Source organism: Phascolarctos cinereus, unplaced genomic scaffold (assembly GCF_003287225.1).
Source record: "Phascolarctos cinereus isolate Bilbo 61053 unplaced genomic scaffold, phaCin_HiC Scaffold_726;HRSCAF=1367, whole genome shotgun sequence".
NCBI classification, from domain to species: Eukaryota; Metazoa; Chordata; class Mammalia; order Diprotodontia; family Phascolarctidae; genus Phascolarctos; species Phascolarctos cinereus.
The window spans coordinates 360993674-361137852 of NW_027556098.1; the positions used below are offsets into that span (position 1 = coordinate 360993674).

Below are 144179 nucleotides of genomic sequence, written 5' to 3' on the forward strand. Positions count from 1 at the left end.
TCTAACCAGCACAGCATACTACAATTATAGCCTTCATGCTTACACTCAACAGCCATGTCCTGCTTGGTAAAAATAATAATAATGATAAAGCAGTAGCATGATAGAGTGCAGTCAGAGGACCTGAGTTCAGATCCCACCTAGAATGCTACTAGGGTCATTTCATTTCCTTGGGACTCCCTTTCTTCATTTGAACACAGAAAGGATTGGCTCAGAGAAGTTCAGGGTCCTTCCAGCTTTACACCTGTGCTCTTTGGACAATAAGCCCCCGCCTGTCACGCCCCCAGAAGCCGGCTGCTTGAAAGAATTTTCTTTTTTCTAACTCTATCATCTAACTCTATCAAGTGTCCTCGAGGGTCCCCTTTCCTGGGCCCGCTGAAGAGGCTACAATCCCCTCCAAGGGGTCACCCAGTATTACCATCTTCCCAATCATTCCTGATGGATGCTTTATAAGTACTAGTCTTTGAAAAAAAAAAAAAAGAACCTATAAGGTTGAAACAAAACAACCCCAAAATATCCAAATTGCATTTTGCTACTTGGCAGAAGGGGAGAAAGGGACAGCTAGGCAGCTCAGCAGATAGAGTGCTGGGCCTAGAGTCAGGAAGACTTGAGTTCAAATCTGACCTCAGACACTTACTAGCTGGGTGACCCTGGACAAATCATTTCACCCTGTATGCCTCAGTTTCCTCCTCTGTCAAATGACCTGGAGAAGGAAATGGCAAACTACTCCAGTGTCTCTGCCAAGAAAACCCCAAATCGGGTCATGAAGAGTTGGACACGACTGAAAACAACTAAACAATAACTTCTGTGTGGGAGGAGGGCCAGCTACCAGGTACTCAATTCAATCCCATTCCAGCCAACAAACATTCATTAGGCTCCTACTTTGTTCAAGGCCTGAAATAACATTAGGTCACATTCCCATTGCACTTCATGGAACTCTTGCCTCACACCAACTGTGTGAAGAAGGTAGAATGAGGGCTATTATGCCCATTTTAAAGATGAAGAAGCTGAGGCCCAAAACTAGGAAGTGACCTTATACAAGGCCACTCAGCTAGCTGAGCCAACAGTGGACCTCAAGTTTCCTGATTCTCAGTTCAGGGAGATATTGTCTTTTGTCACACACACAAAATTGAGACTCTAGACACCAAGCACCTTGGTCTGGCAGACCAGCCCTCTCACAGGATAACAAAGGAGAAGGCGGACAAGGGGAAGGAAGAGAAGGTCTAGTCACAGTACACCTCTAAAGTGAGAGGGCCAGGGATCAGGAACAATTTGGAGAAAAGACTATAAGCTCCTGGAGGGCAGGCGCCATGCTGTTTTTCATCTATGTATCCCGAGCACTGAGCATGCAGCTCTCTGGATTGCAATAGGTCCTATAAAAATGTTCAGTGAGTGGAATGCAGACAAAATCCGGTATCTCCCTTCTCTGTGAGTGGGTCTCTAACCAAGCCAGGGCACCAAAGTCAGGGAGCTAGCAAGGTCATTGCCATCTGGGCATTTTAGCTCAAAGGCCAAAGCATGGCGTTCAGTACACATTTACTAAGGCCCTTTACAAGCTGGAGCTGGTCCAAAGGAAAAGCAGCAAACATGGTCAGAAGACTGGTAACCATGCCATAGGAAGATGACTCAGAGGAGCTGTTGATGTTTAGCTTAGAAAAGAGAAGATCTGGGGCAGAGGAACAGAATCTTTGTCTATGAAGGACTGTCATTCAGAAGCAGGATTCTTAGCATGTTCTTGGCCTCAGAGACCAGACTAGAGCCAGTGGGGAAAGGCTGTCGGTGTTGTTCAGTTATTTTCAGTTGTGTCTGACTTTCCATGACCCAATTTGGGATTTTCTTGGCAGAGATACTAGAGAGGTTCACCATTTCCTTCTCCAGCTCATTTAACAGATGAGGAAACTGAGGCAAACAAGATTAAGGGACTTGCCCAGGGTCACCCAGCTAGTAAGCGTCTGAGGCCAGATTTGGTTTTTTTTGGTTTTTTTTTTAACTTTATTTTTCTTCAGGTTGTTTTTTGGGGGTCTGTGTTTATTTTTCTTTTTTTCTTCTTTTTTTTCATTTTTTTTACTTTTTTAAAATTTTATTAATTTATTTTGATTTATCAACAATCACTTACATATACTTTTGAGTTGAAAATTTTTCTCCCCCTTCCTCCCCCACACCTTCCCCAAGACAGCGCACAATCTGATATAGGCTTTACATTTACATTCCTATTAAACATATTTTCACATTAGTGAAGTTGTAAGTAAAAATTAAAACCAATAGGAGGAACCATCAGAAAGATGAAACAAAACTCAACAGAAGGTAAAAATAAGTGATAGTGATTCGACTTCCATAGTTCTTTCTTCGGATGTGGACAGCATTTTCCATCCCGAGGCCTCTGGAGATGTCTTAGATCCTCGTAATGCTGAGAAGGGTTCAGTTTAACAATATTAGTCATCGTATAACATGGCTGTTATTGTGTACACAGTCCTCATGGTTCTGTTGAGGCCAGATTTGAACTCAGGAAGAGGAGTCTTCTTGACTCCAGGCCTGGCACTACGCACTATGGCGCCACCTAGCTGCCCTTGGGAGAAAGTCAAAAGGAGATGTATTCCAGCTAAGAATAAAGGAGGAAGGTGGGGTGCCCACACTCCTTAATTCATCAGAGATGTCCAACCATGGACTAGGGGTGCTTCAGGAGACAGGTCTGAGCACAGGACTGGAAGCCTTCAAATAGAGGCTGAAAGACCCTTGTCAAGATGGTGTGGATGGGGTTGCTTAGGTGTAGACAGGTCAGACTGAGGTCCCTTACAGCTCTCACATTCTCAGATTCAAGGAAATCATCCCCTCCCAAGTACTGAGTACATGAAATGTCTGCAGAGTTTGTTCAGCCGGTTTTTATTCCTCAAAGGTCTTTCTTTTTAATATGTTAAAAATGACTCATTTGAGATGAATTTGCATCCCCTGCTGTCATGGGAACCGTGGCAGTGGGTGACCTCTCTGAATGGGGGATGGGGAGGACGTGGCAGTGGGCAAGTCAGACACGTTGAACACAGAAAACATCTCCTCAGTTTCCTGCCCCTAGTAGTTTATTAGGGAAAATGATGCTTTCAGTAACTGGGAGACAATGGTTCACGCAGCTATGAGTGATTATCTACACACACACACGCACACACACACGAATGGAGGAAGGGGAGCAGGAAGAGGAGGGGGCCAGGTACCCCAGCTCTGCTCCACTGAACAAGGAGAATCCAGGAGTGGTCATGCCTCTCTCTCCAGCACCTGTCAAAGGAGAGAAGCAAATTGTCTGCTTGCTTCTTCAATAAAAACATCGCTTCCCTCACCCCACCTTCAAAGCGGCTTCTCGTAAAGCAATCGTGTTTCTGATTGATGAGACCTTTCTCAGGACTATTTGAATGGGAGACCAAAAGTAACCAAGAATGAGCTGACTTCTCTCCTCAGAAAAAAAACACATTGGTTTCAGACAGTCGTGGGAGTCAGTCTCCATTTCCAGGGGATGGTGCCCAGATGCCAGCAGGGGGCTTGAAGGTCACAGGAACAGAGAAGGTCGTAGCTGAGAGGATACCTCAAGCAGCAAGACCAGACCGTGCTGCATAAAACATTAGAACGCTGAACAATAGAATACATGGTGTCAGAACTGGAAAAGACCTCAGAGCTCATCTGACCCATCCCCCTCATTTTACAGATTAGGAAACTGAGGAACAGAAAGGGGAAGAGATTTTCCCAAGATCACACGGCTATTAACTTTCAAAGTCAGAACCAAACCCAGGTCTTTTGGCTTGCAGTTCAGTGCCTTTTCCCTTGAACAACAGTATTTTTTTAATCTATTTTTTATTTCATTTCCATGAACAGTTAAATTTGATCCCTTCTTCCTCCAGGTATGATCTTAGGCAAGTCATTTCCCTCCGAGCCTTAGTTTTTCCCTTCTGTAATGGGAAATGGGAAGGATGGAGCTCCTTCTACGGTCTCAACCAGCTCCGACATTCTCTGTCCCGAGATTTCTCCCAATTCTGACACACTACATTCTAAAGTCCCTTCTAGCTCTATATTCATTGTTACATGTTTTAACATTCTATGTTCTAAGCTCCCTTTCAGCTCTGACATTCTATGTTCTAAGCTCCCTTTCAGCTCTCATATTCTATGTTCTAAGGTCTCTTCCAGCTCTATTCATTATACTGTGTAAGTTTAGCCAATAAATATGGCTGTGGCATTTCACAAATGGGATGTGAGAATGCTGAGAGCTAAGAAAGGGAGATGAGGCTCCGAAGGAAGAGAGGGCCTGGGACAATTCCCCAGGTCGTTTGCGAGTCAGACAGAACTCAGCTATTTTCCATAAAAACACGATGGCATCCATCTACACACTGTTTTAGGAAACAGGACTTGGGCTTATCTCACTGTGATTTTTTTTTTTTTAGTATTAGCTTTAGCCATACAGGAAGGGTTCCGTTAGCTCTGGTGAGTTCCAAACCTAAATGTGTCCCTTGGGGGCTGGGGGAACACAGGCACCTTTAGAAGGAGAGCTAATAGAGTGACCAGTCAAATCCAGCTTCTCCCCACGTTCCATAGTTCTTCCTGGCCCCAGCTGCAGACGTTTCCCAACCACAGGCCCATCCTACACAGCCATGGTTTTCCCACTCAGAGACAACTTGTTAGACACAAAATTTATTTCCTGCCCATGAGGGCCCGTCCAGGTAAGATCAGAACGAACTCCGTTCCACCTGGTGCTTTCTTTGCCTTCCCATCCCACTACTCCGAGGGAGGATCAAAGGCCAGGCTACAGAATCCCCAGCGACTGCTGAACACCTGGGAGGGGAGAGCTGCGGCCATACGCAGGGCCCCTGGGAGAGAGAACAGTGTCCAAATCTCATTGATCAATTGGGTCCCGCCCCTGGATCAATCCCTAGCCTTCCGAAAGCCTGCTGCTGTTTTCAGTAGTCTTATCACACTCTTACAGATGTTATAGATGAAGGAATAAAGGGAGGGGGAGGAGGAAGATGGGACACAGTCATTAGTCTGATGGAGGCCAAGAAGAATCTTCCCTCGTTTGTATTCAGATTCAGAGCTGTGGTGTCCAAGACCAGAGTAAAACATGTCTATTTGTCATGCTATTTCCAGGAGAAGTTAAGCCTGAGCCTTTCCTTTTTTTTTTTTTTCAAGCATGACCCCAGGCAAGTTATTTCCCTCTCTGAGCCTTGGTTTCCTCTTCTGTAAAAGATGGTAGGGAAGGAAGAGAAGAGGACGTTACAATACATGGACTTTTCTAAGGCCCTTTTCTCGTTCTGACATTCTATGTTCTTGATCCCTTCCAGCTCTGACATCCTATATGATTCTAGTCTCCCATTCTGCCCTAATATCTGTCTAGTCAGTCAGCCAATCAATAAACATTTGTTAAACACCTTCTATGTGCTGGAAAACTCTGCTTGGTGCCGGGAATACAAGGAAAGGTCAAAGACAGTCCCTGCCCTCAGAGAGCTTACAATCTAACAAGGGAGACAACACGTAAATAACTATGTACAAACAAGCTACATTGTACATATAGATATTGGATACATTGGAGATAATCAAAGAGGCACTTGAATGAAGAGGAATCAGGAGGGGCTTCCTGGAGAAGGTGGGATTTTAACTGGGACTTGAAGGAAGCCAAGAAGCAGAGATGAGGAGGAAGAACCTCATTTCAGGCCTGGAGGACGGCTAGAAAAAAAAAATGCCTGGAGTTACAGAGATGGAATGTCTTGTCTGAGGAACAGCAAGGAGGCCTGGATGAGAGAGAGAGAGAGAGAGAGAGAGAGAGAGAGAGAGAGAGAGAGAGAGAGAAATTGTGTGTGTGTGTGTTGGGGATGGAGAGAGGGAGGGGTAAGGTGTAAGAAGACTGGGAAGGAAGTGGGAGCAGGGAGAGGCTAGGTTATGAAGGGTTATAAATGACAGGATTTTATATTTGATAAGGAGTCACTGGAGTTTACTGACTGGGGGGTGGGGAGGAGGTAGGGGGGAGGCGACATGGTCAGACCTATGCTTTAGGAAGATCACTAAGTGGAGAATGGACCAGAGAGGAGAGAGAATCAGCATGTGCTCTGTCTGTCCTTTTAGGCCAATTCTGCCACGGTGTTCTAAAGAACATGACTGCCCAAGAGCTTATTTATTCACCCCCTTCTTCCCTCCTGTAGAACACATTTGCATGACCCGGGGGAAAAATATCCAAAAGAAACACTCAGACAACAGCAGGCCCATTTTGAGCAGGATGCATTTGCTCTCGAGTCGGAGCTGCCACAGGACCCCCTAGAGAAACATGTGACCCCAAGTTTCATCCCCCAGTTGCCTGAGCTTTGGCTCAGATGGAGGAAAACCTGTAGGGTCTGCTCACTGATCCTTTCAAGATGTCCTCTTTGAATTAAGACCAGAAATGCTTTTAAAAGACTTCTGTCCTCAGCCTTATAATGATGACCTCTTCCTTAATTTTGAGAAGGTTCCATCTGACTCTTCGATCAGCCACGCCGCTATAAAAAGCTAAACACCTCCCACTAACCCCATTAGGATGGGAGCTGAGAATTTTATTATTCCATTTTAATAGAAAGAAGTGAAAACTCCCTTAGGAAGTGTAAAAGGGAAGGATTTTTTTTTTGGCTGCATCTGACGCTGAAAGGTTGCAATAAAGTCCCTCTTTTTAAGTCAGAGGGGCCAGAGAGAGGGAATGCCTGGCAATAAGGAGACAGAAGAGGGAAGAGAGAGGAGCTGTCAGTGTCTGCAAAGAAGTAAATAATTTCCAGCCAGGAAGGTCTGAATTCAGCAGGCTGCTTAACCCACAGTTAGAGCTGCCTGGACACAGCCTCACGCTAGCAGGCTTCGGTGGGAAATCCAGCAACAGCACCCCACCCAGGCCAGAACTGCCTCTCTCCCTAATTGTCTGTTAAACATTTACACCCTGTTCCACAAAGGCAAGTGAGTGTGCAATGCCTCCCTCCAAGATTCCCCTGTTAGTCGCTGTAATCCAGGCCTGCACTATCATTAGGAGTTTTCGTATTCCTAACGCCATCTGGCAAAAGAAGCTGGCAGCACTGGCTCATTGCAGAGCTGCCTGGCCCTCAGGAAGGAAGGCTAGGTTGGCAGCCCCAGAGCATGACTCCTCTCCCTCTGAGCAAAGTGGGGCGAGGGAGGATGCAGGGCCTGGCAGTGCCCTTGAGCAGCCATGGAGGGGGTCCTTAGAAGGAGCCAGGGAGATGAGAGGGCACCAATACAGCAAAGTTTAATTTATTCTGAGCCATTGACTTCTTTTAAAGTCTTAATTATGAAGACACAACCAACTGTTCCTTCCCATTGTTATAATAGGAAACTGATTGGATATTTAAACAAATCTCATGGGAATTGATGTTTCAAAGGAAAACAGAACTTAACCTCCCCATAGGACCAGTGCCTGCCATTCAGACAGCTCTCACATACCCAAACCCTATACTTAAGTCTAGTGAGCTTTCTGTAGGGAGTAATTACATGACCTCAAAACACTCACTCTTCACGGAGAGAGATAAATGATCCACTGTGTATGGCAGGGCTGCTCTTGTACTCAGCCCTTGCTCCAGAGCCTGCCACAGGAGAAGGCACATGGGTGTCACCCATATGCCCTCCCTGAGCTAGACAACATAGAGCATCACAGCTAGAAGTGACCTTGGACACAGAACTGGAATGTCAGAGCTGGGAGGGCCCTTAGAACACAGAATGTCAGAGCTGAGAGGGGACCTTAGAACACAGAATGTCAGAGCTGGAGGGGACTTTAGAACACAGAATGTAAGAGCTGAGAGGGACCTTAGAACACAAAGTGTCAGGGCTAAGAGAGACCTTTAGACATGCAACATGAATGTCAAAATTGGAAGGGTCTTTAAGGTGTAGAGTATAAAACATCAGAGCTTTAATGAATTTTAGGATATAGACTGTCCAAGCTAAAAAGGAGGGACTATGGAACACACCATGTTAAAGTTAGGTGAGAACTTAGGATATAAAGCATAGAATGTTGTAGTTAGAAGGCAATCAAGACATAAAATACAAAATATTAGAGTTGAAAGTTTTATCAAAAAATAGAATATAGAAAGTTAATCAGTCTAGAATGTCTGAAAATGTCTAGAATTACTGAAAAATAGAATTCAGAATGCCAGGGCTTAAAAGACCCTCCTGTAATAAGATCATTGGATCTAGAGCTGGAAGAGACCACAATGACCATCTTTAGTCAATTCCTTCCGTCCTCCATTTTGCAGAGAGAGAACCTGAGGACAGAACGGACTTTCTGGCAGAGTCAGCTTCAAAGACAAGGAACACCAATGATTGCTAGATTAGAAGTTCTTAACCTGGGGGTTATGAACTTGTGTGTGTGTGATTGTGTGTGTGGTGTGTGTATGTATACCTATAAACATATACATGTATACATATATGCACATATATATATATATATATCTGCATATGTGTATATACATTATATATATGTTTATACTGATAACTGAGCCCTTGCTCCAGAGCCTGCCACAGGAGAAGGCACATGGGTGTCACCCATATGCCCTCCCTGAGCTAGACAACATAGAGCATCACAGCTAGAAGCGACCTTGGACACAGAACTGGAATGTCAGAGCTGGGAGGGCCCTTAGAACACAGAATGTCAGAGCTGAGAGGGGACCTTAGAACACAGAATGTCAGAGCTGGAGGGGACTTTAGAACACAGAATGTAAGAGCTGAGAGGGACCTTAGAACACAAAGTGTCAGGGCTAAGAGAGACCTTTAGACATGCAACATGAATGTCAAAATTGGAAGGGTCTTTAAGGTGTAGAGTATAAAACATCAGAGCTTTAATGAATTTTAGGATATAGACTGTCCAAGCTAAAAAGGAGGGACTATGGAACACACCATGTTAAAGTTAGGTGAGAACTTAGGATATAAAGCATAGAATGTTGTAGTTAGAAGGCAATCAAGACATAAAATACAAAATATTAGAGTTGAAAGTTTTATCAAAAAATAGAATATAGAAAGTTAATCAGTCTAGAATGTCTGAAAATGTCTAGAATTACTGAAAAATAGAATTCAGAATGCCAGGGCTTAAAAGACCCTCCTGTAATAAGATCATTGGATCTAGAGCTGGAAGAGACCACAATGACCATCTTTAGTCAATTCCTTCCGTCCTCCATTTTGCAGAGAGAGAACCTGAGGACAGAACGGACTTTCTGGCAGAGTCAGCTTCAAAGACAAGGAACACCAATGATTGCTAGATTAGAAGTTCTTAACCTGGGGGTTATGAACTTGTGTGTGTGTGATTGTGTGTGTGGTGTGTGTATGTATACCTATAAACATATACATGTATACATATATGCACACATATATATATATATATCTGCATGTGTGTATATACATTATATATATGTTTATACTGATAACTGAGTTTCAACATAATTGGCCTCCTTCGTAATACTTTGTATTTTATTTTATGCATTTAAAACATTATTCTGAGAAGGGTCAATAGACTTCACCAGAATGCCCAAAGAGTCCATGAGACACATGTTACACCAAGGATAAAAATCAAGGATGTAAAGAAAGGCTCCCCAGTGAGAGGGTAGGCTGGGTTTACCCAGTGAAACCCAAGAGTCTGCTCCAAGAGGGATCTCTCAATTCCTCAAAGGCCCAACCACACAAGTGGTGTGAGATGGCTCCCACCTATTGGGGTTACCCACTATCCCTCCCTGGTTCCTGGAACCCCTAGATTCTCCCTTTCTGCTGGCCTAGCAAGGAAGAAAACTTGGAGCCAGAAGAAACTTTAGAAGTCACTAATCCCAACTTAACCAATAAGTGAGAAAACTGAGTCCCAGTAAACCAAGTGACTTGTTCAAGGTCACAAAGGCAGCAAGGAGCAAAGCTCAAACTTGTACTCAGTTCTAACTTCAAACCGCTGCCCTTTCCAATATATCACCTTTCACACAATGGGTCTTGAATTAAAATTGACTGTAGAATTAAAGGCAAAATAAGGCACAAAGCTCACAATAATCACATATACAAAGAGAAGTTATTCATCTCTATAACCTTCTCTGACCCCAACAGCATTGGAGGAGAGTTTTTCTTGTATCATACCAGGCCAGGAAAGCTGAGGATCCATGATCTCAGAGGTGAGCCAGGTGGTCAGCCATCAACAAGCATTTATTGAGTGCCCTCTATGTGCCAGGTGCTAAACATTTATTAAGTACCTGCCATATTCCAGGCACTGTGCTAAGACAGAAAGATAGTTCTTGCCCTCAAGGAACTTACAATCTAATGAGAGAAGTTAATACATAAAAGGAAGCTGAAAAGTGGGGGGAAGGGGAAGCAGGGAAGGCACTCAATCTTGCAGAAGCATGGTGGAAAAGTCAGAGATGCCGCAAAATAAGTGAGAAATAAGATGCTCTGAGCTGAGCTCCCTCCTTCAATGGAGCCTTCAAAGTCCATAGCTCCACCCTTCAACCAGAGAGACAGACCAGGGAATGAGGTGGAGTCCCAAGGCCAATGGGATCTGGTGGAAGGATGAGGTTTTGCCAGTAATGAGCCTCCTGGGGCATGGTGAAGTCCCAAAGTAGTGCAGCCAGGTGAGAAATGCTGAGCACTGGGAGAGTTTGGATTAGATTCTGGGGGTGAGCCTGTTAAAAAAAGAATGAAACCTCACAAAGAAGAGCCCGAAGCCCATTGTGAGCACTGTCCCCTCCACATCTGTGACATTCCTCTACGAAAAACAAGGGCAGGGAGATAACCCACAAGGGGCTATGCCCCGGCCTCTCGGGTTAGTGCGTCGACGAGGAAACATTCACTACAGAAGAAGAAAAATTCAGGTGAGACTGAGTCTGGCAGGATTCCCGCCTGCCTGCATCACAAGGTCACAGGATTTGTGGGGTAGAAAGGTTTTTAAAGAGCAACTAGTTCAACTCCTTCATTGTACAAAGTAGAAAAACTGAAGCTCAGAAAGGTTAGAGTGACTTGTGCAAGATCTCACAGGTATAGTACTTACAGTACCTGTAAGAGCTGGGATTTATAATAGAGAGTGAAGTTGCTGCCTAAGGAGGGCAGCAACATGTATGTTGTTCCAGGAATGCAGGACAAAGGTCACCAGTTCCACCTGTACCCCTTCTACCATTGCTAAGCAAAGTTCCAAGGTAAACTGTATGACCCCAGGGCTGGTTGCCAGGAGGAGGAGGGAGGAGGGAGGGAGGGGAGAGAAGAGAGAGAGAGAGAGAGAGAGAGAGAGAGAGAGAGAGAGAGAGAGAGAGAGAGAGGGAGAGGGAGGGAGGGAGGGAGGGAGGAGGAGGGAGGAGGGAGGGAGGAAGGAAGAAGGAAGGAAGGAAGGAAGGAAGGAAGGAAGGAAGGAAGGAAGGAAGGAAGGAAGGAAGGAAGGAAGGAAGGAAGGAAGGAAGGAAGGAAGGAAGGAAGGAAGGAAGGAAGGAAGGAAGGAAGGAAGGAAGGAAGGAAGGAATTTACCAGGGAGTCTTGGGAAGTTCCTACTGAGAGAAGTTCATTAAAAAGATAGGCCTATCCCGAAGGACTCTCTACTGTGTTGGCTGAGTGTAGCTATGGGGCTGACTCAAAAAAGAGCTGAAAAATCCCTGGGTCTATAAGATGACTCACAAAAAACTTAAAGATACAGCTCATCAATGAGGTATAAACACTCCCTATGGGAGAGTAGCTACATAGTAGTTAAATAATTCAGTCATAGACATGCATAGACCATGGGTCAAGCATGCCACCATATCCAATTCATGCAAAGCAGAAGACAGCAGCAAGTATACAGCATAGAAGCAGCCTAGCAGTAATTTAACTGAGAAGCAGCAGACGGCAGTAGCAGCTCAGTGACAAAAGCATCCTAGCAGATGACACCAGCAATTCCTCAGGGAAACTGCAAGCTTTAGTGGAAGAAAGGCGTTCCACGTGGTATACAAACCTAGGTGTGAGTTGTTCAGGTTATGTGTCCTCTCTCCCACAGGTGGCATGGGAAACTGGGGAGAGAGTGTACCCTTGTGCATGATGGAGGGAGGGGGATTTTTTTCCTTGTTATTTCCCTAATTTATTTTATTAAACACCTTTTCCTAATGATTTACTACATCAAATTTGCCTTGATCTACATGAGAACGCAACGAATGGGGGCTCAAGCCAAAGATTTTTGATTAGATGCTAACCTAAAAAGCACCTTAAAGCTGGGTGTCATTTTCAGGGTGCCATATTGAGGGGGGCTCCCTCAAAATCTGAAAAACATTTGTGTGCAAAAGTCAATTGTCATTTCAAAAAAATCCATGCAAGGCCTTCCCCTTCCTGAACCGGTGAAGAGCTTACCTCACTCCCTCTGCCTGGGAGCGTGAAGCCTAGCTTTTTAATCTGTCGCCTCTGTAAAGTGTCTCTGTATTTCGTCAGGGCAGCACATTCAATTCAGCCAACGTGTTCATTTCGAGATCAATACTGTCATAACCAGGTTGAAAAATTAAATTATTGTAACTTTATTTACATTTCTTAAGAGTACTGTGAAAATTATTCCTAACCGGGACCTAATCAATGTTAGAGACTAAAAATATGCCACTCTGCACAGCGCTCTCAAAAGATTAATGTACATTTTTTACAAGAAATTAGTAGCTTAATGAAGTGGATAAAAACGCTGTCACCATTTTTATTGGCTCTAAATTGCATAGTAGTGGAGGTACCCTAAGTGCCTCCCTCACATATAATGACATAATGAGTCATGACTCTAGCTGGAAGGCCAATTTGCCCTTAACTGACACAAAACCAGGGAATTAACATCCCACTCATTCCGAGCCAATATCAGACGCATTATTACATCTCACAGCAGGGCTGGTAACGAAAACTCTTAACTGTAGAAATATTGATCTATTCTTCTTTGAAATGATGAAATGTATGTACGTATGTGTGTTTTAAAAGAATATCTTAAGTTATTTGATTTTATAAGGGAGGCAATTTGCAGGGGGACACAAGTGAGGTCCACCTTCAACATGTAAAGTTGGAGAAAGAGAGTCAGGGGAGTGCAGAGAAAAGAGAAGCAGCCAGGGACCCAGCTCCTGCCCCATCTCTGCCACTGCCTAGCTGAGAGACATCAAGCAAGCAAGTGCTGCTCCTTCTCTAGGCTCGTTTCCTCCTTTGTAAAAGCAGAGGGCTAAACTAGGCGGTCTCAAAGGTCCCTTCTAAGTCTAACACTCTGGGTTCTGAAGTCGTTTCCAGCTTTAGCATGTCTATGTTCTCTATATTCTAAAATCATTCTGTGGTCCCTTAATGATAATACTTACAATAGCTTACATTTCCACAGAGTGCTTCACAGTGGGCCTTGCTGGAAGTCAGGTAAGTGTCCAAGCAGGGATGTGAAACCAGCGTGTCTTGACCTCAGGACTGGTGTCCTCGCCTCCACTGTGCTGGGCTGCCTCCCAACATTCCAAGGTTCCGGCAGTCTGTATGGTGAGGGCCCTTCCAGCTCTGGCATTCCACGGCTTACGCCCCCTCCCAGCTATAACACACTACATTCTGAGGCCCCTTCCAACTCGAATATTCCACATTCGAAGGATCCTCCAGCCATAATACTCTATGTTCTGAAGGGCCTTTCAGTTTGGATATTCTACGTTCTAAGGGCCTTACATTTCTGAGTTTTCAGAAATGACTTGGGAAGCTTAAAATATAATATCCAGTTTACTATTAAATGCCGTCTATACCAAAGCATTCTTTGTCATGAAAGCTGGGAGCACCTGTAAAATCCCATCAATTGATTCATTTTAATGCCTGTCACGATATGTGGAGGATGCTTTAATTAACGTGCATCCTCACGGGGCCATCAAACTCTGGGTCCTGGTGGAACTCCTTATCAGGCCAATGAATGATAAAATAGGATTTAGCTTCCTTAATGCATCTCTCTGTATTCAAATGCTACCTTGTACTCAAGACCCCGGTTGAATTCTACCTCCTCCAGGAAGTATCCCTGGATTTTTGCCTGTTGGTAGTGTCTCTCCTTTTTCTGAACTCTCCTAACAGTACATACTTGTCTCACACACATTTATCTATACTGTATTATGCTAATTTGTATGTATATCTCATCTCCCCAATACGTCTACATGCTCTTTGAGGGAAGTGGCTATCTTATTTTTCTATGTTGCACTCAGTGCCTACCTCAGAGCCTTGCACAGAGTAGGTATTTAATAAATGCTTGTTAAATGACTACACAGAGAACATGATCACCATTACCAAAAGCCTTCAATGGCTCCTCATTGCCCACATATATTACCTGTCATCCTTTTAACAAATCATGAGACAGAAGTAAAGCAACTACTGGTGGCCCATTTTGCAGATGAGGAAATCGAGGCTCAGCCAGATTAAATTACTTGCCAGGAATCACACAGATGGAAAAAAGGCAGAGCCAGGACTCAGACACAGAGCTTCAGATGCCAAGTGTGATACATGTTCCACTGGACTAGGCTGTCTCTTAGAATAGAAAGGCTCACTATCATTGGGATCTTTGGGGATGGGCAAAAGAATTTGTTGGGTTCTTGACATCAAGAAGCCAGGGAGACCACACAGCCCGTAAAATAACCAGAGAATGGTGACAAAGGAACATGTGGACAAGTGCAAGATATACTTAATTATGTGTCTATTGTATTTAAGACTCTCATGGGCCTGGATTAAAGTGGTCATGGGAGGGGAGTGAGGTTAACAATAATAATTGATGTTTACATAGCACTCTCCATATACTATGACAGCTGGGGGGCACATTGGACTGAGCATCACACCTGGAGTCAGGAAGACCTGAGTTCAAATCCAGTCTCAGTCACTTACTAGCTGTGTGACCCTGGGCAAGTCACTTCACCCTGTTTGCCTCAGTTTCCTCATCTATTAAATGAGCTGAAGAAGGAAATGGCAAACCACTTCAGCATCTTTGCCAAGAAAACCCCAAATGGGGTCACGAAGGGTGAGACACGACTGAAAATGACTGAACAATGACTCCATACACTATTCCATTTGATCTTTATGATAATCTCATGAGGTCAGCATTACAGGTATGGTTATTCCAGTTTTATAGATGATAAAACAGAGGCTCAGAGGAGTTAAGCGACATCATGGTACAGAGTAAAGAGACTTAAAGTCAGGGGGCCTGGGTTTGAATTTGGCTTAGCCACTACCAGCGGGACCTTGGACCAATCACTCAGCCTCACTGGGGTCTTCATGTAAAATGATGAGGTGGGATTAGATGACCTTTCAGACTCTTTCCATCTTTAGATTTTTGATCTCCATGAGTTAAAGCTATGCTTTGCCCATGGATTCACCACATAGATTTGAAGCTGGGAGAGACCTTGGAAGCCAATGTAATCCAACCCCCTTCATGGAGGAATCCAAGGCTTAGGATATAGAAAGTGTCTTCCCCAAGGCCTACAACCAAGCCAGTGCTCTTCCAACAATACCACACTGCCTCTTTCTGCTGTTATGATTAAGTAAGGTGGGCTTCCTAAAGGAGGCGAGTTTCAAGCTAGATCTTGAAAGAGGGCCATTGCCAGTCGTCCTGATCTATATCTGGCCACTGGACCCAGATAGCTCCAGAGGAGAAAGTGAGGCTGGTGACTCTGCACAGCCCTCTCTCACTGTAATCCAATTCACAACAAGTTATGGCATCACCTCCCTATATCATGGTCCTCTTCAAGAACGAACGACAAACAATAACAACAGATCTTGAAAGAAATCATGGACAATTTAAAATGCAAAATCTCATGGAAGTGAATGCTGAAAACTAAAAATTAATTAATTTTTTTGATTAATTAATTAATCTTCAGTAATTAATTATTTTCTTAAATTTTTTAAAGAGAAAATAAAGGAAATCATAGACAAAGAGTGGTTGAGAGGATATCAAGATAATAAAATACTGAAAGCTAAATGGGCAGTTAGGTGCAGTGATGAGATGTGTGGCCTGGAGATTAGGAGGTTAGGAACCCTGGATTCTAGTATCAGATGCTTGACCACTAACTCTCCATATGACTTTGTACAAATGCTTGCTTCATTGGCCGTATCTGTAAAATGACAGGGTTGGAACAGATGGCCCCTTTCCATTCAAAGCGACTGCTAATCTCTGTCCTCAAATGTTGTCACCAAAGCAAGAACTGGTTCTAAATCCTTGAACTGAGCTTTATGCTGAAAACAAATAACCAGTGGTATTCGCTGAGCTGCCCTTGACAGCTTCCCTTTCTCTCCTCTCGCTGCTATCACAGAGCATGGAAACCAGGGTTTATAATAAGACATGCCCTAATGAATGAATGAAACCCCGTACCTCCCATTCCAACTATATCTGCTTCTCTGTTGTTTCAAACTCAATTCAATTTGACAAGCATTTATTGGGTGTTACTTATGGGCCCCATGCTGCTGGAGAGACAAAAGAAATCTAAGACATGGGCACTTAAAATAATAATAACTATCTATCTATCTATCACTCATAGAGACAAGCAGCCTGGAATAATGGATAGAGGGCCAGCCTGGGAGTCAGAAAGACATTCCAGTTCTTTGACATTGTATGTGCCAAGGCCCCTCATACTCCTGACATTCTATGTTCTCAGAACCCTTTCAGTTCTGACCTTCCATGTTCTATATGCTGACTCCTTCCAACGCTAACGTTCCATGTTCTAGGGCCACTTGTATATTCTAGGAATTCTTCCACCTCTAACATTCCATGTTATAAGGTCTCTTCATCTTCTAACAGCCTGGATTCTGATGTGCCCTGCCTCTGAAACATACTGCCTGAGTGACTCTGAACCAGTCACTTAACCTTTCACTGCCCCCAAGCATCTCCAAGACTATAAGTTTACAGACATTTGAATCATCTGCATTGGCAGAGAGAGTTTCCACATCAGGAGTTCTCTGCAGGGATGAAATCACAGGTCTGGACTCCCTCAAAAACATGTGTTTCACAATGGATCACAGGCTTTAGAGCTGGAATTTCAGAAACTGTTTCATTTGGATCCTACATCAGCCTTGCAGGATAGATAGTAAAAATATTAATATCCCCCTTCCAGAGATGAAACTGAATTCAGAGAAGTTACATGACCTTTTCCATGATTACATAGTTTGTCAGTGATCAGACCTGGGACTCCAACCAAAAACAGCCTTGAACATAGCAGAGATATTTGTATGGGGCTTCCAGGCTGGCAAAGCACTTCATATTAATGATCTTATCTTACTTGGATCCAGGCTTTCCCCTGACTTACCTGCCATGTCCAAATGCCAGGCACCCCTGAAGGCACTGTCCACCCACCCCCATACTCCAACATCAGTTGCCCTTTATTATTCTGTCTTCCCCCATTGGAATGTAAGAGCCTAGAGGGCAGGGACTGTCTTTTGCCTCTTTTTGTATCCCAAGTTGTTAGCACAGGGCCCAGCACACAGTAAGTGCTTAATAAATGTTTACTTAATGAATTAATGAATGCTGTCTTCCCCCATTAGAACGTAAGATCTTGGAGGGCAGGGACTGTTCTGTTTGCTTGTATTTGTATGGTGAGCACTTAGCACAGTGGCAAGTAAAATGATAAGCCCTTAATGAAATCTGTTATTTGATCTGAGCTTCAGGACAACCCTGTGAGGCAGGCTGAGATCTGTGATTTCAGTGTAACAGAAGGAATGCCGAATTTGGAGTCCAGAGGGCCTGGGTTCAAATCCCAACGCTACAACTTAGAACCTGTGACCTTGGAAAATCCACCACCTCTCTGGGCCTTAATTTCTGCATAGAAAAATAATGGAATTGGGCTAGATGGTCATATAAAGTCCCTTTGATCTAAATCGACTATCCTCTAAGCCATCTGGGGAGCTCCCAGTGTGGAAATTCCTTGTACCAACACAGACCAGCAACTTCTCTGAGAGGCCGCCTGGAAGGCCTGAGGAGCTAAGCGACTTGCCCATAACCATCCACTTAAAGATAAAAGCATTTACATAGTGCTTTAAGGTTCACAAAATGCTTTTACAAATATTATTTCATCTTCACAAAGTATTTCACAAATATCGTCCCATTTGATCCTCACAACAACTCTTGGGAGTTAAGTGCTATTATTATCCCTATTTCACAGATAAAGAAACTGAGGCAGGCAGAGGTTAAATGACTCACCCAGCGTCAGACATCTAATAAGTGTTTGAGGCCAGATTTGTACTCTGGATAACCTAAGGCTTGGAGTTGGGAAGACCTGAGTTCAAAGCTCTCTGACCAGCTATGTTCTTGAAACCTGGATTCCCAAAACACTAGCTCTGCAAAGGACTATATGTCTTCCATGTAAGAACCAGCTCAGCTCATTCAATTCAATTCATTTCCAGAAGCATTTATTTTTTAAGTTCCGACTACATGCAAATCACTCTGCCTAATGCCTGGCGTACAAAAACAAAGGGGGAAAAAAAGAAGAAAAACCCCAGTCTCAGCCCTCTAGAAACTAACATTCTACTGAAAGATACATTTGTTTGAGCAAATAAACAAATACAATATAATTTATGCAGGGAGAGAAGACAAACAATGAAGGGAAGCAGGGCAGGTTTTCCAAAGTCGGTGGCATGGTAACTGAGCTGGGGAGGAAAGTAGAGATTCTAAGAGGCAGAGATGAGGCGGAGATGATAAGGGAGTCCCGTAAGGAGAGGTTCCTAAGAGGGGGCACCAGGGGATGATTTTGGGGAGAGTAGGCCCCTGAAATTCATGAATAACTCTGCCAAAAAGTGTCAAAGAGCTGCAGTCTACATGGGTGAAAGAAGCATCCTCATTTGGAGGGTGGGGATCTCTTGACAGGAGAGCTCATTTTGTTCTTTGAGACATATGCTCATGTATAGTTTTTAACCCCTGCTCTGCTTCCTTATGAGAGGCAGCTTGGTGTAGTGGAGGGCACCGGCCTTGGAGCCAGGAAAATCCTCATTCCAATCTCACTTCAGACACTGCTAGATGGGGGATCCTGGCCAAGTCCCTGAGCCTCAGTTTCCCGATCTGTATTAGGAAGGGATTCGTTTCAATGACTTCTAAAGTCTCCTCTAGCACTAAGTCAGTGATCCTCTGTCTTCACCCACATGAGGGGAAGAATCGGGAATGAGAGAAGAGGCATGCAATTTGCATTGGCTGTTGTGATTTCAGATCTGAGAAAATCACACGGTGTGTACTGGCTGGTCTGTACCCATTTCGGGTAAGTGTGAGGCAAAGGCTTTTTATACTGCTGAAGATCATTTAAAGGAAGTTAGAAGGTGGGGCTTGCTTCATATGACTTGCTATAAAATGTGGCACAAGCCCACACAACACACTGACGCAGCAAACTGTCATAGAGTCTATGGTAGGCTTCAATCAGACACGGTCTTCCGGTTCCCAAGGCCTTCTCCCTGAGCTCATAAGTGTTTTATCTTGCCTGTGCTTGGAGGCCTGCACTGATGGGGGCTCATGACCTCCCAAAACAGCACATTGCATTTTAGGACAACTCTAATTGTTAATGCTTTCCCATGTCTCATGCTGAAATCTATTTCTCTGCAGCTTTCCCCCCACTGCCTCCTGGGGTCACGCAAAACAATTCTAATCCCTCTTCTACAAAACAGTTCATTGAAATAATTAAAGATAGAGGTGATGACCTTCCCTCAGACAAATCTTCTCTTCTCCAGACTAAACATATCCGGTTCCTATAACAAAATCTCACATGGTGTGGTCTCCAGTCCCCCTACCATCCTGGTCACTTTCTTCTGGACACACCAGTCTATCAGTGTTCTTCCTAAAGTGTGGCACCCAGAATTAACTGTCAAGCACAGGACACTCAACGTCATCTCTCTCTTAATTCATTTTGGTCACCATGTTACACTGCTGAAGTCAGTTACACTGACCAAGGTCAGGGTCCACTAAGACCCCAAGATCCTTTCATAAAAGCCACAGTCTAGCCCTGCCGCTCCCACCTTGTGCTTGGGAAATTGGTTTCTGAACACCTGGGAGATAGCTTGGTGTAGTGGTAGAAGTGCTGAATTTAGAGCTATAGGACCTGAGTGCAAATCCTAGCCCTGCCACTTACTGCCTATGTGACCTTGGGCAAGTCACTTCTAAGAGAGTTGGACTAGATGCCCTCTAAGGGTCTTCCCAGCACTAACCCTGTGACTCCAACTCTACATTTATCCTTTTTAAATGTCATCATAGTTTAGGCCCATTGCTCCAAGAGTCACCTTCTTAATTCCTGACTGTTGTTCAGTATAACTGTTCCTCCTAGATGCAGGCCACTTGTAAATGTGATGGACGTGCCAGCTCTGCCTCCGTCCCAGTCATTGATTAAAATGGTGACTAGCACAAGGGCAAAGACAACTCCCTGAGGCAAACCACCAGAGCCATCTCTCCAGAGACTCCCCACTCGGTATTCTCTCCTCTCTGTCTGTCTCTGTCTCTCTGTGTCTCTCTCTACCTCCCTCTCTGTCTCTGTCTCTCTCTCCCTCCTTCTGTCTCTCTTTCTGTGTCTCTCTCCCCCTCCCTTTCTCTGTCTCTCTCTCTCCCTCTCTCTTTTTCTGTCTTCCTCTGTGTCTGTCTGTTTCTGTCTGTCTCTCTTTCACACACACACACACACACACACACACACGCGCGCGCGCGCGCGCACACATACACGCGCGCGCACACACACACACACTCCTACCAGCCGAGACTGGACTGAGGCATAACTATGAAGGCCAGTACTTCCACACCAGCACACCCTTCCCTCCCATATCCTCAGTTGAGACCCCCGGATCCTGGTCTTCTCCTGGGTGCTGAGGGTTAGCTGTTCATAAGAGAATTGTGGGAAGTAGCCCAGACTGGGGGCCAGAGAAGTGACAGCTCCTGCCGTCCACATCCTCTGCCTCGGAGCCTGAGTAAACTGACCAAGGCTGTAAAGTGGCTCATCTCCCAAATCTCCAGCCCATGTTAGCTCCATTGAGATGGAGGGCATTTCGGGCTGGCCCAGGCTTGGTAGCCCAGGAAGCTACTGTTATCCTGCATCAAAATAGATGTGTGAGGACTGTTTCCCTCCTAAAAGAAAAAAAGGCTGAATTTGGTTAACTGTCACACAGTTATACCTCAAGTAAGAAAGGAAACAATAGCCATGTGTGAAGTAGCATTGCTGTGCCTGGGTGGTCTTCTATCTCCCATTGCATCTGCTAAAACCTACAGAAACTGTGGAAAAGACATGAGATCCTCCACTTTGGTCTTGTTTTGGCTGTTGCAGTTCCTGAACTAGGGAAAAAACCACCCAAGAAAGTCTATGGGCTTAGAGGCGGCCATTTCTCATGAGTGCGATCGGCTGAAGTTAATTCAAGGGGGGAAAAAACTGGAACCCAAATCATATGCCACCTCCTCCAGAAAGTTTTCCCTGATTTTCTTGTTCCATTACAACAGATCACTGACGACGCTGTGTTGCACATTTGTGTGTCTTTAATGACCTCATCATACACGACTGTATATTAGAACTATCTGTGATTCTCTGTCTCTCTTGCTACTGCTATTGTAGCACAGCTCTCTCAAAGACTGAGGCTGTCGGGGATCTAAGTGTGGGAGCTCCCCAGATCCTGAGCAGAGGATTTCACAAAAAGTACTTAACACATGGGATATTTGTATGGTCACAGCTGGCCCAGCACACATTGGAGGCTAAGCGTTTAGCAGCATACCATTCAGGAAATGGGGAGGAAAGGCCAGGAAGACACAGGCCTCATGCTTGCGGACTGCACTGGGCAGTGACAGGGGCTGAGCAGCACCAAGGAACCGACAAGAGGGCACACGAGCAGATGGCAGATAGTGCATCCTGAGCCTTGGCAAAAGCCTGGCAGCAGGGAGTGACGGCAAGGGGAGGGTCATCAGGCTGGACTTCAACCCAACACACAGCTGACAAAAGCGTCTTCATAAGCCACAGGTCTGACCTCGTCACTCCCCTGCACAAAAATCTTCAGTGGCTCCCTATTGCCCCTGCAACAAAATACAAACTCCTTAGCCTGTCATTCTAGGCTCTTCCCAATCTGTCTCCGGCCTATTTTCCCAGCCTTATTTCACGTACTCTCCAAACTGTGTTTCAGCTAACCACGTACTGCTACTATTCACAGAGCTCAATACGTCCTTTCTAACCTCTATGCATCAATTCCCCAGTGCCTCCCATTCACTCCTTCCTAATGTCCACTAGCTGAATTCCTTCTCTTCCTTCAGATGCTCCCTGCTTCTTGAAGTTTACCCTGACTTCCCCTCCACCAGCTGAAAGTATCAAAGATCTTAGAGGTCACCTAGTACAAATGCCTCGAGCTACAGATGAGGACACTGAGGCCAAGACAGAGCCATTCTGGAGAGGCTGTAGACGGCAAATACGATATGCCAACCACCAAGAAACTTGCCCCAGGTCACACGGCCTGCCTTGGCTCTCTCAACTGTAAAATGGGGGCAATGGTAGTGCCTACCTCCCAGGGTTGTTGTGAGGATCAATAAGGTAACATTTGTAGAGCACTTGGAAAAATAAATGCTAGCTGCTATCATTATCAACAATCAACAATCCTTCAGGGAAGGTGTTTAATAAATGTTTTTTGAGTGAAAAATTGAAGAACACGAGATAGTTCTCTAGAACATCAGAGGTAAAAGGAACCTTTGGAATTGGCTGGAGCAGTGGAACAAGGTGGAACGAGGTGGGATAAGAAAGGAAGTGGGTCCCGCCCCACTCCCAAATCATCATGACCAGCTATTGCTTAATCAGCCTTTGTTTGATGTGGAAATGCAACAAGTTGTTACTTTCTCATTTCTGGGAAAGTTTTCTCTTTTTTCAATTCCAGAATGTCGCTGTTACAGACTGAGTCTGACCCCTTCATTCTGCAGATCGGGAAAGAAAGGCCTAGAGAAAGAAATGCCATCTCTCAAGGTTACTCAGTCAGCTAGTGACAGAGGATTTCTGCCTTACAGTCCAGTGTTCCTGAGGGCAACCAAGGACCCCCAGGAGGTAGGATGCAGGGAAGGGGCTCATGGGAACACTATAGCTTTGAAGGGTAGAAAGCCAGAGGGAGAAGGGACCAATGGCATGAGAGAGACATAAAAGAAAATGAATATGCATAGAGTACCAGCCCTGGAGTCAGGAGGACCTGAGTTCAAATCCAACCTCAGAGACTTAATAGCTCTGTGACCCTAGGCAAGTCATTTAACCCCAACTGCCTCCAAAAACTAAAAAGAAAAGAGAAAATGAATAATCCAAACATTACCAAGTCTTTCCAACTCCCATTACATCACATTCAACTCCCAAACCATACTCATCCCCTTCTCTCTGGGGAATGGTCACATGGCTTCATCCCCTCTTAATTAATAAGATCCTCATCGCACCCAACTTCTCACCTCCCTAGTCCATACTCTACACAGCTGCCAAACTGACACCCCTAAAACCTGGCTTCAGCCCTCTGTCTTTCTCTAAAGACCAAGTCCTCAGGCCCAGGTCTAGTTCTGGTGTAGCCCTGAGCAAATCACTTCTCCCCTACTCTAGGACTCAGAAGTACAAAGAACCAGGAAAACAATAAACATAATGACTGAAACCATGTAAATGGGGGAAAAAATGACCAAAAAAAAAAAAAGGAACCACAATGCCCTGCTCCTGACAGCTGTATCTGTGTGACCTTGGGCAGCTCACTTAGCCACCCTGTGCCTCAGTTTCCCCAGCTGTAAAATAAGGGGATTGGACCAGACAGCCTCTACGATCCCTTCTAGCTCTAAATCTATGATTCTGTCAACACTGTGTGGTTGTAATCATCAAACTTGGCCCCAAAGAAGACAAGAAAAAAAATGCACCTCCCTCCTTTCCTTGTAGAAATGGGGGACTCCGGCTATGGAACACCGTGGGACTCGTCTGAAATAACTAAGGTAGGGAGTATTTGAATAGTTGGCTGTGAGGTAGGGGAGAGCAGGGATGAGGGGTTCCCTGTTTCAGCATCCAAAGACTTCAAGGGGCAGCTAGGTGGCGCAGTGGATACAGCACTGGCCCTGAAGTCAGGAGGACCTGAGTTCAAATCCGGCCTCAGACTAAACACTTAATACTAACTGTGTGACCCTGGGCAAGTCACTTAACCCCAACTGCCTTAAAAAAAAACAAAGACTTCAAACTAACAACAACAATAACAATAATAATAGCAGCTTGCATTTCTGTAGTACCTACTCTGTACCGGGCACTGTGCTAAGAACTTACCAACATTCTCTCATTTGACCCTTACAATGAGCCCCGGAGGTAGCTCATCTCATAGGACAGGCTATTCAGTCCATCAGCTCTGAAGGTTACGGCTGTGTTCATACCAAACAAATTATCTATTTCAAATACTTGTTCACCCGTCTGCACTTAACACGAGAGATGTTGAGGTTTTGTGTGTATTATTTTCAGGCTTAAGACTCTCAAAATGGTAGCTATGACACTTAGGAGATAGCACATTAGCACTACTGGGCACTTGGAGGAGCGAAAAAATTAAACTTGTTCTCCCTTCCCTGGAACATTCAGTCACTTTCCATGTCATCTTCCATAGCTATTTTCTCTCAAGCATACTTGAAGAAGAAGTGATGGACCTATATCTTACAGGAGGCTCATTAGCATTCATGTTTGCACAATAAAACCCGAGGTAGGAATTGTGAAGAACTCGAGGAGCTGAGATAGAATAAAGAAAAACAAGATCACTGGGAAGGCAAATGGGTGTCAGAGAATCAGAGGGTTGTAGAGTGTGGTGTAATGGAACGAACGCTGGACTTAAGAGTTGGGAGTTCTGGACTCAAGCCAGCGGCTCTGCCATTTTCTTGTTGTATGATACTGGGCAAGGCACTCTACATCTCTGAGCCATAGTTTCACAAAAGGGTGTGAAGGAAGGAAGAGGGGAGGGAAAGAGGGAGGAAGAGAGGGAGGGAGAGGAAAGAGAGAGGGAGGGAGAGGAAGGAGGGAAGAAGGGAGGGAGGAAAGGAGGAAGAATGGAAGGAAGGAAGAAAGAAAGGAAAAGAGGGAGAGGAGGTGGGAGGGAGAGGAAGGAGGGAAGAAGGGAGGGATGGGAGGGAGGGAGAGGAAGGAAGGAGAAAGCAGTGAAGGGAAGTAGAGAGGAAGGGAGGGAGGAAAGGAGGAAGAATGGAAGGAAGGAAGAAAGGAAGGAAAAGAGGGAGAGGAGGTGGGAGGAAGGGAGAGGAAGGAGGGAAGAAGGGAGGGATGGGAGGGAGGGAGAGGAAGGAAGGAGAAAGCGGTGAAGGGAAGGAGAGAGGAAGGGAGGGAGGAAAGGAGGAAGAATGGAAGGAAGGAAGAAAGGAAGGAAAAGAGGGAGAGGAGGTGGGAGGAAGGGAGAGGAAGGAGGGAAGAAGGGAGGGATGGGAGGGAGGGAGAGGAAGGAAGGAGAAAGCAGTGAAGGGAAGGAGAGAGGAAGGGAGGGAGGAAAGGAGGAAGAAAGGAAGGAAAAGAGGGAGAGGAGGTGGGAGGGAGGGAGAGGAAGGAGGGAAGAAGGGAGGGATGGGAGGGAGGGAGAGGAAGGAAGGAGAAAGGGGTGAAGGGAAGGAGAGAGGAAGGGAGGGAGGAAAGGAGGAAGAATGGAAGGAAGGAAGAAAGGAAGGAAAAGAGGGAGAGGAGGTGGGAGGAAGGGAGGAAGGAGGGGAGGAGGAAAGAAAGGAGGCACCTCTCCAGGTTGTTGTGAAGATCACATGAGATGACACATATTAAGTGCTTTGCACACCTTACAGCGCTATGTGACCCCAGCCATGTCCAAAGCATGCCCAGTTCCAATAACAGGGAGGCCATGTGAGAGGGCTTTGGAGCATGCCGTTTGCCTCCCTTGGATCCCAACACGTCCCCTACCATGTGGGTGGGGATAGCCTCCTTTGTTTGGCTGCCCACATGTTTTCAAACTGGCCACACTGAACCAGTGGTTCTCTTCTCAGCCACTCCTAACTGCCGGGGTCAGAAGGTGATCTCAGTTCACCTACAGCACCTGTGCAACGAACTGAACCAGTGAGAAAGGAAGGACTTTCTTTCCCCTGCTCCCTCTCTTTCACACAAGTTCCAAGAAATAGGCCCAAGAGTGTTGATTTCTGTTCTGTGTTGTTTGTCCTCCTCAATTTCAGGTGCCAGAGGTAATCACCAAGGGACCAGGAGTTTGAGCCATGGAGATCTCGGAGCCAGGACTGTAACAGGCTGATCGAGACAAAAATAAAAGCATTTCCTACTATCAAATCAGGTCTTCTAGCCTCTGTTTGAAGATCTTTAGTGATGGATAATTCACTATCAAACCCCTCCATGCTGTGCTCTTCCCCTTGAACCTACCAGGGTGAAGCAAGGACAGGAGGGGTTGAGAGCTCTGGGCAGTAATTTAAGGAACTTAGACATGATCTAATCGACTCTGTTTCTCTCCCTCTCCCTCTCCCTCTCCTCCCTCTCCTTCCCCCTTCCCCCACAGGGGTCCAAAAAAGGGATAGGACTTGCCCAAGGTCACTCAGCCCAGTGCTTAGCACAGTGTCTGGCACACAGCAGGTACTTAATAAACGCTCATTGGCATTGACTTAACAGAAAATCAGAGGAGCTGGCAAAAGATAAAGTTCTGATCCCTTATCTGTGATTGATCCTATCCTAGCCCCCAAAGAGTATATGTTTAAAAGTACCAGGTTGACAAAAAAGATTTTATGGTCTCACACCAATGCTGCTCCTGAAACTAAACTGCAGGGAAGTAAAAAAGCAAATAAATGCCCTCCCCTAGTGCTCCAAGTTCAAGGTGCACGTAGCTCAACTATTTGTTACCACCTCAGCAGAAATCCTAAGAGTGCCAGGACACCAGTAAACATTTAAACGTGACAATGCTGCCACCTAGTGACAGGCAAGGCTAAGGCACCTGAACCACCAACAGAATAGAGTCATGTAACACAGAATGACCTAGCACCTGAGACCACAGGATGTCAGTGCTGGAATGGCTCCCAAGAACTGAGAATGTCTCAGCTTAAGAAGAGACCTTAGAATGCAGAAAGTCACAGCCAAGTGAAGTCTCAGAGCTGGCAGGGACTTTATTCCTAGTCCTTTATTCAAACGGTATTTGGTACAACTCTGATCAACACAATTCCAGAATTCATGATGAAACATACTGGCCACCTCCTGTAGTTAAGAGCTGAGGGACTGAGTGGAGAGACAGAGAGACAGACAAAGAGAGAGAGAACATGTGGGGATTTGTTTTGGATGAACATACATCTGTAAAGGAAGGAAGGAATGTTTGTCATGCTTTCTCAGTGTGGGAGGGAGAGGTGAAAGGAGAATTGAGAGCTGAAAATAATTTTTTTTGTAAGGTCCTTGAGGGCAAAAACTGTCTTTTTGCTTATATTTGTATGCTCAGTACTTAGTTTCATGCCTGGCACATAGTGAGCGCTTAGTAATTCTGTAATCTTTTAAAAAGCATTGATTAAGCTCTACTGAGTGATTAATTAAGCTCACGTGGATTAATGTGCCAGGTATTGTGCTAAGGGCTTCCCGATAGAAAACAGCCCTTGTTCTAAAGGAGCTTACAGTCTATGGAATGGAAACAAAATGAACACAGAAAATTAAATACAATGATCAGTGTGTCGATTTATTTTGCTTGACTACACTTATTTGTTACAAGGGAGGGTTTCTACTGGAGAGGAGAAATGGGTGGGAGGGATGGTGATGAGAAAAAAAGAAGAAATGAAAGAATATCAATGCAACACTGAAAATCACACAAGAAAAGAGAGTGAAGTTCATAAGGCAGAGAAGCAGGGCACCTTGCTACTACCGTGGTTAATTTTAAATACACTTTCTAAAAAACTGAAACAGGTGTTCAGCTCCATATACCAGATTCTTTTCTGTGCATACTGAAATATTCGTTTTTGCTGTTGTTTACTAAACTCATAATAGAAAACTTAAATGCAAAGTAATTTCTAGGGAGAGGTTACCAATAACTGGGAGGATGAAGCTAGCCTTCCTGGAGGACATGGCACTTGAGCTGAGCTTTGGAGAAAGCTAGGGATTCTAAGGAGTGGAGAGGATATAATACATTGCAGGCATAGAGACAGGAGATGGAATGGCCACACAAAAGAGAGAGCAGCAAGTAGGGCAGTCTGGCTGGAATGCAGAGTATGGGGAAGGGAGTGATGTGAGATCAGTCTGGAGAGACAAGAGTGGAGCCAAATAGCTAAAGGTTTTAAAAGTCAAACAGAGGAAGAGATATCCGAGACGCAAGAGGGAGTCCCTGGTCCTTCTTGAGCAAGGGAGCTACAAGTCAGAACTGCTTTTTGTCGTTGTTATGTCGTTTTTCAGTCATGTCTGACTCTTCATGACCCTATTTGGGCTTGTCTTGGCAAAGGTACTGGACTGGTTTGCCATTTTCCCTCTCCAGCTCCTTGTACAGATGAGGAAAATGAGGCAAACAGGGTGAAGTGACTTGTGCATCATCACACAGCTAGTTAAGTGACTGAGGCTGGATTTGAAATCAGGATGAGTCTAGCCAAGTGCTCTGGCATCTGTATAGACTGGAGCAAGGGTACACTAGAGACTGAGACCACTGAGAAGACTACTGAAATAGTCCAGGCCAAAAGTGATGAGGACCAGAAACAGAGTGGTGGGCTTTGTAAATGAATGGAAATGGACAGATGTAAGATATTTGCAAAGGTAGAAACAAGACTTGGTAACCAATTGCATGTCAGTGGTGAGAGGCAAGAGTGGAGGGTGACTCCATGGTTGCAAACCTAAGGAACCAGACGGAATGGAGTACTCTTCTATCCCTAAAACGGGAAAGTTAGAAAGGATTGGGGGGGGGAGGCAGGGAATGAGTTCTGTTTTGTTTTGAACACTTTGAGTTGGAGATGTCTATAGGATACATCAGTCGAAATGTCCAATAAGTAGTTGGTAATGCAGATCTGGAGCTATGGAAAAAGACTGGGCTTGGATACAGATCTTCTCTTCTTCCACTACAATGCCTCTTGGTTAGCTTTCAAGAGTTTAATTATCTCTCTGAAGATGACTCCCAGATCTATAGTCTCAACCCAAGTCCCACTCCTGAGTTCTAGTCCTCAATCACCATTGAACATTTTCAAACTGGATGTCCCATGTTATTTCAAATTTAACATGCCCCAAACAGGACCCATTATATTTCCCCAAAAACCAAACCTATTTCTGTCAAAGGCACCTCCATTATTCCAGTCACCTCAGTATCATCTCCAACTCCTCAAACTCTCTCTCATCCCACATATTCAACGAAATGCCATCTGAATAGAAGCGACAGTTGAATCTCCGGGAGCCAAAGAGATCACCAAGAGAGTGGATGGCTCAGGACCAAACTCTGATGTATACAAATGTACATAAAATGCATAAAGAGTGGGACGAGGATGATGATCCAGCAAAGGAGATTGAGGAGTGGTAGACAGGTGACAAGAGAGCAGTCATGAAATTTAAAAAAAAAAAAAAGACAGAGTGTGCAGGAGAGAGTGGTCAACAGTGTTAAAGGCTGAAGAGAGGTCAAAAAAAATGACTTAAAAAAGGCTGTCAGATTTGGCAGCCATTGGTAACTTTGGAGAGGGCACTCAGTTTCAGATGAATGAGGAAATGAGATGCCAGGTTGCAAAGGGCTGAGAAGTGTGACCTTCGAAGAAAGGACATAGAATGTCAACTGGACTGACATAGTGTTTTCCAAAAGGAAGGCCACAGCATTATTCCAAGGGGATCTGTAAATCCATATGCACGCCAAACATTGTCGTTTTGATCTTTATTTAGCTCCAACAAAATATGCAGCATGATTCAGTATAAGAAATAAACAAACATACCTTCTGTAGAGTTTCACACATATACGTATTACTGTCTTGAAATGTATGTAAATGTTGTGATTAATTAAAAATACAAACTCATTTAGAAGTGTTTCTGAATATGTTGTAACTTTGTCATCATCTATTTTCTCAATCAATTGATTAATAAGATCATTTCTGCCACCTAAGGAGGCCCAGGGAATTTTTTTATGTTAAAGGTGCCTGGTACTTAAAAAGATTGAGAACCATTACTCTAACATTCTATATAGTCTGGGTGCCATATGCAAGGTGCAAGTTGGGAGAGATCCCATCCAACTGGAACATCAGAGGAGGCTTCAAGCATGGTGTAGTGGGAGAAGCAGAGGCTTGGAAGTCACAAGACCCAAGAGAGTTAGAAAGGGCCTCAGCACTCATCTAGTTCAACCTATACATCACAGGACTTCCCATTATAACATGTGTGACAGGTGACTGTCCAGACTCTGTTTGGACTTCCAAAGAGAAGGAACCCACCACCTCTTGAGGCAGCCCATCCTACTTTTAGATAGCTCCCATCGTTAGGAAGTTCAGTTTTTTGTTTTGGTTTTTTCTGAACATCAAGCCTATAGGTGCCTCTTTGCCACTTCCATCCACCGCTCTTGACACTCTGACACTTAACTGGGCATATGGACAAGTAGGACCACAAGATCTCACCTGCAATCCGACACCTCTTCTCCTTTTCATTACTACAAAGCTCCTGGAAAGAACTGTCTACTCTTGCTGCTTCTATTTTCTTGCCATCCACTCCCTTCTCAAGCCCTTAAAATCAGGCTTCTGATTCCACCACTGGCCTAAAATTCCTCTCTCCAAGGTCGCCAACAATCCTTTAACCATTAAATCCAAGGGCCTTTTTTTTCTCAATACTCAATTTCCTTGATTTTTTAACACTGATGACCACCTCATCCTCCTGCCTTCAGCTTCCATGATGCTGCTCTCCTGGTTCTTATCTGTGAGGATGTAAGTTCCTTTCCAGGATGTAAGACATTTTCCATAGGTTGGTTCATTATCCATCTCCCACTCCCTAAACATGAGTGTCCTCCAAGGTTCCCCTCTCTTATCACTCTATGCTCTCTACCTCGGTGATCTCATCAGATCACATGAGTTTGATTACCATCTTTTAAGCAAATAGCTGCCAAATCAATATAGCTGGCCTTACTTGTCTCCTGAGCCCCAGATTCACATTAGCTACCTGGTGTTCCTGAATGTTGTTTGTCCTTCATTCTCAAAGAGGCCCATGACATCAGGAAGGTAATGCCATGACTTTCAAGTGAATCGAACTGAAGTGAGGGAGGGTTGTGCAAAGTCACCAGCCTCGTTTTCTCCCCTGGAGCAATCTGGGTCCAGTGAGGCTCCATCTGAATGTCCTATGGGCACCTCAAACTCAACATGCCCAAAATGTTACCATCAGCCCATCCTTCATGCCCTATACTCAACCAGTGTGCTGAACTGTCAGTTCTGTCTCCACATCTCTCATATCCATTTCCTTGTCTCCACTCACATGATCATCTCAGATAATAGTCTCATAGTCCATCTCCACCTCCAATCCATCAGTCACACAGCTGCCAACATAATCTTCTTAAGACCTGGCTCTGACTAGAACGTTATACTTCCCCTTGCTCAAAAGCCTAAGTTTCTCCTTATTAACTAGGATGAATAACAAACCCTTCAGTCTAATGTTCAAGGTCCTCCACAATCTGTCTCCAGTCTTCCTTTTCAGCTTTATCTCATGTTACTCTTTCACTGCTTTTAAATTCAGGCCAAACTATATTACTGTAGAGGTTCCTCAATCTTGACATCCAATCTCCCATCTCTAAGTATTTGCACAAGTCATCTCCCATTAGAGGAGCCAACTGGCAAATATTTATTAACACCTACTCTGTGCTGGGGACACAAAATACAAGGAATAAAGCAAACCCTCTTCACAAGAAGCTTACGGTCAATAAATTTAACTCAGTAAGTATTTATTAAGTACCTACTATGTGCCAGGCACTGTGCTAACACTCTTGGAAGATGCTCTCCATGTCAGGATCTCAGAATTTTTAACCTTTTTTGGCTTTTTTTTTTTTAGGCAATTGGGGTTAAGTGACTTGCCCAGGGTCACACAGCTAGTTAAGTGTCAAGTGTTGGGTCTGAGGCCGGATTTGAACTCAGGTCCTCCTGACTTCAGGGCCAGTGCTCTATCTACTGCGCCACCTAGCTGCCCCAATTTTTAACCTTTTTCAACAGAACATGATGGAAGCAGAGCCACTGACCTACCATATCAGTAAGGACCTGGACCAGATGCTCTGAGAGCAAGAAACAGAGAAGGTGACCCTATGACCAACTCCATCGAGAATAGGACCAAGGAGAAGAAGGTGTCAGCTCCTCTGTGCATCCTTTCCTGATCCCAACTATGAATGCTCTCTCCCTCTTACTCATTGATATATATGTTATTTCCCTCCCAGGGATTTGAAACCTCTTTAAGGATGAGGATTATGAACTTTTCTTTTAGGCAGCTAAGCAGCACGGTGGATACAACTTGTTATTTGGAATTAGGAAGACCTGAGTTTGAATCCAACCTTAGACACTTAGTAGTTATGGGACCTTGTACAAGTTATAACTTCTGTATAACCTCATTTTCCTCATCCGTAAAATGGGGATTAATAACAGCACATACCTGCTAGGGTTGTGAGGATAAAATGAGATATTTGTAAAGCACTTTATAAACCTTAAAGAGCCATATAAATGCTAGCTATTGTTACTCTACAGATTCTAGCTACTTATTTTTTTTTATGCTTGAATTATCAGCACCTGACATAATGCCTTGCACACCGTGTTTAATAAAATATTTGTTGAATTGAATTAAACAGACTTTCAAGATAATCTAACCCCTTTGCTATACATGGGAGAAAACTGAGGCCCAGAGAAGCTTAGTGAGCTCATCAGATCACAGAGCTGATCACTGATACCACCAGGATTCAAACCCAGGTTCCCAGAGTCCAGATCAGGTACTCTTTTCACTAGCCACTCTTCAGACTCCACGGCTGCTGCTTCTCCTCCAATATATTGCCTCTTCATCAACACCCAGCAGAGTGCTCTGAACCCAGGAAACACTTATTACTTGATGAGTAAGTAACAGAACAAGAATCCTTTTGGACAAAAGGTAACTTTAAGCTCCAGGAAAGGACACCGAATGAGATCTGCCAAACCAAGAAACAGTGGGAAGAACTTCATTAGAACTTCCACAACCTAATAAAAGCAGGCGATACTGACCAAAACCCTGAGTCCTGGACAGGAGGAAAGAAGACCGGCTGCCTGAAGGCAGCTTCTTCACGTGACAGGGCATTCCTGTGAGTCATTCTCCACAAGAGAAGTGAAACAGGCCTTCTGAGTACGGCTGACCTAAATCTGGTAAAGGCACAACCTCCAGGATTTAGGTTCCTCATTTTTAGAATACGGGAGAGGAATTCAATGATCTTCAGGATCTTGTCTAGCTTCCATTAGTATAAAACCACATTTCCAGGTCCTGGTATACTCACTTCTAAAAGCATCCTCCTGTGGGGTTATGGCAATCTCCCTGCATCCCAATGGTGGTGAAAAGCCTCCGAGGCTAAAGCCAAGTCCAAAAGGACTACCTCTGTATGTTACTCCAACTTCACTCCGGGTTTCCCTTTGCCATCCAAGAAGCAGAGCAAGAACAGATCATGGCCTTCTTGGGGCCAGGGTATAGTGGAGTCAGAGGAACTGGGTTTGAAGCCTAACTGCTATTTACTGCCTGTATAACCTTGGGCACGTCACCTATAACATGAGGATGATTTGCAAGGATCAAACAAGATAATGTATATAAACCTCTTTGTGAACCTTGAAGAACCACATAAAGGGCAATTATCAGTACCGATCCATAACACTAGAAATACAGTACAAACCCTCTCATTTTACTGAGGAAAAAACTGAAGCTCAAAAAAATTAATGACCTGCCCAGGGTCAAAACAGTAGCTTATTGTGTCTGAGGTGGGATATGAACTCAGGTCTTCCTGACTCCAAGTCCAACACTGTAGATCACTGTTAATATTCATGCTCCTCTCACCAAACAATGCCACGTCTGTATGTGTGCAGTGTTAAAAAGGAAATGGAGGCTGAGAAGGAAGGTAGAGCTGGAGGACCTCACTGCATCTAGCTCGATCCTTACTGAAGGAACACCAACAAATGGCCAGAACACTTTCGGATGTACCTTAAGCCCAGTCCGGAGGTAGGTAAACATTTCTTCTCTTTTCTTTTCCCGAGACTCTCCTTTTCCTTCTCTTGAGATCCCTCTACCCTATGTCTGCCAGTGGCACAAGTGGGCACTGCTTACATTCACGACGGCTAATTGATAAACGGCTGTTCCCTGCTCTATTCCATAGGTTCTAAGCCTATAAACGAAAACTGCAAGAAAGTTAAGAACTGTACTGACAGCCAAAAACGTTGCACCTACCACTTCCCCCTCATTGACAAGACTCAGTACTGTCAAAAAAACTACTTCTCTGCTCAAATTCAGAGCAAATTGAAATAACAAGAAATTATCACCCAACTACCCATACCAACATCACTTACTGGAAATTTGCTCCTTTGGAGCTGTGGTGTAATTTAAATGGAAGGCAGACATAATGTAATCTGTCCAAAGTACCTTAGTGGGAAAAAAAAAAAGGATTTATATTAATTATTGGCCAAACTCCCTGGGAGGTAGCAGGGCTCTCCTACACCAATTTTACAGATAAACAAACATCAGGGTGTTACAGAACAGTCCAATACTCTGCTCCCTCCAGTAGTTTCCCTCTTCTTGAGCACAGAAAGTCCCTTATCTTTATTGATGTGCTGTCACTCCCCTCCAGTCTTCTTGGCAACAGCATGGGCTTAAGCCCTCTCACTGTTTCTAGTCTTTCTCTGAGACTCAAGCTGGGAAGAGCTTTCTTATGCCAACTTGGGTTTCAGCTAGCCTTCACTGGCCTTGGAGTGCTCCCTTCTCTCACCTCAGTCAGGTTGAGCTATCAGACCAAGCTCTCAGACTCTTAGTCAAGGCCTAAAATTGAGTTGATACTGTTGCTAGGTCCTGTGAATCTCAGACCCTTCCAGAACTGACTTCCTAGACTACTCTCCATGGACAAAAACCCCTGCCCCTCTCCTCTGGCTTTAGGCTGGATCAAACCTCTACTAGGCAGGTAACCCAGCCGTTTTAGATCTTACCCAAGTCCCTCTTCTCCAGTGAAAGGAAAGCATTTCCAAAATCTGGCTCCCAAAGGTGCTACTCTTGGGCTTCAGACAATTTTGCAATGGCCTTGCAGTCACCACCTTCACACCAAGTAGGGCCCTCCATGGTTCTGACCATTCTCACTCCTACACCTATTTCTCTCAGTCTTGTTAAGTTCACCTAAAGCATATTCACTAGCCACTTGGACCTAATACTTCCCAAGCATCTCTCATGATACTCAAGCAGGTACAACCTTCAGTCTTCAACCAAAATCCTTCCTCACTGCTTTACCATGCCCCTAAAAAGTTTAATTTTTACCTACACTACACTACAGATTTAAAAAATTTTAAATATTTCACAGCAGCAATAAGAACAGAAAATTTCTACCACTAGATGATTCCATGTTTGCCACTAACTAGTGGCTAACCCTTGGGGAAAGTTACTTCCCCTATATGACATTCGTTTCCCCTTCAGTAAAATAAGTAGGTTGGACTAAATGATCCACGATAAGTGGGTTTCTTCCAGCTCTAATGTCTCATATTCTCAGGAGCCTTCTAGCCAGCACTGTTTTAAAACTACAAACTGCCAAAGTAGCCCAAGCTTCAGCCTAAAAAGCCAGCTCTCTATCTGCCTGCTTCACCTGTGTAGTCAAATAGAATCATAGCCCCACTGAGCTAGAAAGGACCTTCAAGGCTATCTAAGCTAATCCTAACACATGAATCCCCCACGCAACTTCCCTGGCAACTGGTTACCTCCACTTCCTCTAAAAACTGAGCCACTTAAACATCAAATTTGGTTTGACTGCCCCTTTCTGTGAAGGGCAGTACATCTTCTCCTGAAACTATCTGCTTCTGTATCCTAGGAATAATTCTAGCCCCTAATGAACAAGCAGACTTCAGAGTCAGTAACAAATACCGTGGGTACCAGAGAAATCAGGTTGGGGAGGTAGTTACGAAAAAGAGGTTTTTAAAAAAAAAAGAAAAGAAAACAGAGGCTATTTGTGCTCATTTTCACAGTGCTTTCCTTCCTCACAGGCATATCTTGAAAAGGTGTGGAGAAAGTTCAAGGCCAAATGACTGTCATCATCTGCCCACAGAAATACAGGCGATCTGCCCCTGTGAATGAAAGAAGCTGGTACAACATGGAACAGAAACCAAAATAAGTGTCAAGCAGGATTACTCCAAAACTAAAGGAACCTTCCAGCCTTGAATGTATTTAGGTGAAAACTCCTCAGTCTGAACAGGCAGAGGCTCAACCCAGCAAGCACAAAAACCTAACACACAGAGGAATAATTTACAAGGGAATCAATGGTCTACGGACTCTGAGCTGGGAGGGCTGGGTGCAGAGCCTCCACGGCATTAGTCTGAGGGTACCTGGAAAGGAAACAAGGAGCCACAAAGCTCACGGTGTTCCTGGACAAAGAGAACATGGTGAGCAGACACCCCATCTTCTTCCATCTTATGCAATTAGAAAACCAGGTCTTGGAGTAAAGACATTTATTGATACCCATTTGATATAGTTCAGTGAAAGAATCTATAAATATAAAAGCATTTTTTCTTTTGGATATCACCATGGTCCATGTAAATACTCAACAATCAGAATCGTCTGCAGAAAGCACTCCAAGTCTCACTGTTAGGCTTACAGAACTTAATATACAGATTTAATATAACAGTGGCACTTATGTACTCAAGTGGTCCAGTGGCTTTTAAACATGTAACTATTGGGCATCTGGAGGAAAACAATATGCAAATTTCAATCAACTGAAAAGATTTCAACCACCATCAAGAAAATGATCAAGAATTAATATCGTGGGTAAAGAAAAGTACCACATTTGACACTTGGTGTCAGAATACTGGAGACGAAGTATGTAAACCAAACACAGGCTTGGGACCACGTGCTCTCTCTCCCCTTCCCAAACAGACCAAAGTGAACCCAGCATGTTACAAGCTATTGATGCCTTTGGATCAGTCTGACGCACAACAGCAGCTGGAAATACAGACATCTATTATCCGAGAAAAAAAATATACATACATATACATATATTTTTTTGCTCCTATCAGGGTAGCTAGAATAAGGTTAAGGAAGGGTGAGCTAAACGTTTCTATGACATGATGAACACTTCTTCCTCAGAAGAGTGAAATACGAAGTCAAGTTAAAAATATTCCCTTGGTTACATTAAATCCTGATCGTGAAAGTGAAAATTGTGGTCATCTGTCATTCAGGAGAGAGAAACAAGCCATTTTGGTGCCCAAATCTCAAGTGCGAAATTCCTCAATACTTTGGAGATATGGGTACCTAGAGTAGAGCCCTGCATTCCAGTTGACACGGGTTGGAATTTCCTTTCATTTCTTCAAGAAAAAATAGTGAAATTTTCGATGCAGTCACACTGTATGTCTTCTGAGTTAGAGAGCAAGTGCATTAGTGGATTGGTTTTCAGCGTGTGGCGTCCACCATCGGAATTGGAGAGGCAGTGTTAGCACTCAAGCAAGGCAGGGTATTTTAGACTAATCCAATGACAACTTGGGTGAAGCTTGGGATAAGTCTGTCTTTTCCATTACACTCAACTGGCAATCAGCGAAACTCTCCATCAAAAGGAGGAGTTTAGCTTGCTTTTGTCTCCAAGTCTGATATACTCAAACTACTGAGGGAGGACTCAGAAGAGGAAACACACACACTCCAAAAAGCCTGAAGTCTCCAATGTTCACTCCAGTGGCCTCGTGTTTTCTTTTTTTTCATTTTCTGCTTTTCGCTTTTCTGTTTTTGTTTTTAAGAAACACAGTAGCTTCAGTTGTGCAATACCAGTTGAAGGGGCTTTTATCCAAATCAGAAAATAAACCCCTCTACCCACTGGAACTGGTACCAGATTCCCACGAACCCCAGCTGTTGCTGGTCCTGTCACACATGGCAACTGACACAAGGTTGGAGAAGGGGCCGGGGAAGAGCTCCTCAGCCCATGCTCCCACTAGACGGCATTTCTTGGTGCGCCATTGTGAGTCACTGCTTTCATGGCACAGGGGTTGGCTTGATGGCTGCAGGCTCTGTGAGAGGTCACGCCCACCTCAAAAACTTCATGAATAGCTTTGCGGAAACAGTGGAAGTTGTAGTCTATTAAACCTGCAAGAAGAAAAGAGAAGATTCCTCCTAAACGCCAATTGTGAAAGGGCTTGCTAAAACTTCTGTCTGGAAGGGGGGAAGCAGCAAGATGAATAAAAGCACACACACCCAAAAGAAAAATTCCCAAAGGTACTTTTGTCTACTATTTCAGAAATGTGCCAGGGGTCACTATTTTAAAAACAGAGTAAGATAAAGTACACCAGACGCACAGAAGACAGTCAGCTTCTCAATCACATGGGCCCCACTACTCAGCTAGCTGTTACTCCCTCAGGCAAATCACAGGCTCAACAAAACAGGGATTCTGCTGTTTGCAGCTTTAGAAAAGCGAGCTATTTTTATCAAACAGTGAACAACTAGAAAACCCTCTTCCAGACTTGACAGCACTTGGATGCTAAGCATAAAGCTCAGTAGCACTGGAGAACACTGAAAATGTCAGTACATTTTCCCAATAAAAATTCTTTATGAACTGACAGAAAGTAAGCAGACCCAGAAAAAAACAATATACACAATAACTACAGCAGTCTAAGTAGAAAGACAAAAAAGCCAAAAACAAAAACACCCTGAATTCTGGGTAATTATATAAAGAAGCTTGAAGAAGTCTGGCACTGGAGAAGAGTTGAGAAAATGCACCTTCCTCCCTTCTTTGCAGAGCTGGACAACTATGGGTGGTTCAAATCTGACCTCAAGATACTTACTAGCTGTGATTTAAAAAAAAATTCTTTGTTACCAGGTACGGCTCAGAGATTTTTTTAAAAAAAAGAGGTATCCAAAAAAAATTTTAATTCAACATAAAACATTGTCTTCGAACGGCTTAACTTTTTCAGAAAAGTCATGCCCAAGCAGCAAAGGCAACACAAAAGTCCAACTCCAATGTGGCAGCTTACTGGCATGATTATGCATTACACACATGCAACTTCAGCCATACATACTAATCATCTTCTTCCCGTCCAGCGAGAAGGAATTTCAGAAGTAAATCATGTTGCTAAGATTTCCCTTACAGTCAACCAAGACACCCAGTAATAATGAGCTAGAGTCCACTCTATGCTTAAATCATTCACTGATAGTAACTTGGATGCGAGCATTATAGAAGAACATTAACATCAGCCCCTGTTAGATGATGCTTGGAGTGATTTAACTCTGGCAAAATAATTGTTACCATTATTATTATTTAATTATTTGATTCAGGCAAAATATGGGCCTAGCAATCGGCTGTGCTTAACATAAGAATAACAGTTAAATAAAAAAGACAGTCACCAGATTGGCTGAAATATAATGCATTTTTGTGGGCACAGCAATTCTCCAAATCCTTCCACTATCGAGTCACAGAGATCACGGGACTGGCGATGCGGAACTTGAGAGGAAATAAGAAGGATATGACAGCTGCCTTCAAGGATTTAAAGGCCCATCTATCACTGGGAAGAGGGATCAGACTCTTTTCTTCTTGGACCTGGAGGGCAGAACTAGGAAAAATACTTAAAAGCTGCAAAGAGGAAAATTTGGGCTGGGAATGAGGAAAAACTTCTAACCAGAAGAGCTAACCCAAAGTGCACCAGGCTTGCTCAGATGACAATAGGTTCCTCAGCACTGATCGTCAAGCAAAGGCTGGATGACCTCTTGCTGATATGTTATAAAGGGGATTTTTGTTCAATTGCAGATTGGATTAGAAGTCTCCGCTGTCCCAATTCTGATTCTATGAAATCACTTCTCTCTGGACCTCTCTAGAAAATGGGAATAACAACATTTGCACTCCCTACCTCCCCAAGGTCTCAGGAGGAAAACAATGTCGAAATCTTATTGTGCTATGGAGAGTTAGCTCACGTGACCCCACTACATCCCTATAGTGGGAACCTCTGCTAGTCTACAGCAAAACCCCTCCATACCACTTCTCTCATTTCCATCACTGGCGAGGCAGATGTAATGACAGTCAACAAGACGTCTACTCTCTGATCCCCAAATCCTACACCACAACTCCAGTTCTATATTCACATTCCCAAATAAACATAACAGAACTGTGGACAGAACCATGCCAGGATCAAATGAGATAATAATTGTAAAGTACTTAACACAGTGCTGGCCCATAACAAGTAAGCACCACAGAAGTGTTAGTAGTTAATGTTACTATTTGCTGATTGGTTTTTGTGAACCACTTTTTTCATTAAAAAAAATTCTTTGTTACCAGGTATGGCTGAAAAAGAACATGAGTAGTTGTATGGATGGCTTAAAATTACTGTGAGATGAAGAAAATTAACAGGAACAAATGTAAAACACTACAGGAAACCAACTGCCCCAGAAGAGGATGGGAAAAGCCATAGGCTAGCAGCAGGTCCAAAAAGAGTTCTATGCATTCCCATGCCTTTCCACTGGTTATCTATCCTCCATGCCTGGAATGTACTCCCACCTCACATCTACTTCTAACAAGTACCTTGTCGTGTTCCAAACAACGCTCAAGCAACATCTTCTACATGAAGCCCCCTAAAGCTGCTAGTGCCCTCCTCCAACAGATATACCTTTGCGTCTACTTTGCATCTATTATTTATGTACACATCTCCCTCAATCAAATGTAAGCTTCTTGAGGGCAGGAGCTGCTTCATTTTTGATTCTGTATCCCCAGTACCTAACAGAGTGCCTGACACACAGTACAGGCATTTGACAAATGTTTATTGACTAATTCATAGTTTGATCATAAGCTCAGTATTATGTAATAGTCATTGCTAAAAAAGCTAATAACATCCACAGCTTGGAGGGTAATAGTTCAACTGTATTATATATGCTGGTCAGATCATAGCCAGAATATTGTGTTCAGTTCTGAGTATGGTTTTTTTTTTATTTGATTTTATTGTTACTGATACCTCTTATTTTTACATTACAATCATTTCTTACTATATCCCTCCTCCATCCCCCAATTCACCCAGGCTTTCTTTGTAGCAGAGATAAAACGGAAAAATTAATTCAGTAAAACTAACCAACACATCAACTCTGTCTTTGGGCATATGCACAATTCCACATCCATAGTCTCCCACTTCTGCAATGAATTGAGAGGGGCTGAGTACAGAGGGATATTGACAACCGGAAACCTGTCCAGAACAAAGTGACCAGGATGAGAAGGAGACAGGGAACATGCAGAACCGAGAACTATGGACCATTTGAGCTACTAAAAAAAGGACTGGGGACCTGAAGGGCTATCCTACAGAAGAGAGCAGAACCCGGACCATAGACAGAAATTACAGAAATGACTCTGGCTCAGTGAGGATGACTTTTCAGTAATGGAACAGGCTTCCTTGTTCACTTGTTAAGAAGTGAGTTCCCTCTCACTGTTATACCAAGGCAGAGACTACATAATTAGCAGACAGGGTATAGAGGAGAATCTAGCACGGGCTGGATTGTCCCCTAAGGCTCCATTCAATCCCGAGGTTTGGATTGCGTTTTTTAGAGTGTGATTATTGGGAACTCCTCCAGCAAGAGAAGAAGACAGGCAACTTCAACTATTTGCATTTGGCTGACCAGATCTACTCTATGGACTGATGATGCTAAGCATTTAATATGTGTTTTTTATGGTCCTGATATTTGGCACCTACCTTATTTGGGTCACTTCCCATCTTTCCCTTACTCCAACCTAGTCTATGTGTTGAACTAACACTGACTCACTTTGTCAATTAATTTGATTAAAATAATTTTTAAATTTTTAAATTTAGTTGGAGGGGTGGGAAGAAATATGATAAAATCCAAAGTTAAATCACTCCCATTCTTCCCACTGCTCACCCTGACATCCCACATACACATCACTCCACTTTCACCCCTATCCCTACCCCGACCTCCCCCTTCTATTTCAGAAACCATAATCAAATCGAATCAACTCAGTCACTGCTCCTGAAAATGATGTGTCAATCTACTCACTTACGGCTTTCTTCACCATTCCCACAACTTTCCAAACCCTGCGTGGCCACCACTCCCAATTATGTATTGCTTCCTCCATTAAAATACAACTCTTTCTCAGAGAACAGAAATGTTCTCTTCTGTAGTTGTACCCCTAGTGTTTAGCACAAGGCTTTGCACACAGTTTAAGAAATGCTTTTTTTATTCATTTGTTTATTCATTTAGGGATTACTCATTTTTCATAATAAGCCCATAACATCTCATTATTATTTTCTGTGGTAGTCAAAGGAAAATAAAGTAAAACAAAGGACTTTACACAAATAAAGCTTTTAAAAGTCGCCATTACCTTTACGTTCAAAGCTTTCTTCCCTAAGAATGCAGACCAATGCCAAAAATTTTGTCACTTCCTTTAAATAAAGGACAGTTGTGTTATTTAGTTTGATAATTGCCATAGATTCTTTATCATATGCACTTCCACTGCCATCTTCCTTTAACCTATTTAAAAGAAAGAACTTTTGGTCACACGTTCCCAATCAGATTTCCAATACCCAACCTTCACCTACAATACACAGCTAAACTGCAAATCACCATTATCCTGCACAGAAATATACAATATGACAAATGCTTCATCCCAATGCCCTTAATGGCTTTCAACAAAAATGAATACTAAAAGGAGAAATATTGAGTTTACTCTACATAGTATCTCATTTCCCAAAGCACTTTACCAATGTCACATTTTCCCATATCAGAACTGGTTACGTAAGGCTATTCAGTGGGTTTTTATTTTAGTAGACATAGACATAGAAAAGGTTTTAATCTAGCATGAGATTCACAAAGGTATGATCACAAAAGACTCCACAAATCTTATCATTTCTAGGCTATACATCGGTTTGTGGAGGATGGTCGCAATGTTTGTGGCCCTTGAAACAAGTCACCAAAGAGGTCCATGCTCCCATCTGCCTTAAATCTATTCCTACACATTTGTGTCAGATGCTCACCCTTTCCTTCCCATTTCTTTCAGATCACTGCTGGGATCTGAAACCCTGTGAGAAAACACACTCCCTTGAGAGAAATTCTATGTTCAAGGATAAATACCTTTTTTTTTCCTCATACCACATTAGAGTATCCCAAATATGAGATGAAGAACATTAAATGTTTAAAAAAATGCCTCACTTAAAATGTGTCATCTAAAATTATTCTATGGTAGGTGATACAGGCTCTGCAAATGATTTCTAAAACTCTCAATAACTGAGGAAAAATACAAAAGCTAGAAGTCTCTAACCTTTCACTAAAGAATGACATATGTAACTTCTAAACTATATCCAGCTGTTATTTAGCCATTTTTTCAGTCACATCCAACTCTTCATGACCCCATTTGGGGTTTTCTTGGCCAAGATACTCAAGTGGTTTTCCATTTCCTTCTCCAGCTTGTTTTACGGATAAAGAAACTGAGGCAAACAGGGTTAAGTGTCTTCCCCTGGGTCACACAGCTAGTAAGTGTCTGTGGCTGCATTTGAACTCAGGGCTTCCTGACTCTAGGCCTGGCACTCTATCCACTGCATCACCTAGCCACCCCATATCCAGCTACCACCAGAGGAAAAGGGAGAAGAAAGGGAAACCTTCATTTTTCTCAAATCATAAAGTAGAAAATTGTCTTCTGGAGACAGGGAAATTAGCAAGAATCTATTTTATGTTTTCAGCCCTGATATAACACATAGTGTTCTCTTCTTGCTTCTATTCATGGAACAGAAGAAAAGGGAGTTGAGCATTATATATTATGATTTTATCAACAGACTCTGAAAGAAGGCATAAAGAGAAGTGATCACATCAGATGAAGCACCCACAGAAAGAAGTCATGAAAAGTTACAAGTTTCTGATCCCAAACTCACTGTAAGTCCTGAAGCCATGGACCAGATGAAATTAAGTTCTATTTGAGAACCACTCAAGTTTAGTGAGAATTGTACTGATTTGCACCTAAGGTGTTTCTTTCTTTAAAAGGCTTACTAGTAAACATCTTTTAAGTATGGTATTTGTTGTTTATTAAAGTTTAGGCAGCTTAATACAAAGTGTTACTGTTTTTTTTAAAGGAAGAAATACGTGCTTATCTGAATCTCAAGAAAAAGTTTTACTTATCAGACTGTGTGACCATAAGTGAGGCATCACCATTTTGTGACAACATACTCTAAATTCAATAAACAGAAATCACCTCTTAGATGCTAGAACTACAAACCTCAAGTTACAAAGTGAGCTCAAAATGTCATAAGGGGAATATAACAACTATACTGGGCCAGGATATTTTTTCCTATTGTCATCTTGTATAGCCAATGAAAATGAAAAGGTTCTGGCCACAATATTCCAGAGACTCATGTGCACAACTGGCAATTTTAGTTACCTCAACTTTAACCTTCTAATACAATTTATTTGTGTTGTTTTTGGGGACAGCTAGATGGCGCCATAATGCACAAAGCCCCCCCAGGGCCTGTGGAAGACTCAAAAAGACTACCTGAATTCAAATCTGGCCTCAGACACTTACTATCTGTATCACCCTGGGGAAGTCACTTTGCCCTGTTTGCCTCAGTTTTCTCATCTGTAAAATCAGCTGGAGAAGGAAATGGCAAACCATTATACATGACTTTGCCAAGAAAACCCCAAAGTGATCACAAAGAGTTGGGCATGACTGAAACAACTGAACAACAACAATTTATTTGGACTTGGGATAAATGTTGATGGAAAGTGAAGAAAAAGGGCAGCTAGGTGACACAGTGGATAGAGCACCGGCCATGGAGTCAGGAGGCCCTGAGTTCAAATCTGGCCTCAGACACTTGACACTTACTAGCTGTGTGACCCTGGGCAAGCCACTTAACCCTACTGCCTAGCCCCCCCCCCAAAAAAAAAAGTGTGAAGAAAAAAATGGGAATAAAGAGAACCCTAGCAGGTACTTTACATACTCAGATGAGTAAAAATGTGGTATACATACTTCAAGTATCTCTGAAATACAAGATTTAGGGAACTTTGAATCCTATGATGGTTCATAAGCATAAATTCATCAGAAAAGTAAAAATACAATGTGCTTGCATAGACTTCAACCATCACTTTCACAATAACCTGTCCTGATCTCTAGAGAAAAGAAATGGGGGGGGGGGGTTGCTTGATCTCAAAATATTTAAACGTAAACACCTTTTGGCACTTCCCCAAAACAATGGCCCTCAATATTTTCCTTTCTAAATTACTAAATACGAAATTACATATCAAAAATTATACGGCATTTATTGTAGGAAAAGGTTTAATTTCTTCTACTTTACTCCACAATTTTACTGATGTACCCCTATTTGTTTATTCTTAGCATATTCCATATCCTCAGGACTGCCAGATCAGCACCTGCAGATTCTTTCAATATATTTCAAGCCCAAAAGCATTCAACGGACAAATTACTTTGGGAAACACTAATACAGGGTAGGGGATTAAGTAGAAAAAAAACTTAAAGAAGAGGTAGTATAAGAATCTGTTTATGAAGATGCTGAAAAATTCTGACGAATGCACAACAGCCTTTGCAGAGATTGAAAACTACTTTGTTTGTCAGAATCAAATATCTCATCTAATCTACCGATTATTTTTTGTCTTAATTAGAGCAGAAATGGTGGTTATTTATTAAAATTAGGCACCAATGACCAACAATAAAAAAACTCAATCAAGAGCCAAACACACAAAGGGAGCAAATTAATTTAACTATCCTGTGGCCCTGCTGGTTTTATTTTTTCTCTTCCTGTGTAGTACCACAGAGAGTTTGCTGCCATAGTGCAAACCCAGGAGATATTTCTCAGTCCTAGGCAGCCTCCCACCCTCCCATTTTCATCCCTTCTCCAGGCCTGAAAGCTCAATCCTGTTGCTCTTCATACCACCTCTGCCTCCACCCAGAATTCTCCTCAGCCACTAGCCTCTGGGCAAAGGTCCCCAGCTTCACCCTCCCTGTTGTCTCCCAAATTGAGGACCCACATTTTCTTTAAGTTTACTACTAGTGGCTCCAGGGGGCATGGACAAAACAACAAATTGACAAATTAAAAGGAGAAAAGTTACAAGTCTTAAAAGGCTTAACCTGAAGGTGCCTCTGATTCACTGAAATCTCAAAGTATCGAGTTCCCAGCCAATGGTCCACTTGAACATCTCCAATAACAATAGCATGTAATGATAATAATAATAATATTCATATGGTGCTTTAAGGTTTGCAAAGCGCTTTCTAAAGATTATCTCCTTTGGTCCTCCCGGCAATCCTGGGAGCTAGGTGCTATTATCCCTAATATATACATGAAGAAACTGAGGTACAAGAGACTAAGTGATTTGCCCAAGTATCTGAGGCAGGATTCAAACTCAGTCCTTCTTGATTTCAAGTCCCACTGCACCACCTGGCTGTCATTAATGCTGGAGACCAAAATATCTCCCAGAGCAACCCCCTCCACTAAGAGGCAGCAAGGTGTCACAGGGGATGGTACTAGACTTGGGAGTCACTGCCTCATTGCTACCTATGTTAGCCTTGGGAAGTCCCTTAACCTCCTTGAGCCTGTCTCCTCCTCTCTAAAAGGAGAGGCTGGGCCTCAATGGCCTGTCAGGACCCTTCTAGCTCTAAGTCTGTAACAGTACATTCTAGAACCCTGCTAGATTCTTGTAATGATTCAGCAGTTTCCCCTTACAACAAACTGAAACATGCCTCTCGGTGCTCCCTCCCTCCACAGGAGAACCTTCAGCTAGCTCCACCCACCTTCTTTCCCTCCCTTCTCCCCCAACTTTTTTCCTCTCCAGGCTAAATATTTCCAGCTCCTTTCTTAGTTAATGAAGCTTCCCTCTTTCCAGTTCATCTCTTGGTTCAAGGCATCAGAATTGTACCCATAGTGAAGAGCTTTTCTGAGTACTGATTTCTTATGCCAGCTTAGGTCTCAACTTGACAGAAATCATCTTCATTGGCATGGCCTAATAGGTCATACCATCAAGCTTTTACATTAGACCAAAATGTGCAGCTCCTGGTCAGGAGAGATTTCAGCTGGTCCTGCAGCTAGGTCTAGTGGGGGCTTTGGGTCCCTTCCAGAACTGGCTCCTAGTGTTCTTGCCACGTACAAGACCCCAAGGATCCCCTCTGGCACAATACTTCTGTCTTGTCACTGACCTCAGGCTGCTGGATCCTGCCCAGTGCCTGGCCTTCTCACACCAGGTTCCCCAATATACTGCTCTCCTGGATTCCAAGCTATCTTACACTCACCTTATGGTTACCTCCTTTATTCCAGCTGGATGTTTTCATCAATTTAGCCCTCAGAATTCTTACTATCACTTCCACCCATCCCTCTCAGATCTGAAGCATATTCACTAGTCACTTAGACTTACCACTTCTGAGAGCTCATTCAAACACAACCTGTCTCTTATCCCCTTTTGCATCTAACCTCCATTCCCAAGCATACTTTTCCAGATTTCTAGCACTACAGATTTTAATCAGAAAATACTTTGTGAATACACAAAGAATAGTAGAAACATCCCACCCCTCTCCCCATAATAAGATGGCTCATAAAATGGCTATTTCCTCTTATTTCCACTCACCTTTTTTTTACTTAAGAAGCTAAAACAAAAAATCTTATTCACTTATAAGACAAATAAGGAATACACATATTCCTTATACATACATATATATTTATGTATGTGTGTATATGTATACAAGTATCATATGTGTACGTATGTGTATGTATGTATGTGTATTTGTGTGTATACACATACATACCAGTTCTCATATTAAGAAGAGGGAATAAAAGCAAAAGAGAAACACAAGCAAAGTGACAGGGAAGACAAGTGATTGGGAAGACAAAAAGCAAACTCAAGGAGGGGAACGGGTGTGTGTGACCAAACCCAAGAACTGGGACAAAAGTGAGGTAAAAGCAAACTGAATATGGAAAAGGCTAGAGAAACAGACCAAGGGAAGCTCAAGAGCATCTGGAAGGAGGACACAGGTGCGAAAGAGGCAAGTGGTGAAAGAGACAAAGAAGTGGAGAAAAGATAAGCCAAAGTCAAGCATCAGGGAACCTGCGAAGAGGGAGAGCCAGACTGAGTGACATAAGAAAGAGGGGAGCATGAGGAAAGACAAGAGACTAGAGGAGCAAACATGACCAAAGGGCAGCAAAGGTGGGAAGGGGAAGAGAAGCTCATGCAGCTCTTGGGTCAGCATGGCAGGGCTCAAGAAAAGACAAAGACCATGGTGGCAGAAGAAGCAAGCGCTGTTCTTAGATTCCGCAGAAGTGGGAGCTCACATCTACCACCCTCCTAGGTTGGGGGTCTATAAACAAGACCCAGAAGCTAGGCTGGAGTTTCCACATTTGTAAAATGTGGGTCAGTAATAAGCAAGCACTGAAGCACGCCCCTCATGGACCTGACATGAAGAGCCAATGAGACAAGGGGGTTTGGAACGCTATAGAAATACCACTTCTTGCTGTTATGTAAGCAGCAAGCTTTTCTTGTGCCCCTTAATCTTAATCTCCAACAGAGCAGAGGTCACTGGCCTCTGGGAAGCCTATCAGCCTTCCAAAAGTTTGAAAGACTCACTCTTTTGGCTAGTCTGTAAACCAGCTGATCTGTTTTTTCTTCATAACTGAACTTTCACTTCAAAAATGCACCCAAGAAATCCAGACAAGCTATGAAGAAGTTTGCTTGTTTTAACCTTAGGAGGAGTTAGTCTGTTTTCTTGCTAGACATAAAACTCTAACATCCAAAATTGTCAGGTTGCTTTTTCCTTATCCTTTGAAAGGTCAGCACCTCCTCTCTTCCCAAAGCCTGAAGGTTACATTAGAAACCAGCAGATAGTATAGTATTCTGAGCTTTTTTAATAATGCCAAACCAGCTTGATTTAGATTCTAAGGGGAATAATGACTACAAATAATATTCCCCTACCCCACAACACACACATACATACGTTTAAAAAAAAATGGATTGGGGTAGCTAGGTGACACAGGGGATAGAGCTCCAGCCTTGGAGTCAGGAGGACCTGAGTTCAAATCTGACCTCAAGACACCTGACATGTACTAGCTATGTGACCCTGGGCAAGTCACTTAACCCCTACTGCCTCACCAAAAAAAAGAAAAAAATGGATTTACCAGCATTCCTAAGAGGAACAAGGACTCTCTAGAAGAGTTTAAAACACAAATCAAAACTCCCAAGGCTATTCTCCACGAGACAGTCACAGAATCTCAAAAAGGAGAAAAACATAATCTCTAGGCTGCAATAATATGGGCCAAACCAAATTTGCTTCATGCAGTACTTGGTAGAAGATCAAAGAAATCATGGCCCAGGTTTAACTCTGGAGAGGTTCTAACCTCCCCATCTCAAGAGGAAGAGAGCCTGAAAAATAGGTCACTTACCCATATATACAAGACACATCAATTACAACATCAATCATGTCACAGCACAGCTCATATGACTGCATATCCACAGGGGAGCTATCTGTTGCAATGTAGATTTTGCTGACAACATCGAAGAGAAAAGCTTTTTCGATACCTGAATTCTTCAAAAAACAAAAATTAGGAAAGTGTTCAATCCTTCTCAAATACCACAATTTACACAAGATCTATGGAGATAATCACATTAATCATTTAATCACATCCAAATTCATTTCTGGAATGACTAGCCCTTTGTAGGGAGACATTCTTATCATCTGAAGTTTAAAAATGGAACTGCTCTACTGCTTTAGATGACCAGAATAATGACATTGCAAAATTTTACTTTGTCCTCCTTTGCCATCTATCATTGAAAAGTACTATTTTCCAAGAAGAAGAATAGTTAACATTTATATAGTGTTTACCATGAACCAACAACTGGGCAAAGCACTTTACAACTATTATCTCATTTGACCCTCACAACAACCCTGCGAGGCAGCTGCTACTATCTCCATTTTGCAGATTAGGAAACTGAGACAAAGAGAAATTAAATGATTTTTGCCCAGGATCACATAGCTAGTAAGTGTCTGAGGCTGAATGTGAACTCAGGTCTTGAAAACACCACACCTGATACTCTATCCACTGTACCAACAGTTATCCTCAGAAAGAATTCCAGAGAAGCCATAGAGAGAATGACAAAAAAAAATTTCCCCAAATTTTCCAGCCATTCTATGCTTTTCAAAGTCCAAAACTGCTCAAAATAATACCAATTTTCAATGCCACAGCCTCAACTTGCTGCAGAATCTGCATGTGACAATGACCATGAGAAAATCAAATATTGATTTTCTATAATACGAAAAGATCAGAGCTTTGCTTATGCTGGCCAATTTAAGCTCACTAGGTTACCATCAGGCAGTATAATGGCTAAGCTACCAATCTGACCGAGCATTTCCTTATTCACTGAACTGACTCCTCAAAATAGAAAGTCAGGCATAATGTGCAATCAACTTAATTCAAGGGGAGAATGATCAGGTTTTTAACTTGAAAATCATCTTTTATATATGCCAGAAATCAGAAGAATACAACAAAAGGCCCTGAAAAATCAGTTCATCCTAAAATCTCATTTTATAGGTGGAAATTAGTACCAGAGAGGTGAATCACTTTCCCCAAGGTTACAGTACAGATAGGGAAGGGCAGAACTGGGACACTTCTCAGACAGAACTCAGGCCTCCCACACTCCTGCCTAGTACTCTGTCCAACAAACCGTTAGAATCAAGGCTTAACTCATGAGCTCACAATCTCCCTCTCTTTTTCTTAAGCTACTACAGTTCTTTGACATCTTGAGGGTATTTTCCAATTACAGTTTATGTTCTAATTGAAGCACTTGGTGGCACAGTGGATTGATAGTTATGCCTGGAGTTCAGGAAGACCTGAGTTCAAATCCAGCCACAAAAACTTACTAGCTATGTGATCCTGGGGCAAGTCATGTAATCTCTCTTTGCCTTAGTTTCCTCAACTGTAAAGTGGGGATACTAACATTACATATCCAGCAGGGTTGTTGTCAGGATCAAATGAGATAATATTTGTAAAGTTCTGAGCACAGTGCCTGGCGTACAGTAGGTATTATATAAATGCTTATTCCCTTCCCCTTCACCCCATAAGAAATATAAAGGCTCTTCTCAGCATTTCATGAATTATAAAAGCAAATGCTATTTAGGAATGGAAAAAGACCAAAAAAATACTTAGACAAATTGAGCCCATTCTGAAACTATGACAATACTAAAATGTATTCTAATAATGCTCCTACAACTAGAATAATGAGTTAAACAGCTTACTTACGGATATAAAGATATTTAATAGGTTTTCCAAGGTCGGCAGTTGTGGAATGAGTTTCTGCACCACCTTACTAAAGGCTTCAAATATTGAATGGTCATAGATACTAGTCAAATAAAAGCTGGAAAACACAACCCAGTTTTATTAATCTGAAAAACATTTTGCACATAGTGTCTTATTAACAGTAACATATAAAATTTTAAATATCAAAATACTTAATTTCAACTTACTGGCATCTTTAAGTCTTGAGCAGAAGACTTGATTTTGTCATCCCCACTGTCCAATGTACAAGGCATGATTATAAACCAATGAGACCAATTCTCACCCGTCTCTTACAGAAATCAGTCTCATTACGTTACCATCACACCATGTACATTTGAAGCTGTGCCCAGGGAGGTATTTGGGACTGCAGGTGCATGAGCATGGATCTAAGTCTTTGGAATCTGATCCAAAAGGCTCGGTTTCTCAATTACAAAACTGAGCAGAGGTCACAGATGGAAACCAAGAGCAAGCTCAATCCAGAGAAGACATCAGTGACATCTGTTAAATAATAAATGTAATGATAGCTTGTCTTATCCTTTTTTGTGGGGAGAATGCAAGATGTAGGGACAACATTGCAGTGAACTTTTCTTCCCTTTAATTGTCAAGATGCTTACTAAGAGGTGCTTCTCAGAACATTGTTAAATGAAAAAATATTAATAGCAAAATAAATAGTGAGAGAAGGAATTCCACCTGCAACACGAAGATGATTGAAATTCGGGGAGAAATGTTCCCAAAATACACAGTATAACAAACACTTAAATTCAGTCATGCTCCAACCTTACAGATACTCTAGTAATAATCACAAACCAAAAGCTGCTATTCTTTCAGATGCAAACAATTTGCAGTAGTAATGCTTTTAATTATAGAAGCTCATAAACTATCACCCATCTCAGAAAAGAACCAAGAGTTTTTGGAGTCCACTGAAGCTTGAAGGCCTGCCCTGCCACCCCTTCAAAGCCTCTCTGCCAATCACAGTCCTATTTAGTTTAGCCTCTCCTGAGGCTGAGAACAGATTGACTGTTGGGCAAATAAACAGCTTGAATGAGGTCTAGATGATGAGCTAGATGCAGAATGTTCTGTAACTAATCACCTAATAAAACATCTAAATACTAAGAAGGAGATTCCTTGCACTAAACTTAGGAAGATTTTATTAGACCAAGACAAGGAAGTCCCAAATCAGATTTTTTTTTAATATAAAAATACAGACTTAAATTACTTGAGACAAGTTTTAGTGAAAAGACTTAAGGTGACTTTGATGGCCAGGAAAACACGTAGGTCATTTTGCTATGACTCAAATCATAAAACACTCCCCACAATCATGCTTAATAAAGGTTGGGAGAGGGGGAAGACCTAGATTAAAAAAAAGGCTCCATGGGAGGGAACGTGAGCAAAGAAAACCATAGCATGTGCACTGACACAGTTACAGGCATTTTTCCCAAACGTTCTTAAAGAAAGAACACACAATTACCTAAGATGGAGTTTTTCTAGCCCAGCATCCCCAAGGTCATCATTGGCTCGCTGATGAATGTCCCTCTGAGTTTCTATTTTGTGATCATCAGACAAGCCATCAACTTTATGAATAAAAACCTCAAAGTTCATCTCTGGATTAACCTTGTAGGCTTTAGAAACAGTGATGTGAAGTCTTGTTAAAGCCTCCATATAGTCATCCTATAAAACAGAAACAGAGAATTGAACAACAACAAAAATCTATCCCATCTCCTTGACTTAAAATCCCCTTTCTTTCTGTTAAGATAATATAGTCACACATCCCAAAGTATCTATAACTCTGATAACTATACAAATTCTTTAAAAATAATATATATCCCTTCCAGTCAATACTAAGTATATTAATGTTTTCTGACTACAAATTTTCTAACAAGTTTAAATATGACATTCACTGTGAATACACACACACACACACACACAGAGCATTAGGTAGAACCCACATTCTTCCATAACAACTTATATCATTTCAAACTTGTTCTTACATAGTTTCTTAATTCAGGCAAACAAGAAAACATGCTCCTTCAATATTACAGGACACAGGCAAAGTTATTTAGTCTAATAATCTACTTCACCATTGTTACTAAAAGGTACTGAGATACCTGACATTAGCCAATAAAAAAGGAAACACAGCAAAGACCTCAGAATTTCAGGATGTCAAATGTCCCCAACCACTTGCCCTTCCATATCTAAAGATTGGCAAGTTCCTCATATGCCACTTACTTCCTCAATTCTATCTTAGAATGCTGATAACTAATCTAGTGACAATTAGCATAAACAATGTTTGAGAAACAAAGGTCAGAGAAAGCGAATCTTTTCCTTTGCTTCCTGTGCTTTTACAACCAATTTAAAAAGAAAATGAAATCTGATTATTTATAACTACCTGTGCATCAATGACATATATTAATGCCCCTGTGCCCCTGAAGATCATCTCATAGTCAAAGGTTGGGTCAAAAAAGTCCATTTGCCCAGGAAAGTCCCATATCTGGAAATTCACAAAGGAGCTATTGGAAATGTCATCTTTGTAAATTTTGTTGGTGCTTTCCAAAAAGAGGGTCTCATTGGGTGACATTTTATGAAAAACCACCTGTTAAGAGAAATATTACAAATTTAGTACACAGTATTCAAAAACTAGCCCTAGATTGGTAAAAATTAATCATGAACCAATAAAGAAATACAAGAATGGCCTTTTAGTAGAAGTTAATGGGGCTAAATTGATCCTTCTGCAGGGTCTAATAACCAGTCTTTTAGTTTTGCTAAAAGAGGCCCCATTAAATTACTGATTATCCATTAAAAGAAAATTGGGAACTCCAAAATGTTTGCCTTATTCACTGCTCCATTTAAAGATCTGATCTAATAAACAATTTAACATTTAGAATGAGCTTATAGGATTTTGGGAATGGGAGGGGAGAGAGACTGGAAGTGACTTTAGAGTCCAGCCCCCTCTTTTTACAACATAAAGACAGTAAGGCCCAGAGAGGTGAAAGGGCTTTGCTTTCAATGGTGAACATCAGACAATTAGTTGCAAAATTAAGGCTAAAAACCAGGTTTGCTGACTCCCAGCACACCACATTACTATCATATCCAGCTTCACAATTTTTTACCCAATTTTAACAGCATAATCATTACTCTTTACACCCACATTTCTATGAACTTTTAATAATTTACTGTACAGTGAAAATTTTCACCTTTGGCCGAGGTCCATTTAGGGACTACTCAAAGCAATACACTGAGATTTAAGGGTCTCTTGGTTAAAGGAACACAAATCCTAAAACACTTCTATCTATTAAATCAATTTAACCAACATCTCTAATAAATGGATTTTGTCAGACACTTAGATTCATTCCTTTTTGGGAAAATGAAATGGGTAACAACCCTCAAGTTTGAGTCAATGAGCAATAACCAAAGAGGTATTTGGAGCTACAGCAGACACTCTGTACGTGTGAGATGAAAGGCAATGTAAGGATAGTACTACAAGCAAGTATTGACCGAAATGGGGGTGACATCATTCCAATGAACATTAAGGCCCTTCTTGAAAGCACAAGCGTTCAGCATTTCATAGGATCACAGACGGAGAGCCGGAAGGGATCTTCTGAGGTCACACAGGAGACTCAAACCCAGAGTCTTTGACTCCAAACTCAGTTTGATTTTCAGTGTGCCATGCTGTCTGCAGACTTGCATCTAAGTCCAAACTCCTATTTTTATAGATAAGGAAATTAAGGCTGGAGGTCCACCAGAAGGAGCAGAAGTAGGTTTTGAACCCAGGTCCTCTCACTGAAAGCCCAGCACTTTTTCCACAGCACCACAGAGGATACCTTTCATTCACTTTGTATCTACTAAGTACTAAGCTCAGTGAACTGCCCAGGGAGCTACAAAGATAAATTAGATGGTCCCTGTCTTCAAAGAGCTTACCATCTAGTGGGAGAGACCAAACTTGCATGCAAATAATCATAATACAAAACAGAACGTAAAAGCACAATCGAGGTAACAAAGTAATGAGAGAATTCGGAGAAGAGAAAACTTTCTGCTAAAAGAGGTGGCATCTGAGCTTTGATCTTACCAATTTGGAAGGTCTTAAGATAACAGAATTTAGAATTAACATGTACCTTAAGAGAGAGAGTGCAACCCCTTAATCTGGACTTGGCCAAAGTCACAAAGGTAGTCCATATTCTGGTCAGGATTCAACACATATTCTCTGACTCCAGTCTCCTTTCCACTACACCCAGCAACCAACAAAGACAAGGCGGGAGCATTGCAGATATCAAGGCAAAGAATGAAGGGACATGGGTAAGAAAGCAAGTTTTGTGTCTAGAACGGTGACGTGTCTAGCCTGGGGAAGGAAGAATGAACATTCTACATAAAGGGGCAGCATAATGGTTAGGGACCTGGACTTGGAGTCAGGGAAATCTGGGCCCAAATTCCACCTTCACTGTATGACCCTGGGCAAGACACATAGTAAGCTTTCTGTGTCTCGGTTTCATAATCTGTAAAATGAAGGCGTCCATTTCTAGATCTATGAGCCCTTGGAAGTGGCACAATACAAGACTGGAAAGACAGACTTAAGTCAAACCTTTGGAGGAATAAGATCAAAGCTATCTTTCAAGAAGATGAACCTGAGAGCAAGGTGCTGAACAAATGAGGATGGGAGAGTCAGAAGCCAATTGGGAAGCTACTATATTAGCCCAAAGGAAGATATGAAAAGGGCCTAGACTTAAGGTTGGCAGCAGACTTTCAGAGAAGAGTTGGACATGGAAGCAAATTTATAAAATAAAGACTATACAGTGTAGAGAATTTACTTCCAAACTTACCTTCCTCACCATATACAGGAGAAATAACAATAAGCTGTATGTCTCAGGAGGTACAGCCTGACTATCTATGCAAGTCTAGAGACAGCATGGCATAATGAAAATCAAACTGAGTTTGGAGTCAAAGACTCTGGCTTTGAATCTCCTGTGTGACCTCAGGCAAGTCACTTCACCACTCAGGGGATCCGTTTCTTTATGAGTAATGAAGAAGTTGTACTAGATGTCCTCTAAAGTCTCTTCCAATTCAAAATCTGAGTGTATGAGACTTGTTAGTAAATTAGTAATCACCTTCCCTTTTCTTCCTCACAGGCCCAACCACAGTAAAGATAACTGGGTTCACATCTGTCTAGAAAATCCTTCCCAACACCTCAAGAGAGACCAGGTATCAAATAACTAAAACCATAATATGGCCATTCCATTACACCAATCCTAAAATAGTCCTGTGACATTAACTAACCCTTCATAAACCAAGAAAGAAGAAAACAACAAATTCTTTACCTAACCAGATTTAATTTGGTCAGAATCCCTGCAAACCTATATCAGCTCTCAGGAGGTATATAGAAGAGAGCTATCTCCCTGGGAAATTCAGTACATCTCATTTTGGTTTTTTTTTTGTTTTTTTACACTTAGCCCCAAAGATGAGAAAGGATTTAGGGTTGTGGGCCTGAAGTGATGCCTTCCAGATTATCTCGTCCAAGCCCTTCTTTCTGAGGATGAGAATGAAGGCGCAAACTTACTCCAAGTCGCACAGGTAGTAAGCAGCACAGCCCCGGATTGTGGTCTAGGTGCACCAAAAGAAGGAAGCCATCGAATTAAGGGTTCGTGCAGTCGGAGACAGACACAACACTACATAACATCTAGGCCTACCTGGGGTACTCAGGGCCCCACCCCCTTCTCTGGGCCTCAGTTTCCCCTTCTGTAAGAACGAGTAGAACGAAGGAGCCTCAGTGCTCCTTCCCACTGCCCGAGGGAGCCCCCGGGATCTCAGATCTAGAACTGGAAGGGACTTCCCAGGCCATCCAGGCCACCCCCTGGGGTTTACAGAAGAGGATAATCGAGGTATGGACAGGTCAAGAAGGAGAGGGGGAGGGACAACCCGGAGAGAATGTAGGAGGGAGGGAGGAGGGAGCTCCCTCCTAGGTCTCCGGGCAGAGGCTGAGCCGGGACCCGCTTGCTCTCCCTCCCCACGGCGGGCTGGGCGTGGGCAGCGAGACGCTACCAGGGCCGCGGCCTCCGGGGGGCCCAGACTATGGGCCCGCCCCCCACCCAGGGCTGGGGTCCGAGGGGGGCTGAGCGGAGGAGCCCGGACTCACCTTCTGGATGGATGACTTGCCGCTGCGCCGGAGGCCCATGAGCAGGATCCGCGGCTTGGAGCTGTCGCCGCCGCCCGCGCCGCAGCCGCCGCCCGCCCCGGGCCCGGCCGAGCCTCCGCCCGCCGCCGCCACCACGGCCGCCTCCTCCTCCTCCTCCTCCACGCCGTAGCCGAAGTCCTTGGGGAACGAGTCAGCCGCGCCGTAGCTGCCGGAGAGCGGCGCCTCGTCCCCCCCGCCATACTGCAGCGACATCGTCCCGGAGCCGCCGCCTGAGCCTGACAGGACAAGCCAGGCCAGGCCAGGCCGCCCCTCCTGCCACTGCCTGCCAGCCGCCCCCCGCCGCCGCTGCCGCCGCCCGGACCGGCCCCGGCCCTTCCCGCCCCCCACCGCGCTCATTGCGTGGATTCCCGAGCTTCGCCCGCTCATTGGCGCCCGCCGCTGCCACTCTGAGGCATCAGGGTAGGTGGTGCCTCATCACGTGCCTTACGTCACCTGACTGGGCGCTGCGGGAGGGGGAGAAGGAGGAGAAAAAGGAGGAGATGATGATGAGGAGGAGGAGGAGGAGGACAGGGTCACGAGGAGGGTGCCCCTAGATGAGCTCGGAGGCCCGGTCGGTCTGGCTCGGCCCCGGCCCCTCCCTTCCCTCCAGAGCGGCCTGAGAGCCCGGGGCCCCGGGCGCCCTCCTCCCTCCCCCCACTCCCAGCCCGGCGCTCGTGGCCGTAGCCGTGGCCCCTGGCCCCGCAGGCTGAGTGCGCGTCCCCGGCGCCCGGGCCTGCGGGAGCGCTCGCCTTTGTCTCTCGATCCCCTCTCCCCTTCTCTTCACCCAGCGGACGGGGAGAGCCCCAGGGCCGGCGTGGGTGCGAGCGCTGGTAAGGGGAGGCCCGCCTTAGGAGAGGAGGCTGCGCTGCGCTGGCCCAGCGGGCCGGTCAGGCCTTCATGGCCGCCTTCCGAAGAAGATGGGGCATCATGAGATCTCCTGCAGCCGCCCCGGACTCGGAACTTCGGGACTCGCGGCTGATTCCCTTCTCCACCTTGGCGGACGCTTGGCCGAGCACAGCCAGGCACGTGCTCAAAACCCCTCCCTGCCTGGTAAGACCTGTCAAGAGTTTGGGCTCCATTGGCAAAGCTTTGGAGTTGCCAGGGTAGATGCCTCAGCAGGCCATTTCCTCCAGAAACCTTCCCTGACCCCCAAATCCACCAACACCCTTCTCTTCCCCCATTACAGGAGCATTGAGTACATAAGGTGTCCCCCTCCTCCGCACCTTGCCGGCAGATTGACGGGAGGACAGGGAAGAGAGGCACGGGGTAGGTGGGCGTGATGGGGCTGCAGTCTGCATCATTGGGAGAATGTACCTACCCGCGTTGAGATCACAAATCCATTGGGGCGTCGGAGGATGTGCGTAATCTAGATAGGCAGAGGGGAGAAACGGTGGCCTAGGAGTGATGACTGGTGGAATACTGGCTGTTATAACTGCGGGGCGGGGGCAAGTCACCACCTCTCTGGGACAGCCGACCTCACAGGACAATGTGGTGAGGAAAGTTCTGCCCAAAGCCTAAAAGTCCCATGTAATTGGGTAGTTATTGTTAGTGTGTATGTGTGGGTGCTAACATTTTTAATCAGTCAATACAATCCTAATGAAAAATAAAGATTTAAGTAACTAAACATAGGAAATAAAGGATGGTTCTGGGTTGGCTATTCCCCTATGCCAGGATTTCATCGATAGTTCTTTGGGCAATCTATTTCCAGCCCCCCAAAAAAATTACTTTTGAGACTCGGTTGTTAGGAAGAAAAATCAAGATTTGGGGGGGGCATATTAAGTTTTTGAGTCTAAGTCAGAAATTTTCTAATTTAGTTTTGTCTAAAAGGTTGCTTTTTCTGCCTACCATGATGGGACACAATTAGACAGGTACTTAAAGATCCCATCAGATCTCTATCTGGCCAGGAAGTGATCATCTAGGCAGGAGCTGTACCTGTCCTTCAGATGAACCACTTTCATTTGGGTTGAACATACTTCTCATAGGAGCTTAGTGGTGAAACTCTACCTAGAGTTCAGCTTATCCATCCTAACACCCTCTGTAACATCCCTAACAGATAGCCTCCTAACTTCAATAGCCCCAGTGAGCAGGAGGAGCTGGCCACCCAAGGCAGCCTTTCCAATGATTAGACAAAAAAGTACACCGACTTTAAGTCAGGAGTCCTGGGTCTGAATGCCTGGTCTAAACTGGCACCTTTAAGGCAAAGTATTTAATCTCTGAGCCTAAGATCCCTCATCTGTCAAATAAGGGAGGAGGGAGAATTAGATCTCAGTGATCACATTGTCCTCCTCCCCCCCCATAATTTTTTTTTTATATTGGGAAAAATTCAGCTTTCCATTTGGTCCTACTTCTGCTTTTTGGCACATAAAGCAATTCTATTTCCTCTTTCAAATGACATCTTTTAAATATTATAGAAGACAGTAAAAGATCAATAAAAGTTAATTTTTCAAAAGTTGAGTTATCAGGAATCCCCTTGCCCCAAGTCTTCTTCAAGTTAAACATTCTCAGTTGGTCATGCAGCATGGTTTCCAGCCCTCTGGTTGCCCTCCTTCAGATGTATTCCAGCTTATCATGTTCCTCTTAAAATGTAGGATCCCAGAAACAAACCTAGTATTTTGGATGTGTCCCAACAGCAAAATACTCTGGGGCTAATTTCTGGGGATATGCACACTAATTATGATACAGTTGCTTAAAAAAGTTCATCTTAAGCAACAGAAGTTAATTCATACTGACCTTCTGGTCAGCTTAGATCCCCAGATCTTTTACACATTGTTCCCAAATTAGATGTCTGTCTTACTGTAGGAGTATGCATTTATCTAGTTAAATTCAGCTTCGTGGTTTTAGTCCCATATTCCAATCCCTTGGGGTCATGTCGTTTGCAATAGTTAGCCCTTCACATTTCATAAGCATACTTTCTGATCTTCATCCAAGATACTGGTGAAAACCCCGACAGAAGGACAGAGCCTAGTGGTGTGCTACTGAAGACCTCCCTCCAAGTTGATATAGAGCCATTAAATCCACACTCTTTGTTAAAGTTCAACCAGCTTTAATTAGCCACATGATCACCCATCCAGCCCACATTTTACCACATCATATAACAAATGTAGAGTAAATGTTGCTCGTGACCCTGGGTTCTAGAAGTAGGAACCCAGTGACATACTGTAATCTCATCTAAAGACCAATCTAGCTAAATTTCAAGATCAAGGCCACATAATATTGGATTTTTCAGCCACAGCAACTCTCAAAGGGCTACCTGACTAGCATTAGAGCAGAAATCTGTGTTGGTGGAGGGGGCATCCATACTGAGGTAATTCATGGATCCATGAAACTATGTCCAAGATGTATGCCCTCCATCTGCCATTCTAGTAATTCCATACAAAAAGGAAACGGTTAGCTCCTTGAAGTAGCCTGTCCACACCCATCCATGGAGGAATTTCACATCCTTTAGTTAAACTAGGTAAATGCAAGTGATTTGCTTGCCCCAACCTCACCCCACTTTTCCCCCCAAAGGTAAAAGTGATGTCTCCTTCAACTGAACTTAATACCTCATTTCCTTCTCCCTGTGGCACTTCGTATAGGGTCTGGTAGTGTAGTCAGTGGTAGCTTATCTCTCCTACTAGACTGAATTCATTTTTGTATATTCCACAGCACCTTACCCTGAGTAGGTGCTCAATAAAAAATAGTTGAATGAACAGTATTGCATTTAAACCACCTCCACAGATGTAAAGAGTGGGACCAGCAAGGCACATTGGATTAACAAGATTTAGTACCATCAAGTTGGAATAGCTTTCAACAGAGGTTGTAACATGTTATTACTAACCAAACCAGTCTTAAATTAATAGAGGAGACACTTCCATACTCCCAGTGGTTATTAGAAGACACTGTATCATCTACAAGGGCACAATTTGGAAAGTAAAGCATAAACAATGGTATTTAGAAGGTAGCTCAGGTCATCTAGTCTAGCCCCTTCATTTTATAGATGAGAAATTGAGGCCCCAAGCAGTGAAGTGACCCCCAAATGAGATCACCCCAGTATTACGTGGGCTCCAAGCAAGGATCAATAACAACATTAGGTAACCTAAGAGAAGCCTGGGGGAAAGGTACTTCATGGGGATACTAAGAATGAGATGAAAAACTGAAGGGCTAAATACTTTAGGGGTGAAGTATGCTCGACAGATGACCATGAACTACAGATACCAAGGTTCTAGAACTGTCTCCTTTCAGGACTGCCTTTGATCAGTGCTGAACTTGCTTATTAGCAAGTTTTACAGGGAAGAAATGGGCACCAGAATTACAGAATATCAGGACTATAAAGGACCTTGGAGAACACGAAGAGCAAGCCCCTCAGTTTACAGAAGGGGAAACTGAGGCCTGATGAGAAGTGACTTGCCCAAGGCTACACAGTACATTAGTAGCAGCAGGTCTGGCTCTGTTTAAAGTTCCATGAACTTTGGCTCAGGAAGTGCCACTGTATATCGAGCTGCAAAACAAATATGCAAAGGCCAGGTGCAGGAGGAACACAGGGAAGCCCACTGCAAAGCACCACACGAGCCAACAGCCAGAGCACAATCACGACAGCGATATGGAGGAGAGAGGACCAGTGAGCCAAAGCAAGCCGAGATGACATCCACGGCATCTCGACAAAGAGCTCACGGGGGGGGGGGGGGGGGGGGGGGCCTCCAGGGAAAGTCGTGCAGGGCTGGGCTGCCTCCCTGGGCCTCCTCAGCTACAGGCCAAGCTCACAGGGAAGCCTCACAACTACAACGTTGTCAGCTTTACAAAGCATGGTCCTATCTGGGCTTCCATCCTGCAATAAACTCAAGGCAGCTCCATGTTCATTTCTGCTTGGTTAAAATGTAACAACAGTACAGTCATTTTTAATCTGAGAAAATGACAGATAACTACATTTTAAGGTAATGAAGACAATTTAGATGGCTGTGTTTGGAATTCCTCAGGATTTACTTTTGATTTTCCTGCTTTATGAGCCAAAAAAAATTATATTAAGTTTATTTATTAGTGATTCTAAGTGTTTTTATAACAATTAAATGTGATAAGTGAGTTTAACATATTAGAAGAGTTCTATAGTATCTGTCCAGAAAAGACTGATTATATACTATACAAACTATGCAAATCGTACAAAGCCAGTTTTCAGTGCCTGTTCAACTGAGAAGAATCCTATTCAGCACGCTTCTCCTCCTGAAGTGGTTCATACTGAGCAAGCTACGGGGCAAAGACAGAGGAGCTTTGGTGAGTCGGGATTCTAAACTAGGTAAAAAGCAACTCAAAGCCAACAAAACCAGCAGCAGTAACTTGATTATATTCAATCTAATTAGGAAGCAGCACACTCACAATAGCTTTAGTTCCTGCACCAAATAAGCCTCCATTTAAAAGTCACTCCAGGCTCTAATATTAATCGAATTAAATCCACTAGAGGCAGGTTTTAGTGTTGACATTTTCAGATACTTTCATTTACCAAACTCAAAAACATGCCCAGCTTTTGGCAGTACTACTTCAAGTCTATTACTGTTTTTCCACGTTAAGACTGACTACAAATCATTTTGACCACCTTAGGCACTTTTGTGACATGCATTAAGGCAAACTGTTTCTCTCCCCACCAAATCTGTGGTTCTAAATGATTTATCAGGAGAAATTTCCTAAAAACAAGTAGAGAAAAAAAATGTGTAGGATATGCTGATAAATGAGCCCATTGAGATTTAGCAGCACTTTAACTTGTAAAAAACCTAAAGAGCAAACTAGCATCAGCACACTGCAGAATCGCAGGTGGTATTCTAGAATATTTTCTAGGTTGCAGAACTGTCCTATGGAAAGAATACTGGGCCAGGACTTGGAAAACCTGGTCCTGTCAATTAGCTGTGGGATTTGGGTATGAGGTAGAAAGATAAAATAAACATCTGACAAAATGTCTAATAAGAGAAAAAATATTTAACAGGCATTATAAATTACATGAGTATTATATTATACGTAGAAAACATTATAGATTCAAGACAGAGTAAAACTTCATTGATTTGGACAACACCCATTTGGAGCCTATGAAAATTAAGAGCCAAGCTGAGGTTTATCAGTGTGCTAAGAGGATAAGATTTTGCTCATCAAAGGAAGAACACACGTTTTCAAGGGGTAGTTTGGCCTACTTAAGAGAAATCATTAAAATAACTTTAGAAATACACATTTTCCTAGAAAGAACACCAATTATTAGTCATTCATATCTTTTCAATAAAGTAGTCCCTGAGAACTTTTTTCAGTTCTACATTAAGTACCTGCTTTTGCACAAGTCAGTATTCTTAACTGCCCTGTATTAACCTCAGATTACTTGCAGAGACTTCAAAACAGTAAAACTTTTATCTTTTTTTCTAACAATCTGTAATTCAGACTTTTTTTTTTTTACTGACTTGGAATAGCCTCTCTTCGGCATGTCCAAAGTTGTGAGGTTTTACTATATCATCATCCGGAACAGTGAGGGAGGGGGTGCTCTAAAATTCAGTATTTACCTTTGCTTTCAGCTTTTTGTTTTCTTCTACCACAGCTTCATATTTCTCTTTCACCTCTGCCAATTCTAGGCGAAGCAACTCTATTTCTGGATTTTCTGGAGTCGAAGCTCCTAAGTGATGCTTTAGAAAACTAAGAGTGGAGTTAAGAATATTCTCGTCTTAAAGTGAAGGAGCATTGACAGCAATGTCCCCCAGTAACAACTAGTATACCGTAGGATGTTGCTGTGTGTTGTGAAGCAGCCTGGATTAGTGAATTTAAAATCAGAAGACCTGGGTGCAAATCCCCTCTCTGATCTTCTACCTGTACCCTTGGGCAAATAGATTTCATGTCTTTGGGCTTCAGTTTCCTCATCTGTAAAGTGGGAGAATAATACTTAATAAGTACTCCTTCATTCTCCCTCACATGGTAGTTATGAAAAAATACTTTGTACATCTTCAAGCTCTATAAATGTAAGCTCTTATATGATACATAAACATTATTGGAATTCTTATGCAATAGTCACAATCCTGTCTCCAGAAGGAAATCAGAGATTACAGGGAAGGAACCTTCCCTTTTTTAGCAGTTAGGTGGCACAGTGAGTAGAGTGGCAGGCCTAATGTCAGAAAGACCCAAGTTCAAATTTGGCTTCTGATGCTAGCTGTATGCCCCTGCATACATCACTTAACCGCTATTTGCCTCAGTTTCCTCAGCTGTAAAATAGGGGTATTAACAGTACCTATTTGGGTGCTTAAGATGGCATCTGGCAAAGAGCAGATGCTGGAAGGAACCTTAGAGATAGCATCTTATCAGGGACAGCTAGGCAGCATAGTGGATAGAGCTCCGGCCTTGGAGTCAGAAGGACCTCAGTTCAAATCTGGCCTCAGACACATAACACTCACTAGCTGTGTGACTCTTGGGCAAGTCATTTAACCCCACTGCCTAGCCAAAAAAAGAGAGAGAGAGAGATAACATCTTATCCAACTGCTGAGAGATTCAGGATCACAGTAGTAAGTGGCAGAGCTAGTGGCTTCAAACCCACTTCCAATACCTGCTGGACTCTGCTTTTTTTTTGGCCATCCCCAGCTGCCCTTGCTGTCATTTCCACACAGATCAACCAGATGTACAATATAACCTCGAAACTCAGGCACTGAAATGGACAAATTGTAAAGTCCTTCTTCCCCTCAACATTTTAGAAGGTTTTCTACGTGGAAAAAATACCCAAGACTGTCAGGTGGGACAAAGGATACTCCAATGCGCTATTGGGTTTTTCTGGTTCTTCATACAGGGCGACCAATACTGCGGATTAAAGGGCAGAAAAAGTAGCAGTTAAATACAGTAACACTTATTGGCTGAGGTTTTTAGTTTTAAAAACAACTTCCAAGAATTACTTGAAGAAGCCTTGTATCTGAAAGAATCAAGGACTCTTCTAAGTAAAATTTCAATACAAGAAATGCTAAGGAACTTTTTAATCAAAAACTTAAACAAATAACTAGTAATAGACATGCTTAGCTAAGGACAGCTCAACAAACAGCAGATCCTGTTGCATAGAATAAGATTCTTTCCCAAGATGCTGAGTCCATATGACCACTGCCATGCTAGAGTGGATACAATAAATTAAATTGAAAGTAAAATCCTACATAAATACATTATTCACAATTCTTTTTGGCATATTATTTATACATGATAACTATTTAAATTCCTATGTAATAGTCAATATAATAAAATTTGACATGTTTTTCAAAATGTGATGCAGTGATCTCAAGGAAAAGGGAAGGTGCTTTTAAAAACAAAAAGTTAATAAAGCGTGCTTTCTGGCTGTCGGTGCTCACTCTGGTGTTCAGGTCCTCAGATATGATTCCACTGATAAGATGCCTATCCATGAGACAGGAAGAGAGACTGGACTCCTTAAACTGGAATTCTACCTGTAATTCTGAAAGGTGTACAAGATAGGAATTGGCACAGTCTCTTGATATAGGTCAAGAAAAAAAAGACCAAGTTACCTTTTCAGCAAATTGAGCTAGCCCAAGGTCACACAGCTGATGAGTGTTGGAGCCAGGGGCCTATCCTTCAAAAGAAAGGTTGGCACCTCTGACAAGATGGAAGAAGGGAATAAGAAACTCAGAAAATATAAACTCTTTAAGGGCAAGATTGTCCTCCTTTCTGTCTTTGTCTCCCCAGCACTTCACACTTCAGAGGCACTTGATACTTGTGGAATTGGATTAATATAGAACTAAGGTAGAAGAGATTATGAAAAGTATGAAAGTTAAATAATTTTGGCAAGATACAGATGTGCCCATATCAGTAGGTATGGGAACAGGCATTTAAAAAAGGTGCACTTATTTGGAAGGCATTTGGAGAACTAGAGAACAGTGCAAACCACAGAATCTGCACTGAGATCACAGCCAAACAAGAATCCCTTCAACCACACATCCAAGTGGTCATCTAGCCTGAAGACTTACCCTGAGGGGAAACCCCCCACTATCTCCCAAAACAATACAATACATTCTACTTTTGGAAATCTTTAATTGTTCTGAAGGGTTTTGCAGACTTTGAAACCAAAATCTGCCTCTCTGCAGCTTCCACCTATTGTTCCTAATTCTGCCCTGTGGGGCCAAGAGAACAAATCTAATTTTCCTCCCACAACAACCATTCCAAAATATTTGAAGACAACTGACAGGCTCTCTTTCTCCCAGTCCGTGTTCTCCTCTCCTCCTACCTCCTCCTACCCCCTCCTACCCCTCAGATAACTAATGGAAAAATTTAGGGAATCTATGAAATAAAAAGGAGAGATAAAAGGGAACATCGATTGTGGCATATGGACTTGGAGGTAGTCACACTGGCCCCTGGATTGATGCCCAGGATAAGAACTCTATTCAAACCACCAGATTCTAAAATCCAGACCTAAAGGGTAAATCTTATTAACACATGCAAAATTTTCTCTACTCTTTAACTTTGGCCGTCCTGCTTCTCTCCCCATGGAAAATCCAAGATGCTGAAGTGACTAAATGCCTTTGGTCAACCTTCTGATCTTGCCTCTTCTACCTTGTTCCCTTATCTATCCAACTTCCATCCTCAACCTTAAATCCCACTGGGATAAGGATAAAGGAAAGGTACACTGTAGCAATAGGTTTCCATTTTAATGAACCGGATACAATATAACAATTTTATAACTCCACCCCGCCAACTCCTTAAACCAGAATTCTGCAAGAAAGAAATTGGTGGTCTCTTCATATAAATCTCAAAAAAGTACAAAGGTGTATTTCAGCAGACTAGAAAGAGCAGCCTGCTCTGGGCAGCTAAACAACCCAGTCTTCAATAATTTTAATATTGGATGAAGCTTTTCCGGTCCCAATACTACTTTGTATTTAAACTTTTTTATACTGTGTAACCTTAAAAATAATTAGCAAGTGACTTAAGTCACATTCAACAGCTTTAAAACTATAGCCTTAAATTAACCACCTGGATTTCCAACCTGTACGTACCCTCAGGTTTTCCAGATTAAGGCGTAATGAAATTACACAAACTCGTGGTGAGGTGGGAGTGGGGGGCGGTGGGGGGATCACACCTCTTCCCAGATCTGCCAACTATTTGATTTGCAACAATCGCAGAAGTTAATCTTTCTCCCCCTGGCTTAGGCCGGGGAACAGCCGCCACTCCCAAGCCAGCAAAGGGGAAGCTGAGACATATAAAGGGGAGGGGTTGGGGACAGCAGGGAGCGGGCGGTTGAGCCTCACAGTCCAGCAAACTGGTCGTCTTCTCTTCCGCTTGCAGCTTACTCGGTGGCCTCGGCAGGGCCCTGCAGCAGCAACAGCCCCTGGCCCTGGTACAGGTGGAGATGTACCTGGTCTGGTTTCCCCCCTCACCCCCTCCAACACACACACCCCTTCCCCTCCCCTGCCCTCTCCCGGGCATCCCTGGCGTGCCGAGCTGCGGGAGCTCTGGGAATGAGAGATCCCAGAGTGAGCGCCGCAGGGGACTCTGAGTGTAGGGGCGCACCACTACCCCCACCCCGTTCTGCACATGGGGGTTCCAAGGCCCCGAGGGGAGAGGCAGCTTAGGGCCCGGGCGGGCCAGGGCTGGGGCGCAGCTATCCTGCGCCGGCTCGGCCGCTCAGCTCACCTTTGGTGAGCGTGTCCAGCACTCCCGACTTCTCTAGGTACCTCCGGAACTGCTCCCGCTTCGAGTCGGCGGCCTGAGGAGGAGACACTGCAGGTCAGGGTCAGGGTCAGGGGCCGGGGAGGAGGAGCTGAGGACGCCCCAGTCCGTCCCCCGGCGCCAGCCCGGCTCCATCTGCGGCTCCCTAAAGCCCTGACACACGCCCCACACGAGGCGTCCCACCCCTTCTCGCCCCGCGTCCCGGTCCCGTCCCCTTCGCGTCCCCTCACTTTGTAATGGGCCATAGTGACAGCGGCAGCGGGCGGCGTAGCCTGCGCGCCCCACACCGTGGCTGCCGGGTTCCTGGGGCAGGAACTGCGCGTGCGCCTGAAGGCGCGTACGCCTGCGCACTGGAGGCCCACGAGCCCGGGACGTCGGGGCGTGGCCTGTTTTCATGGTGACCGGGACGCTGTAAGTTTTCCCCCCTCGCCTCCCGCGCTCCGGTGCCTAGGGAGTCTGCGTAGACGCGTAGGCACACCCCGGCCGGTAGTCGACGGCACTTGTGTCTGGTTTCCTCTTCCGGTCTGTCTTCCGAGGCCGTTGGGAGCTGCTCGGAGGGAGGGGGGGAGTGTCGTGACTCTATAGCTAAATTGGCTGGTGTCGCGACAAGGACGTGAGGTGAGCTTGGAAACGGGCGGTGGGTGGGGCAGGATTTCCCGACGCGCAGAGCCGGGGACGCTGTTGGGCGCGGGAGATTGCGTTCGTAGGAGCCAAGAACGCCCGAACTGGAAGCGACCTTAGAGGCTGGCTAGTCCGACCCCCGTCCTCATACGGATGGGGAAACTGAGGCCCAGAGAACTAGCGGAGGGCGCAGCTGGCTGGGAAGTGGGTTAACCAAGTCTCCTCCCTCGGAGTGTGTGGGAAGGGGGTTAGTGAGCGATGTGATGAGTGACGGGGCGGGTCGAAGCCAGGTTGTGGGGTCCTGGAAAGGGGAGACAGCGCCTGAAGCGTGCGTAAGTCCGTACGTACCATGGGAGCAGGGTGCTGCTGGCCCGGTGAGGGGGAGGAAGTTTGGCTCTATTCTGGGGCTCCTCCTTCCCTTTTCGTTTTCTGGCCTACTTGGCCTCTCACGAGGAGATATATTAATGGCCGGCGTCCAAAGCTCCCTGCTGGGGAGGAGGAGGGCACATTGCACACCTCATCTTTATCCGGTGCCTTTTACAGCCGACAAAGACAGAGTTTTCCTCGCCGTATCCCTGTGAGGTAGATAATGGCCCTTTTTACAAAGAAAAGGCATCGCAAGGTTTTTTTTCGTTTGCCCACTAGCACACTGCTAAGTTAAAGGCAGAGCTGTGGCTCAGACTTAAGCCTTCTGATTTCACCCCAAGTCCAGTGCTGTTTCTGAGTGGGACTGCTAAAAATAGAAAAAGGTGCAGAGCCTAGAGCCAAATAATATGACTGTGACCATTTCCTTGTCTAGTGTTAAGGTAGAGGGGAGATGATAAGGGAGGGTAGTAACACCCACCACTCTTTAAGATTTATTTGCAAGATGACTGTGCTGAAAATTTATTAAGCATATCCATTCATTATTTACTGAGCTGTGAGATAGTCTGATAAAAGACACATGTGTCTTCATGAAATTCATGTATAATGGGATTGATAAGAGGCAACACGGGAAAATACAGTAAAAGATGTACAAATTGGTATGTTATTTCAGAGGTGAGAAATCACAATTGGGTATTGTCAGTCAATAAGCATTTATTAAGCTCCTACTGTGTACTAGGAACTGTGCTAAGCTCTGGGGGAGAAAAGAAAGACTAAAGATACCCTTTGCCCTTGAGGAGCTCACGATCTAATGAGGGGAGGGAAGACAACGTGCAAACAACTATCTGCAAACAAACCATATGCAGGATAGGTAAGAAATAAGCAACAGAGAAGGTGCTAAAATTAAAATGGTTTGGGAAAAGCTTTCTGCAGAAAATAGTATCTTAGTTGGGACTTAAGCAAGAGAAGCCAGTAGATGGTGATGGGGAGGGAAACCATTCCACGCATGGAGGACAGCCAATAAAAATGCACTGAATCAGGAGATACCATGTCTTGTTCTAGGAACAGCAGTTAGTGTAGCATCAGTGTGCTGGCACCTCTTGGAGGGGACTTTTAAATTTTCAGCAGATCGTTAAGCAGAAGCATTATTAAAAATTAAATTATATGAACCTACAATTGAATTATATTAAAAACAAAGGTAATGATTACTCAATTCATCTTTTTTTTTTACTATTACCTGTGATTTTGAGGTGTTAGCCATTGTAACTGTATGGTAGAGATATTATAGTGTACTGCTTTGAATCTTTTCCCAAGTCCCCATTGTAACTTGCAGTCAGCTATAATGGGAGTTTTATATACCTCTAAAATCAGCAACATTACATACAAAACAGGGCTTGTTTTTGTTTTCTTACTAATTGCTAGACTTAATAAAATAATGAAGAAAATGTTAATAATACAGATTAAACTTAAAAGTATATCATGTCTGTAAACCATTTTATTGTTAATATGTACAAAATACTAAGGAAATATTCTTCCAGTATTCAGAAAGATTATCCAGTTCAGCAAATAAATGTCATGTCATTGAGAAATGAGTGAAATTCCAACATGGGTCTTCATTGGTTCACTTTTGTCTTACTCATTAAAGTAAATGAAAATAACAACCGACATTACTAAGTCAGAACTATATTCATTCATCACTGATGGGAGCAACTTCTTTACTGAATTGGATAGTAATCAAGTATTCATAGTCTGATTTTTTTTCCACACAATTGTTGGTAATAGAATCACGAAAACTAATATTGGATATTACAAGAAGTAGCAAGGCACACTGAAGTGATAGGTGTAAACTGAAAAACAAAATAAATATTTTACCTTAAAATTTGTTTTTCCTGAAGTTATATAAAGAAATCATTAACAGAAATTTTTAACTTAACTCCCAAATGGAACCATGAATTTTACTAACATGATATGAAATTATTTTTCAGATTCTGATCCCTGAAATGCTAAAATGACAATAAGTTGATTTTTTTTTAATGTGGAAGTGAAAACAGATACAGAAAATGATAGGAATAGAAATCAGTGTGGAGCAACAAAGCCAATAGAACCAAATTTCAAATCTGTTGAACAACCAATCATTGAAGAAAAACCATCCTGCTCATCAAAGGAAGAAACAGATAATTATGTGCTTTTTATGTTTATAAAACAGTACACATGGTTTAAAGTAAAAGAAGGTAAATGAGGATATAAGAATTGTTTGACAGGTCAGCATTTAGGAATGACAGGAAAAAAGCTTCTCCGTGGGTCCAAGGAGTGGAGCGCATATTCAAGATTTGTTAAAAGTAATGACTCAGTTTCCAATTTAGTGCAGAAATTAAACACAGTTCTACTATAGTGCTTGTTTTGAAAATTCTAATTTGTTTCAATGCAATTGACATATTAGGGAACAAATTGAATGTAGCACAGATTTCATGGTTTCTTATGCATGATTTCATCAGCAAAAAACAAATTGCCTACAGCTGAACTGAGCACAAAATGTCCGCAAACAGACCTTAAACATCTGCCAGCTACCTCATTTCATTGAGGGTGTTATCCTGCAGCACTTTATAATAAATAACTCAGTAGCTACAACTCTTCCCATGCTCACTTCCCCAAGCAAATTGCAATTCTTTTTAAGGTAAAGGTATATTTGTTATCTGTCTCCTGGTACAGTATGAGCTGTGGGCAGAGGAGGGTCAGATCAGCTCTCCTCCTTCCTCCCCAATACACCCTTGCTTCTTTCCCTGAGTTGCTGGTCATGGAGGCCTCTAGCCATCACCATGGGGCCACAACTAGAGGCCACTGCCGCTATTGTAGTATTTATGTATTTCTTAACTATTTAACATGTATAAAACTGCTACTATTTTTTTCAGTACCTGTCTTTTTTTTTCTTAATGTGTCACTGATAAAATTTTTTAGTTTGGTATCCCTAATCCCATTTTCCCATGAGCCCTGTGGTTTTTATTGGGCAATTTTACATAATGTAGTGATTTTTAGGAATGTGGATGTCCTATTCAAAACTAATTGTAAAATATTCATGCTGCCCTAAAAGCTTTCAACAGTTTACAGTTTAGTAAAATATAAGGCATTTTAGCAATGTTGAGGGGGCCATAGAATTAAAAGAGAAATTTGGAGTAGGGAATTGTTGACATAGATAATGCAAGAAGATAGCAGAACATATAGTAAAATAAGCTAAGATAAAAATATTTTTTTAAATGTATAGAAGAGAATGACAAAATCTGTATTATAACTGACAGGCATCTACAGTTTTAAAGAAAAGGATCCTAATGATTTATTTCCATTGCTCAGTTCAGTCAGCTTTCACACTGGTAATGTTATTTATTGCTTTAAAAGACTTGCTGTCAGCTACAGCAGAGTGTATTTTCAGTACATTATTGTCTACTCTAAATGATTGTGGCTTTGATAATGAATATTTGAAAACAAAGTTAATTGCTTTTTTTTTTCTGTTGGCGCTAATGCAGTGCTGGGAAGAAAGTCTGAAGTAACTACAAAGTTAGAAATCTTTCCTAAAATCATCATTTGGCCCTGTTTGAATCACCAGTTGTAACTATCAGTTGATGATTCGATATCTGAAATAAAGCAAGTTAATCATTTAAAAATATTTCTGCATAAAATTTATTCTGTTCACCAATCTAACAAAAATCAAACTGACCTAGGAATGGTAGCTAAAGAACTTAAAATTGAAATGATTAAAATTGCTGGAATACTAGGATGTGACCAATGGATGGTATGTAGATTGCAAGCTGCTGCTGCTGCATGACATTTAGAGCCTGCATTATACATGCGTTTTCTTCATTCTGATTCTGCTTTTGCAAAGAAGTTAACTAACACTGATTTCTTGTGAGACTTTATTCTAATGAATTATCATTCTTGAAGAATTTTCATTACTTTCAACTGCAGCATTTCATTTGCAGCCGAGATCCGGTAACATTCAGAAAGCACAAAAATTAATCAAGAGGTCTGGAAACATAAAGAGCTATACCATACATAAGAGCTCTGGAAAACTTCAATTGGTACTAGGAAGCACGAATCTCAAGTTGAAAATTTGGTAAAGTCAGATAAGTTTATGGACATTCCTTTAACAAAGAGAATAAGCAGGGCAGCTAGGTGGCTCAGTGGATAGAGCACCGGCCCTGGATTCAGGAGGACCCGACTTCAAATCCGGCCTCAGACACATAACACTTACTGGCTGTGTGACCCTGGGCAAGTCACTTAACCCCATTGCCCAGCAAAAAAAAAAGAGAGAGAATAAGCTACTTGGCCTTATGAAGAACTAACTTCACTATGGATTGCTAGTAGTGTGTGTGTGTGTGTGTGTGTGTGTGTGTGTGTGTGTGTGTAATCTAAGTGAAATTTTAAAACATGAAATTGATTTGCATGATTTCTGAAGGTTTTGTAAATAATTTAAATCAAAAAATGTTCCAGGTCCCACAGCTGTACAAATAGCTAAAAAGCTACTTGTTTTCAAAGTTTAATGAACAGAATCTATATGAGAGTGAGAAATGGTTTAGCAATAGATCACATCAGATTTAATAATGGTAAATTTTGGGGGGAAGGAGTTAGCAGATCGGGATGGAACTCCATGTGTCAAATCAGGATTGAATTGCATCTGTAGATTAGCTATGGATAGAAGAGTTTTAAACTACCATAAGCATTCTGTAAGAATCCACTCAGGGGCAGCTAGGTGGTACAATGGATAGAGCACCAGCCCTGGATTCAGGAGGACTTGAGTTCAAATCCAGCCTCAGACACATAACACTTACTAGCTGTGTGACCCTAGGCAAGTCACTTAACCCCATTGCCTAGCCAAAAAAAAAATTAACTCTGTGGAATTTGCAATACAGAGTACTTGTAAATTTTGTTATTTAGAAATCTTATGCTGTACATCCTTTATATCAGTAAAATTTGTAATAAACATGTGGCTATATATGTGTGTGTGTGTTTTTTTCAGGGAGCTGATTGTTAAACGTTTGCCTACACAGGGAACATTTCATAGAGATGACAGTTGAGCTGGACCTTGAAGGATGCAGGAATCAGAGCTGTTGATAGTGTGTGAATCCAAATCATTTGGAGCAAAGATATGGGGAAAGAGTGGGGAAGTAGACCAGTGTGTCTGCAACATGGTCAGTCATGCGTAGAAGGAAGTAGTTAGAGATCAGTAATGTGGGCTGTAGTCAAATCATGGAGATCTGTGGAGGAATTAGAAGGGAGGGGAGTGATTATGGGAAAGTGGGAATGGAGGAAGTTAATAGATGTAAGAGCCAATTTGAAGGGAGATGTGTTTTGATGGGGGCATGAGTGAAAAAGGAAAAGGAGGAATCAAAAAGAGCCCATGTGACCGAAAGAATGATGGTGATTGGCAAAAATGAGGAAATTAAGAGAAGGAACAGATTTTGTGAGGAAGATGAAGAACGCAGCTTTGGAGAAGGCCATCTCCCATCTCTGTGCGTTTGCAGTGGCCATCCGACGTGCCCAAATGTATGCCCTCCTAACCTCGTACTCGGGGTCCCTCTCTCTGTCAACCTTGGTACCATTTTTGTGAAACCTTTCTTGATTCTTCCCAAAGTAGTTTGGACACTTTGCATACGTTTGTATTCATTCATTTTATATTGGGGCAAGGGGTACTTGTCTCCCTCACTGGGATATAAGCTCCTTGCAATAGGAATTGTTTCATCTTTGTGTCTGCAGTGTGTAGCACAGTATTTGGAGCTTAATGTTTGTAGATTTTTTTAAAAATATAATTGGGAAAGTAAGTTATTCTTATCAGTTTGAGATATAAGTTAAAGAAATGATGCAGTATGTCCCAACAGTAAAGAATGATCAATCTCTGTCTTCTCTCATCCATCTTTCACGTAGCTCACAAACAGCTAGTTCTAAAGCACCAACCACATGAGTCTCCTGCTTAAAAAGTTCTAGTGGCTCTCTGTTGCCTCTGAGATAAAATTCAAATTCCCGTTTGACTTGTAAAGCCCCTCGCCATTTGAGGCACACATACATTTCTGGGTTATTGTACAGTACTTGCTGAACGGGTCTTCTTGTTCCCGTTATGCATTTCCCATCTCCAGACCTTTGCACCTACTGTCCGCCGTGCCTGGAATGCCCTTCCTTCTCACCTTCGCTTCATAGACTTCCTAGCATCCTTCAAAACTCAACTGAAGTGTGACGTCCTACAGGAAGCCTATTAAGATTTCCACCCTGCCCCAAGTTAGTAGTGCCCTCCCCCTAGAAATTATGTTGTGTCTTGAATTTAATTTTCTTTTTACACATTTCCCAAGAATAGAATGTAAGCTCCTTTAGGATAAGGGGATGTTTCATTCTTGTCTATCCCCATAAATACTTATTGAATAAATTGGTTAATGAACTTGGGGGGAAAATGAATTCTGTAGTCTAAGAAAAAGCTACTATCATTCTATATCCCACTCACTCTGTTTAGGGGTATCCCTGGTAGGGGGAAGGGATTTGGCATACATTTTAGCCTTAGGACTAAACATCTTGAGCCTTTCCCCAATCTGATTTCACTTAGAATAAACTTACTTTGTTTAGTTTGGGTAACATTCAATCACAGAATTCTAGAATTAGAAGGACCTCAGAAGTCATCTAGTTTCCATCTTTATGAAAGTCATCTGCAAATCTTTTTGCAAGTAGCAAAGAAATTCATCTAAATTGGTAGCAAAATAGAAATCAGCAAAAGCAGAACTAAGAGAATGTCTACCAGACAATACAGAGTGAAGGAGTTCTCCCACTGGGAGCAAGGTAATTCAGCTCAACCAAGAGAGAGTCCTAGATCTCACCCAAGGAGAAGTTCCATGAAGTTTCTAGTATAGCAGGCTAGGGATAGAGATAGTGACAAGATGGAGGTTGTCAGCTCCTGTCATGTCAGCTTCTTCCCAGAATCTTATTCCACCTGAAATGGAGTTGACATTTTCCATCTTCACGCTCTCTCCAAGCTGGAAGCCAGTAGTGCCTGAAGCAAATAGCATTGATTCCACCATGTTCTAGTCCTTATGAAAGTTCATGTGAAGCATCTCTGCTGAGTGGATCCTTGTCTCAGCCATAGCTGGGTTGGGGTTCTAAAAGTCACTCTTGAAAGTCACTCCTCAGGACATTATTGCTTCATTGATCCTGAATACCAGACTGAAACACCTGGTTGCCACGTTGCTCTCCAGACCTCTTAAAATTCACAAGGTGTTAGAAGGTCTTAGTCTAACAAAATAACCTTACTGAATCACCTTCGGTTATGAGAATTCATTACCAATAAGATAGCCTATTCCATTATTGGACAAAACTAATTGTTAAGCTCTTCCTCATGTTTAACTGAAATTAACCTCCCTGTAATTCTCCTCCCTGCCTCCCTTCCCCAAATGCTCCTAATTCAGGGGCCAAGAAGAATAAGTCTTACCTCTCTTCCAAATGCAATCTTTCAGATATTTATAGATGCCTATTATGCCCCTCTCCTAAGTCTTATATTCTCCAGGTTACCAGTTTCTTCAGTTGTTCCTCTTAGGTTCAAGACCTCTTAGCTTCATCAGTGCTGTTCTCTTGTAATTCAGCTCATCTTTGCCCTCAAATATTGTTTCTTGAATTTTTAAAATAGAGTTTGAAGCTATTTTGCTTTCCTCTGAGAAACCTTATGTTTTCTTCTATTTTTCCAGTCTTTTGACTTTGTTTTAATATTTCTTGATGTTTTATGGAGGGAGACATTAGCTTCCATTTGGTCAATTCTAATTTTCAAGGAGTTACTTTCTCGGGTAAGGTTTTGTACCTCTTGTTCCATGCTATAATTTTCTTTTTCTATTATCATTCTTCTATAGGTCATTTCTTTTCCCATTTTTTTCCTCTATCACCCTCATTTGGTTTTTGAAATCACTTTTTAGGTCTTTTTTTAACTCTTGCTTTAGCTCTTCCAAGAATTCTTGTTGGACTTGTGTCCATGCTACATTTTTCTTTGAGGTTTTTCTTATAGATGTTCTCAAATCATTTTCTTCTGGGTTTGAATCTTGAAGCTTCCCTATTGCTATAATAATGTAATTGTGTTTTCCAGCAGGATTTTGTTGGGGTTTTTTGGTTTAGGTTTTGTTTATTATTTGGGGTGGGGAGAGGGTGTTCCTTCTTCCAGCCTGATTCTTGACTTTGGATTTTATGTTAGGGCTCTTCTCTGCATATTTCTGTTGGGGGCAGTTTAGGCAGAACTGAAGCTCAGGCAGAAGCCTGAGCTTCTGGCATCTTTCATCCTCCTGCTGTTTTCACAGTTTAAGCTAGGGCCTGCAAGCTTTCAGTGCTTCCAAAGTGTGATCCAGGGCAAAGTCTGTTCCCTGCCCTCCTGCTCTGAGCTCAGCAAGTTCCTGACCCGGGTTTGGGCCTGTCAGCTTGTCACTAGTTGGGAGTTTCTTTAGACTACTATTGGATTTAGCTGCTGTTAGCCCACTGGGAGGCTGTACAGATTCAGAGCAGCTGAAATGCTGGCTCCTGTTTGGGAGTCTAGGACTCCTGTCCTCGTTATTCCATCCCAGGCTTGTAGCATGGGCTGGAGGCTAGAACTGAGTTCCCTTTCTGCTCCTCAGATCAGAGTCACATAACCTCTATTTGCATCTGAATTTGTTCCTTGCTCAGTACACAATGAGGGCCTATGACCACAAGTGTTCCTCCCTGCCACACTTAGTTACAGGTCTGTTCCTCAGTCCACACTTGATCTGTGATCTGGACATGATTAGTAGGTGACAGAACTGCCAGGCACCTGGTGTTCCTGCACCTTGTGCTAGTTCAGGGAACCCTGAGATCATTTCTTGCCACACTGCCCATTCTCTGCCCTCTTTCAGTCCCTGGGCACACTGTAGGCCAGAACCCTGCCCGCTATGTCTGCAGACTTCTCTATCTCCCTAAACCAACTGGGCTGGAAAAGTGAATCACTGTGATTTTTTTTCACAGATTCCCCAATCAGAATTCAGTTGGGTATATTTTTAAAATATTTGTGGAGGAAGTTTGGTGGGAGAGATGTTATACTTCTTCCTGCTTCTCTACCATCCTGACTCCACCTCAAAGCTGCTTTTTAAAATTCTGTTTTATTTTCCATTCCAAATTTTCTCCCTCCCTCCTCCCTCTCTTGAACCTATTGAGAAGACAAAAATAAAACCATTACAAACCATGATATGTATAATCATGGGTCACAAATTTCTGTATTAGTCATGTTTCCCCCACTAAACACAAGAAAAAGAAAGAAGAAAATGTGCTTCAGTCTGCATTTTGAGTTCGCCAGACTCTCTCTGGAGGTGACGAACGTGTTCTATCATGAGTCCTTTGGAACTGGGGTTGGTCATTCTGTTCAAAATTATTAAGTCTTTCAAAGTTGATTATGACATTGCAGTTACCATATTAGTTATATATAAATCATTCTTCTGTTTCTGCTCACTTCACTTTGTAGCATACAAGTCTTCCCAGGTTTTTCTGAAACTATTCCTTTCATCTTTTCTTAGTGCCCAATAATATTCTGTCACATTCATATACAATAACTTTTTCAGCCATTCCCCAACTGATGAGCATCCCTTCACTTTCCAATTCTTTCCACCAGAAAGAGCTGCTATAAATATTTTTGTACACATGGTCCTTTCTCCTATTTCTTTGATTTCTTTGGGGTATAGATATAGTACCCATATCACTGAGTCAAAGAGTGTGCACAGTTTAATAGGCTTTTGGGGCATAGTTCCAAATTTCTTTCCACAATGGCTGGACCAGTTCACAGCTCTACCAACAGTGGGTTAGTACCTATTTTCTCATATCCCTTCTAGCATTTGTCATTTTCCATTTTTGTCATCTTAGCCAATCTGATGAGTGTGAAATAGTACCTTAAATTTGTTTTCATTTGCATTTTTCTAATTATTGGTGATTTGGAACATTTTATCATATGTCTTTTGATAGCTTGAATTTCTTCTTCTGAAAACTGCCTATGTAGATCTTTTGCCCACTTATCAGTTGAGGACGTTGCCACCACTCTGGTGACACCATCTTAGCACACATTCTTGGACTATTGTAATAGCTGCCGGTAGGTAGGTCTCCCTACCTCGTCTCCCCACTCCATCCTCCATCTGGCCACTAAAGTGATTTTCCTAAAGCATAGGAGGAGCTGTTTCACACACCCGACTTACAACTCCGCCCTCATCCCCACCTTCTTAATTACCTCCAGTGGCTCCTGCGGCCTTCAAGATCAAACACGGAATGCTCTGTTTGGCCTTTAAAGCCCTTCCTAACCTGGCCCCCCTCCTGCCTTTTCAGTCTTTACACCGTGCTCCCAGACACACGCTCTGGTCCAGTGACACTGGCCTCCTGGCTGTATGCTGACGAGCCGCTCCATCGCTCAACTCTGGGCATTTTCTCTGTCTCCCACTCCTGGAATGTTCTCCCCCCTCATCTGCACTTACTGGCTTCTTTTAAGTTCCAGCTAAAATCCCATCTTCAACAAGAAGCCTTTCCCAACCCTTCCTCATTCTTGTGCCTTCTTTCAGTTAATTGTTTCCTATTTATCCTGTATATAGCTTGTTTGTACATAGTTGTTTGATCATTGTCTCCTCCATTAGACTGTGAGCTCCTTGAGGGAGGGAATTCTCTTTTTCCTTTTCTTTTATTGCCAGGGCTTAGCTCGATGCCTGGCACAGAGTAGATGCTTAATAAAGGCGGAGTGAGTGAGTGAGTGACTCTTATTGTTAATTTGACTCAGTTCCCTATATATATTTTAGAAATGAGACCTTTATCAGAGAAACTTGTTGCGAAGATTTTTTTCTCCGGTTTCCTGTCAAAACTCTTTTCTTTGGAAGCCACACTTAACCCTTTTGAAGGTTAGCAATTTCTGATCTTAATGATTTAATTTTGAGGTGCTAATGCTGCCTGCCATCTCTCCTGTGCCACCCCTGGCCTGTTCCTGAAGCAGTTGTGATACAGTGAGTGATAGGTATGTGGGAAAGAACACAAAATATACACACCTACAGGTCAATGGAAGCATACTTAATGCTGAAGCTGCTCGTCATTGACATTAGAGGAAAGGAAAGGAAAGTCATCCGACTGTCAGAATTTCTAGTATGTTTCGTTTCAGAGCTTACCTTCCTAAAGAGTCAGGAGTATCTACCAAGTTGGGTGGTTGAAAGTATCTCTGGGGAAAGGCTTGAATTTGGTTTGTGCTAACTTTATTTAGAACCTTATCATTGTATTTGGGAAGTAATCCTCTCTTAGACCCTCTCTTTGCAGGTAGCCCTGAGTTCCAGTGGTTTACAGATTCTGTCTTCTGGTAGAGACAGCCTGAATTTGAATTTTCAGACTGTAGTAATTCCAGGGTAGAAATGGTTACTATTGTTGTCTTGCTTGCTCTTAATTTTTTTTTCATCATTGGGTGCCATTAACATCTTTTCCTAGCATATATAACCTGTTCCTTCGTTATTATTGGAGCAATTGCATTGAAGATGACTATCTATGGTGTTAATGTTATAATTCGATAACTTGGCATCCTATTTACATTATCATTAATCATACCATTATCGTTTCCCCAGTGATTGTCTGAGAAGCCTAAAATGCAGAAGATATAATTTAAATTGGGAAATGCTGATAAGTTTGTTTATTTTTCCATTAACAAGGTATAAGTAACAATTACAGATGGTAGTGTCTTGTTTGGATTTGTGGATGTACTCAGACAAGCCTGTTGTGGTACTGAGTTCTTTTTTCAGTTACTTACCAAAAAAAGATCATATTCATCCTTGATTTCATATTGCCCCCAAAGTCCCTGTTTGATCATCTTCAGACCTATGTAGCCAATCTCTAGAATATTTTAAAAGAGAGAGTTGCTATGAATTGCATAAATAGTATAAATATTGTCTTTTCCATTGGCCTTGACACAAAGCAATCAGCTGTGTTCAGACATGGATATCTGTGACATTTAAAGAGAGCATTTAGGTGAAACCCATATAAAGTATCCTGGCCAATCATGTTTGTGTTCTCTTTGTCCTCAGGTGATCACACATAGGCTTGTCTCTGCTCCTCATCTCACACATACACACCCCTTCCCCCCACCACCAGCAGAATGAAAGCTTCTTGAAGGGCAGCTTTTTAGGGATGAGCTTTTAGGGAAACTAAAGTAAAACAAGGAAACCTGGTCTCAAGGAAGAGGTTCTTCTTTCTACTTATTCATTCCTTAAGTGATATTGTGAGTGTGTGAAGGTTTTCCAGAAATCCATCAAAAATGTGCATATATTCATGGCAATTACTTTATAGATATAATATAAATTTTTCAACTTTCCTACAAGTTGATTTCTCATTGCAACAAACTCCAAAACTTCCCAGGTCATCAGCCAGGGCACTGAAATTATAGTTAACAGTATCTGACCTCTATCAGATAGATGAGATCACATGTACAGATTGTTCAAGTGACAAGTGTCGACAACTAACTAGGAGCTCATTCCAGTTGTTTAAGTTTAGTATGAGCCTCCAAGGATGCTATGAAGATCACAAAAGAGTGAGTTGTAATTCACCTCCATCCTTTTTTTAAAAATTGTGTCACAGAATGAGACCCATACCAATAAGACACCTGCAAAAACAGTTTGGAATCCCAATGACTCCAGGAGACTCAACAGTTGAGCTTTTAATCAGTGTCTTGGAAAAAACCTTGAGAATACATCATTTTTCTCCATTAAAGAAATGGTATGGAAATGTTCATTTTATTTAAATATTTATGCAAGAAATCTCTTTTGGATAAATAAAACATAGTTTAATCTAAACTGTGGTTTTGATTTTATGGACTACCTTCATTTTCCTTTTTTACAAAATACAAAGATTAGCAAATTTCCAAGTGTCTCAAATACTAAAAAAAGAAAAAGTCACTTAGGTGGCTTTATTACAGGAGTTCTTACCATTTTTGTGTGTCATGTGAAACCACTCGACTCCTCCTTCAAATGATGTTTTTAATGCAGAAAATAAAATATATAAAATTTAAAGTGAAACCAGTTATGTTGAAATATAGTTATCAAATATTTAAATAAAAAAATCACAAGTTCATGGACCCAACTCTTCCTTTTAAGGAAGTGAATTCTTTGTATGATAAAAAAAAATATTAATACTAATACTATACTCTGTGTTTTCTGCTTGTCTTCTAGAAGTAAGTTTATTTAATTCATCATTGATCTATATCCAAGCCAAGGCTCAATCCCATTCTTTTCTGGACCACTCAAGCACCATCTTGTCCATAAATATCTTAATCCTTTCTCAATCAATCAATCAAACGTTTATTAAACACCTACTATGTGCCAGGCACTGTGCTAATGGAGAAAGATGACTGAACAAGACTAGAATTACTCTTTCTTAAAGTGCCACCCTTAATCTGTTTTCCTAAGAAAAGTTTTTTTGTCCTTTTGTTAATACTCACTTTTCCTAAAGGCTTTTTCCCAGAAGTCTGGAAAGGATATTGGAGGAAAATATTATTTCTTAATATTTTTAGTTTTGCTGAAAAAAAAAAAGGGGCCTTGTACACACTAATAATAACATTATTTGTATACTAAGCACTTCATAAAAATTATCTCCTTTGATTTTCATAACAACTCTGGGAGGCAAGTAATATTATTCCAATTTTACAGTTGAGGAAACTAAGGCAAACAGCAGTTAAAGTGACTTGCCCAAGGTCACATAGCTAGTACGTATATGAGTCCAGATTTGAAAATTCAGGTCTTCCTAATTTCAAGCCCATCACTCTATCCACTGTACCACATAGCTACCTCTAATGGGTGAATTTCACAGAATCTGAGTTTCAGAGCTAGAAGGAATATTAGAAAGCATCTAGTGCAACACCACTTTCATTTTACAGAGGGGGAAACTGAGGCCCAGAGAAAAGAAGCAACTTGCACCCCTGTCTGCCAATTAAAACTCATTCCAGTACATCAGCCTGCCTCTCAAGTGGTTTTACTGGTTTTAGTCCTGTTTTTGCAAAGGAACAGTATAATACAATGAAAAAAAAATCCTATCATTCCAAATGACCACTCCTTACTAAGATAAAAAACCTATCTTGCTTTGGAGGGTGGGTTATCAGTAAAGGCTGCACTATCAGCCATGCCCAGTTTACCCTCAGAGTCTGCTTCCTTCAAAGGGCAGTGACAATTTTGTGAACTAAGGGTAACAAGTCAACAAAAAATCAATTTTACTTTCTGCATCAGTATCGCTTCCAGCAAAATGTGGCCATACCCACATATCCCGGGAAGGTCATCCTACACACACAAAGCTGGAAGGCACCCCAGAGGCCATGGAGCCCAACCTGCTTGTTTTACAAATGAGGAAACTCAGACCCTCTGAGGATACCTGACTTGCCCCAGATCACACAGGGATGGGCATTCGAACCCAGGTCCTCTGACTCCAGAGATAGTGGTCATTCTGCTCTCCCACACTACCTCCACTTCAAGCAAGTCACTTTACAAGTTTTCTCACTCCACATCCAGCCTTGTTTATACTACAGTTGGTCCTGGAGGGGAGTGCCAGAAACAATAAGTAGAACTTGCAAGGGAGTGATTTTAGGGTTAGGATAAGAAGAAACTTCTTAATTAATGAAAGATCTCCTAAAATAAAAGGGAGTGAGTTCCCACTCCCTTGAAGTGTTCAAGAACTCTTCAGAGATGAAAGGATTTGTGTTTGAGCTATATGAACTCAAAGACATCTTTCCATATTGAGATTCTAAGATTCTCACGTGGAAAAATAAACAAGAATTATAGGCCCTCTCAGGGAGCAGCAACTGTACCTAAGAGATCCTTGTACATAAGTACAAGTTGTTCATTACAAAAGATGTTTTTGCCATTGGCAGAACTGATTATGCTTCCTACACTTTTGTGGCCTAAATGACCATATTTCAGTTAGCAGGTAGGCCCTGAATTTGAGACTTCCCAAAGATTAGGTAAGTCATTTTGCCACTTATCAGTTCCACACATGGGTCCTATGAGAGCCCAATAGCCATATTAGGATAAAAGAACCTTTCCATCAAAGAGAGTGGCCCAGAGTCCAGGGCATGATGGTAATACAGTTTCCGTTATACTTCCCAGGGAGTCAGTAGCAACTCTGGACCCCCAAACCAGCAATAGCCAGACCTTTGAACTCAAATCATAACACATTATGATGAAGACTTAGATATCAATACAGGAAACCTTTATTGAAATAGAAGTGTCTGTATTCTATCAAAGGAACAAGGAAACAGTAACTGACCAGTACAGTGCCAGTTTTTAAATAAGCATGTGAGTTGATTGAGACGTACAACTGTGAGAAAGTTCCTGGCCTTAGTCTTCAGATTTGACTGGGTTTCTGCTCAGCATAGCCTAGGTCCTTGGTGAAAGGTCTCTAAACATCAGGTAGGGGTGGTCCGGCTTCCCGGCCATGCAGGTCTTGGTTCAAAAAAATACATTAAAGTTTTCTCACAACTCCCATAAACTGAATAAAGTTTTCTCATGAGACAGAAATTGGACTAGACCCATAATGAATAGAAAAGGAACTGAGCCAGTTCTAGAACTGAGTCACAAGTTGAGGTCAGTGTGGTTCACCCAATTCCCACAATTCCCTCATTACCAAGGAGCAACCTACAAATACTGTCAGCCTGACCTGCCTATTTCCTCTTGCTCTCCCTTTAAATGTTGTTAATACTTGAACACTGAACTGGAATGATCTCTTTAATTTCAGTATATTTCAGTACTTCTGTGTTGACCCCTCCATCATGATGCTAAAAGAGTAAGTCTCAATCAGAGTAAATAAACATTAAGTGCCTACTATGTGCCGGGCACTGTGCAAAGTGCTGGAGATACAGAGATAAGCATAAAACAGTCTCCGCCCTCAAAGAGCTCACAGTCTAATGGGGGAGACCACACATAAAAAGAAGCTGAAAGGGGTGGGGAGCGCCAAGCTCAGGGGCCAGGCTGGGAAATGACCTGAGGAGGTAAGAGTTTACAGGTTGATTTCATCTTGCAGAATGATGTGTTTCTGAAGATGAAGAAGTCCAAGAAAGCAGCCAGGTGGGAAATGAAAGGTGAAGGATAATACAGCCAGTAGGCAAGGAGCCAGAAAAGGACCAAAAGGTTTTATTCTCTCCATAGTATAGTATCTGTAGTCTCCTATTTGCTGGAATCTCTAGAATGTATTCCCTACGAATGGCAGGAGTCCTTCTTGGGGCGGTTAGGTGGCACAGTGAATAGAGCACTGGCCCTGGAGTCAGGAGGCCCTGAGTTCAAATATGACCTCAGACCAAACACTTGACACTAGATGTGTGACCCTGGGCAAGTCGCTTAACCCCAATTGCCAAAAAAGGAAAAAAAGTCCTTCTCCTTTATATCAAGGAAATTGTACTGCCACCCAGGAAGCGTAATGGAGCTATCCAAGTCCTCCCTTCCCTTGTTATGGATCCTCTATATGTGCCTTCCAAATAGAGGTTCTCACTGGGAACAAAGTGAAGGAGACAAAATAAACAGTTAATGGAATTCCCCTTTGCCTTTCAAAGATGTCTTTGTGTTCTCACGAGTGGTTTTTTTTTTAATTGGACTATCTTAGAGGAAGTCTACTGGTGATAAAAAGATGTTAAAAAACACAGCAAGCAAAACACAAACAAAATAACCAATGATTGTAACCCAGAACATCCGGTCTTTCAGCAACTCCTTTTCAAAGCAGCTAAATACAGTGAAACCTACAGTCATCCCGGTCAAGCCACCAGCAATGTGAGCTACACGGACACCTTGGGAGGAAAAAGAAAAAAGAAGAATTAAGTAAAGAAACTCACATTACATGTTATTTATAGTCCTTAAGCATATGGAGCCCAGTGCAAACAAGCATCTGAGAGAAACTCTGCTAGCTGATTGGACATGGGTGTCCCCATCCTCTTACAACCAGACCAAAGAACACAGACCAAAATATGCAGAGGCAGAGATATGTCACTTTGGCCCACTGTCCAGGGTCCTGCAGAAGACCAGCCACTTTCCGTGACTCCCCAATCATTAGCTTCACTTCCAGTAAGGCCAGCCAGGAGACCAGGACCTAAGAACTTATGTGAGCAAAGTCTGCAGGACCACCACCCAACCTGCATTAACGAGACACCGTGTTTCTCAATCACAGGGATATAACCACACTTCCATATAGAAGAAACATATTGTAAAACAATCTGTAATACAGTCTATCTGTCAAAAACCATTCTTCTGTGGACTGGAGATTGTTTATTCAATTTTGATAAGTTAAATATAGCAGAGCCAAGATTATCATCATAGAAGCAAAAATTTAGAGGTAGAAGGGATCCTAAAGGTCATCTGGTCTAACTCCCTCATTTTACAGAAAAGGAAAATGTCCAGAGAGGAGGACTTGCCCTAGGAGATAAGTAATAAATAGCAGAACTAAGATTCAAACCCAGGGACTCTTTTTCCCTCCACTAGAGCATATTTCCAGAATAGAATCCTGAGGAATGCAGAACATGGGAAAGCTCCCCTCTCCTGTATCTGTAATAACCCCCAGAACTGCAGGGGGAGACAAGGCTGTGCAAGAGAGCCCCAGTTCTACCAGGGAGGGGGCAGGGCTAGAAAAAGCAAGAAAGATACCATCACCAACCAATTGGTGACCCCATTGCTATCGGGTCATACATCCTCACTACCTAAATAGTCACTAAGTTACACTTGATTGGAGGAGGAAGAAGAAACCTGGGCAATCTTGAGCAATTGCTTCTAGGGTGTTGCCACCCTAACATCAATCAGTCTGTGACGCCCCTGGTCATTTTGTGCCTCAGAGGTGGGGGGTGTCGAGCCTAGTCCTTGGGGCTTTGAGGGATAAGAGATAGACATCATCACTTGCTAAGGCAGCATTTGGTGACTGAGCTGCAGGCCATAAGCCTCTTGTAGCTTCCTCTGGCACAAAAATAGAGGTCAAGACTAGGATACTTAACAGCAATAAATAGAACTTACCGGGGGCCCACCTGGAGAAGCCACAAATTTTCTGAAGAAGGCAAGTCCCATGTCAAATGCAACTAGAAGGAAAAGCAGGCTGGTGAAGCCCTGATAGTCCATATGACATTTCCTAAATGCTACCCAAAACACCCCTTGTCCTCTCTAAAATGCCAGTGCTATCCTGACAAAGGCAACATGGCCACAGAATCTGAAGAAGGGGTTAGGACCAAATGACAAATTTTATATTTCAGGGGCCAGGACCAAGGTGGACTCTGGCCCTAGCATTTGAGAATAGCTTAAAAAAAAATGCAGCGTTAACACTTGACATCTCACCTCGTGTGCCCGGTCTCTATTTGAGGGATTCATGGTGTCCCAAGAGGTAAAAAGGTACAGGCCTGGTGTTAGGGAAAAGCTAAGGAATGTTTCATCAGCCCAGCTAATACGTAATTGATGCCCGACTTCAAGAATTTTATCAATGCTGCAGTCATGCAATGGAAACAGAGGTCACGGCCCTGGTAGGATTCTCATTCTTGTCATTACAATCAACCTAGATATGGAATACTAGATCTTGTCTATAGAATCTAACATGGCCACGTGGTCATTCAAAGCATCCTCTTGTCTGGTCTTTCAACTGACATTTAGAATGCAAAGTGCCCTTGCTGATGAAATATGGACAAAGCATACATAAGGTGATGACCTAGGGAAGTAGTTGTGTGCTCTGATAACTTCCTTTCTATGCCAAATTGTTTAAAAGAAAACACCCTGATTACTTTGCCACAGGGCAGAATTCCTCACCCAAACTGTCTTTGCAACTTTGAATATCCTAATTTTTTTAGTAACCGGACTTGAATCACTTTTTCCCTAGTTCTCTCTTGGCCATGCTTATGAATCCTCAACTATCTTTTCCTGCTTTTCAAAGTTTGGTCCTGCATCGTTCTAGCCTCTGAAGACACTTAGGGACTCCAGCTCTTCTGCCTAAACCTTTACTTGTCATTTATTTTCCTCCCAGACATACAGGACAGCATGATTTCAGCCTGAGTTTCCAATTGTTAAAAAAAAAAATCATCATGAGAAACTTAAGGCTCTTTTTTTTTAAAGACTTGCCTTCATAAAGATTCATCTTTTCCCAAACCGAAAAATCTGTTATTTCTCTTGTCTTTTCTTGAGGAAAAGTCATTTTATAGCCCATTGATTATTTTAAAATATACTCAATAGTTATGTACGTTGGGGGGGAAGAGGATGGGGAGATGGAGGATACAAAGGAGGAGGGTACAGGCAGAGTCTAATCACCATTGTACTTCACAATTAAGGTATACAACCAATTTAACCAAGAACTATTAAAATATACATTCCCAAGGAAATTGAATTCAAGTGTTTTCTGTATTTCTTTTTTAATTAATTACTCAAGGTTTATTATAACATCCTGAGTTTCTGAAGTGTCAGTGTTTCCTTCCCCATCTCTAAGGGATCCAGAAACTTCAGAAATGCTCAATGTGAGTGTGGCAAGGAATGGACAAGATTGGGTAGCCCCTCTTGAAAAGTTTTGTTTTCTTAATTCACTGCTTTTGACGAATCTCATAAATGGCACAGGTACTTTCTAAAGTGAAGGATCTCAGAGATGAATAAAATCAATGCTTCCCTCTCCCCACCCCCACCCCCGACCATGGAGGATTTTGAAGTGTTTTTTTATTCTCAAAGGAAAATCATCCTATATATTACCCTACAGTGACATGTTTTTATGAAAAGCCATTTGAAGATCCATTGACAAGAAGACAAAGCCACATTTTTTCTGTGGAGTTGTTAGTTCTTTGATTTCTGAATCTTCATAACTCGGATTGTTAGAAAGCTTCTTGCTAAGTCTGGGAACTGTCAGCCTCCCTGACACTTATTATTATTAATAATAATAATAATTTGTTTTTTTGTTTTGTTTTGTTTTTTAGGCAGTTGGGGTTAAGTGACTTGCCCAGGGTCACACAGCTAGTAAGTGTCAAGTGTTTGGTCTGAGGTGGGATTTGAACTCAGGTCTGGTGCTCTATCCACCCTGCCACCTAGCTGCCCCTAATAATAATAATTGTTGTTGAGTGCTTTCAGTCTTGTCTGACTCTCTGTGACCCTATTTGAGGCAAACATACTGGAGTGGTTTGCCATTTCCTTCTCCGGCTCATTTTACAGTTGAGGAAACTGAGGCAAACCTCAGTGACTTGCCTAGGGTCACCCAGCTGGTAAATGTCTGAGTCTGGTTTTGAACATGACCCCAGGACCAGCGCTCTAACCATTGTACCACCTCACTGCCCAATGATAATAATAGCTAGTATTTATATAGTGCTTATTATGTGCTAGGCACTGTGCTAAGTGCTTTACAAATATGATCTCATTTGATTGTCATAACCACCCTGGGAGGTAGATGCTATTATTATCCCCATTTTACAAATGAGGAAACTGAGGTAAACAGAGGTGAAGTGATTTGTCCAAGGTCACACAGTAAGTATCTGAGATCAGATTTGAACTCAGGTTTTCCTGACTCCAGGCTGGCACTTTTATCTATCATACTACCATGCTCTCCCAAACTCATTGTAGCGCAGACCAGAGAAGAGCACAGGCTAACTCGGACATGCTTCTCTTCCTTGCTTCCTGCCAAAATTCTCCCCTTTTAATTTGTTTTTTGCGCAAAGAATCATATAAAAGTGCCCAAAGTCTATAGTTTAACCAGATGAGGAATTTTATCTCCCAGGGAAAAATCAGTGTTTTTAAAATGTTTATTTTCATCCAAAGGAATATGTGGCTCGTACTTTCATCATCAAACTGAATCTTTCTCTCCTCCAAAGCAGTTGTCCTTGTTCCCGTAGTAATTCTTAACATCAGAAATAATTAAACCCTTGACACCAATTAACAAAATCAGTTTTTGCTCAACATGGAATATGGCATTCACAGGGAAATGACACCAACCCCATCACATCTGGACTCCTGCCATAGAATCAGAGGACTTTTTTTTTTTAATTAGAAGGGACATTAGAGATTGAGTCTGGTGACAAATGAAAGAAGGAAATCCAAAGAGAGATTGGGTTCCACTTTCCACCACTTCTCTCTGCAGCCTATCTTTCAAGGTTCTACTCTAAATCCACCTCCTCCAGGAAGCCTTTCCTGATGACTTCAGACCACACTGACCTCTTATTCTCTGAACTTCCACAGCACTTCACTGTCTTTTCATCCTGCTTCCCTCTCCATGTGTGTTGGTCACAGCACCCCAACTAGGCTGTAACTCCTAGAGGCCAGGACCCTATGTCACAGAGGCTTAAGAGGTCATTTTGACTGGTCTCCTACCTTTACAAGGAAGTATCTAAATTCCAGAGACCTAGGAGACTTTCTCAAGGTTACACAGATTATAAAAGTAGCAAAGCTGAGATTTGAACCTAGTGTTGGTTAGGACTTTTTCCTTTCGCTCATAATAAACAATCCACAAGAACTTCATATTGCTTCAGAAAACCAAAAGGAGAAATTTGATCTCCAGCCCTATTTGTCACCATTAAAAAACACACAAACAAAACTGAGTACCTACTGTGTACATAAACAACCAAGAATTCTAACTTTTAGGGGGAAAAAAATTTAAAAAGTGAGCTGAGTGCAGTTCAAGCTGAGAATCAAGAGACCTGAGTTCCAGCCTCACCCCTAACCTGCTTGGGCAAGTCATTTCCCAACTAGGGTTCTCTATTTTCTCCATTATAAAATAAGGGTTTGGGTTATCTCTAAAGTCTGATCTGAAATTTCTGTAAAATTCTGTGAACCTACACGTATTGGGTGATTGTTACAAAAGGAATTTAATCCTCCTCCTACTAATTAAAATTTAATTGAGAAAGAAGGAAAGCAGGACCAAAGCTAATGAACTTGGGGAGGAAGGCACCGTATCTTCACTTGTTTAGTTCTTTTGAGTCTGCTTTTAAAGGTTAGGGGATTATGAGTAGGATTTTGCCCATTGATTTGTTTATTTGATTCTTTTTGTTGGCAGCTATGTCTACAATAACAAATATATCTTTAAAAATGTGATTCACCTTATAAAAATTTGTGGGTTGTTTTTTCCAAGAGTATATCTGTTGTGTAAAGTGAAATTTATTTTACCTGTACTTTGGGGGGTTTGTGGGAAGTTAAAAAGTGGGGAAGATAAATGTTTTCATACCTAAAATTCTCTATAGAAAGATCTAGCATAGTAAAGGTTAAAGCTGGAAAGGATCTTTAATTTTGTTTTGGTTTTGGTTTTGTTTTGTTTTGGGGGGGTTAATTAATTTATTTTGATTTATCAATAATCACTTCCATAAGCTTTTGAGTTTTAAATTTTTCTCCTCCTCTCTCCTCACCTCCCTCCCCAAGATGGCCTGCAATCTGATATAGACTATACATATACATTCCTATTAAACATATTTTCACATTAGTGATGTTATAAGTAAGAATTAGAACCAAGAGGAAACAAAACACCAGAAAGAGGAAACAAAACACAACAGAAGAAAAAAAAATAGCAAATAGTATGCTTCTATCTACATTCAAACTCCGTAGTTCTTTCTCTGGATGTGGATAGCATTTGCCATCATGAGGCCTTTGGAGATGTCTTAGATCCTTGCATTGCTAAGAAGGATTGTCTATCAATATTAGTCATCACACAACGTGGCTGTTACTGTGTACAACGTTCTCCTTGTTCTGCTCACTTCACTCAGCATCAGACCATACAAGTCTTGGAAAAGATTTTAACGGTAAGATAAGTCAACTCCTCCCTCATTTTAGAGGTGAGGATGTGCAGAGGAGTGTGGGGACTTTCCTTAGATTAGTCACACAGGTAGGAGAAACAGAGCTGGAATTCAGACCCAGGTGCTCTGACCCCAAAGCCAGAGCTCCCTTTCTTGCCCTGCCCTGATCTAAACAGGGCCACATACTCACCTAACTGCACAGTTGCATCCACACAAAATGTTCAGGCTATGATGGAAAAGGCTGTAGATGGCTCAGTCACTGTCCAAGCCATGGAACGATGCTGTGAAGCAAGAACTATTACCCTCTGCAGTTACTTAAAGAGAAGTTGAAAAACATTTTGGGACAAGACTATTTTTTCCTGACTTCCTTTTCAAATATAGTCAGTCTGTTATTAGCTGAGCCAGTATTGGGAGAAGGAAACTATAGATAAATGAAATCCACTCATATGCCATCCAAAGATGTATGTCAAAGTCACAAGTTCTGATGGAACTCCCTAACAAGAATTCAAATGTATTTGAGACGCACTCCCTCTTCTGACTTTTGAGGTGTGTCGTAATAGTAACCCACATTTCTGTGGTGATATAAGGTTTACAGGGCATTTTCCCCACAAGAACCTTGTGGGGGTAGATAGCATAAGTATCATTATCCACCTTTTACAGATGAAGAAACTGAGGCCCAGAGAGGAAAAGTGACTTGCCCAGGGTATCGTAAATGATAGGGGCAAGTATTCAAAACCTAATCTTCTGACTTGAAACACAACACACTTTTTCCCCTGCCTAGAGCATAATCTCCCCAGTTCTATAACCTCTGAAATTTGATTTGGAATTATCTCCTGAGAGAGTTTGCAGCCCTATGGTTACCTCTTACAGAACCTGTGGCAGAGTCTTTGACCCTGGAATTCCTATACCACCACTCAACATCACCACCATTCGCCAATCCAAATCCTATCCTTCTAGGGCAGTCATTCCTACTTCATGGCTCATAGCAATGGTCCAACTGGTTCACTTTAAATTCCTTAGCAACACCTTAAGCAGTAAATAATTGTAAAGAACATTATGAGTAGTATATTAAATTACCCCAGGGATTCACAAGATATTTTGTTGTTGTTGCGCTGAAAGGGGTTCAAGGAACAAAAAACGTGGGGAGGCATGGCTCAGGGGTCTATTCTCAGCACACCTTCAGCTGGTCTGTTATTAGAAATGCTTTTTTGCAGTTCCAATTGTTTTCTGATGATAAGGGATGAAATGGTACAATATGGGAATGGCCATTACGCAGTCTGGTTTAGGACTGTGCTATTCAGTTTGAAGGCACTTAACACATAGAAGTCTTGGGCCAATTGGAAAGAACGTTGGACTTGAAGCAAACAATGCAGGTCCAAACCCTAGCCCTGATATTCACCCCCCAGGGCATGTGACCTCTCTGGGCCTATTTATCTGGAAAATAAGAGTGTTGGACTAACTGATCTCCAAAGTCCCTTCCACCTCAGCCCTCTGAGCATAAACTGGGCTCGGATGTCTCCAAGCTTTTAATCGTGCTGTCCCTTTGCCTACAGTGCCCTCCTACTTCATTCCGTTAAATTCCTTCCTGACCTTCCAATTCCAAATCAAATTACAGCTTCTTCAGGAAGTCTTCCTTGATGATTTTTCCTATCAGTAATGACCTTCCCCCTTCAGACACAGCATCTCTCTTATACATTTGCTGTAATAATAATAACTGGCATTTATATAACACTTTAACATTTGCTGAGGGCTCCGCATCCATCATCTCTTTTGAGGCACATAACAAGCCTTTGAGGCAAGTGCCACAATTATTATAAACACCATTTTACAAGTGAGGAAGCCAAGACGGATGGAAGTCAAGTGCCTTGCTCGATATCACCTAGCTAACTGGTATCAGAGGCTGAATTTGAACCTAGGTCTTTGGCTGCTACTCTGGCTTTCTATCTCCTCTGGTTTTTGTGTCTCAGCCCTGACTGAGGAAGCTTTTCTAGGGCAAAGATTGGTTCTTGTCTAAATATTGTACCTTCCCCAGGATCAGTAAGTAGATATTCATAAATGTTATTGGGCGAGCATGGATAATTGAAAGACAAAAAATAATCAGGAAATTTCTATTGAGCCTCTTACTTTAAAAGCAATGTGAGAGATGCAAGATACAAAAAATAAAGCAGTGAATGGTTGAGTCTGGGACTTTTATTCACCCCTTTCAAGCTCTGGTTGTGGTGGCTTCCTGATAAGAACAACAGGGAATGTCAGCAGAGGATGAGAGTAGCAGCAGAAGATAGGTCAGGCATGGGGACATGGGAATCCCTCCATCTCTAAACCTTTTGTTCAGGGTCTGAAAATTTAATCAGACTACTTAATGAGTGAGTAGGAACTGTTTTGGACTTCTGTGATGAAGTTGGTTTAGATCTAAGATCTAAAACTGGGTCTAGGTTTACTGAGAATGATCTATGTAACATGCAGCCTTTTTTTTTTAGTACTATAGGAAAAACTTTAATGACTCCAATAAGCAAAATTTTAAAAATACTTTCATAATGGAAGCCTGCTACTGAAGTTTGTTTGTCAAGAAAGACCATAATTCTTTTTTTTTTTGGTGAGGTAAGTGGGGTTAAGTGACTTGCCCAGAGTCACCCAGCTAGTGAGTGTTATGTGTCTGAGGCCAGACAGATCCTCCTGACTCCAGGGCCAGTGCCCTATCCACTGTGCCACCTAACTGCCCCAACATCATAATTCTTTTTTTTTTTTTGCTTTTTAAAAATTAATTTATTTTAATTTATCAATAATTACTTCCATAAGGTTTTGAGTTTTAAATGTTTCTCCCCCTCCCTCCCCAAGACGGTGCACAATCTGATATAAGCTATACATATACATTTCTATTAAACATATTTTCACATTAGTGATGTTATAAGTAAGAATTAGAACCAATAGGAGGAACCACCAGAAAGAGGAAACAAAACACAATAGAAGAAAAAAATAGCAAATAGTATGCTTCAATCTGCATTCAAACTCCATAGTTCTTTCTTTGGATGTGGATAGCATTTTCCATCACGAGGCCTTTGGAGATGTCTCAGATCCTTGTATGGCTGAGAAGGGTTAAATCTATCAAAGTTAGTCATTGCACAAGTGGCTGTTACCATGTACAATGTTCTCCTGGTTCTGCTCACTTCACTCAGCATCAGATCATACAAGTCTTTCCAGGTGTTTCTGAAGTCCACCTGCTCATCATTTCTTATAGCACAATATTCCATGACATTCATATACCACAACTTGCTCAGCCATTCCCCAATTGATAGGCATCCTCTCAATTTCCAATTCTTTGCCACCACCAAAAGAGTTGCTATAAGTATTTTTGTACATGTGGGTGCTTTTCCCATTTGTATGATCTCTGTGGGATATAGCCCTAGAAATGCTATTGCTGGGTCAAAGGGTATGTATTTTTTTATAGCCCTTTGGGCATAGTTCCAAATTGCTCTCCAGAATGGTTGGATCATTTCACAACTCCACCAACAATGCATCAGTGTTCCAATTTTCCCACATCTTCTCCAACATTTATCATTTTCCTGTTTTGTCATGTTGGCCAATCTGATAGGTGTGACGTAGTAACTCTGAGTTGTTTTGATTTGCATTTCTCTAATCAATAGTGATTTAGAGCATTTTTTCATATGACTATAGATGACTTTAATTTCTTCATCTGAGAACTGTTTTGACCATTTATCAATTGGGGAATGACTTGTATTCTTATAAATTTGACTTAATTCTCTATATATTTTAGAAATAAGTCCCTTATCAGAGAGACTAGTTGTAAAAATTCTTTCCCAATTTTCTACTTCCTTCTAATCTTGGTTGCATTGGCTTTGTTTGTGCAAAAACTTTTCAATTTAATGTAATCAAAGTTATCCATTTTGCTTTTCATAATGTTCTCTATCTCCTGTTTGGTCATGAATTCTTCTGTTCTCCATAAATCTGATAGGTAAACTATTCCTTGCTCTCCCAGTTTGCTTACAGTATCAGCCTTTATATCTAAATCATGAGCCCATTTTGACTTTATTTTGGTATATGGTGTGAGATTTTGATCTATGCCTAGTTTCTTTCATACTCTTTTCCAGTTTTCCCAGCAGTTTTTGTCAAAGAGTGAGTTCTTATCCCAGAAGCTGGGGTCTTTGGGTTTATCAAATAATAGATTACTATAGTCATTGACTACTGTGTCTTGCATACTTAACCTATTCCACTGATCCACCACTCTATTTCTTAGCCAGTACCAAGCAGTTTTGATGATTGCTGCTTTATAATACAATTTAAGATCTGGAATGCTAGGCCACCTTGCCCTGCATTTTTTTCATTAGTTCCTTGATATTCTGGACCTTTTTTCCAAATGAATCTTGTTATTATTTTTTCTAACTCTATAAAAATTTTTTGGTAGTTTGATTGGTATGGCACTGAATAAGTAAATTAGCTTAGGTAGAATTGTCATTTTTATTATATTAGCTCAGCCTACCCATGAGCAACTGATGTTTTTCCAATTATTTAGATCTGACTTTATTTGTGTGAAAAGTGTTTTGTAATTGTGTTCATATAGTTCCTGGGTTTGTTTCAGTAGGTAGACTCCTAAATATTTTATAATGTCTACAGTAACTTTAAATGGCATTTCTCTTTCTATCTCTTGCTGTTGGGCTTTGTTGGTAATATATAGAAATGTCGATGTTTTATGTGGGTTTATTTTATAGCCTGCAGCTTTGCTAAATTTATTATTTCAAGTAGTTTTTTTATACCTGATTCTCTAGAATTCTCTAAGTTTTTAATCCATTCTGCCATCCGCTTCCATTTTATGGGAGAGTTCACCCCATTTATATTCACAGTTATGATTACTATCTGTGTCTTTCTCTCCATCCTTCCCCTCCTCCCCCGTTTATGCTTTTCTTTCTCCTTTCTCCTTTTCTTTCCTCATTAGTGTTTTGTTTTTGGCCACCACCTCCCTCAGTCCCACCTCTCTTCTATTAGCCTCCTCCCTTTTCTTCCTCTATACCCTTACTACTTCTTCCCTCCTTTCTATCCCCCCACCCTTTCTTTCCCCTTTTCCTTCCTACTGCCTATAGGGCAAGTTAGATTTCTATATCTAACTGATTATGTTATTCCCTTCTTGAGCCAAATCTGATGAGAATAAGGTTCAAACAATACTCATCTCCCTCCCTTCTTTCCCTCTACTGTAAAAGGTTTTTGTGGCTTTTCCTGTAATGTAATTTACCCTTGTCTGCCTCCTCCTTTCCTTTTCTCTCAGTACATTTTCTTAGATCAGATTAATCCACTTACTTGGATCCATGTAACCCACTTGATTAGAATTTTTTTTATTGTTACATCAAAGTCAACTTATACCCACTCCCTTTATGTATACCCTTTTAACATGGTGTAACAACAATACAGTTCTCAGGAGTTACAAGTGTCATCTTCCCTTGTATGGATGTAAACAGTTTGCCCTTATTAATAACATGTTGTTTCTTTCTGTCCCGTTTACCTTTTTATGTCTCTCTTGAGGCTCGTATTTGAAGATCAAATTTTCTGTTGAGCTCTGGTCTTTTTATGAGGAAGGTTTGGAAGTCTCCTATTTTGTTGAATATCCATCTCCTCCCCTGAAAAATTATGCTCATTTCCGCTGGGTAGTTGATCCTTGGTTGTAATCCAAGCTCCTTTGCCTTACGGAATATCATATTCCATGCCCTATGGTCTTTTAATGTAGAAGCTGCAAAGTCCTGTGTAATCCTGACTGTGGTTCTGTGATATTTAAATTGCTTCTTTCTGGCTGCTTGCAATATTTTCTCTTTGACCTGGTAATTTTGGGATTCGGCTGCTATATTCCTTGGCATTTTCAATTTGGGATTTCTTTCAGGAGGTGATCGGTGGATTCTTTCTATGGCTATTTTACTCTCTGGTTCTAGGACCTCAGGTATGCCAGCCTCTTAAGAAAGGTCTTAGAAGAAATTTTTCTGGCTACCTTAATCCACAAATTCATCAAAAAAAAAACAGCCTTGGGAATATATCTACAAGTTAGGCAAAAGCTACTAGCTGTCAACTTAGCCTCCCTGGGACTCAAAGTAAAATGAGAATTTTCTATTAAATGATAACTGGGGGTCTATTCCATATCTAAAAGTACAAAAGGGCCACTCTGAAGTCAGGCAGGTAATGGCTACCATTTACATATCGCCTACTATGTGCTAGGAATTGTGCTAAACACTTTGCAAATATTTCATTTTAGTCTCACAGAACTCTTAGGAGGTAGTATGATTGTTGTCTCCATTTTACAGATGATGAAACTGAGGCAAAGCGAGGTTAACTGGTTTGGCCAGGGTCTCACAGCTATTAAGTGTCTGAAGCCATATTTGCACTCAGGCCATCCTGATTCCAGGTTCAAGCAGTTCTATCTATTGTACCACCTAGTACCTAGGTGAGGGAAGGTCTTTTACTCCAAGCTAAGATTCAGGGGTGGGCAGCTAGGTGTCCTAGTGGATAGAACAACAGCCCTGGAGCCAGGAGAACCTGAGTTCAAATCAGACTTCAGGCACTTAATAGCTGTGTGTCCCCGGGCAATTCACTAAATTCTGTTTGCCTCAGTTCATCTGCAAAATGAGCTGGAGAAGGAAACAGCAAACCACTCCAGTATCTTTGCCAAAAAAAACCCTAAATGGGGTCATGGAGAGTCAGACAAGACTAAAACAACTCATCAATAGCAAAGATTCAGAGTTAGATGATGTAGATGATACAATATAGTGAGAAAGGTGACAAATTGTATTTTTAAGCTTTTATTTTTTTCAAAGGACCAAAAGCTTCTTCTAAAAGAATTATTTACTTTACTATTAAAAGTTAACAGTTTAAAGAAGTAGTTATTATTCATATTAAAATAACACCAAGAAAGCATGTTAAGTTTTTCTCCTAATTAAACACACCCACAATTTATGCTTTGCGGTTTGGAGTAAGTAACCAAAATACACTGTGGTCATCTCATATCAGCATACCTAAGTTACACATTCAGTTTTTTGTGTGTGTGCGCGCACGCGCGTGCGTGTACAGTGTATTTGTGTGTGTGTGTTATTTTGCATTTTGCATCTTTTTTAACTTTTAAAGAAATTTTAATTGTATTTTTTGGGTTACATTTTAAGTTTTGAACTATCTCGCTCTCCTTCCCTCCCCATCTTGCACCAGAAAAGGCCACTATTTGACACAGACATATATAACACAGATATATATATGTATATATAGGCCTATTATGTAAACCCATACTATGCATACGTCTATTTATCAGTTCTCTCTCTGGAAGTGGGGTAGCATCTTCCCTCATAGGTCTTTTGTAGTTGATTTGACATACAGTTTTTTACGAGGTGGTATAACTACATTGAACTTTTAAAACTAAAAAATGTAAAATAGCAAAAAGATAAAATACTTACAAATGAACAGGATGAGCGTTAGTCTGAAAAATCCAAACAAAGGAACCATGCTTTTAAAATTCTTGCCAGGAGAAAAGGACAAAAGTATAAGATACTATATATGATCAGAAAACATCTCAGTTCATCAGCCTCTTCATAATCATCAACATAAAACATGAGTTTACTATTAATATTGCTTATGTTTCTCTAGCGTCATAGGGGTACAAAGTACTTTACATCCATTATTTCATTTATATCCATTCATTTACATTCCATATTTACATCCATTATTTCATTCAGTGCAATAAAATGTGTATACATGTATTACTATTCACATTGTAGATTGAGAAATGGAAGTTCAGAAGATTAAGTGATTGATTTGCCCAAAGGAATAAGTAGGTAGGAGAGTAGCACTTGCTACTAACTGGCCATCTGGCAAAAGAAAGCGTTGTTTAAGGCACTGCAAGCATACCAACTAAAGAGAATATAAAGTTTCCATCCTCACGTATTTGACCACATTATTTCTTCCTTCCCTTTCAAGTTAACCAGAACCCTATTCCCAGGGAAGCAGCCTGAATTTTGTTTGTTTTAGTTGATTTCCATATTTGGAAGAGATTTGATAATAATCCCATTCATTTTCCCCTCTGGTTGTATTTTTAAAATATGTCTATTCAGGATTTGGCCCTGTTTAGAAACAAATGTTTGCCACTCGTGTTACACTCCAGTTGAATATGTATGTTCAGTAAATACTGATAACAATTATCATCCCTGAACCAAATACCAGTAAAAAAAGAAATCTGCCAATTGGTATTCCCCATTCCCTGGAAAGGTTCTTACCACTAAAACGTTCATAAAATAGCCTCCCGTGAGAGCATAGACTCCTCCTGAAGCCCCCACTAGAGCTTGGAAAGGTTCACAGACAGAACTTCCAAGAGATCCTGCACAAATGAAAGAAATTCAGAGAATCAGAGGTGTATCAAAAGTGAAAGCACCACAGGGAGGCTGAAAGGGAGGCTGTTGCTATGGCTACATGGTCTACAGGTCTCCCCACCTCAGGTCTTCCTCCTCTCTGACTTCATCCTTCTCCTAATGCACAGCCCTGATCTTGTCACTCATTCCTTTACCCAAAACTCTTCAATGGCTGCTCCTTATTGGAAAGTTCAAACATTAGGCCAAGTTCTGTCCCTCCCTCCGGCTTTATCTCATTGGCCCTGCACGCTATACTCTCGTATACTTCTCTTGGTTTTCCCTCCCTGTTGAACACTTTCCCCACTTCCACACTTTGGTTCACACTGTTCCTCACATGCAACACCCATCCTCCCATCTCTACCCGCCCATCGGAGACCCAGATCCAAGGCCACTTCTCTAAGATGCCGTCCTTAATCCTGCTCATCCACAGTCCCAAGCTGAAAACGACCATTCTCTCCCCAGATTTGTTGTATCATGGGATTATATCATCAGGGATCATCTAGCCTAGTGCCTTGATGTTAGAAATGAGAAAACAAACCCAAAGAGATTAAGTGACTCGCCAAAGCCTACAAAGGCGGCTGTTGTCTTTTGTTCTCAGAAAGGACCAAAATGACATCACTATGTTGGGGTCAAGGACAGTGTGTCCAACTGTGGCTGATCAGACCAATAGGAGCTCAGAAGGTTCCACCATAGGTTGGGCACAAAGAGTCCACACGAGCATTTGGACTGGAGATGTCTCTAAATTTGTGGATCTTCTAGTAAATAGCAGGGTCAGGATTTGAACCCAGGCCCTCAGTTTCAAATCTTATATGTTCTGTGTCATATCCCCTCTACTTGACTGTGAACCATCCGAGGACAGGGACCCAGTCTTATTTTTCTTTGTATCTCTCCTAACACCTAACACAATGAGGGACATACTGTACTTCATAAATGTTAAATAAAGTAATTGAACTAAGAGCCACATTTCTCTAGAATACAGTGGAAGTTCAAGATGTTTTTGCTATCTGCTGATATTTTAACACACCAGCAAAGACCTCCAAATTTATTATTTCCAATCTTGGATATCAAATAGAAGCAATACATATGAAAAGGGCCTGACATCTCAAGGCAGGGCTCTTCAAGCTAACTAATCACCATGGTATATTCTGAATATGCTTTCCTCTACATTACTTAGTTCTCCTCCTTGATCTCTGCCTTTTCCCATGTCCTTCTTTGCTCAGCCTCAGTGGCTCCCTTTGGCCTGTGACATCAAATTCAAATTCCTCAGCCTGGTTAGTAAAAAGGGAGCCCACCCCTGCAATCCAGCCTTATTTAATCATCTACGTTTCTATAGTGCTTTTAAGATGGATGAAAAGTTTTCCTCACAACAGTTGTCACTCTCATTTTACAAATGAGTATACTGAGGCTGGCAGGTTGAGCTATTTGCCTGATGTCCCACACCTATAGAGTTGCTAAGTGAGGATTAGAACCTAGCTCTCCTGTTTCCAATGCTCTTCTTACACCCCCTCATGCTGCTGCTCCCCACTGCTTTCCTGCCTTATCCCAGCATCCACTGGGGGAAGAGAGCCTTACCATCTTCTCAATGTGCCATTGTCGTTTCCATGGTCACACCTGTACACACACCAGTCTCTCTTCTCCCGTCATGGATGTCAAGCACAGGTCCTGACTTCTCTCTATCTCTTCCTTTGGCTACTATGGGAGTCGTTCATCACTACCACACAATGACCCCCTTCGTGACTTTTCTAATGGCTCCAGATACATTCATTTTATTTCCTGAACTCTCTGGGAGTAGGACCATGTCTTGTCACTTCTGTACCCCTAGAGCCCCCAGCACTGCATGGGGCACATAGTCATGCTTGATAAAGGCCATATTGATTCAAACATAGACTACATTCCCAAAAGATCTTTTTGAAAAGGGGGGGGGAGGACATAGCTATACATAAAACAAAGAGAATTACTGTTTTAGAATATATTTCCCTATGGAAAAGGTTTTTTCCCATTTAAGTTTTAAAAGTTTCATTTTTAGCCATTGCTATTCTCTGACTTCATCAATTTCATTGATATTGTCTGAGAACACAATTATAGGCTGCACTTGGAGTTTTATACAAGCCAAATATGAAGGAAAAATTCAGTCTACCCCTACCAGTGTGCTATCTGTTGGTTGCTTTCTTAACTCTGTCCACCCTGGACATTGAGTTTGTGTCTGTCCCCAGAATACTGACCTGCAAACACTCCTGACAGGTAGACCAGCCCCACTCGATGACCTTTGTGAACCATTTCCAAGGGAAGTCCCAAAAGAAGCTGCATAAGTACATTTCCACAAATATGCTGAAACCTGCGAGTGAAAACAGGAATTTTATCACCAGTGTGTGGATATGGAAGCTGGTGATGTCATCAGCAAACCACTCAGCAGCTTTCTCTGAGGGATTACACAGGCCTGGGGATATTGTCTCAGCTTTATAGGTATGCTTAACCCAGAGGCTGCCATCAATTTTACTGCTGGCATTTGATAACAGTGTAGTTTGAAGTTTTTTGTTTTTGTTTTGTGCTCAGGAGTCTGTAGAAAAAAGAATTGTAGCCAAAAGAGACCTCAGCGGTGCTCTAGTTCAACCTATAACTGACCAGTCACCCCTTTCACAATATACTCAATCTGTGCTGTTCATCCAACCCTCCAGTGATGGAGAATCATCATCATCATTATCATCATCATCATCATCATCATCACCACCATCCATATGGAACTTTAAAGTTTTCAAAGAACTTTATATAAATTTTCTCATTGGGCAAGTCACTTGACCTCTCTGAGGCTGTTCTGGTGACTAACAGGCTTGTCACTTCTGTGACTGCCATGGAAAGGGGGGTTTGACCTGATTCAACTTTCCTTCAAAGTTCCTGTTTGCTTTTCACTCAGAGTCCTCATGGGACTGAGCAGTGACTGAGACACAGACATAAGATAGAGCTCAAGAGACATTCCAATGCCCCTCTCCCACATCTAGAACTGTAACCAACAGAGTTGCTATCATGGGGACTGGGGAGGGGGGGGAAAAGGGGAAGAACCCTGCCCTAGGCACATTCACATACATGCCTAGTGTTTTTTGAATGAATACATAAGTGAAAAAGTAAATTTTATTCCCCAAGGGCTATTGGGGATAAGGTACAGGCAGGCTAGAGAGCAGGCTGAATCACCCAGAACCGGAAAGCTGACATCCCCAGGGTGAGAAGGAATCTTCATTGTAGTAGAGAAAACACTTGGCCTTGGGATCAGATGGGTTGAGTTAAAGATCCAGGTCTCTACTTAATAGCTGTTTGACCTTAGACAAGTTACTTTATTTCTCTAGGCTTCCAATTCTTCTTGGATGAGCTGGAAAAGGAAACAGCAAACCATTCCAATATCTTTGCCACAAGAAAATCCCAAATGACTTCACAAAGAGTCAGACAAACTGAACAACAACCAAACCTTCTGTCTCTGACCTTCTGTTTAGTTTTGAGTTAAAATTCCTTGCATTTTCAGAACAATGTTGATTTTCATCTAATTCCCACCAGTCCTTCACACAGCCAGGTGGCACAGGGAATAGAAAGTCAGATGTGCAGGCAAGAATCAATCAATCAATAAGCATTTATTAAATGCTTACTATGTGCCAGACACTGTGCTCAGGCAGGAAGATGTGAGTTAAAATCCTGCCTCCTACCTTTATGAGCTATGTGATCCTGGGCAAGTCACTTAACTCCATCTGACTCAGTTCCTCATCCATAAAACAGTAGCACCTACCTTACAGGGTTATTGTGAGGATCAAATGGGATAGCATATGCAAAGCACTTTGCAAACCTTAAAGTTTTACGTACATACTAAGTATGATTATTATTAAATGCCCCCTCCTCTGTGAAATCTTCCCAAACTGGTTTCTCCCTTATCTATCACCTATAACACTAATTTTGATACTTAATCATAAAGTGATGTAATCAACAGGGCTGATGGAGACCTCAGAGATTATCCAATCCTGCCCCTTTAGTTCATAGATAAGGAAACTGAAGATCCAAAAGGTGACCGCCCAAAGTCACAGTGTCAGAGAAAGGGTTCATATGCTGCCGCAGGTTACTTAACAGTATGTGAGTCTGGTCTCCCCACCTCAATCTGTAGTTCTTGAGAAAAAGGACTTTATTTCATCTGTCTTTTGCATTTTCCACAGTACCCAGAACCTATTATTGTAGGTGTTCAGCAAATTGAGTTGTAAAGGCCACATAACTTGGTCCAAAGAATCTCAGGTCTTAATGACTATGACCTTGGGTTGCTGGGAAAAGAGGCCAAGAACCTGAGACCCTATTTCTGGCTGTGGACACTACTAGCCATTGGCCCAAAGTGTGTTGTCACCTGAAGCCTGCTGTCTCTAGCATTGGCTCTCATTATTAGCATATTGTAATTGCTAGGATATACACACAAGATTACAAAAAAGCAGTCTGCACTGAAGAAAAGCTAGGTAAAATGAAATGGGTAGCCTTCCAAGCAAGACTGGCTACATCTGAGTCCTTGAAGATGAGGTAAATGTGTTTGTTGGAGCTCACTAAACGGTGAGAAGAACAGGATGGGTAACACGATCTAGTTCAAAGGGAAAATGCAAAAAGAAACAGACTAAGAAAAACAAGATTTGGTTTTGAAGTTTATAGGACTTAGGATATAGAACTAGATAAGGAGCTTTAAAGATCATCTAGTCTAACTCTCTTCATTTAACAGATGAGGAAACTGAGACACAGTGAGAGAAATAACTTGACCCCAAATCATCTATGTAGCTAAGTAGCAGAGCTGTGGGACTTCTGTGCGGTACTATCTCTCCCCATGAATGTTACATATATGCATTTACATATATATGCATATGTATACATACATATATATTACATATAAACATATAAAACATTCTTTATAACAGTCAGCATCAGTTCCCATCTTATTTCTTACCCAACATGCACCATCATGTAAGAGATGAACCTCCAAGCTTGCTTCCTCTTGTCTGGCCGATAAATGAATGGACTCTCCCAGATGCCCATTTCTGGAGTGTTCCACTCTTCCTGGGGCTTCCAGAAGGTGTAGTAAACGAAAATACCAAGCTGGCAAAAACAGTGACAAATAATGTCAATGATACTTCATCCAAGTCCAAATAGTGGCCCAGCTAAGCCCATAGATAGAGTGCCTTTATTTAAAATGGGGTGGCTGCTAAACAAGGTGCCCTACAATAGATGGTCAGGAATAACAAGACAGAGATCATATGATCATTGCATGCCCTTCCCCAACCCTGTGTATCATACTTCCTCCAGATACTAGTAGTCAGTGGAGTCAAGGCCAGCCCTAGACAAAATTGTGAAATTATCCAAATGTATCTTCAGTATATTGAACCTACTCCTGCTCTGTTTTGCACTTCTCTTTTATCCATTCCTACTCTGTTTTTCATTCACTCTAGACATTCTCCTCTGTCCTTACCAGAATCTGTTCTTGGGGAGAAAAAGCCTGTTATCAGTCATTTAAACTTTAGTGTGACCTTAAGACATTATATTAGTCTCATTTTGGCATGCTTAGTAAGCACTTCACTGTTTTTTCATTCATTCATTAGAGGTGAGTATCACTGAACAGATTTGGAGCAAGGGGTGGTTCTGGGAAAGACATCACTGCATCCTTGAAATCATATGGCAAAAGCAGCCTCCATAGTTACTTTGCCTAAGCATCAAGTCACTTTGAATGGCATCACCACTCTATCTGTGGTTAAATCCTTTGAGAAATGTCATTTAATCTCTTAGCAAATGTGTGGGCAGGAACTCTTAAGTAATTATAATGACTGCTCTTGGTCCCCAGAGCAGATTTTGAAACATAGCTTCCCCCTTCTTTCAGCTGAGAGATATACTGTCAGAACAAAGTCACTTTATAAGTGGTTTTTGCTTATTTGTTTGTTGCTGTTATTACGACAAGGGAGGGGTCAGTGTTGGGGTCCTGGGTGGGGGGGATTCTAGAATTGACTTTGATGTAAAAATAAAAGGCTGAACTTTATTTTTAAAGTAAGCTGAATTCTGAGATTATCCTCGCCAAAGAATTGTTGGGATAAAGAGATGGGGGTAAAAGTGATGTGGGAAACAAAGCCAAAGCAACTAAGATTAGAAGGAAGGTAGAAAATTGGGATAGAATTTTTACAACCAGTCTCTCTGATAAGGGTCTCATTTCTAAAATATATAGAGAATTAAGTCAAATCTACAAGAATACAAGTCATTCCCCAATTGATAAATGGTCAAAGGATATGAACAGGCACTTCTCAGATGAAGAAATTAAAGTCATCTATAGTCATATGAAAAAATGCTCTAAATCACTATTGATTAGAGAAATACAAATCAAAACAACTCTGAGGTACCACATCACACCTATCAGATTGGCCAACATGACAAAACAGGAAAACAGGAAAATGGTAAATGTTGGAGAAGATGTGGGAAAATTGGAATGCTAATACATTGTTGGTGGAGTTGTGAAATGATCCAACCATTTTGGAGAACAATTTGGAACTATGCCCAAAGGGCTATAAAAATGTACATACCCTTTCACCCAACAATAGCACTTCTAGGGCTATATCCCAAAGAGATCATACAAATGAGAAAAGGACCCACATGTACAAAAATATTCATAGCAGCTTTTTTTGTGGTGGCAAAGAATTGGAAATTGAGAGGATGCCCATCAATTGGGGAATGGCTGAGCAAGTTGTGGTAAATGAATGTAATGGAATACTATTGTGCTATAAGAAATGATGATCAGGTGGATTTTAGAAAAACTTGGAAAGACTTGTATGATCTGATGCTGAGTGAAGTGAGCAGAACCAAGAGAATGATGTACACAGTAACAGCCATGTTGTGCGATGACTAATATTGATAAACTTAACCCTTTCCAGCAATACAAGGATCTAAGATATCTCCAAAGGCCTCGTGATGGAAAATGCCATCCCCATCCAAAGAAAGAATCGTGGAAATTGAATTGCTATTTTTTTCTCTTCTGTTGAGTTTTGTTTCCTATTTCTGGTGGTTCCTCCTATTGGTTCTAATTTTTACTTACAACATCACTAATGTGAAAATATGTTTAATAGGAATGTATATGTATAGCCTATATCAAATTGTAGGCCGTCTTGGGGAGGGTGTTGGGGAGGAAGGGGGAGAAAAATTTTAAACTCAAAAGCATATGGAAGTAATTGTTGAAAAATCAAAATAAGTTAATAAAAATTTTTTTAAAAAGTGATGTGGGAGATTGGTAGTTCCCTTCCATCATGACTTTAGGTAATTGATCACCAATCAGAATTTAGATGCAGTTAGTCAAAGCCACAAAAACCTGCCAGAGGCCCTAGCCATCAGTCTGCTTCAGAACTGACTCCTGTATTCTCTGCACTTGGAGATTTGAGAATTCTTTATTTGCTCAAGAAAAGTGCTAACTCAGAGAGACTTGCTAGAAAAACATTTCAGAGGGAGACACATGTCCTTGGCTGGGCAGAGAGGAAATCTAGTCCTGAACACCAGTAGGAAACACTTACCAGGACCTCTAGATAGCAGGTTGGTGATTTGTTCCTATAGGGGGTGATGTCTGCACACATTGATTAATAAAGTTCAATTGCATTCATTGAGAAGCATAAGTCTAATTGGTGTTTCTGTCACACCAATTGATATACCTAACTGATAAGTAATTGGTAAATTAGTTTTAAATAAGTGCACCATGGGTTACCAAAGGCAATGTTACTATATTGCAAAGTACAGGAAGAGAATATGGTCTATAAAGACTAAAGGTAGAAAGGGGGCAGATTATTAAGAGATTTTTTTTAATTTATATTTTATCCTAGAGGTAATAGGGGGCTACTAAAATGTATTGAGTAGTAGAATAATATTGGGGAAAGTATTATACCAGGCATCAAAGGAAGTCTGGGTTTGAATCTCATTTAACTTTATAAGTCTTGGTTCCCTTTGTAAAATGAGAACAAGAATAATTGTTCTACCTCTCACAAGTTGGTTATGAGGGACAATGGAAAATAATGTACATAATGCTCATTATAAATTAATATATAAATTTCAACTATTATTGTATCAGCAAATCTCTAGATACAGACCTCAACTTCAGGTTACCAGGCCCTGTCCCAACCTGGGGAGAAGTTAATCCATTCACTTTGGGGGGTTACTCTCCAGGGCTGAGGAATCCTTATTGATCGGTGACAGTGAAAACTTACCTAGCCTACCACATCTATCTAGCCCCAGTCCACACTTTGCATCTCGCCTAGCCATCGATAGGACGAGCGGGATCTATTGAAGCAAGCATCTCGCAATCTACCCTGCCATAAGGATTCTGGTCTCCTTTTCTTGAGCCCCTTGCTCTGGGAACAGTGATCTAGTCAATACCACCATCGTTCCTGGCACAGGCATGACAAGCTATTGCCCCTATGGCTCTGCTCACATTTCCTCTGACTGACCTGGTCCAAAACTCCCTTACCTGACCACCCCTCCTCAGTGCTAGAATGTAAGAATCTTGAGGGAAGAAGCTGGCTTACTTTAGCATTTGTATTCCCAACAGTTAGTACAGTACCTAGTACATAGTGGGTATTTGATAAGTTAGGACTGATTGATTGTTACAAAGGGATTTCTCTTTGGGAATAGGTGGCACATATGACTTCTGAGGTCCCTTCAGATACTAACATTCGATGATGAAGATGCTCTCCCAGTAGATATCAGTGACAAAGGAGAGTAGGAAGAGAAAATGAGATGGTTGTCAGATAAGGTCCAAAACATGAGGCTCTGCTTGACTTCCATGCAGTCCAGAAAAGACTACACATTAAGCTCTAATCTTTTCAGCTACATTTGTGTACAGGTAACAATCAACCTTGCTATCCATTTTTAATACAAATAATAAACATGTAGACTATGCCTATTTCATGACAGAAACTATCATCTATACCTACAAATTCAGATTTCAGAGACTTGGGGGGGGAACATGCAAATCTTATTCTGCTTACTAATTATTCTTATTATTCTACTCCAATCTTTTCAGTGTAAACATGAAACTAATCTCTTAATATATAAAAATTTACACATCACTATATTTCTTTCTTCAATTGACTCAGACTCAAGCTCATACATTTTCCCAACCCCAACTAATCCCCATTCAAAGGATCATATGTAGAGAACTGGAAGGAACCACAGGGGTCAGTCAGCTGACATTTATTAAGCACTTATTGTGTGCCAGGTGTTATTCTAAGCACCAGGAATATGAATAAAAATAAAAAGAGTAAAAAAAAAGTGATGTGGGAGGAGGCATTAAGCCAGGACTAAGAAGGACAGGAAGAAAGAAGAACATGGAAAAGTCTGAGGACTGAGCTGGAGAGAGCATCTGGTCATTACTTGGTAAAGATTCTGTCTGTCACTTATCTTTTCTGCTCCAGGTTCATTCCATCCCCTGTCCCTTGTAGATGTAAGCAGCAGGGTTTGTTTCTGTTCCTTAGGGATGCTTATCTAAGGACTCTCTCTCATCCTCTTCTTCCCCCCTTCCTCCCCATAAGCACATATCTACCTGGAGAATGCTGATGATGGCAATGAACACAGGGGGTGGGAAACATCTGGCTCTCTGCCAGTAGATTCCTCCAGCACCTGGAGGAAGGATCCACTTTGAGATGGGATTGTGGACCTTTTGACACCACATATTAAGTATGTGTCCCTTTCTTTCCTTCCTTGGCTGATTCCCTATTTCTTTCTTCTCTTTCTTTTTCTTGTATTCCTCCACATTCTGATGCCTCCTCCCCATCTCCACCAAATCCTCAGGGATCATTCTTCTGAGTCATCTCACCACTTGCCAAATCATAGGTGTATATCAGGATAAAACACATGACTATAGCTATAGACTTGGAGCAGGGGCCAGCACCCTCATTGGCAGAATACCCAGGGGTTTTGCCCCTGGTTCATTGGCTAGATTTGGCTTCCCTGCCTCTTCCCTTCTGGGGTGAGGGCTAGCAGCGTGATGATTCAACTAACTGATCTCCAGGTGCCTAGCACTATCATAATCTCTACAGCCTCATCACCATGTGTGTAATTGTGACAAAATGCCAGGGGCATCTCCAAAGAGAAGACTCCCAGTAGGAGTCATCAGCCTCAATCACTGCTGTCACCTAAAGCACTATAGGCAAGTAAGCATCCTCTTCAGCCTGTGGCATTCAAAGATCTCCTACCTGTCCTCAAAGGCCTCATCCTACCTGTCAGCCCTTACTTCTCCTACTCCCTATATAGCAATATGGGAGTGGAGGGTATTAATGGATGAGCAGGAAGGGCCTCAATGTAGCCGCTATGTCTCTGAACTCTTGAGGTCTCATGACTAATCTATAAGCAAAGATAGTACGTTCTAATCATAAGAAACTTTGTTGATGAAAAGGCTCTGTAGGTCAAAACAATATAGGAGACCCCCAAGAATATTTTCTGAGACATCAGAAAAGATTAGGATGATCATCTGAAAATACCACCAGATAGCTAAAATAGTATATAACACACTCTAAGCTCACAGTTTTCAGAGCTAGAGGGGATCTTGTGGGTCACGGAGTCCCACTCCTTCATTTTACTGATAAACTGAAGACCAGAGAAGGGAAGTGATATGATACATCCAGAACTGGAAAGTTATCTAGTGCAAACTTCCAGTCTTGGAGGGACGGTGGGAGAAGGGAATATACATTTAAATAGCACATACTATGAGCCCTCTATACAGTGCTAGGCACTGTGCTAAGCACTTTACGCACATATCTCATTTAATCCTCACAACAACCTTGGGAGGTAAGTGCTATTATTATCATCCCCATTTTACAGTTGAGGAAACTAAAGCAAACAGAGGTTAAGTGACTTGCCCAATGTCACACAGCTAGTATGTCGTGAGGTTAGATTTGAATTCAAATCTTCCTGGTGTCCGATCCAGTGCCACTTAGCTGCTTCACTAACTAGCTAACTAACTAAGGGGATTCACTACCTTCCCAGGTAACACATAACACTTTGAGACAGCTCTAATTGTAAAGTAGTTTTTCCTTAGATTAAGCCAAAGTCTGCCTCCTGTAATTTCCTCAAGTTCTGCCCTGTGATGCTGAGCAAAACCAATCTAACCCTCTTTCCACACGATATCACATTTATAAAGTGATTTTAAATCTCTGGAAGAGTTGAAGGAATTAAGATGATGACAGGGAGGAGAGGATCCAACCTGAACTCTAGCTGGGATGGCAGGAAGACAGCCAGAGAGACCTCTGCCAAGAGGTCACAGTGGGCTCTGGGGTCCTAGAAGGAGCCAGTGAAACATAAGCCAGCTCTCCCTCTAACCCACTGGTCACTTTCCAGAATATCCTTCCTCAGTTAATTCTCTGAAAGTGGAGACTTTCTGTATCTGCCTAACATCTCAAAGAATACCAGGTCCAGAAAATAGCCACCACATTTTAAAAAACTATTATTAATATGATATATAATTATAATAATATATTAATATAATAATGGTTTCTTGGTTCTTGAATTTTTGTTGCTTCTCATAAATTGGCAAAAAGGAAGAGATGCTAGACTTAAAGCTCAGCCCAGGGACCCTGCGACCAGCCAGGGGTGGGGAACCTGCAGCCTTAAGGCTGCAAGTGGCCTTTTAGGTCCTTGGGTGCAGCCTTTTGACCAAGTCCACATTTTACAGAACAAATCCTTTTATTAACTGTGATGTTTGGATTCCGTCAAAGGGCAGCACTTGAGGGCCTGGAGGGCCACATGTGGCCTCAAGGCCGCAGGGTTCCCCACCCCTGGACAAGCCTAAAGAAGTCATTTTCTCTGAAGGTAGGAGAAGACTTCTCTGGGCCTCCACTGACCTCTTTCCTCCAGAGGAAGCTTAAAGTATAAAAAAGATCAAGTTCAAACCTGGCCCACAGAAGGCACCAGAAACAAGGAAAAATTCCTCCAAGCCCCACACATGACACTTATCCATAACCCTGACATTGCTAGTGCCCTCTCCTCAACCAAAAATAAATCACTTTGTATTTAGTTGGTATATAGCCTGTATGTACTTCTCTATGCACATGTGATTTCCTCCCAATAGAATGTAAACTCCTTGAGGGCAAGGCCTGTTTTAGTTTGGTCTTTGTGCCCCCATAGTTATTAACAGGGGTGGGAAACCTGTGGTCTCAAGGCCACATGTGGCCCTGTAGGTCCTCAAGTGTAGCCCTTTGACTGAATCCAGACCTCACAGAACAAATCCCCTTAATAAAAGGATTTGTTCTGTAAAACTTGGACTCAGTCAAAAGGCTGCACCCAATGACCTAGAAGGCCACACGTGGCCTCAAGGCCACAGGTTCCCCACCCCTGACTCTAGCACAATTCCTGGTATAGAGTATGTGTTTAATAAATAGTTGTTGAATGAATGAATGAAAAAGATATTAAGGTTGCTGGCTAGAGACATGGAAAGGACAATAGTGAGAAGGAATGGTGGGAATGGGATCTAGTAAATTCCTGCCTTATCCTCTATATTTACATCTCCCTTCCCTCCCTTTTTGCCACATAAGTCAGGTATGCAACATGGAAATGAGGAAAATTCCAAGACATACTCCCAATAGGGAAAGAGAAGGTGAACAATTTTTTAATTAAACTTTTTTTCAACTAATTAATCAAGTGTCTCTCTCCATCTTTGGGAAGGGAAGGAAGGGAAAGGAAGGGAAAAGGGAAGGGGAAGGGGAAAGAGAAAGGGAAGGGAAAGAGGAGGAAAACTCTTGTAACAAATATGTGTAGTCAAACAAAACAAATTCTCACATTGGCCATATGTCTCATTCTGTTCCATGAGTCCATCAGGTCTCTGTCAGGAGGTAGGTAGCATGCCAAGGAGGTGAAATTAAGAAACTAGAAATTACAACAACAATAGCTAGCATTTATATAGTGTTTTAATGTTTGCAAAGCACTTTATAAATACTATGTGATCCTTACAACCTTGGGAGGTACATACTGTTACAGATGAGGAAACTGAGGCATATAGACGTTAAGTGACTTGCCCAGTCAGAATCTGAGGCAGGATTTGGACACAGGTCTTCCATCTCCAAGTCTAGCTCTCTATCCCTACAGCTACCACCTTCTTTCTTTGCCCCTTGCCAGAATCCCAAAACTAGAGGTTTTGACCTTTGCTCTGAAGGTACCACAGACCTGACAATGGAAGGAAGAGTATGACCCTTAAACCAAAAGGTCCTACAGGGGTGGGCAATCTTCATCATCAAAGCCACCCAAACTTCACAGAACAAATCCCCTTAATGAAAGGATTTGTCCTGTAAAACTTAGACTTAGTCAAAAGGCCGCACCCAACAACCTAGAAGGCCACACGTGGCCTCAAGGCCACAGGTTCCCCACCCCTGTCCTAGATCTCTGGTGCAAGGAGGGAATGGATTATAAAGCTTGGATTATAAAGGTCTTCTTTTCTGGGAGGTGATGCCATTCTCCATTCTGGAGATGCCATCATGACCCCTGGCTACTTTGCTTAGTGGTTCTTTTTCCATGGCCTGGGGACCGATGGTCCCCAGGCCATGTAATCAAAGCTGCAGAAATAGTTCTGTGGAACTCGGGGGGCCTGTGAGTGTAGTGGGAAAATACACTGGCCTGGAAGTCAGAAAACCTGGGATTGAGTCATAACTTCTGCTACTTGGTTACTCTACAAACTTGAGCAAGTCATTACAAGAGATCTAAGATCTCTTCTAGATCTCTGACTGGAAAGGTGTAATTCCCCCCTTGGGGCATGCAAGTTTTGTGTGTATATACTTGTTTTTTACATTAGAACCAAATTCCCTTTGCCAAAAAGTTACCTGGTAGGTGGTAATTTGGCTTAAGGCAAAACTTCCTCTCAAATAGGTGTTCTTTACTCAAATTTCCATGGATAGATTTCCTTGGGTCTATAAACTGGGGTGGGGGAAAAATAACGTTATTATTTCCACTAACCTCTAATTGAAATTTAGCATATCCTTCAATTATTTAAAAATATGATACTGAAGGGCAGCTAAATGGCGAAGTGGATAGAGCACCGGCTCTGACGTCAGGAGGCCCTGAGTTCAAATCCAGCCTCAGACTAAACACTTGACACTTACCAGCTATATGACCCTGGGCAAGTCACATACATACATACATACATACATACATACATACATATATATATATATATACACATACATACATATATATACACACACATATATATGTTACTGAGAAAGAATCTTTAGGTTTCACTAGCCTGCCAAAGGGGTCAATAATGCACACAAAAAAGTTAAGAGCTCCTGCTTTTAAAGTAATACTGGTATATTTTTACCCATGTTCCATAAATGTTCGCTGTTGTTTTTAAAGAGAATAGAGGTGTGTGTGATTTCTTGGACCCAATCTGCCAATAGGTGCAAATGCCAAGGTCAGAAGATTCCTGGGTTACAAGACTAGCTCTGAGGAAGCACTCTGTGAGCCATCTTCAAAACAGCATCAAGGGCCATTTGTAAGAAGGATGTGAAACATTTAACAAGAAATTCAAGTAGCAAATTTGTAATTATTGTCACAAGTATACTATACTTTTAATATGCCAAGCATAATCATTTTGTGAGTGTAGAAGAGAAGTTGACTGGGGGGCCCTTTCTCAATTAAGTCCCCCTCAAACAACTTGTTGAAATTATAGGGGGTCAAAGGTACATACCTACATGCAGTTATCCCTTCAACATGGGGGAGATATAGGCATTCATGGTCTCCCCCCAAGTCCCTGCCTCTGTGAGCTAGAAAATCCAAATAAAATTTTTTGGCCCTCCCTTCATACCAGAGAAGAAGTCTGAATTTTTTTTTTCTTTTATAGGGTGTTTACACTACCTTATTGTAAAAAATTTGGGTTAAGTATTTGGTCATAGGCTCTATTTCATCTGCTGGCCTTCACATGTCATCTGTGGCTTCCACAAAACTCCCCAAAAACTCCCATTTAACTTTGTATGCCTACCTGTGATATATCAAAACCTCAATGGGGAAAATCGAGATGTGGAAGGAATAACTGTATGTCATTGGTTACCTACTGTTTACATTCTATAACTTCTTCGAGTAGATGGAATACACTTGAATGTCTCAGATTTGCAAAATGACTTCAGATCTAAAAGGGGTACTTTAAAAAAAAAGTCTTACATATGTTACCATTTCCCAAAATGTGTGTAATTTTTTTTCAAGGGTTCAGTTATTTCCAAATGTTTTAGCATCTTTGAAGCCAGTGCCTTCTTGGAACATTTTTTATATGACAGATATGATACAATTTGGACCATTCTTTGTCAGTTAGAGTAAAAACGGACATGGTCTGTGTTTCAGCCTAATTTGGGCAGATTTTGTAGGGAAAAGGGTGCTGGATTAGGAATCAGAAACCTGGGTTCAGAGCCTGTGACCTTAGCCAAGTCATTTCCCCACCCTAGGCCTTAGTCTCCCCTTCTGTATAAAAGACTAGTTTGGAAGAGATGATCTCTAAGGTCCCTCCTACAACATCGCTCACATCTCTCCCCCCTTCCGTCCACTCACACAGCCACCATCTTAGCAAAGCCCTCACTGCCTCTCACTTGGACTACTTCAACAGCCTCCTAATCAGTCTCCCTGCTTGAAGCCTCTCCCCCATTCCAATCTTCCACACAGCTGCCAAAGCGATATTTCTAAAGCAGAGGTCTGACCATGTCACTGCCCTGCTCAAGAAACTCCAGTGGTTCCCTCTTGCCTCCAGGATCAAATGCAAACTCCTTTGGAAAACTTCACCATTTCCCAGCTGTCTTTCCAGACTAAATTTGTATGACTCCCCTCTAATACATTCTACATTCCAGACAAATTGGCATGCTTTCTATTCCCTATATACCATGAATCTCCTCCTTGCCTCAGCCTCTTTAGATACATACTGTCTCATCTGTGTACATTTCTCTCCTTCCCCCTGCCTCTGCAATAATAGCTAGATTTATATACCACATTAAGGCTTGCAAAAGACTATAAATCTGTTATCTCATTTGATCCTTTACCTGGGGAGTTAGATGCTATTACTATCCCCATTTTACAGATGAAGAAACCGAGACTCAGAGAAGAGAGGAAGTGAGTTGCCCAGAGTCACCCAACTGATAAGTGTCTGAGGCAAGATCTGAACTCAGGTCCTCCTGAATTCAATATAACATATTCCAATTGAATGGATTTTCCTTGTGGGCCCCAACTATTTCTTTTTTCTTTGTATCCCCAATGCCTGTTAGAGTGTCCCGCACTCAGCAGGCATTTAAGACATGCTTATTGAATGTCTCACCTGTGGCCTTCCTGCCAAACTCCATTCTTTCTTACTCTGTCCTTAGTGGCAGGAGTCAGGAGACTTGTGTCCAAAATCTGCTTCTACCACTGGCCAAGCCTGTAGGATTTGGAGCTGGAAAGAACTCTAAAGTCCAGTGCCTCCCTTTTACAGAGGAGAAAGCTGAGGTGTAAGCAGGTTAAGTGAGCTGCCCGTTGTAGTATAGATAAGATCATAAAGGTAAGTAATAGATTTGGAATTTTAATCTAGGCTTGCTGAGTCCAAATTCTGTGTTTTCCTCACTTCACAATGCTGTGTGACCTTGGGCAGCCCTCAGAGCTTCAGGTTCTTCATCTGTAAAATGGGTGGATAGGAGGGGAGTAATAACACTGGTTCTACTGATGCTGAGTGAAGTGAGCAGGACCAGGAGAACATTGTACACAGTAACAGCAACACTGTGTGATGATCAACTATGATAGACTTAGCTCTTCTCCGCGATATAATGATCCAAGACAATTCCAAATGGCTCATGATGGAGAATGCTATCCCACATCCAGAGAAAGAACTATAGAGTCTGAATGCAGATCTAAGCATACTGTTTGCTATTTTTTTTCTTCTGTTGTGTTTTATTTCCACTTTCTGGTGGTTCCTCCTATTGGTTCTAATTCTTCCTTACAACGTCACTAATGTAAAAATATGTTTAATAGGAATGTATATGTGTAGCCTATATCAGATTCTGACAACTGAATCCCTCTGGTTTTTCCTACCTTACCTTGCCCAGGACAGCTGTCGTTGGCCCCTCCCCTTGGCACAATCATTCCACACTTAATGGACTCGTCCACCTTGAGTCTCACACTTATTCTACCTCCCTTGATATGCACAAACAAGACCTTTCAGTCTAAAATGACAGGAAAGATCCATTTTTAAAAAACAAACCCAGCAATTCCCTTAGAGCCCCACCTTGCTGCCTCAACCAGTGGAACTGTGTCCAGACTGAATTTCCACTTGATGTGGGCTTTCTGGTCCAAGCAGCTGGGTGGTAGGCACAGCTTGATCTGGTACAATGGCTGCCCAGATCAGCTTGGCCCTGGGGCTTGTGGCGGTGTTGCTAAGCAGCCAGAGTAACTGTACAGACTACAAATTGGGCTTCGGGGCCAAAGAGATTAACAGAGTTATTTGCCATCCTGGAAACTGTTATTACATCCCAGTTGCAGGGTCTTGCAGCAATCACTGTGGTTGTGGGCTGAAAGGATGCTTTTTTAGCTAGGGAAATGAAGAACTGGCCTTTTCAATGTGATGTTTTCTCCCGACATAAACTGCCTCCCTAAGAATAAATTTTGGCCTTTTGAATACATGTGCAAAAGATTTTAAAACCATAGATGCTTTCACAAATCTCAGTTGGCACAATTTCTTGGACTTTCTCAAAGCAAAATAAAATCTCAGTCCTCTATAAGTACAGCAGAGGTTGAGGGAACTTCTGGATGAAGCCTCTGGGTGGGCCAATAAGAGTTTAAAAAAAACCCAAACCCACCTCTTTCCTCCTTACAGAACCAAGCAATTTTAGCTTTCTCTGCTTCCAGGCTGTCCTCTCTTCCAAACTGTCCCCTTCACCAATGGCCATTTGATAAGCCTGAAACATAGAACCTGACTTTCATTTGACACTATCATGGTCAACAACAATTAAGCACCTACTATGTACCAGGCACTGTGCTAGGCACTGGGGATCGCAATAAAGGCAAGAACAGAGTCCCTGCCCTCCAGGAGCTTGTATTCTAGCGGGGACAACAACGTGCAAGCAGCTCTGTACATACGAGACATGTCTAGGGGAAGCTGGGAGGTGATTTTCCAGTTTATGATCTCCGCTTTTCCCACCTCCCGAGGACTTCTGGATCCCTTACCCATCTGGCTTCTGACCTCATCACTCACATGCAATCGCTGTCTCCATGGTTACTAACGATCTCTTCATTGCCAGATCTGACCACCTTTTCTCAGCCTTCCTTCTTCACCTCTCTGCTACATTTGAAACCACCCTTTCCTCCTGAATATTTTCTCTTACCTGGGTTTTCCTGACACTGTTCTCCCTCATATCTCCTACCTATGGATGAAATGGCCGCTCCTCATTTACCTTTGCCGTACCATCACAAATGTCTCACCTCCCCCCCCAGCTATGAATGTACCCTACGGAATCTGTCCTCAACTGCCTTCTTTTCACTCTCTCAACGATCTTATTAGTCCTCATGAGTTTAACTATCATCTCTGTAATATGACTCCCAGATCTACATATCCAGCTCTATCCTGAACCTCAGTCTTACATTGCCAGCTGTCTGTTGTACATTTCCAACTGGATGCCCTATAGGCAACTCAAATTCAATATGGAGTCAGGGTACTAGATTCTAATCATAACCCCTAACACTAATTGCATTTGTGATGTTGAGCAAATCATTTACCCTCTCTGGGCCTGAGTTTCCTCATCGATAAAACGAAGGGACTGTCATTATCTTCCCCCTCAAACCCATCCCTCTTCCTAATTTCCCTACATATGCTGAAGACAGCATCTTCTTTGCCATCATCCATATTCACAACCTTGGGGTCCTCCTCAAGTCTTCCTTTCCCCTCATCTCCCACAGCCAGGAAACTACCATGTCTTGACATCTCTACCTCCATTCAATTTTTCTTATCCGTTCCCTTTGTGCAACTTACATCCCAACCACCACACTAGTTCAGGTCTCATCACCTCTCAGCTAGACTGTTGTGATAGCTTCCTAACTGATCTCCAGTCTCACCCCTCTCTAGTCCACCCTCCACACAGCCGCCAAAATGATACTTCCAAAGCACTGGGCTGACCAGGTCACTCCCTTCCTCAAGTAACTCCAGTGACTCAAGTCAATCACTCCACAAATATTTGTTAAGAGTCTTTTGTGTGCCAGGCTGTGCTAGGCATTAGAAACACAAATACAATACATGGAACAACCACTACTCGCAAGAGGCTTGTGAGCTAATGGCATATTCCTTCCCTGGACCTCAGCTTCCCTATCTGTCAAATTGAGGGGATCAACAAAGACCCCTTTGGCAAATGGGTAGCAATAGGTACAGAACTGGATGTGAATTTTCAGTGGACAATAAGTACAGACCTATCACCTAATGGGTGATAGGTACAGAACCAGCATGTACCTTCAGGCACAGCTCATTTTTAAATGGGCACAAATAAAACGTTTACTTTTTTTTTAATTTAATTGAGAGAGTTGGCGCCTCAAAGGTCCCTCCTAGCTTCAACCCTTTTGGAATCAAGAAGACTTGGGTTCAGGGGGCAGAGGTGATGCAGTGGATAGAGCTCTGGCCTTGGAATCAGGAGGACCTGAGTTCAAATCCAGCCTCAGACACATAACACTCACTAGCTGTGTGACCCTGGGCAAGTAACTTAACCCCATTGCCTCAAAAAAAAAAGATCTGGGTTCAAATTTGGCTCCTGACTGGAAGGAAAGGATTTGCCTAAATTACAAAGGGCCAGATGTCAGAGGAACGAAAGCTATTCCAATCTAGTTTTGTTTCCCCTATAGCATCCCCACGTACAGAGGAAAGGCCTAGACTTTGGGCTTTCTGAGGACAGGGATCCAGGCATCTTCATCTTTGCATCCCTTACAGCATCAAGATCAGGACTTTGCCCACAGCAGACACATCCTAAATGTTTATTGAATGAATGAAGAATGACGAAGTCTTCTCTTCCTTGCTCTCCTCTAGCAAAATGGGGCTGGGAAGAATTGGCCCAGCACCTTCTCCTCAAGTTTCAGGTCAGATGCCACCTCCAGGAAGCCTTCCCTGAACTTTCCACAGTTGCTACTGCTTTCTGCCTCCTCCAATTGCCTTCTATTATACTTGCTGTACGCATTAAATTAAATTCAATATTATTAAGTGGGTACTTACAGGAGGTATTATAGCACAATTGACTAGCAGCAGTAAAGGCCCAGTTGAGATTGTGTAACATAAATTTGTAGTGGATCCAGTCAGAATGACTTCACGGTTATATTTTTATTATTATTATTTATTTTTATTAATTTATTTTTAGTTTTCAACATTTGTTTCCAGAAGCTTTTGAGCTTTAAATTTTCTCCCCCTCCGTCACTGTCTCCTTTCCCAAGAAGGCGTACAATCTGATACAGACTCTACATAAACATTCCTATTAAACATATTTTCACATTAGTCATGTTGTAAAGGCGAATTAGAACTAATATGAGGAACCACAAGAATGAAGAAACAAAACAGAAGAAAAAAAAGCAAATAGCATGCTTTGATCTGCACTCAAACTTTGTAGTTCTTTCTCTGGATGTGAATTGCATTTTCCATCAGATTTCATGATTATCTTCACCTTCATTTAGCAGCATGTGTGTAGGCATGAAGGTGACAAATAGTGGGAGTGATCTAAGATTGAGGCTCAGCTGGGTGTAGTCAGTAATATAATAAGGGAGCCAGGAATTCAAGAGAGGAGGACATTATAGAGTTCAGTTGGCTCACCAAGGGGTCAAGATAGTAAGAAGAGAGAGTGGTTGGTGCAGGGGAGAGAATTGGGGGGGTTAAGGAAATGGAGGTCATGGTGAGGATGAAGAGTAGGGTTACATAAAGGAAGGCAGAAGGAAAGGGGAAAAGCCAATAGATTATGGTTGGATAAAGGGATTTCAGATTTCTTGAACATGGAGGTGGTGCATTTGTAGGCAATGGCAAGATTGAGGGTATGACCATCTTTGTGTGTGGCTGAGAAGGGGTGGAGTAGCTCCTGAAAGGCGAGTAGGTTGAGGAACTAAGTGCTTCAGGTATTTGAGGGAGAATCAATATATATGCTGATGTCCCCTAGTATGAAGGTAGGAGTGTGGAGGAGAGAAAAATTGTAAGCCAGGTATCAAACTCATTGAGGAGTACATATATCTTCCTGACTAGAATAGGAGTTTCCTGAGGGCAAGGAGGCTCTTTTTCGTCTTTCTAATCCTAGTACCTAGCACAGGACTGTGCTATTTACTTAACAAATGTTAGCTGAATTGAATTGGCTGAATTTCCCCAAGAGCTCCAATGGGATTTACCAACCACTACAATGCAAATACTGCCAGCAGTCAGGGAGCCTTTGGTAAGGCTATATAGCAGACTATATTCTAGCATTGTGCCTGCCTAGCTTCAGGACCCCCAAATCATTCATCAAGCTTAGAAGAAGTAACCTGAACAGCCATTTTTGCAGGGGCTAAAAAACACAAAAGCTAAGTGTCATGGGATGAATGATTCCTTTCTTGGGGCATGGTGATAGGAAGGTAAAGTGTTACTTTGAGTTATTGCGTCCCACAGCAGTTTCCTTTCTAGGGTACAAGGATTTCATAGGTAGAGTTGAGTTCTGTTGGTCAACTTGTCCCTCTTTCCCCCACCAAAAGTGCTCAAATCTAAAACTTGATTATAAATTATATTATTATACTTATAAATACTACCTTTCAATCACTTCCAAATTATCTCAGCTCTCTGTCTACAAAACATAGACAGCCTAGCTTAGGTAGGTAGAATGAAATAGAGAAATAAATACTGGACAGAAAGTCAAAAAGACTGAGTCTCAGTCCTGGCTGTGCCCAATGTGTGATCCCTTGGATAGCTAAGCTTGAGTTTCATCATCTTCAAAATGAGGGAACTGGTGATCAATTTAGATGATCAAGAAGCTTGCTTACAGCTCTGACATTCTGGGTTCTATGTTCTAAGGCCTATTTAAACTCTGACAATATGTTCCAGGGTTCCTTCCTTGGAGAACTATCTGGGTTCTCACACTGTATGTTCTAAGGTCTCTTCTTGCTCTGACATTTTATGTTCTAAAAGTCTTTCTTCCTATTCCCCTTCAAGCTCTAACAGTTCTGTAATTCTGCTCTGCAACCCATTAAAAAAAATGGCTTCAGTGATTAAAAGTTTTTAAAATAAATCATAAAAGAGAAGTAGACCAAGAAGAAGGAAGCAAATAAAAGAAGCAGCCCTACAAAGAAAAAAGTCAGGCTCCTATTCTGAAAACTTTGTTTCTAGTGGGAGGAAGGGGCCTAAAAAATACACAGGTGAATCTATCTGAAATCAAAGATGGAAAAAAAATTTTCTGAAGGACTCAGGGATTTCCCACCATAAAAATATGAATTAGTCCATTTGAAGATTTCATATAAGGTCCAGGGATAAATGAGCAGGTGTGTGGTCCAGGCTTCAGGGACCTAAAACTACTCTTCAGAGGAAGCTAATGAATAACAGGAAAAAAGAACAAGGTGATCAAAATGATTCTGAGCTTTTCTTGGCAATGATCAGTGAAAAGATGCACAAAACTCTAGACTGAGTATTAGAAGATGAGGTTTGGAGCTCTGACACTTACTATATAATTTTGGACAAATTATTCCATCTCTCTGGGCCTCAGTTTCTTCATCTGCCAAATGAGAGGATTAGACCACATGATCTTAGTTCTTTCCTCTAAAAGTCTATGCGAATCTGTGAACCACTTAAAAATTTATCTAAAAATTCTGATCTAGTGAGATCAGAACCATAAGAGACTTCCACCTAAAGAGAATTTCCCACAATTCCAAATCCACCACCTGCACAACAGGCCACCAGGGATTCTTGCTCCTATCAAACGCTTCGGAGTTATCAATGAACCTCCCAAACCTGTTTGTCTGTCAACCTCCAAGCACCAGTTCCCTCCCTCACATTCATTCCATTCCCACTCCTTGGAGACTGTCAGGGTAGCTCCTTCCTCCACTTCTTGCGATCAGCTGGAGACTACCAATAGAGAGATGTTCCCACCCCCAAGCCTCCATTCAGACACATCCTTCTTACCCTGACAACAAGGGGAAGGAAGGGTCACTGTCTTAGCATCCTTAGTCTCGAAGACCTGGAGAGAGGGTCAGAAATATTCAGGGAGAATATCCGTTTCCTGCCTTCTTCCTCTCCCTGAATCAGGAAGGGTTGCCAGATTTGTCCAGCCCAGAGGGAGGGAATCCCTGAAGGAAATTCCCCTGAAGGAATCCCTGAAGGAGAGCCCCTCCCTCCCCCCTTTCAAACTGTAGATGTGTCCTCCTCTGTGGGCGTGTTTCTTTTTCTCTGTGTGTCTCCCCCCACCTTTCTTATAGTTCTGCCTGTTCATGCCAGTGCCTGCTCCCCTTACCGCCCTCCAAATCCTGCAGAAACTAAGTATAGAAAAATAAGTAACCCTTCCCTTTGTGATCAGGGTAAGAACCTGTTTCTAGATGGCAGCTGGGAGAGGGATGGGACTTTTAGAAGTGGAGAAAGAGCGAGGATTAACCAGCCCCCATCACCCCACATTTCTGTGTTCTTCTCTGGCTTCTCTGGGGTAGAACAGCAGGAAGTGTGTTGGATTCTTCCAGAGGGCAATGGAGGGTTTAATGGAACATGTATTGAGTTGGCACTGAAGAGACTGGGGTTCCGATCCCAGCACTGATGAGGCTCATAGTGAGCCCTTCCCTTCTGAGCCTCCGGCTTCGCCAAGTCTCAGAGCTGGAATGAATGGACCCAGAAACCAGCTATTCCAATTAATCCCTGAACAGCTGTTAGTGAGTTGGTTCAGTCGTGTCCGACTCTTCCTGACCCCATCTGGGGTTTTCTTGGCAAAGAAACTGGAGTGGTTTGCCATTTCCTTCTCCAGCTCATTGTACAGATGAGGAAACAGAGGCAAACGGGGTGAAGTGACTTGTCCAGGGTCACACAGCTAGTAAGTCTGGGAGGCTGTATTTGAATTCAGGAAGAGGCATCTTCCTGATTCCAGGTCTGGCTTTCAGTTCACCTCACCACCAGGCTGCCCCAATCACTGTACAGAAATCCACTCAAAAACAGACTAAATTCCAACTCTCCTAGAAACTCTCCACTGAGCTCCTGAGGCAGTGAATTCCACTTCCAGGTTTCCCTAATTGTTAGGAATTACTAGCTTACATCAACTCTAAAGCTGCCTTTTAGCCACTTCCTCTTACTCCCCCCACCATGGAGCCTAGTTCTGTCCTCTGGGGCCAAACAGAACAAATCTAATGCATCTCCCCACTTAAACACACTTTAACTCATTGATGTCCTTCCCAAGACGTGGCACCCTGAGTTTAACTCAGTACTCTAGCTGTTGTCTGACCAAGTCCAAGTACAAGAGGAGTATTAACTCCCCCATTCCAGAGATGATAGTTTTTTAATTAATTAATTAATTTTTTCATTTTCAACATTCACTTCCATATGATTTTGAGTTCCAAATTTTCTCCCCATCTCCCCTCTCCTCACCTCAAGAAGCAGTGCAATCTGATATAGGTTCTACATATACATTCATATTAAACCTATTTTGATATTAGGCATGTTGTAAAGAAGAATTAGAACCAATGGAAGAAACCACGAAAAAAAGGAAACAAAAAAAAGAAAGAGAGAAAATAATATGCTTCGATCTGCATTCAGACTCCATGGTTCTTTCTTTGGATGTGAATAGCATTTTCCATCATGAATCTTTTTGTAGTTGTCTTAGATCCTTGCATTGCTAAGAAGAGCTAAGTCTATCAAAGTTAGTCATTGCACAACGTAGCTGTTACTGTGTACAATGTTCTCCTGGTTCTGCTCACTTCACTCAGCATCAGTTCATTCAAATCTTTCCAGGTTTTTCTGAAATCCGCCTTTTCTTATATCTTATAGTATTTCTTATATCACTATAGTATTCCATTACATTCATATACCACAACTTGTTCAGCCATTCCCCAATTGATGGGTATCCCCTCAATTTCCAATTCTTTGCCACCACAAAAAGATCTACTATAAATATTTTTGTACATGTGGGTCCTTTTCCCATTTGTATGGTCTCTTTGGGATATAGCCCTAGGAGTGCTATTGCTGAGTCAAAGGGTATGCACATTTTTATAGCTCTTTGGGCATAGTTCCAAATTGCTCTCCAAAATGGTTGGATCAGTTCACAACTCCACCAACAATGCATTAGTGTTCCAATTTTCCCACATCTTCTCTAGCATTCATCATTTTCCCATTTTGTCATGTTAGCCAATCTGACAGGTGTGATGTGATACAGAGGTGATAGTTTTAAAATAATGTGATTGCATGGGCTTAATTGGAGTTAAATGGAGTCATGGAGCCTGCTCTAACCAGAAGAGTCCAGAGGAGTTTCTGTTTAACCCCATTACACATGATATCTGAATGTTACTGTGTTATTTAAAAAAAAAACACTATGAAGTATTCAGAGAAGCATATGAAGACTTCAATGAACTGATGCAGAATGAAGTGAACAGAACCAGCAAGCACAATATATATGACTACAGTATTGTAAACCAGAAGAATACCACCAAACGTCACCCCACCCCACCACCAGTTCAATATTCAGTAAATGTAAGAACCAAGCCTCGCCAGATGCCCATGGAATGTTACATATACATATACATATACATATACATATACATATACATATACATATACATATACATATACATATACATATGCATATACATATACATATACATATACATATACATATACATATACATATACATATACATATGCATATACATATACATATACATATACATATACATATACATATACATATGCATATATATGTCAAATATGGCTGGTGCATTGTTTTTGCTGATCTGTTTCTTCTCTTTTTAAATCTTTGTTACAAAGAATGGCTCATGGTGGGTGGGGAAAAGGATATATTCAAAAACAAATGTGGCATAAAAACAAAAGACATCAATAAACATAAGACAGTTTTGTAAAAAATCAAATAAGTGGATTAGACAGATGAGTTCTTTCAGTTCTATTAGAGTTCTTTCAGTTCTGTCATTCTATGATAATAATTTTCCTTAGGGCTTTTCATGGGAAAAGCCTTGTTACATCAAACATTATACTAAATGGGGTAACTAACATCCCCAGATAGAAATAGGGGGCACTGTGATTTCAGTCCTATATTCATTCTACTTTGCCTGGTGTGGGGATAAGGGGAGAGAAGTATGGGTTAGGGAATCCAGTCTGGGGGAATGAAAAGCAACACTTTGCAAACCACTAAAAGAAAAGAGAGAAAGGGAAGGGAACAAGCAATTATACAGTGCCTAATATGTGCCGGGCACTGAGCTAAGCACTTTACAAATATCTCATTAGATCTTCACAACAACCCTGGGAGGAGCTATTATGATCACCATTTTACTATTGAGGAACCTGAAGCAAGCAGAGGTTAAATGACTTGCCGGGGTCACACAACCGGTAAGTATCTGAGGCTAGATTTGAACCCAGGTCTTCCTGACTTCAGGCCTAGTACTCTGTGTACTATGGAACCACCTAGCTGCCATAGCTAAATTATTATTTAGAATACTAATAATAGTAGTAATAGTAATGCAAAGGAAGATGCATCATGGAATAATGAAAAAAGTACTGATTTTAGAGTCAGAAGACATGGGTTTGAATCCTGCTTCTATTACCTGAGAAAATTAGATTCATTTAGTATCATTTTCTTATTGATCCTATTTACAATTCACTGATTTTGTCCTGTAACTGCTTTAGTCATGGGTCTCTGTCTCTGAACTTGGCTCAGAATTCAGCTGGCTTGTAATGGCCTAAGGTTAGAAGTGTAGTTCTCTGGCTAATCAGCGTTCTATTCTTGTCTCAAGGAATGTAGCTGACCTTGGTGGGGTTTGCCATAAGGGAGTCAGGCCTAATATCATTACATCGCCAAGCCATCCTTCAAGGATGGTTTGCTGGTTTGCTATCCAAAGAAGTCTGGGCCGCTATCTTGCAGGTGGACTCAAACAATGAACACTTCTTGGCCACAGGGGAAAGAGGAGGTCATTGAGAACCTCTCATTGCCAAACTTCCGTCCAATCATACCGTTCTCCATGCCTCAGGTATGTAGCCAATCACGTTGTCCTCAAGCCCTAGATGTGATTTACTCCATACTGCTCTTTGTTCTGTCCTCCCCAAAATCTATAAAAGAGAAGCTGTCCTGTTGCTTGGGGTCTTTGGCTAGAAACCGAGGTAGCCATTGACTCATCCTATTCTCAGGTTCATGCCTGACAATAAATTATCTTGCTCTAAGAAATGTGCTCAGTTTACCCTTTTGTTAAATTTCACTTGCTAGGCTGATCCCATTTGTGGTTTTCTTAGCAAAGATACTGGAGTGGTTTGCCATTTCCTTCTCCAGCTCATTTGACAGATGAGGAACTGAGGCAGAGTTAAGTGACTTGCCCAGGGTCATACAGCTAGTAAGTACCTGAGGCTGGATTTGAACTTAGGAAGATCTGAACTCAGGAAGGTGAGTCTTTCTGACTCCAGGGCCTGTGCTCTATCCATTCAGCCACCTAGTTCCCTCATTACTTGTATGGCCTTGGCCAAGTCCCTTTCCCTCAGCAAGGTAGACAAGTGAATATAGGGCTGGGCCTGGAGTCACAAAGACCTGAGTTCAAATATGGCCTCAAACACCAACTAACTTTGTAACCTTGGACAAGACACAACCTTTGCTTCAATTTCCTCATCTGTAAAGTAAGGATAGTAATAAGCACCTACTCACAGGGTTGCTGTGAGGACCAAATGAAGTAATATTTGTAAAGCACTTAGCACAGTGCCTGGCACATAGCAGGCACTCAATAAATGCTTATTTCCCTCCTTCCTTCCTTCTCTAGACTCCCTTCTGTAAAGTGAGCAGATTGGAAGGATTTCAGGTCCCTTCTAGTTCTAAGTCCTGAGCTGGAGACAGTGGTTACAATAAATACTATGCCAGAAACTGTTCTCCCTTTGCTTGCTTTTCCCCCTTCCCACTACCAATAATCTTCATAATCATTCATTCAACAAACATTCCCAACTAGTATCTGTCTTGTCCAAAGAACTGAACTAGAGGTACAATAAGGTGAAAAAAAAGGTCTAAAATGGGTTTTTGTCCCCAAGGAGTTTATGGTAAACATGTGTACAGATAACCATAATCCAGTGAGTGTACACTAAGTACTGAGTGGTATTCCCAGATATGAGGCATCAAAGGTGGGATAAATCAAAGTAATATGAAATCATGGGGATAAAAGGTACTTGGGCCTGTCCTGTCAGGTACAGATCTGTTTCTTCCCCCTTCCTCAAGAGATACAAAGAGTTCAGAGGAAGAGGGCACTTTGAAGTGGAAGAATCCAGGAATGCTACAGGGAAGAAGGACCAATTGGCCCTGACCCTTGGGTAGAACTGTTATAAAATTTAGAGCTAGAAGGCACCCTAAAGACCCTCTAATGCAACACCTTCCTTTTACAGATGAGCAAACTGAGGTCTGGAAAGATCACAGGACTTGACCAAGGTCATACAAGTAGTATGCACTGCGATTCTAACCTAGGTCCACTTGTCTCCATATCCAGTGCTTGCTCTGTGATACCATGTCAACAAAAAGATGGAGTAACATAAGCAAAGGCATAGAGGTGAAAACTGAGGAGCATTTGTACAGAAAAGTGAGCAGAGAAGTTTGGTCAGAGCACGGGGTGGTTTAGAAAAGTAATAGGAGAGGGGCAGCTAGGTGGCACAGTGGATAGAGCACTGGCCCTGAATTCAGGAGGATGTGAGTTCAAATCCGGCCTTACACACATAACACATACTAGCTGTGTGACCCTGGGAAAGTCACTTCACCCCATTGCCTAGCCAAAAAAAAAAAAAGAAAAGTAATAGGAGAAAAGACTAGAATTTTGGGATCAGGTCAAGTAGGCCCTTGAATGCCAGGCTAAAGATTTTGGACTTTACATTCTCCAACTGATAAATGGTCAAAGGATATAACAGGCAGTTCTCAGATGAAGAAATTAAAGCCATCTATAGTCATATGAAAAAATGCTCTAAATCATTATTGATCAGAGAAATGCAGATCAAAACGACTCTGAGGTACCACATCACACCTATCAGATTGGCCAACATGACAAAACAGGAAAATGATAAATGTTGGAGAGAATGTGGGAAAATTGGAACACTAATGCATTATTGGTGGAGTTGTGAAATGATCCAACCATTTTGGAGAACAATTTGGAACTATGCCCAAAGGGCTATAAAAATGTACATACCCTTTGACCCAGCAATAGCACTTCTAAGGCTATATCCCAAAGAGATCATACAAATGGGAAAAGGACCCACATGTACAAAAATATTTATAGCAGCTCTTTTTGTGGTGGCAAAGAATTGGAGATTGAGAGGATGCCCATCAATTGGGGAATGGCTGAACAAGTTGTGGTAAATGAATGTAATGGAATAATATTGTGCTATAAGAAATGATGAGCAGGCAGACCTCAGAAAAACCTGGAAAGACTTGTATGGTCTGATGCTGAGTGAAGTGAGCAGACCCAGGAGAATGTTGTACACAGTAACAGCCATGTTGTGCAATGACTAACTTTGATAGACTTAGCCCTTCTCAGCAATGCAAGGATCTAAGACATCTCCAAAGGCCTCATGATGGAAAATACTATCCACATTCAAAGAAAGAACTATGGAGTTTGAGTGCAGATCGAAGCATACTATTTGCTATTTTTTTCTTCTGGTTTTGTTTTGTTTTGTTTCCTCTTTCTGGTGGTTTCTCCTATAGGTTCTAATTCTTCCTTACAATATCACTAAAGTAAAAATATGTTTAATAGGAATGTATATGCATAGCCTATATCAGATTGTGTGCCGTCTTGGGGAGGGAGGGAGGGAGAAAAAATTTAAAACTCAAAAGCTTATGGTAGTGATTGTTGATAAATCAAAATAAACTAATAAAAGAAAAAAAAGATTTTGGATTTTAGACAAGAGGAAGCCATTGGAGGTCTTTGAATAGCGAAATTGCATGATGGGAGTTATTCTTTGTTAAGACTGGTCTGAAAATGTATACAGAATAAATTACAGGGAAAGAAATTGGAGGCAGTACCTTAGGCAAGAAGTAGGAAGGCCTGGACTGGGTTGGTCTCAGTAGGCCAGAAAAGAGAGATCTAGATGCAAGAGACATTATTATTTGGTGACTTACATGAGGATAAGAAAAAAGGAGTCAAAGATGCCCCAAAGATTTTTTTGAAGTCAGGTTTTAGAGAATTATGGTAACATGTATACAGTTATTGGTTGAGATGACTCCTCTATCTTTGACATTTTAAGTTGCTGTAATTAAAAGGGGAAAAAAAGAGAGATTATAGTGTAGTGGCTAAAGAACCAGTCCTGAAGTGAGGAAGATTTAGGTTCAAGTCCTGCCCCTGATACATACTGGCTGGCATGTCATTTAACATTTTTCTTTTAAAAAAAAAAAAAGATTGTCTTTCTTAGCACCATCTTGTCGACTTCCATTGCGCCATGAGAGCCAAATGGAGGAAGAAGCCAATGCATAGGCTGAAATGCAAGAGAAAGATGAGGCAGTGGTCCAAGTAACCAGACTGTGCTGACAACGGAGGCCACAGGAGCAAAGATGGGATGACCCTTGGTGACATTCTCAGGAAAGCAGAAACCTTTGAGAGACATCACCCCACCCTATGAAGGACTCTACTAGCTCTATCATCTGATAAGGACTCTTACCACCATTTGACAACCTCCCTGACAAAGAGACATGCCATCATTTAATGTAAATTCCACCTACCTGCCTCTCAACTTTGTGCCATGGGACTTTTGTCATTCCAGACTGATTGTTTTCTTTGTGGCTTAAGTGTAGCATGCCTGTATAATAAATCCTCACTACTTTCTTGTTTGAAAAAAAATTGATTTTGTTAAATATTTCCTGATTACATGTAAACAAACTTTAACATTCATTCTTTAAAATTTTGAGTTCCAAATTCTCTCTCTTTCTCCCTCCCTTTCCCCCTTGAGAAAGCAAGCAATATGATATGGATTATGCGTGTGAAGTCATACAAAATGTTTCCATATTAGCCATGTTACAAAAGAAAATAAACCAAAAATCAAGAAAAATAAAGTTTTAAAAGTAGGCTTCAATCTGTACTCAGAGTTCATCAGGATAGCATTTTTCATCATTGATCCCTTAGAATTGCCTTGGATCATGATCTTGATTAGAGTGCCACTTAATCTCTTAGGGTCCTAAGCAACTTTTTAAGATTTTAAATTGCCAAAATGGTTATCTGTATTGGTAGAAGTTCCTCAGCTCCTATGAGGAAATAAGTCAGAAGTATAGGGAGATGGTAAGGAGGAGATGATAGGCCATTTCATTTAACAGAGGCATTAAAGTCTTTAATAGAAATATTGATGGTCTACCATCTTCACAATTAGTGTTTCCCTGTAGGATAAAATTTTTTCCCAAGCAATAAATGAAAAACTTTCTGGCTGCCATTTTTCTAAGATGGCAGTCAAAACAGCAGGTGAAAGGATCAGGAGCAATTCTACTTTCATTAGGGCTTCTGCCACAAACCTCCTTAGAAGGTAGGTAGTGAGAATGATATTATGCTCATTTTACAAAAGAGAAAATAATCTCAGAGAGGCTGTGCCCAGGTCCACATAGCTGGTAATTACAAGGATCACAAGCCAAACCTCCTCACGCACATTCAATGACACCATGCTACCTTGCCCAGGATCATACAAACCTAGTAAGTGAAGGAGCTGGGACAGAAACCCAGCCATGTCTTCTAATTCCTTATAGGAGCTGAGGAACTTCTACTCAATAGAGACACGTACCATCTTTGCTCTTTCTTCTACCTTATGTTGACTTTTAGTTAACATTGTTCTCAGCATCTGTACCAATTTACAATCCTTTCAGAATTATCTCCACTATTTACTAAAAATGAACCCCAAATGATAAAGCTGTATTCAGTGTGACTTTCTGGATTTTAGGGCACTGGGAGAAACAGGAAAGTAACCAAAAAAGAGCAAGAGAAAGTAGAAAAGTGATATAACAATGATACTATAAGGAGAGGTCAACAAAGGGTGCTTAATGAGAAACGAGAAACTTAACTATTTTCCCATACAAGCATGTTATTGTTGGAACAGTTAACCATATGAGGACCAGTTAATAACCACCACATAAGACCATGGGTTTGTACTGTAACAAGAGTAAATCTGGTTGACTTCCCAAGTCAAAAGTGATGAAACACTACAACAGGTAAGAGAACATGGCACCTAGTTCTTTAGTTTTCTTAAAGATAGGACAGATATCCATCTATCAGGTCTCTCAGGTGGCAGCAGTGGAGCACTGGATTTAGAGTGAAAAAGAAAAAAAAACCCAACCTGGCTCTGCTACCTTACAGAATCACAGCAATCACTTAGACTTGAAAAGGGGCTTTGGACCATCCAGCCTCGGTTTAAAGCCCTCTCTACAACACCCCCAACCACTGGCCATCCAATCCAAGGCAACTTGCATCTGTAAAACTTTACTAAGTCACTCTAAGTGTTAGGCCCTGCCCTGGAGGAGCATACATTCTAGTAAAGGAAGACACTAAACAGTCTGCAGCCATGGGGAATTTACTGGAAGGCAAAGCCTCTCCCTTTTGGGTCACTACTACTTCACGATTTGAGGCAAATCCTTTCTACTTTCCGGGCCTCAATTTCCTTTTCTTTAAAATGGGGGAGGGGTGGTAAGAGGTGTCCTTTGGGGGTTAAATCCCAGCAGCATCGCTGCCAAGTCGCTGGGCAGGGGGTAACCCTGGTTGGGGGAGGGGGTCGTTGAGGGGGTAGGGAGGACGGGGTGTGGCGGCTCTCGGATGTGTGTCAGGGTCACCCATCCCCCGCTCTCCAGGGCGACCAAGCGGCGCCCCCTGCCGGACGGCGCCCGTGCGAACGACCGCCCTAGTCCCCTCACTGTGACTTTTCCCCCGGGACCTGAGTCCGGGGGGGGGGGGGGCCTGCGCGAGACGGGAGGGGCCGGGACTCCCAGAGCCCAGGAGCGTGGGGGACACAAGGCGAGACCTTGGGGGAGGGGCGGGAAGAGGGGAAGGAGAGGGGGAAGGGAGTCTACCACCAGGCTGTTGCTTGGTGACCCTGCCCTCTCTTTACCCACCTCCTCCCTCCCCCCGCCCTTCTCGTGCATCAGACGGTTCCATTTTCTCAGGAGGTGAAGCCTCCGGCTGAGCCTCTCTCGGACAAGCACTCCCGGATAGTTTCACCCGTCTCCCCCCCCTACGGATGGTGGAGCGGTCTTCTTGACGTCATAGGGGCGGGGCTCGGCGGCGCTGCCGGGTGCGGGAGGCGCCATTGGAGCCGGCTCTACCAGAGAGCCCCGAGCGGAGGCGCCGGAGCAGGTCGGGTCATCTCGCTGCCCCGCCGCCGCCGCCGCCCTCCTTTTCCTCTTCCTCCTCCTCTTCCTCCTCCTCCTCCACCTCCTCCTTCTTCTTCACCTTCTCTTCCTCGTCCCCCTTGTCTTCGTCCTTCGGCCCCCGGGCATGGCGTGCGGGGCGACGCTGAAGCGGCCCATGGAGTTCGAGGCGGCGCTGCTGAGCCCCGGCTCGCCGAAGCGGCGGCGCTGCGCCCCCCTGCCGGGCCCCGCGCCGGGCCTGCGGCCCCCGGACACTGAACCGCCGCCGCTTCAGCCCCAGCTCCAGCCGCCACCGCTTTCCCCGCCCGGCAGCGACCGCCGCCTGCGGACCCCGGGTAACAGGGGCGGGTCTGGGAGTTGGGGCGGCTGCGGCGAAGGGGAAGGGCCAGAGCCCAAGGCCGGAGGCTGGGCTGGGCCCGGGCCAAGGCCCGGGAAGGGGGACCAGGAACCGGGGCTGGGGGTTTCGGGACACGGGAGGGAGTAACAGCCGGTGAGCCTCCGACCGTCCGGTGCGACCCACGACGGCCCAGATCTTCAGCGAATCGAGGCCAGGCCTTAAGAAAGAAAAGAAGCACCGAACAGCTGTGCGTCCGTGGGCTCTCGGGGTCCACCCTCTCATCCTTGGTGCGCTGCACACCCGTGCTCAGCTACACCAGCTAGGCGATGCTCCGGGGGTGGGGGAGAAGGAGGAGGCTTCGCATTTCAGTAGGGGGCGGCTGGGTGAAAAGGGAACACATCAATACAGTGTCTGGCATTATTGCAGATTATATTAGGGGAACTAAGGCCTTGAGAAGAAAGGGGGGCATGAGGGGAAGTGATGCTGAAGAGGAGTACACATTAGAGCCCATTTCAACAAATTCAAAGGGACTGGCCCAATATCTTTTGTTAAAGAATTTCCTTCTCTTAAATCTGGTTTGAAAGCTGTAAACTATCAGGGCTTAGAAATCATTAATTGCCCTAGGATTGTTGTGATTGGATTGGACCTGTAGGTAGTTGAAGAGATAGCCAGAAAAAAAAGAAGGGAAAAGCTGCTGTGAAGATCTCAGCAGACGCCTGCCTTGATTCGTATAGGAGCCAAGGAATGCATAAAAATTCTTCATTTAAAAACGAAATTTGTTATGTCCAAGGCACTTCCTGAAATAGGAGTGTCAAAAAGAAGTCCTTGGGAAATAACCTTTAAGTACTTGGTCTCCAGATTTTCCAAGCTTACAGCCTTAGAGCTTCCTTAAACTCTACTCTAACCATTTTTTCCCCTTTAATCATCAAATTCTGCCATTCCTCCCTTGGAAATAGAAGAATCAATCCTTCTTTCATTTCACCAAACTAGTCTATGCCCTCACCTTCCCATCTAGATTATTGCAATAATTTTAGTCTAGTCTACCCTGCTTTGTGCTGTCAATCTTCTTAAGACATGATTTCATCCTGTCATTCCTTGCTACTTTTCAGATCATATCCAAACTCCCCATACTAGCATTACATCAATTTACCCCACCTTATGCATCCAGGTTTCTCTTTTCCAAAATTATACATGTTCAAACCAAACTGGTTTCCTTCCCATCATCTGAATGTTGATTCTTTTTCCATTTTTTCACTCTGTGTTGATCTTGTCATCACAAGGAGGGTGCCCTTCCTCTTTCTCCTTACTAAACCAAGACTTAATTTCATTGGAGGCTGAGCTCAAAACTCACTTCCATTAAACTAACTCTACCCTCACAATAATCTTACTTTGAATCCCTGCCTTAGCATTTCAAGATGCTATTATCATAGTTTTTATAGTTATCTGTACTTGCTTAAATATTGCCTTAGTATTTATTCTTTAATTATTTCAGAGAATGCTGGACTTGATGTTAGAGTATTTCTGGCCCTGCCATAAATTAGCTATGTGATCTTGGAGACATCTCTGTACATCTTCGTACTTCAGGTTCCTTCTCTGTAAAAAGGGGAAGATGAATGCCTGCCTCAACTTCTTTCCATTCAGTGTAACATTTAAGCGCTTTCTATATATAAGGCACTTGTGCTGGGTTCTGGGGACACTTAATATGAAAATGAATGAATGAAATGAAATGAAAATGAAGAAATGACACGGTCCCTGCCATCAAAGACCCTACAGAGGAGGCATCAGGAACAGCCTGCTCAAATAAATGGAGGCAAGAGATGCCAAAATGAAATCAGGGAACTGCTCTAACTGTCCAGTTTGATTGAAACATGGAATGCATGAAGAGAAAAAATGTGAAATAGGACTGGAAAGGTAGGTTGCAGTTAGATTTTGGAGTGTCTTAAATGCCAGGCCAAGGCATTTATATTTTATCCAAAGTAAATAGAGAGCCACTGAAGGTTTTTGAGCAAGGAAGTAGCATGGTCTGACCTGTGCCTTACGTAGACTGTTTTAGCTTGTTGTGGGAAAAGTGATCTGGAGGAGGGAAAAGAGACTGGAATCAGGGAGACCAGTTAGGAGGCTGTTAAAGTAGTCCACACAAAAGGTGATGAAAGACCAAGAAATATCGTGGTTGCAGTGGGAATAGAGAAGAGGATAAAGGATGTGAAGGTAGAATATATAGGATTTTGTTTCTTCTTAGATGTGAGAGGTAAAGAATGACTAAGGTTTTGAGACTGGAAGACTAGTGGTACCTTCAGGAGAAATAGGGAAGTTAAGAGGAGCAGAAGACAAACTGAATTTTAGATATGCTGAGTTTTTGTAGGACATCTAGGGAGGAGATCGGCAGTTGGAGTTGTAGGACTGAATAATTTAGTGCAGAAATGGGACTTCTGAGAATCAAGAGATAATATGTATAAAAGTGATCCAAAGAATGTAAAGTGCTATACTTATGTACTTATAAAGGGATTGTTACAAGTGTATATGGCATCTAAGGACAGTTCCCTTGCGCTCTAGTTTTGTATTCCTTGGAATACTGTGCTAGAACTGGATGTATTGTAAAGTCAGTAAATGCTTAGTGTATTGAATTTGAAGTACATGGAAGGCTTCTAGTGTGGGCCCAGCAAAACGTAATATACATGGTCTTCATATTTGGTATGAGCACCAACCTGGTTGAGGTGGAAGGGGCTTATCACCAGTCATAGGATCCTTTGTAGGTTCATAGATTTAGGGCTGAAAGGACTTTTCAAGGTTGTCTGGTCCGACAGTCTTCCCCCCTCCCCCCCTTTTTTTTTTTTTGGTTTGCAGATGAAGAAATAACCCAAGTGGTTGGGTGCTTTGCCCAAAGATACACAAGTAATAAGCAACCGAGGCAGGATTTTCCCTTTTCCGTGTTCCCTGAACATAAATCTTCTGTATCTTGCTGGGTGATGACTTTTTGAGCTGCAGGAGCTCTGCTAAACAGGAGGGTTGTAACTGATATCAGTGGAGGGACATGCCCATGCCAAAGAAATGAATCCTCAAAGTAGATATGACCGTGTAGATACAAATGGGAATATAATTGGAGGATCGTGGGATCTCAGCCAGAGGAGACCTGACCCACACCTGCACAGGAATCCTTTCCACAATGTCCCCAGTGGTAACTGTCCATTCTTGGCTTGAACCTCCTCCAGAAGTGTAGGGCCTTTGAGTCATCATGGTCTCGTAGGAGTGTGCTTTTCATCATGGTGAACTGATGTCTACCTCTGCCATTTCTACCCATTGTTCCTAGCTCTTGTTTCTGAGGTGTCAACTACAAGTCTAGGACAGCCCTGCAGATATGTGATAGTGACCATCTCTAGCCACCCCCCAAGGCTTCTTATTTCAAGGCTGAGCATTCCCATTGCTTTGAGTTAATCCTCTGTGGCATGGTCTCTAGTCCCTTCACCGTTTTGGTTGCTCTGATATTCCACAGAGTGTCAGTGTCCTTCCTAAAATCCAAAACCCAGAACTAAATACAATATCCTAGAGAGAGATACCTGGCCTGTACAGAAAACAACAGGACCATTAGCACCTCCGTTCTGGATATTTGACTTTGATCTATGTAGCCTAAAATGGATTTAGTTCTTTTGTCACCATCCACTGAAATTCCTAGCTTTTTTTCTCATGAACTAATGTCATCACTTCTTTCTATCCTATATTTAGTCAATTGACATTAATGTTAGTCTTAAAGTGAGCCTACGGCTTGAAGATCCATTCTAGCTAGCTGCTGAGTCATTTGCACTGAAAATATTTGAAGTTCAGTAATGAAAAAACACAAAGTTACTGATGGCTCTCCTGGGTATATTTTGTATGAATAGAGCCTTTGGAACTTAAAAAAGAAAACCTTTGATTCCAGAGTGGAAGACTGAAAGCATGTGAGGTGAAAGTGGCAGAAGTAGTTATTTTGCTGTGTGTACAAATGAAACCAACTTCATGAAGAATGAATTTTAAAATCAGTAATTCTTTGCAAATGTGCTAGGATGGCAGCAGATCTTAAAGGTTTCAGCTTAAGGGTTGTCAAACTTCACAAAAAAACTTTTTCAAATAACTCATTTTAATTCACAATAATTTGGGAAAAAAATGTCACAGAGCTCTTTGCAAGAGAAAGAAATTATAACATCAAACAATAGGATATCTTTAGTCTAAAAGTGAATCTGTCATCATTCCTCAAGGGTGTGAGTGTTGGTCCACTGAACACCAAAAATGACAGTCTCGTGCCCAGTGCTTCCATCTTTGCCCTGAGCCTTTGGACTTCATACAGGCTGCTTGTGGGATCCAATAGGATATCCCATTGCCAAATAGTCTGAGAATTATTGGTTTCAGTGATTCCATTATTGCCACTTACAAGAAGGGTTTCTGGTTTTTTTTTTCTTTTTAAAAATACCTTTTAGTGCAGGCCTGCATAACAGACAGCTGGCTTGCCACTTGTGGCCCACCAAAGGACTCCTGGCGGCCTGCAAAAAATGTAGAGGATGTAAAAGAAAGTAAAGAAAGTAACGAGTGCTTTGTCCCTGCCCTGTTTAACCCACCTTACACTAGTCAGTATTGTGCCCGTCACATAACTTGGCAGGTGGGTTGCCACTGAGTCTCTTTCCTGTTTGTCATGTGATCTGCAGCAACCAACCATCGTCAGTCTGAGAGAAGTGATTTCATGATAAAAATCTTAAGTAATAAGTGTAATTCATTGATATTAATTGAAATTTCCCCCCTTTTTTAATGTGGCTTATATTCAAAATAGTTTAATTGTTCATTGTACTTTTACTTGGAAAGTGGGCCACTAAAAACCTATCGGTGGCCAGAAGTTTAGCCCATTTTAATTTTGGTCCCTACCTGCTGCCAAGTTGTACAGGTCTGCCTTAGTGCTATGTGTAGTTTTAACTTCTTAGAATATTGGATGGTATGTTGAAAGAAATTAGCATTCTGTAGAATGCTGTCTCTCTTTTTCTTTTAAAATCACTTCTGAATACAAATTTATGTTTCCTCTCCTGATCTATATGCCATTTCAGGGTTGGTATTGGTCAGTCTTTTGGAGTGCAAGGGATTTGCCTTGCCAGTTTATTCACCTTGTAGCTGCAGTGGCAGCTGGTTGTTGATGAAAGACCTTCTGTTCTCCAGAACATTTGTTCTCCTTACGCTTGTCCTTTCTTGTCTTTGCATTTCTTTACATATTTGTGCTGAATCTGACAATTCTTTGGTCTTGGGACAAAAGAGAGGAGGACTTCATAGTTTCAGTGAGCCAAAATTAGAGTCATTTAGAACTATTGAATGAAAACTCTGCTAATCTTATATTCTTTTAGACTATTCAAGCCAAGAAAGATAAGTATACATGGCTTAGACTTAAATAAGGCCAGCTAAACCTCCTTTGGGGTTTCATGTGTTTATAAGTCTGAATACCTTGTATATGCTTTCTAAATTGGAAACTGTATACCTTGACACTGATTGGAGGATTAGAGAACCCAGAAAGTACAGGTAGAAAATTAAAGTGTGTGTGTGTGTATTTCAAAGATTGGCATAGGTATAGAGCTGATTTATATTCTTTTTGTATTAACAACTTATATCCACGTAGTTCTATTCAATAAACATCAAACTGCACTGGGCTTGGTAGGTAGATGGAGATGGATGAGTATCATCCCAGGCCAATGCTCCACCCCCCCCCCATTTTTTTAATCATCCCTGCTCTTAAAGAGCTTGTTAGCTACCGGGTTACACCATGTGTGCAAAATCCCTATAACCCAAGAAGGTAGACTGGTAGGGGCAAAGGAGGTAAAACAATGTAACTGCTGGAGAAGAGAGATCTTATTTGTCATAAGTAGACATTTAAATTGATTGCGAAAACATCTTGCATGTATATAGTACTTTTTTAAAAATTATTTAGTTTTTTTGCTAAGCAGTGGGGTTAAGTGACTTGCCCAAGGTCACACAGCTAGTAAGTGTTAATATGTCTGAGGTCAGATTTGAACTCAGGTCCTCCTGAATCCAGGGCCGGTGCTCTATCCACTGCGCCACCTAGCTGCCCCCCAGCACTTTTTTTTAAACAAAGTATTTTATAAAATTAGTGAAGCATTTTTCCTGAAATAATCTTGTGAATATGGTATTGCAGTTGGTCTTATCTCCATTTTATAGATGAGGAAATTGAGGCTGAAAGCTGTAGGGACCTGCCTGGGGGCTTGTGCAGCTCAGGCTTTGGCTCTGTTCTCTGAACTCAAGAAGCATCCTGGCCAGATGTGCTCAGCTCCTTTGAATTTTTCCAGAGCATTCCTCAAAACCTTTTTGTAAAAGAAGTAGTAATAATAATAGCTCACATTTCTATAGCACTTTCAGATCTATGCAGGACTTCTCTGCTTATGGCAAACCCATATGGTGAATAGTGCAAATACTGTCTCCATTTTATATAAGGAAACTGAGACTTGGTACCTTGCCTGAGACCACAAAACTAGTCAATGTCAGAGCTGGGTGTTCTTGTAGTACTCTTTTTCTTACAGCATTCTGCAGTTGGTTTTCCTGTTGAGGTGCTAAATAGGAGGGAGAATCATCTATATTTAAGGCGACCTTACCCGCTTTGAAAGGCAGTAAAAATAATGACTAGAAAGTTCATTTTGTTCATTTATTCATTCAACAAATAAAGCTGGGTTCAGTTACCTCCTTAGACCTTTTCTAGCTGTGCACCTCTGCGAATCTTCTCTGAGCCTTGTTTTTCTTAGCTGTAAAATATCAGCTGTTGTAATTATCTCTGCCTCAGAAGGTTGCTGTGAAGATCAAATGAGATAATGTGTATGATATAGAGCTTTGCAGACTTTAAAGTGCTTTACAAATGCTAGTTGTTATTTAGTAATTGTGTAAGGATGATACTAAATGTTGTGGGGGAGACAGAAAATAAGACAGTCACTGCCCTCAGAGAGCTCACAGTACAGTAGGGGAGAAAAATAGTCACAATATAAGGTAGGATGTGCAGGCTAGTAGAGAAGTGTATAGTGCTATGTTCAGAGATGCAAGACCCCCTTCCTGGGGGCACCAGGCAAGAGAGAGGAAGGGAGGGAGGCAGAGGCAATGTGGTGTGATGGATAGAAACCAGTTTTGGATCCTGCTTCTGAAACTTACGAGCTGTGTTGCCAAGGGCAAGTCATTTCACTTCTGAGGTTTGACTTTGTCATGTTTAAACTTAAGGTGTTAGCTGTGTGCATATGAGTTGGGTTTTTTTTTTCCAGAATAGACTGAATTTGACAGATTTGAAAGGAAGAGTTAAAATTAGCAGTGCTGGTAGGTGAAAGCATGAGCATCCCTCAAATATCACCCTATCCTTTCACATGGTGCTCAGAAGAAGTGGTACAAAGACACTCTCAAGGTCTCTCTCTTAAGAACTTTGGAATTGATTGTGTGACATGGGAGACACTGGCACAGGACCACACATGGCATGCCCTCATCAGAAATGGTGCTGTGCTCTGTGAGCAAAGCAGAATTGAAACAGCTCAGAGGAAACACAGCATACACCGATTTTGAGGATCCACCTCAAATGTTCACATAGACCGTTTGTGCCCAACCCGTGGTAAAGTACTCTAAGCACGTGTTGGTCTGCTCAGCCACAGTCAGACGCTGTGTAATTTGACTCTAGCATAGTGATGTCTTGTTGGTCCTCTTCAAGAACGAAGGACAACAGCCAACCAACCATTATCATTTAGCTTACTTAGCCTAGTTTCTTGAGAGCATTAGAATTGTGTCACTCTTGTCTAGTATGTTCAGAACCTAAAAGATATGCCTACTTTCTTTGATCCTAATCAAACCACTGCATAGGCTACACTATTTTTTGTAAATAATATTTTATTTTTTCCAATTATATGTAAATATAGTTTTCAACATTCATCTTTTATAAAATTTTGAGTTTCAAATTTTTCTCTCTCCCATCCCCCCTCTCCAAGACGGCAAGCAATCTGATAAAGATCATACATGTGCAATCATGTAAACATATTTCTACATTAGTCATGTTGTGAAAGAAGAAACAGAACAAAAGGCAAAAGCCACCAGAAAACAAAAAAAGTTAAAATAATATGCTTTGATCTGCATTTCAGGCTCCATAGTTCTTTCTCTTGATGTGGATAGCATTTTCCAATCATGAGTCTTTTGGAATCGTCTTGGATCATTGTATTGCTGAGGAGAGCCGAGTCTATCAATATTAGTCATCGCACAACATGGTTATTACTGTGTATAACATTCTTCTGGTTCTGCTCACTTCACTCAGCATCAGACCATATAAGTCTTTTCATGTTTTTCTGAAGTCCGCTTGCTCATCATTTCTTATAGCACAATAGTATTCTATTACATTCGTAGACCACAGCTTGCTCAGCCATTCCCCAATTGATGGGCATCCCCTAATTTCCAATTCTTGGCCACCACAAAAAGAGCTGCTATAAATATTTTTGTATATGTGGGTCCTTTTCCCTTTTTTATGATCTTTTTGGGACAGCCCTAGAATTAGTATTGTGCAGTCAAAGGGTATACACAGTTTTAAAGCTCTTTGGGCATAGTGTAGACTACTATTTAGAAACTACAGGATCCAGGAACACTAGAGGCATTTAAAGAGAGAGAAGTTAGCAATATCTAATAGGTAATTTTTTCATAACTCATCCACATAGTGTATTATGATTTACAAAGCACTTGAATATGGTGGGGGCAGTGGGAAGTAAAACACTGAGGTAGAAGTGGGAGAACAAATATCCTGAGGAAATAAGCAGTGCATGTATGGAAGTAAAAAAAACTGAGGAAATCAGAAGACACTGGAGAGCATATAAAGGGAACCTGAGAGAAGTTCATTACTTATAGAACTCCTTTGTGGTCAGACAGGTTGAAGAATTGTTGGCTTTTGAGCTCTCGATTAAAAATTAAGATTAACTGTAATACAGTGTATGCCAAAGTACCAGAACATTGCTTGTTGGGCTGTGTGAAAGTATAACATATACTTTTAATTTTCTCCTAAGCAAAGATTATTTTCAACATTATTACTGATATCTTTAACCCATGATTTTACCAATATGAGTACTTCTTCCACCATTACAGATCACAACCCTTCTCTGACCTTTTCATCCTGTGCAGGTTATGTACATAAATGCTCTATCTACCCAGTGCACTGGAGGCTTCATTCATGGTTTCTTCTTCCCTGTCCCCCTTCCCTGCAATGTCTTAGAGATACCATTGTAATACTTGAGCTTTCTATCTGCTGTGTCTCTATGCCACAGGCACCTCCATTTTTATTCGTAGATCTCTTCTTTGGTATCTTTAATGTAACTTCTTGTGTGTGCAGGTCATTGTTGGTAACGCAACTGTAGTTTGGTTTATGGTGTTCCATGAGTGCCAGGCACATATCATCGCCAGGAGATTTATTAGAGAGATGGGCTTTTGCTGCAGTAAGTAGTTTGACATGATTGAAAGCTGTCTAGTTTCCTGGATGTAATCTAGCTTTCACATCCTTCCTAATTCTGGAACCAGCTCATTGTCTATTTACTTCACCTGTTCAGGGTCTTGATACACTAATTCAGTGGACAGCCATCTAGTGCTGTAAGCATAACATAGTCTATAACTCACTAAAAGTCAATGGTCAGGGGCAGCTAGGTGGCACAGTGGATAGAGCTGTGGCCTTGGAGTCAGGAGGACCTGAGTTGAAATCCAGCCTCAGACACTTGACACTTACTAGCTGTGTGACCCTGGCAAGTCACTTAACTTAAAACTTAAAAAAAAAAAAAAGAAATGAAATGAACACTGGATTTAGGTTTGGAATGCTGGGATTAAAATCCTGCCTCTACAACTTAGTGTCTGTGTGATCCTCTGCAGATCCTTTCTGACCCTCAGTTTATTCATCTTTAAAATGAGAGGACTAGACTAAATGATTTTCAAGGGCCCCTTCCAAGTCTAAATCCTGTCAGCCTAAATGCTTCCTGCTCAGCATTCTCTGTTGGCATTGCACATGGAGATTAATGATTATATTACAGTCAATTTTTAATTGACTTTAAGTTACTTTAAGTATTTTTAAGAAAGTTACTTGTTAACTTATCTCTAATAATAGATATTTATAGAAAACTTAAATTTTCACATTGCTCTGCATGCATCATCTCATTTAAGTCTTTGAGGCAACTCTCTGTGAGGTAGATTCTACAGTATTATCCCCATTTTACAGATGAAAAAGCCAGGGCTCAAAGAGGTTCTTACTTGCCCATGAATTCACAGCTTATAAATGTCATGAGTGAG

The 144179-nt window shown here is 42.1% G+C and overlaps 4 protein-coding genes, 1 long non-coding RNA gene and 1 pseudogene across 8 annotated transcripts in view; 3 read left to right on the forward strand and 3 right to left on the reverse strand.

Moving 5' to 3' along the window:
• Positions 1-2344: 2344 nt before the first annotated feature.
• On the reverse strand, positions 2345-57705 carry RRAGC (Ras related GTP binding C). Of its 3 annotated transcripts, XM_020983602.2 has the most exons (8): positions 57345-57704; positions 53610-53813; positions 52692-52891; positions 51188-51302; positions 49334-49476; positions 42295-42443; positions 41039-41149; positions 37987-38075 (listed from the first exon to the last, which is right to left on the reverse strand). In XM_020983602.2, exons 1-7 carry the CDS (start codon positions 57594-57596, stop codon positions 41046-41048), a joined length of 1167 nt encoding a protein of 388 aa, XP_020839261.1. In that variant the 5' UTR covers positions 57597-57704; the 3' UTR covers positions 37987-38075; positions 41039-41045. The 3 variants fall into 3 exon arrangements, with proteins under 3 accessions (XP_078001590.1, XP_020839260.1, XP_020839261.1); XM_078145464.1 differs by lacking the exons at positions 37987-38075; positions 41039-41149 and adding an exon at positions 2345-3261 and having other exon boundaries at positions 57345-57705; XM_020983601.2 differs by lacking the exon at positions 41039-41149 and having other exon boundaries at positions 36443-38075; positions 57345-57698.
• Positions 57706-57780: 75 nt separating this feature from the next.
• On the forward strand, positions 57781-59007 carry LOC144454179 (uncharacterized). Its single transcript, XR_013482480.1, has 2 exons — positions 57781-58433; positions 58570-59007. It is a non-coding gene; the product is annotated as an uncharacterized LOC144454179 (long non-coding RNA).
• A 3368-nt stretch (positions 59008-62375) lies between these two features.
• Positions 62376-68365, reverse strand: MYCBP (MYC binding protein). The gene is made up of 5 exons (XM_020983609.2): positions 68255-68365; positions 67989-68061; positions 65117-65165; positions 63890-64019; positions 62376-62600 (listed from the first exon to the last, which is right to left on the reverse strand). The coding sequence occupies exons 1-5, from the start codon at positions 68267-68269 to the stop codon at positions 62556-62558; spliced, it is 312 nt and encodes a 103-aa protein (XP_020839268.1). The 5' UTR covers positions 68270-68365; the 3' UTR covers positions 62376-62555.
• Positions 68366-68908: 543 nt separating this feature from the next.
• LOC144454395 (E3 SUMO-protein ligase KIAA1586 pseudogene) lies at positions 68909-73992 on the forward strand (annotated as a pseudogene).
• An 11530-nt stretch (positions 73993-85522) lies between these two features.
• RHBDL2 (rhomboid like 2) lies at positions 85523-110091 on the reverse strand. Its single transcript, XM_078145465.1, has 7 exons — positions 109654-110091; positions 105043-105191; positions 102314-102426; positions 99960-100060; positions 99144-99204; positions 86992-87057; positions 85523-85785 (listed from the first exon to the last, which is right to left on the reverse strand). The coding sequence occupies exons 1-7, from the start codon at positions 109906-109908 to the stop codon at positions 85601-85603; spliced, it is 930 nt and encodes a 309-aa protein (XP_078001591.1). The 5' UTR covers positions 109909-110091; the 3' UTR covers positions 85523-85600.
• Positions 110092-133455: 23364 nt separating this feature from the next.
• The window catches only part of AKIRIN1 (akirin 1), a 17981-nt gene continuing 7257 nt past the window's right edge, over positions 133456-144179 (forward strand). For both annotated transcript variants that reach the window (XM_020983599.2, XM_020983600.2), the window contains exon 1: positions 133456-133887. In XM_020983599.2, coding sequence (XP_020839258.1) covers positions 133680-133887 — 208 coding nt within the window. In that variant the 5' untranslated portion in view covers positions 133456-133679. The remainder of the gene's footprint in view (positions 133888-144179) is intronic.

Bases quoted from the DNA above. Each gene is read 5' to 3' on its own strand.
- MYCBP (XM_020983609.2), bottom strand. The intron at 64,020-65,116 runs GTATCCTTTGTC...CTCCACTCTTAG, and splicing joins AAACCCAATAGCGCATTGGA to TTTTCTAAAGCATCACTTAG. The intron at 62,601-63,889 runs GTAAATACTGAA...TTTGCCCCGTAG, and splicing joins ACAAAAAGCTGAAAGCAAAG to CTTGCTCAGTATGAACCACT.
- RRAGC (XM_020983601.2), bottom strand. From the start codon at position 57,596: ATGTCGCTGCAGTATGGCGGGGGGGACGAGGCGCCGCTCTCCGGCAGC. The intron at 49,477-51,187 runs GTAAGTAAGCTG...TGTTTTTTGAAG, and splicing joins TATTAAATATCTTTATATCC to AATTCAGGTATCGAAAAAGC. The intron at 38,076-42,294 runs GTAATGGCGACT...TTCTTCTTGCAG, and splicing joins AGAAAGCTTTGAACGTAAAG to GTTTAATAGACTACAACTTC.
- RHBDL2 (XM_078145465.1), bottom strand. From the start codon at position 109,908: ATGATCCCTGAGGATTTGGTGGAGATGGGGAGGAGGCATCAGAATGTG. The intron at 105,192-109,653 runs GTAGATATGTGC...TGTTTTTGCCAG, and splicing joins CCATCATCAGCATTCTCCAG to CTTGGTATTTTCGTTTACTA. The intron at 87,058-99,143 runs GTAAGTATTTTA...TTTTCCTTCTAG, and splicing joins AACGCTCATCCTGTTCATTT to TTGCATTTGACATGGGACTT.